Below are 144,179 nucleotides of genomic sequence, written 5' to 3' on the forward strand. Positions count from 1 at the left end.
AATTCTATCCCTTATCCTGAGGGTAGTGATGGATTCCCCGGGTTTGGGTTAGTAAGTCAAGGTAATGAACTGGGGGAAGGTTAGGCTTCATGGTTTTTTTTTTTTTTGGTACGCGGGCCTCTCACTGTTGTGGCCTCTCTCGTTGCAGAGCACAGGCTCCGGACGCGCAGGCTCAGCGGCCATGGCTCATGGGCCCAGCCGCTCCGTGGCATGTGGGATCTTCCCGGACCGGGGCACGAACCCGTGTCCCCTGCATCGGCAGGCGGACTCCCAACCACTGTGCCACCAGGGAAGCCCCAGGCTTCATGTTTTGTCATAGCTGGTCACTGACACCTCAAGCCTCAAAGACTAGCTCAGAGGAGGGCGCCGCCCTGGTAAGTGGCTCAGCATACTCCAGGCCTGACACCGAAATGCTGAGTCTGATCCTTCTTCGAGATCTCTTCACCTGTGTGAGTTATGGGTACACTTATTTATCCTCCTAATTGTCCAGTGAGTAGCTGTTAAGTGCAAATGCACACCAACATGAACACATTCAATTCCTGGAATAAATACTAGTTATCAGTGAAATAGTAATTACCATAAATATGTATATATGTGTGTATATATAATATATATATATATATATATCTTTTTAACTGTCATATGTTTTCAGGTGCCTCTCAACACAATGGTGTGAATATTTCACAAACTTTGGCACAAGTAATTATCTCCTCCTTCCCAGTGTTGCCCTTTGAGACCTTTGCACCTTATTTCTCCTAATGATCACTCCTTTGGATACAAAAGACCTGGTCAAAGATGTGAAATTAGTCCCTGATAGGATTATATTAAGTTCTTTGCTGTGGACACTCGTGCACGTCAATTTCCATTTTGAATAGGAGTGGGGAGGACTGATTTATTTATTTTTCAGTTGGAGGGGTATGTAAAGAAGTAATTTTCCTTCTAGAAATTACATGACCGTTTCTCTCCAGAGTGACTTCTTCTTTATAGACTCTTCCATAAGAAATTGCCTTTTGCGGATCTAGATTAAACTCAACTGGATGCTTAAGCCAAAAACTTTTCCCTTTAAATGTTGTTGGCATGCACGTTGGAATAAGCCGGAGCAAAAAATAAACCAAATAGTCTTTGCCCCATAATGGGCCAAGCTTTTAGTCAAAGACTGAAAGTAATAAAGGGATTTCCTGGCTTCTTCAAAATGGGTCCCACAATATCTAGCCTGGTGCTCAAATGCCTTCCAAATCCCCTTTGAGTGCTTTTTAATCTCTACTAACGTGCAGCAGCAAATCAAAGATTATACATCTTCTTCCATTTCCGTTTTTGCCTGGCACGTAGCACTAGGCATCCTAGGTCCTATTAGAGTCGGAGCTATTCGAGGGGGACAGGCATCTGAGCAGGCAGTGAGGAGGGTGGGAAAAAACACTTCACCTAATGCTTATCCTTTAGATGTGACGTCTGCAGTTAACAAGACATATATGGTTGTATCGAGCAAGGAGGAGAATGCTTTCCAATTCAGTTAAATGTCTGTTTCCACAACATATATAATTGAATTACATATCTGATTAAATCAGAAAATGGGAAAATCTTTGGATATAGCATCCTGTGCTGCCTACCTTAACATAAGCTGACTTGCTACCTCACTGCCAGCTTTAATACGGCAATTAGGGCTGGCAAAACTCTATTTGCTTATAGACCTAATTAGAGATCAAGAGAGTGGCTCACTTCTGATAATTGCATGGCTGTGGCCCATCTATCAGCCATTGTTAAATTGTTGTTATATTAATGTAAAGCTTATAATCACTGCTGTTCCAAATTGAATAAAATGTTCTTGCCAATTCTCCAATGCAATTAATTTACATAAAAGCCTCTGGAACCAAAATTAAAATGATATACATCTTTGCAAAGCCTTCAGTTAAAACAAAGCTAAGTAATAAGGAACTCATACATCTTGTTCCCTTGCATTTTTATGTTTACTGGAGTTAATGGCCAAACAATCATTAAAATGTGCCTAAAACTAATTAAAACTGTTGTGCTCATACCTCATTTACTCTGTACTCTAATTTATTATTCAAAGCATTAATATTTTAAGCTCCCTGTTCCAGAGTCCAAGGAGATGCCAGGCAGTGGAACAGGAGGTCAGCAGTTCCCCTTCATTCCAGGAATCTGCATATAAATCACATTAATGTCACCAAGGCAATTGATATTGGCTCAGAAGAACTGATGGTGAAGGTAGACTTGTCTGTTTTGTTCCTTCTGCTTAAATTAAGTAAGTAAAACACAGTCATGCATCATCCAAAGATCTGTACAAGGACTGCAAGCAAGAAATAGTACATGATAGATGCCACACTTACATCAACTCCAAAATAGAGAAAAACAAAATTTGTTACATGCTATGTGCACTTCCCCATTAAGAGTAGCAGAGGCAGATATACCAGAGTGGTATTAGGGGTCTTCAGAGTTTCATCATAAATATACAGTTGGTGTGATCGCTTAGAGGAGAGCCAGGTAAGAGAATTCGGTCCGTGTGTCTGACATTAGAAGTCATATTAATAATGCAATATGCTCTCTGATAATTTTACACTATTAGTTGAGTTATGTTGTTACTCAATTACTAACATCTACGATTTATTTAGAGACTCCTCTGAGGCAGAGTCCCTTAATAATTTATCTAAGTCGATCCACACAACAATACTATTATTTCTGCCATTTTAATGTTTGATGAGGACCCAAAGCTCAGAAATATTAAGTATCTGGCCCAAGGTCACAACAGTAGATGACAGAGCAAGAAATTAAGCATTTCTGTGTGTTTCTAAAGTCCATGATCTTTCAATTAGACCCTGATGATCATTCTAAATAATTTTGATTCTTCTGGAGCTAATAGGTAAGTATGTCTTCCTCACACACCTCTTAGATGATTCACCTTCACAGTCTTTGTTCTTTCTTATTATCTCTTTACCATCATAATGCAGATCTGAAGCTGGCACTTTGGATAAATCGAACAGGAGTAGAAATCTTCCACTACAAAAATAGCTGATAGGAGCCTCAGCCTGTTAAAAGCGGAATATTTAGTAAATTCCTCATTACCTTGAGTCAAATGGACTGAGTAATATTTCAGACTAACTTAAAGGAAAAGAAAATACTGGTTATTTTGGCAAGACGGAGGATAAAATGTATATTCTTCTTGAAACCCATTTGGGATTTTTGATCCTTTGACTTTTGGACCAAGGGACAGGGTAAATGTGAACAAAAAAAATCCCTCTTAGGGCCTATTTTTGTCATCTGTTAAAAAACAAAACAAAACCGGATGCTGTACAGGAAGTTCAAAACATCCTTGCAGCTCTATTATCTATGATTTATTTAGAAAGACCTAAATCTGGAGAATGACCATCACTTGGAGCTCTTAAAGTTGAAAAAGAAAAACCATAAATGTGCTCTGGAGTGTGGTTCAAAAGGCAGTTGGAAATGGAAAATTCCTGTACTAATGAGTGGCCATATATTCACTTTTTAAAACTATCTTTAAGAACAGAGTCATTTCGTCAAAGAAAAGGTGCCCCTGTGTGTGCGCGCGCACGCACATTCCCGTGGGTGCACACATGTATGAGTGTATAATCCCAAAGTATGGGACAGGTATAGCAGAAATAGGTGTGGGGCTAGAGCTGTGGATGTGGAAAGGATCTAGGAATTCCATACTCTGGACTTCCCCCTATATCTCTGCAACAAGAAACTCTGCAAAACCCCAGGTCTCAGAAGACCACAGCTTAAAAACCACTTCAATAGCAAATTATTCCAATGGGAGACAGGGGGTGGGCTGGGGGAAGTAGGCATCTAAGGAAATAGAAATACATGAAGCTCCCCGGGGAGCAATCAGTAAGTTTAGGTTATAAAAAAAAAATGAAAGAAATGAATAGAGTGATTAAAAAGAAATCGAGGAGAAATAGACAAGTGGTATAATACCGTAACAAGGGAGCCAAACAAAGTGCATCAGACTAAAGACAACAAAATTGACTTTATATACGGGGCTCAGAGTGAGACTCAAAAGGAAGAACTCACTGCTGCTGGGGGATGGACACTTTGGAGGAATGCGGTGGTTGTTCAGAAGGAGAGAGATTACTTTCAACTGTGGCAAATCTGTGATAATCAGAATAAAGCCAAGCACTCTTGGGTAGAAAAGGCATGAAAAGTAGCCATAGACAATGGAACCTTTTTGAAGAGCTATGAAGAGTTTATGAGATTTGCCTTTGCAAAGATTTAGGGAAAGGACAAAAGCTGTGTCAGACAGAGGAAAAGGCCGCCAAACCAAAGCATGGAAGAAAAAGAAGATAATGAGTGTCTGGGAATAGCATACCTATGTTTTTTGGAAGCAAAGACTGAAAAGTAGTGGAAGGTCCATTTATTCATTCAGTGGTTAATTACTGAACTATGTGTTCTACGTGTTGGGGCTGTTAGTAGAATAGGCAAAACCCTTTGACATCATTCTAGGAGGTGACATATTATGCAAGACACTACACAAGATAAAAATACAGATTATAGTCAAAATATATAAAAAGAAAAAAGAACTAAAAAATAGAAACATGAAACATTGGGGTGAGAGTTGAATGGGAATCACTGAATGAGAGTTGAATGAGTTGAATGAGTTGAATGAGAAAGTGAATTTTGAATCAAAACCTGAAATTGTCACATTGGATGTGTGAGTGAAAAGCAGCATCATTATCAGAGAAAAAAAAGAAACCCACCTTTGCCAAGGATCTAAAGAGGGAGCAATCCAGGAAGAGGAGGGTAAGGTGGTTGGACAGTGAGTGAAGGGGAACTTGGTATGAGATGAGGGGAACAAGGTAACCAGGGACCAATTCATGTAAGCTTATGGAAGATAGTAAGTGTATTGATTTTTACTCTGACAGTTAAGAAGCCATTGGAGGGTTTTAACCAGAAGAGGAGTTTGATTCAATCTGTATTTTCAAATGATAAATCTGTCTACTGTGTTGAGAGAAGATAGCAGGAGACAAGAACAGAAACAGGAAGATTAGTTAGGAGGCTAGACCAATAATCCAAAAGAGAGAAGATGGTGAATGGGCCAAGAAGATGGTGGGGGAGGAAGTGGTCAGATTCTGGATATATGTTGAAGGGGAGATGTGCAAAGGAAAGGTAGCAGATATGACTTCTAGGTTTTTAGCCTTAGCAACTAAAAGAAAGATGAACAAGTGATGTGGGAAGACTGAGAGAGGAATTACTTTTTGTTTCATGTTGTAAGGTTTTTTGACAGGAAAATACCAGGAAATTAATTTTAAATGTATTAATTTTTTTTCACTTTGAGTTAATTTAATCAATCATTTGCATCTCTTTTTAAATCTTTCCAGTGACTCACAATTGTCCATATCAAATACTGAAAAAATTAAAGACTCTTTTGTCTGTTTTGCTTCCACTTTTCCATGCAAGTATTTGTGTGTGTGGCATATGTGAGTACACTCACACACTCACTTATGTCCACACAAACACACACTCAGATGTGCCACAAACACTCCCATATACCTCCACACACGTGTTCACGTACACACTCCATGTGCTCATACACACACAGGTGTTCACACACTTACACACTCGCATATACCCACAAGGACATATTAATTTTTATATGAATATGAAACATCAAGTGGAGGTGTTAATTGGGCCGTTAGATATATTACACTGAAGTTTAGGGGAGAGGTCTAAACTTGAGATGTAAACACAATATGAATGGCAATGCAAAACCATGAAACTGTATAAAACCACCTAAGGATTCAGCATAGGTGGAGAAGAAAAGAGGGAAAAGGACTCAGCGCTGGAGCGCTCCAACAACTAGAAGCTGAAGACAAAGAAACACCAGTGAAAAAAAAGAGACCAGAAACGTGGAAGAAAAATCAGGATAGTGTAAAAGCCAAGAGAAGAAGGTGTCCCAAGAAGGAGAAAGTAGTCAACTACATCCATTGCTTTTGAGAAATCGAGTTAAATGAATATTGAAAAAAGACCATGGGGAAGATGGCGGAGTAGAAGGACATGCGCTTACTCGCTCTTGTGAGAGCACCGGAATCACAACTAACTGCTGAACAATCATCAACAAGAAGACACTGGAACTCACCAAAGAAAGATGCCCCACATCCAAAGACAAAGGAGAAGCTGCAATGAGACAGTAGGAGGGTCACAATCACAATAAAATCAAATCCCATAACGGCTGGGTGGGTAACTCACAAACTGAAGAGCACTTATATCACAGAAGTTCACCCACTGGAGTGAAGGTTCTGAGCCCCACGTCAGGCTTCCCAACCTGGGGGCCCGGGAATGGGAGGAGGAATTCCCAGAGAATCAGATTTTGAAGGCTAGAGGGATTTGATTGCAGGACTTTGCCGGGACTGGGGGAAACAGAGACTCCACTCTTGGAGGGCACACACAAAGTAGTGAGAGCATGGGACCCAGGGGAAGGAGCAGTAACCCCATAGGAGACTGAACCAGACCTACCTGCTAGTGTTGGAGGGTCTCCTGCAGAGGTGGGGGTGGCTGTGGCTCACTGTGGGGAAAAGGACACTGGCAGCAGAAGTTCTGGGAAGTACTCCTTGGTGTGAGCCCTCCCACAGTCCACCATTAGCCCCACCAAAGAGCCAGGTAGGCTCCAGTGCTGGGTCACCTCAGGCCAAACAACCAACAGGGAGGGAACCCAGCCCCACCCATCAGCAGACAAGAGGATTAAAGTTTTACTGAGCTCTGCCCACCAGAGCAACACCAAGCTCTACCCACCACCAGTCCCTCCCATCCTGAAGCTTGCACAAGCCTCTTAGATAGCCTCATCCATCAGAGGGCAGAGAGCAGAAGCAAAAACTATAATCCTGCAGCCTCTGGAAGGAAAACCACATTCACAGAAAGATAGGCAAGACGAAAAGGCAGAGGACTATGTACCAGATGAAGGAACAAGATAAAACCTAAGAAAAAAACCCAAATGAAGTGGAGATGGGGAACCTTCCAGAAAAAGAATTCAGAATAATGAGAGTGAAGATGATCCAGGACCTCAGAAAAAGCATTGGAAGCAAAGATCGAGAAGATGCAAGAAATGTTTAACAAAGACCTAGAAGAATTAAATTACAAACACCTAGAAGAATTAAAGAACAAATGAACAGAGATGAACAATACAATAACTGAAATGAAAATTACACTAGAAGGAATCAATAGCAGAATAACTGAGGCAGAAGAACGGATAAGTGACCTGGAAGACAGAATGGTGGAATTCACTGCCGCAGGACAGAATAAAGAAAAAAAAAGAATGAAAAGAAATGAAGACAGCCTAAGAGACCTCTGGGACAATATTAAACGCAACAACATTCTCCTTAAATGGGTCCCAGAAGGAGAAGAGAGAGAGAAAGGACCCGAGAAAATATTTGAAGAGATTATAGTTGAAAACTTCCCTAACATGGGAAAGGAAATAGCCACCCAAGTCCAGGAAGTGCAGAGAGTCCAAGCAGGATAAACCCAAGGAAAAACACACAAAGACACATAGTAATCAAATTGACAAAAATTAAAGACAAACTCTTGAAAGCAATAAGGGAAAAATGACAAATAATATACAAGGGAACTCCCATAAGGTTAACAGCTGATTTCTCAGCAGAAACGCTACAAGCCAGAAGGGAGTGGCACGGTATATTTAAAGTGATGAAAGGGAAGAACCTACAACCAAGATTACTCTACCTGGCAAGGAACTCATTCCGATTCGATGGAGAAATCAAAAGCTTTACAGACAAGCAAGAGCAAAGAGAATTCAGCACCACCAAACCAGCTCTACAACAAATGCTAACGGAACTTCTCTAAGTGGGAAACACAAGAGAAGAAAAGGACCTACAAAAACAAACCCATAAAAATTAAGAAACTGGTCATAGGAACATACATATCAATAATTACCTTAGGGCTTCCCTGGTGGCACAGTGGTTGAGAGTCTGCCTGCCGATGCAGGGGACACGGGTTCGTGCCCTGGTCCGGGAAGATCCCACATGCTGTGGAGCGGCTAGGCCTGTGAGCCATGGCCGCTGAGCCTGCGCGTCCGGAGCCTGTGCTCTGCAATGGGAGAGGCCACAACAGTGAGAGGCCCACGTACCGCAAAAAATAAATAAATAAATAAATAAATAAATAAATTACCTTAAACGTGAATGGATTAAATGCTCCAACCAAAAGACACAGGCTCGCTGAATGGATACAAAAACAAGACCCATATATATGCTGTCTCCAAGAGACCCACTTCAGACCTAGGGACACATACAGACCGAAAGTGAGGAGATGGAAAAAGATATTCCATGCAAATGGAAATCAACAGAAAGCTGGAGTAACAATACTCATATCAGATAAAATAGACTTTAAAATAAAGAATGTTACAAGAGACAAGGAAGGACACTATATAATGATCAAGGGATCAATCCAAAAAGAAGATATAACAATTATAAGTATATATACACCCAACATAGGAGCACATCAATACATAAGGTAACTGGTAACAGCTATAAAAGAGGAAATCGACAGTAATGCAGTAATAGTGGGGGACTTTAACACCTCACTTACACCAATGGACAGATCATCCAAAATGAAAATTAACAAGGAAACACAAGTTTTAAGTGACACAATAGACCAAATAGATTTAATTGATATTTATAGGACATTTCATCCAAAAACAGCAGATTACACTTTCTTCTCAAGTGCACACAGAACATTCTCCAGGATAGATCACATGTTGGGTCACAAATCAAGCCTTGATAAATTTAAGTCTTCTTTTTTTTTTTTTTTGCGGTACGCGGGCCTCTCACTGTTGTGGCCTCTCCTGTCACCCAGCACAGGCTCTGGACACGCAGGCTCAGCGGCCATGGCTCACGGGCCCAGCCACTACGCGGTATGTGGGATCTTCCCGGACTGGGACACGAACCCGTGTCCCCTGCATCGGCAGGCGGACTCTCAACCACTGTGCCACCAGGGAAGCCCAGCAAGATCTTTTTTGATCCACCTCCTAGAGTAATGGAAATAAAAACAAAAATAACAAACGGGACCTAATGAAACTTGAATGCTTTTGCACAGCAAAGGAAACCACAAACAAGATCAAAAGACAACCCTCAGAATGGGAGAAAATATTTGCAAATGAATCAACAGACAAAGGACTAATCTCCAAAATATATAAACAGCTCATGCAGCTCAATATTAAAAAAGCAAACAACCCAATCCAAAATGGGCAGAAGACCTAAATAGACATTTCTCCAAAGAGGACATACAGTTGGCCAAGAAGCACATGAAAACTGCTCAACATCACTAATTATTAGAGAAATGCAAATCAAAACTACAAGGAGGTATCACCTCACACCAGTTAGAATGGGCATCATCAGAAAATCTACAAACAACAAATGCTGGAGAGGGTGTGGAGAAAAGGGAACCCTCTTGCACTATTAGTGGGAATGTAAATTTATACAGCCACTATGGAGAACAATATGGAAGTTCTTTAAAAAATTAAAAATAGAACTACCATATGACCCAGAATCCCACTACTGGACATATACCCAGAGAAAACCATAATTCAAAAAGGCGCATGCACCCCAATGTTCATTGCAGCACTATTTACAATAGCCAGGTCATGGAAGCAACCTAAATGCCCATCGACAGACAGATGGATAAAGAAGAAGTGGTACATATATACAGTGGAATATTACTCAGCCATAAAAAGGAACGAAATTGGGTCATTTGTAGAGACGTGGGTGGATCTAGAGACTGCCATACAGAGTGAAGTAAGTCAGAAAGAGAAAAACAAATATCGTATATTAACGCATATCTGTGGAACCTAGAAAAATGGTATAGATATACCAGTTTGCAGGGCAGAAATAGAGACACAGATATAGAGAACAAACATATGGACACCAAGGGGGGAAAGTGGTGTGGGGGTGGTGATGGTGGTGGGATGAATTGGGAGATTGGGATTGACATGTAGACACTAATATGTATAAAATAGATAACTAATAAGAAACTGCTGTATAAAAAATAAATAAAATAAAATTCAAAAAAAAAAAAAAGACTATGGGCATCTAGCAACTCCAAATTTGGTGACATGGTTAGGGCAGAACCTGACTGGAGTGTGTTCAAGAGAAAAATAGAGACAGTGAGTGAAGACTCTTTTTAAGAGGGTCTAGAAGGAAAAGAAGTAATGGAGAAGTTGCTGTAAGAAGAAGTGGGATCCACTTATGATTTTCCTTTCTATGACATTTTTTAAGGTGAAAAAATATGTTTGTGTGGTGATGAGAATCCTCCAGTCAAAGTAACTGGAAGGAGAAGATAAAACCAGGTCGAGAGATTATTATGTATTAGGCTGATAAATTTGAGTCTTGTCTCATAAGCAACGAGGATGCACTGAAGTCAGTAGGCACATGCATGTTCAAAATTGATACAAAGTTGGTATTGTTAAAATGCAGGTCAGTGTTTATTGTGGCTTCAGTTAGGTTCAAAGTAGAAGACATGCAGAGATGGAAGGTGATTCAGATGATGTTACAAAACAGAATCTAGCATACATAACAACCAATAATATTATGGAGTGGAGGGAAAAAGAGTGAAAAGTTCAGGTAACGTGTAAACTTTCATTGATAGGTGATTAAGAGAATAATGGTACTATTCATTGAAACCGGGAAATTGGGGAAGGGTGGGGTATGGACCAGGTTAACTAGTTGAGATAAGCAAGTATTAGGATGTTCACAGGACATCTGTATGGAACATTGTAACAGGCAGTGGAAAATAATCACTGTGTTGAAGAGAATTAACTTAGGAAAACTCTTGGGCTGTTCTGAATGTTTAAAAATCATAAAAGTTAGTAAACCAAATTAAAATAAAAATATAGCCAATGCTTTTGGGCCCATTTTCCTTTAACGTGATTTTGGAGGCAATGAGCGATGAGCATGATCACACAGTTATGCAAGAATCCTTTAATACTTTCTTAAGAAGCTAAGCCATTATATAAGAAATAAAATAATACTTTCCTAACATCCTATATTATCATTTGAGAAGTACAAAGTAATATCACTAATTGGAAATGTAGGAGAAGTTATACCTTGACATTTTGATTCCAGAAGATACCGTTAGTTTTTTGGTGTCTGAGATATGAAGAAACCCTCATCAGAAATGAGAGTGACAAACAGTGCCCTTGAGAATTCTCAAATAACAGGTATAAATAACCACTGCCCAAGTCTATTACTCCAACTTGCCTTCACCTCAGTCCTAGTGTCTACACCTGCACCTGACCTGTGGTTCTTCTCTACCATTAATACCATTTTGCCCACACTTTGGTGTCAATTCTTAGTTTTCTGATACTTACCTTTCCAGATGTCCTAACCCTCACCCCAGCTTTACACTTAGCCCTTCAGTCCTGTTCTCAGCCCTGACCATCTCCTTCTGTCTACCCCAACTTCTTTTCATTGAGTCTTTCCCAGTCCAGTACTGAAAGCATGTTTCATTGCTTAATGGGATGGGCCACCTAGATAGGACATATTTAAACAACTTGAGAAAAGCTTGTAGTTCAGTTATCAGCTACCATGATAGCCTCAAGGTACAAGAACAGAGGAGTTATGCCCATTGCATCCCAAAGCATGGGCAGATAAGAAGGAAAAGAAAGGAGTAGAAGAAAAAGGTGGAGAGAAGAAAAGATAAAAGGAAGAGCACACACACAGAAGCAGAAAGAGAGGCTACATTTATCCTGGCTTGGATATTTATGCCATAGATCTCAGGTCAGATGTCATAATATTCCAAATGCCAATGCAAGGACTGCTGCCAATCCCTAATTAATTTTTTCAAATGTGTGTGACATGAGAAAGTAAGCTCAATTTAATATATTTTTCATAATTCAGGTTTGTTCAATTTATAACTGTCACTTATTCTGAGAATATATCCTTCCTATGTTTTGTATTAAAATGCTCCATTAAAAGTGATAAAACCAAATGACACTATTTATTTTTAATTCCTGGCAAAATTAAAAGTGGACAATTATGTGAATGAGTGTGCTTGTGTGTATAGTATGTGTAGTTTATATATCATTTACTCTAAAAAAATATCCCCCAATCTGGCAACTACTGTCTAACTTACTTCTGTATCAATATATCGCAACATGCAAGTTAGGCAGAGGTGTCTTTGAGTAAATAAAAGAACTCATCAACATAGCTTCCTTATATATATACACTTCAATGAGTTTAGTTAGCAGCTACTGTTATCTTTACTTAAGTGGCCGAATGAAGCAGAAATAAAGTAAGTTATATCTTGAAGACGTAAAGAATAAAGAATGTAAAGCATCGTAAGAGCCATCATCACCTCAGCTGCTCTAAGATCAGTAAGTTTGGGTACCAGCCTGGCTGGTAATCCTGAACCCCATGGAGGAATGGTTTCATATGAATTTAGGCAGTTCCCTATATTTTTCTTTTCTTATTTCCATGGATGTTCCTGTTTAGATTGGTAAACATTGGTAAACATCATCTTATTTGGACTGAACTTAAATGTTTCCTAGTGTTGAAACAGTTCTGGCTTGATTGTCTCTTGTGTATAATTCTCCCCATTTTTTTTTTTTTCTCTTGTCTCTACTTACCTTGCTAGGCTGGAGCTTCTAGGGAGCTGAATTGTGTTTGCCTACGTGTGAATGACCCCAGTTAACATATCAGAGGACCTCCTAATGTCCTCTCATTTTCTTCTGGTGTCTCTTAGTCATTTATTCTGCGTGACCTTTGGTATAACTTCCCTCCCCTGCTCTAGTCTTATCCAAGAAGATAGCAGTGTCAGCTCTCCAAGTGTCAGCCTACAGTTCAATAATGTGGATCAACTTCTATTCCAGCTCAATCTTCTTTGCCTGTATAAATACAAATGAAAAAGAATTGCGTCCACCTCTCCTTAACATACTCACTCCTGACCTTTCACATTTTCACAAGTCAACATTTGCAAAGCCAATAGTATGAAAGGAAAAAAAATAGGAGGGAAGAGAGAAAGTATAACCTAGCATTTTCACTTTGCGGGAGAAGTATATTTACTTACAGCAAGAGTTGACCTTTCTCAAGAAGGACATCTTCAGGCAGGTGGTGTTCCTGTTAATCACGAATTATCATTCTGCTCCTAGCTTCCGGACCTTCTCTTCTCACAAATATGAAGATAACGCAGTAACACAGGGGCACGCCAAATTCTCTTAGAATCACTGAATGCTAGTGCTGAAAAAGCATTTAGGGTCATCCTGTGCACAAAGTTATTCATTTCAAGAGCAAACATGACTTGAGAACTTTTATGTGCACGTGCGTTTGAGGGGATCTGCCAGGCAATGTGCTAGGTGATGGGAATATACAAATGAAAGAAACAGTTTCTGTCCTCTTGAGTAAATAAATACTATCCTGAGAGGTTAAGTGACTTAGCAGAGGTTATGTGTTTAGAGGCTGTACTATGAGATAGCCTGATTCCTAGTATTACACCCTCATCCTCTTTCTTCAAGTCATATTTATTTACCCTTCCAACTCCAAGGCGGTTAATAACATCTTCCCTCATGCTCCTACTAAATTATCATTGCATCGTCCTTCTTCATCTTTGTGCCCCCACCACTGGCCAGTAGAGTGCCTTGAACATGGTACATGCTTATATTTCTTGTTAAATTTGTGTAAGTTTCCCCTGGGGGTAGACACAACCATAGCCTGTGTTGATGGAATTGTGTGTGTGGCAACAGTGGAGATAGAGAAAATACGTAATTGTGGAGGATTGGGCTACTGCTCCCAGTGATTTCATGGTTCAGTGATTTGGAGGTTGAAAAAGGTTTAAACTGAGTCATGTACACACCAGTAAAGGACAGTCTTTTCAAACTTGTTTGATCCTTGTCTGCCTTGTGACTTTCAAACAACTGAGAACCTGAGAACTAATAATCTGCATCGCTTCTCAAACCATATAGGAAAGTAAATAATGCTTGAGAAGCATTGTTTTCTTGGCTTGCAGATTATAATACATTTTCCCATACCATTCATGTCACTGATAGACAAAAAGAATTGCTAGGCCCCTTATTATAAACGTATACAAGGTTTCATATACGTGTACTTATGGAACGTTAAAGTGTAGCAAAAACACCTGGCCAAGAGAATCAGAAATTATCTAGAACAGGAACATGGATAATTCTGAAAGATAAATATTTCATTTAACTTTTAAGTTTTGCATCAGAAAGTGTTTTGTGAAAGTATAATAAATGATTTTATTTTCTATAAATGAGATGATTACAGCTTAAAGAGTTTGTCAGGATATTCACCACAAATCAAACTAGTTTTCAGGGAGAACAGCTGGTGATGAAAATAGAAGAATAACTTACTTTAAAAAAACACAAAAAACAAAGTTTCAAAGTTTTTTATAGAAAATAAATCAGATTAGAAGTGAAACCCTCAGAAAGATATATTCAAAACTGAAACCAATTCTTTATGCTTATTGTGGTTGTTAAAATAAGTAGAAACTAGGTGTAATAGAATTTTGCCGTGTCTAGCCACCCGAGATTTATTTGTCCTTTTTTTAAATTGTATAGTATCCCACTCAATGTAGATCTCCATCCTTCCCTCATGAAGTCTATGCACTTCAAGACCGAGTAACTTTGATATTTTCACTTCCTGGTTCAGAGGTATTCATACAACCTAAGTTGGTTCAATGTGATGGAAACATAGGTCTTCTTTGGAAATAATCTCTCTTCCCTGCAGGATACAGTGAGAGAGCATGTTCCTATGTAGCCATTTTAAGAAAACCACAGGGAAAAGCTGAGGAGGGTGGTATCAGCTTCTGGGAGTAGAACTAATATTGGAGAAAGACAAACCAAGTCTTGGTAAGTCTGTGAAGAAACCACGTTAAGATTCTCATAAAATCAGACCTAACCCTTCAGTTTTTAGGTATAGATGAGTCCAAAACTATATCTTGATTGTTTAAATCAAACTGAGATTTATTTTTTGCTTCTTGACAAAGGTTTATTACTAATACTTAGGGTCACCACAGCCCCAAATCTGGCCCTTGGCATGTTTAAAACTCAGTTGTTTTTTAAAAGATTTTTATGGGAGTATAGTTGATTTACAATGTTGTGTTAGTTTCAGGTGTACAGCAAAGTGAATCAGTTACACATATATATGTATCCACTCTGTTTTAGATTCTTTTCCCATATAGGTCATGACAGAGTATTGAGTAGAGTTCCCTGTACTCTACAGTAGGTCCTTACTAGTTATTTTACATATAGTAGTGTGTATAGGTCAATCCCAATCTCCCAATTTATCCTTCCACCCCCCTTTCCCCCCCGGTAGCCATAAGTTTGTTTTTTACGTAATCGTAAGTTTGTGATTCTATTTCTGTAAAACTCAGTTTTATCCTTGTACCTAGAAATAATCAAATCCTTGGAGAATTTTAAAGTTATAATGAATAGTTTTCCGATCATAAATTATCAAAAGAAGTAGGTTTCTGCTCCTCCGGTGATTCCATTTTCTCACCGTCCGGTCCCTGCGCAGTCTGTGTGGACCCAGTGGCTCTGGTGCCAGAGCTGGGTGTGAAGTGAGCGTGGGCTGCGTCTCTCCCTGGGTGAGCTGGGAGCCACTGCCTTGGCGGAAGGTAGGGATGAAAATGGAGAGGCTGGAGCCAAGGCCACGTGCCAGCCAGGCCTTCTCCTAGGCTCAAAGGCAGTTACCACCCTATCTGGCGTGGAGTTGGGGCTGAGAGCAGAACGCCTGAGGGAGTTGGGTTTCTCCTTGGGCGCGATGGCGTTTCCACCTTTGGTTGGGGGGACTATGGCTGCACTTCTGGGTGCTGGTTTCACTTTTCCCCAGGTATGCACTCCTGTTAGAGGCTGGGTCGGCGCTGCCCTGCTAAGCTGGTCTCGCTCCCTCCCACGTGTGCGCGGGGATGTGGGTGCCGGCAATGACTGGTCAGATGCCAGGCCCGGGTCTAGCCGCCCTGTTCCCGCTACGTGTATGTGATCTCCTTGGCAACAGCAGCCTGGGCATTAGTGGGGAGCAGTGCCAGAGCAAGGGGGGCTGGAGCAAGAGCCTGGGGCACGCTGGGGTGGTCTGGCCCTCCTGCCAAAGCCCCAGGCAGTTTTCAATCTGCTGCCTCTGCACTCTGAATGGGAGGAAGCGCGTGGAATCTTGGTTTCTTACAGCTTCTCAAACCAGTTAAGGGGACTTTTCTTCCCAGCGCTGGACCTCAGGGCTGCGGTGCCTAATATGTGGCTCAAACCCCTCACTCCGCAGGGAGACTCCCCATCCTGTGATATCCCCTCCCCTTCTGGGTTCCCCGCTAGGCATGTGGGTCCTGACCTGATCGCTTTTCCCTTCCTACCAGATCTTACTTTACAGCCTTGGTGGTGGAAGAGCCATCCGGAGGCCTTCAGGTCACTGTCAGCAAGAGCTGTTCTATGTGTAGTTGTGGTTGGATGTGTCCTTGAGGAGAGGTTAGCTCAGCGTCCTCCTTCTCCGTCCTCTTGGTCCTGCCCCTTAATCTTGTTTTTCTTCATTAAACATTTTTCCCCCTTAAAGCATCTTTACAGGTTAATTTTAGAATGCATTCCTTTTCCAGAAACAATCTCACTCATCACATGACTTTTTAAAAATAATTTAAGGGGCTTCTCTGGTGGCGCAGTGGTTGGGAGTCCGCCTGCCGATGCAGAGGACACAGGTTCGTGCCCCGGTCCGGGAAGATCCCACATGCCGCGGAGCGGCTGGGCCCGTGAGGCATGGCCGCTGAGCCTGCACGTCCGGCGCCTGTGCTCCGCCAAGGGAGAGGCCGCAACAGTGAGAGGCCCGCGTACCGCAAAAAAAAAAAAAAATTAACTAATTTTCTGAACATATTTTTAACTAATGCTGGGGCTACTTCGCTGATAGCTCCATGTGCTGACCATGCTTATTCACTGAATTTTAAAAATGTTTTGTGAACTCAGTTTATAGGCAGTAGATGTCTTGTCTAGGAACTGGCATTTTTGTGGGCAGAACTGGAGTCAAGCCCTACCCCGCATATATTATTTCAACTGTTTATGTCTTAGTTTTTTCACTGGTAAATTATCAGTAATAAAAAACAGTTACCTTATAGTCGTCTCAGGAAGACGAAATGAAATAAGGCATTCAAAGTGCTTAGCACTAGTTTTCAATACATGGTAAACATTCAAATATTAAATTTTCACTATTAGTTTCACTGTCGTTCCTGATTATTATGCATCTGATACTTAATCAGAGATTCTTGATGAAAAAAGTATGCTGGTTCAATATGATTATTTATATTATTTATATTCTACGAAGCAAAGCATTTATTCTAATATAAATGAACTAAACATACAGCCATAGCAACAACCCACAGATAAAAACTGAATGTAACAATTGTACTCCTACAGATTCTATAACCAAAAATACTTCTTAAAACCAAACTTCTAAATTGGACTGATAATCATTCTTAGAGGCACTAGGAATATCGTTGGTTTCTGTTTCTGGTTATAAAAAGCAACCAAAAGCAATGATGAAAAACAATATTGAAAATGACTGATTTTCATGCATGTGTGATTTTTTTTTTTTTAAAGTCTTCCTTATAAAGAAAAGACAGCATTGGAACATAGTGGTTAAGAGGAGGGACTCTGACACCAAGTGCCTGGATTCAGATCCACGTCCTGCAGCTTCTCATGTATGTGATCTTAGACAATTTCTTCACTTCTCTGTATCCTAGTTCTTTCATCTATACAATGGAGAAAATATGAGCATCTATAACATCAGAATATTATGAAACTTAAATGAGTTATTCCTTCAAGAAATTCACAATAAGCCCAACACATATTGAATATCATTAGTTATTAACTTTCCCAACAATTCTTTTAAATACCCAAGGCAAATATAATTTTCATTTTATAGAAAAAGAAACTGACTTTAGAGTCACTTTTTTGACCAAAATTGTAGTACTTATTTTGTGATGGTGCAGGGGTTACAGTACAAACTTTCAAACTCCTAAACTGGTAATATTAATGCAGTAATGTATTGTCTTTCCCACTGATGCAAAAAAAAAAAATAGTACAGAGAACAGAACTAATGGGCAGATAACTTGTTCAGGATTCATCACCATGTATGATTGTTAAAATAAGGACTTTCATACCAGCTGATAAATACCCACTGCCCTGAGCTTCCCAGGTGCCCTTTCCCAACCCCACCCGCCATCAGTGCCTGCACTGATCTAGTCCTTTCCTCCAGAAGCCCTGAACCTTTCTCAGTTAGCAACTGAAAGATTAATGTCTACTACAGGAGCCTTTGGGTGCTGTTTGCTGCCTCCTCGGTTCTGATTATTTAGTGCAAGTGCAGTTCCTGTTTTAAATATTTTAAAAATCATCACTGGGTGCTAAAGACCTCACAGGAATGTTATGAGGACCAAAGGAAGTTATGTTTATGATGAGGATGATAAACTAGAAGATGCAGGGTATAAAGATGAGCTTATTTGATCTATTCTAGGCACATTCCTATGACACAAGTCTGAGCATCCTTGAAGGGTGACCTAGTGTTAACTCATCTCTCTATATTACAATACCCGTTAGGTTATTTTTAGAGATCATCAAAAGTTATCAATGAACTTGAAGTCAACCGAAAATAAAAAAATTCTTGTCAACATTATATCTATCTATCTAGTCAATTTCATTTCCTGCCAAAGTGTCCAGAAAAAGGCAACCTGGAATTAATAATTAAATCCATTAATTCCATGGATTTGGTTTTGAGGACAGTTACCTCTCCTCAGGAATCATAATGTGAAATTATCTGAGTTAAATTTCTAGACAATTTTCTTGGTAGATAGAAATAGTTTTCTTTGAAGAAACAGCATTCTATATATAGTAAAATGATATTTTTCTTTTTCCAAAGCTCCAAATTTTGTTCAGTTATTTATATTTCTAATTTCATTTTCCATTTTAACATGTTTAACCACATGACATCTTTGCCTCACTAGAGAATGGAGTGAAATATAGAAAAATATAGTATAGTAATATGGGAAAATGCACGTTTCTCGAAACTAAGAAAATAGGTCATTTAAAATGTAATTCGGTCTGCAGTATACTGGGGGCACTTGGATGTTAGCTGTAATGTGTGCACTGCAGTTCATCCCTACCCATTACAGTTTATTTAAATCTAACTACGTTGCCTTAAAAATAATTATTCTTCTGCTTTAGAAAGAAAACAACATAAACATTTTGGAAACTGTGTCTTTTGTCTTAATTTTAAAGGTATTAATGGGAGAAGCTGTGTTTCAAGAAAGTGAAACAGAGCAGGACACTGTGGTCCTTCCCCCCATGTGCTCCACCTGCCTTTTTGGAAAAACTTTAGCCAACGAATAAGTTTAATCAGAGGAGTGAGAAAATGCAGAAACAAAGGAAAACAGCCCAACAAGACTAAATAATAATAGTTTAGTCATTAAGCATAGTTAAGGACCTTTAGTTCCTTCTCAGGTGCTATAGATAATATTCTGAGCTGTATCCTGTGAGCTGTCTTATAGATACCGAAACCCCTGCCAGGTAAAGAAGTTAACTACATGATGACCAGTCTGACATAAGCTGGCACAGTTCCAAGAATTGGCCTCGAGGACGTGGGAAAAAACCGACCCTGGAACTGAAGACTAACTGTACTTTAAAACAATCAAGATGACACTGGTCAGATCACTGCATGGCTAATTTCAAGATGATTGTCAGAGCTGATTGTACTGTTTCGACATGTAGCCCCCTCCCTCTGTCTATATAAGCTCTTGCCCACTGGTTGGGGGGGATTCAGCCTTTGGACAGGAGACCACCCCCCATTGCCGGCATCAGAAATAAAGCAAACTTTCCACCAACTTACCTCTTTATTGGCTTTTGAGCTGCAAGCTTTTGAGCAGCAAGCAGCCAGACCCTCCACTAACAAAAGGACAAGAAAACAGAAAAGTGATTAAAAAGCTTGTGAGGAGTGGAGAAGAGAAGCTGAATTTGCATAAAGTGACCTACTTGAATGTTGCTTTTGACCACCTTCTCTATTACATTTCTTCATTTTGCATAATAAAATACATTTGTTATGCTGACATGGCACTAACACCACTAGCTCAATAGTAAATGTTATTGAGGTTTTGTGTTTTTTTTTTACACATAACTGATTTGGTTAAATTTATTGAATTAACTAGTTAGTTTAGTATTGTGTAGACAAAAGTTTCATGCATGGCACAGAAATGTAGACATGATTTTCAACTTGTGTTAGTGGTGTTTGATGTCAAGCAGCAGAGGGAAAATTTTTAAAACTTGCCATTATACACACACCCAATTATCAGCCCATCACGCAGAAGCTGTTTTCCTCAAGCCTAATAGGGCATGAGGAACCTATAACCAGGAACCAACAAACATCTATTTATACTATCCTGAGGTCTAGGCTGAAGCCCATGGAAGCTGTCTTTTGGGGAAAGGAAGAGTGGCCCAAACTATCAGGATGCTGCCAAAAGCCCAACACGTTGTCACTGAAGGCTGCCTTAAAATGACACAATTCAAAAACGTCAGAACAACCTCTTCAGAAGGAAAAGCGGTATGACTACGTAATGTGGTCAACAGGTAAACAGAGCACAATAAACTCTAATCATATCATTTCATCTCTTCCCTTCCTAGACTCATTTGAAATAGAAGCAAGAGAAAAAGCACTCCCGGCATTTGTAGATGACGCCCCAATATTCACAACTATCATGCTGCTAAGTGCATGCCAGGCATCTTTAGAGCCCAGCGTGTTTGCAAACTCACTTTCTTCCCAACTCTGACTTCACAGTAGGCTGTACCATTTTCACATACGATGCAAGATTCATTGGAACTATGATTTAGAGAAGTTTCAAAATAGGGCACGGTGTCGCCTGTCTCAGACAATTTCCCTTTAAAAGCAAATCCCATTCTTGGAGTAATTCATCCATGTTTCCTTTTCTTCTTGAGTAAATGAAAAAGTTGGAAATAAAGCACATTATCTCCCCATCTGCCTCGACCCTATCAATTTTGCCACCCGCTACAATCACTTTTCACACCACCCCTGCCTGAACCAGAGGGACAGCCATTAAAACACTACCACAGGGCTTCCCTGGTGGCGCAGTGGTTGAGAGTCCGCCTGCCGATGCAGGGGACACGGGTTCGTGCCCCGGTCCGGGAAGATCCCACATGCCGCGGAGCGGCTGGGCCCGTGAGCCATGGCCGCTGAGCCTGCGCGTCCGGAGCCTGTGCTCCGCAACGGGAGAGGCCACGGCAGTGAGAGGCCCGCGTACCGCAGAAAAACAAAAAACAAAAAAAACCCACTACCACACATTGGAAGCCAAGGCTGCTCCAGCCCACAGCTGAACTTAATAAAACCGTTAATGTCAGAGCCTGCCGGCTAGCATCCCAGGAATGCCACTTGCTCAAAATCCTTCCATTCCAGCCATGCATGTGGCATTTCATCCTTCTCCCCATGCAGAACCATGCCATCTGCTATGAGACACAGATATGCCACATGCCAGGTGACATTTTCCTTTAAATTTTTTTTTTTTAACTGGGAAATATACTCAACAGGCAGAGAGCAGGAAGAAATTTGTGCACTACCTAGGCCTGTTTTTCCAATCTCTTGATATTTTTTATATTCTGGCTCTGCTTTTGAACGGTTGGTGAGTAATTTATGGGCAGGCAGCCTTAAAAATAAGTCTTCAGATATGTAATAAAAAGCTCTGAGCACTGGCGCGCTAATAAACCGAGGGGTAACTGTGGAGTTGAATTACAAAAAAAGAAAAAGAGTCATTAAATCAATAATACTGAGGTCTGATAGAGCTGTGTGAAGTCAGTAACATCATAACCTTTTATACTGACTTCAGCGTGGGAACATGCTATTATCTGCAGCAAGTGATGGTAAAAGAATTGAGATCTGATACATTTGATCTAACAGGAAAAGAGATGGGAGGTTTTGGAGATGCGTCTTGCTTTTGTCTATTTTGGATAAGGATTCAGTTCTACATGCATAGAGGGCCATGCATTTAAAGTCACTCCTAGGCTGTCGTGGAGTCAAAGGAAAATATGGGAGAGTCTATTTATAAACACAAAAAAAAGAGAGAGAGCTTAATCCTTTCCTCCATGTTCAAGTCAAATTACGGCTATAAAATGTCCTTCCCTTCAGGGACCTCTGTAAAAATCTTAAGCTATGGATTTGGTGTTTTTGTATATAAAAGAGAAGTAAACTACAAGATTCATACATAGGTTCTCAGTAGCTTCTCTACGGAAAGCAACATGTTTGGTTAGGTACCAGAACCTGTCTTAAGCCAGATCAGCTACATTACGACCCACTATACTTGGTGCATACCTTAAGACTATCTTATTGATTCTTATTTGGTATAATTAGGAGTGCTGGCAGTGGGACGCCTAGACAACTTTAGATTGAAGTATGCAATGAGCATGGCACTCAAGCTTAAATACGATCAGAATTAATTTTCTCCATATACAATTACTTGGTCAATTGTTTAAACATACACAGATTATTTCACAGTTTACTACTCCTGGAATTGACTAATAAATAATAGGTTTATATTTAATATATTCTTAATTATGTCATCTGTCCTTTTATTAGCTATTAATTTCCTCCTTGACTTCATACATTCAAATATCCATTCACCTTACTTCACTAAAATTTGCCCTGAAGCTATCGATGACCTCCCCTGACTAAACTCCCTAATGCTGACTTTGGCAAACAGATGGATTCCTTGAAAACATCAATCTGATTGTGTTAATTCTAACGGACTCCTGCCTTCTCCTGTCCTCCGTCTCCCAGCCCTGACAAATTACTTAAACGCTGATGTCTCAGGATTTTTGCCTCTGGTCCAGCCCACCTGACACCAGGGTACCTTCTGCTCAATCCTCCAGCTTTCCTGTATCTTTCTTATATTTGTCATGGTCGCTCCACCTTTGCACACGTGACTCCTTTTCTGAATGCTCTTCCTTTACTCCTCCCAACAAGGTGCTCGCATGGTACCTCTTACTCGTCAGTTGTAGCATTTATTGCAACTTCAGATTTATGCTAATTCTTTGGTTATTGAGGAAACTTGTTCTTCTGGACTAGTTTGCACACTTCCTGAAGCCATGAGAAACACATATTTCACCAAACGTTGAATCTCTCGCATTAGCACTCCACTTGGTACATAGTAAACACATAACAAAAATGTGCTCCATGAATGAATGGAAAAGTTTCATTTCTGCTATGCTCCTTTCTGACTCTCATTCCACCCCTGTTCACTAAGTGCCAGGAAGTTAAGAGAATGCACTTGAGATGAGGATGAAGAAAATTAGCTTTTGATTCAATCATAAAATGCATATTGTACCTTTTCCAAAACAAGTTTAACAAGACAGTTGTCACTCTACTCAAAGAATGTATTTTCTAACATGATGAAAGGCAAAAGAACAAATAAAGAAAAAATAAGGTAAACAAAATTATGGATTGTGAAGAGTGCTAAAAAGGAAATACATAAGAGAATGAGATAAAGAAGACCAGGTTTGTTCTTGGGGTGGAAGCATCTCTGGGAAGAGCAAGGTGAGACACCCAGGAGGAAAAGAAATGAACTGTACAGAGAATGAAGGGGGAGAACATCACAGGTGGAAAGAATAGCATATATAAATACTCTAACGTAACAATTGACCTGGCATCTTCCAGAAATAGAAAGAAGTTTAGTAAACTAAGCATAGAGTGGCAAGCTTAGATCGAAGATGGTCAGGGCTCTGCAGACTATCAGAAGGAGTTCAGATTTTATCTTAAATACAATCATGGCTACTGTAGGGTTTTAAAAGGCAGTGCCGTCCTCTGGTTTACATATTACTTTGGCATGAAGAATGGATGTGAGTGGGCAAGAGCCATTAAAAACTGGCCAACTAGAAGGTCAAGGACTACTGAAATAACATGGTATGGAGAAGGCTATGGCAATGGAGATGGTGTAGTGTGGACAGATTTGAAGTAAAGTATAGTGAATGTAGAAATAAGAAGACTTCCGAATGGCTGTGGGTGTTGGGATGCACAAAACATGCAATTAAGGACCACTTGAGGTTTCCAGCTTCAACACCTGGCTAGACGGTGGTGACATTTGCTGAGATGGGAAGCTTGGGGGAGGAGAGAAAGCGGGCAACAGAGCCAAGCAAGGCAGATGAGAGTGGGAATTAAAGGGTCAGTCTTTTTTGAACAAGATATTTTGTCTTTCTGCTTATAAACATCTCTACAAAGCTGTCACTATGCATTTGTATCATCCAGTTAAAATGATAGATCTTTATGCTATACTGGTTACTGGAAAATGGGATCTTATCACCTTTCTCAATGTCAACTATATAAATAAGAGAGTCTAAACCAGATACGAACACTGGATTCAGTGAAATTAGTTCAATATACAAGGTCAGTGTCTGCCCCAAGTCTGCAAACATCCACAGGAAACATCATTGTAACACGTCCATTGGAGGGAAGAGCGGAAAGCTAGTAGGTAAAGAACCAGAGGTTCTAGTAGTTCCTCTACTAATTAAAAAAGAGGTCATTTAGCAATGGAGCAGAGAAGTGAGCTCCAGCTAATCAAAACCTGGAGCATCAGAAGAGAGTCCAAAATATGCTGTGAGATGAAGAGAGGCTGTGAGAGCATCTAGTCAGTATAATTCAATTAAAGGGAATGGGCTCCAACAGGGTAGCAGCACAGGAAGTCACTGGAGCAAACGTTTGAAAGACAAAAGCAATGGCAAACCTAGAAGTCTGGAACTCCTTGTTAAAAAACAGTCAGAAAAAATCCCCTTGAAAAGTGCAAAATAAAGACATCACCATTTCCACAGTTGTAGTTTTCAACACAATGGGGAGGACACAGGAGACGGCTGGTAAGTATTCTCCCTTCTTTTTGACTAATGCTTTCTCACTTTCTCCTCTCAAAATAGCGGCCTTCGAGTAATTAACTGAATCCCAGCCATGATATAATAAATTTTAGACACTAGTCACTCCTTTAAGACCTATTGCTTTTGATTTTGATAAGACACAGAGCACTTTTAAAAGTCAATGAAACTAGGGCATCTCTCCTTAGGAACAATGCATTTAGAATTACAAACATTTATTTACATATAATTTCAGGGGGCTCACAGCACTCCTCTCCCTCCCCCCAAACAGATCTTGCAGAAATAGGAGGATATCAGGTGAAGAGCTCCTCTTGTTTTAGCTTTAATGAAAACGATCTGGGGTTTCCCTGGTGGTGCAGTGGTTAAGAATTCACCTGCCAATGCAGGGGACACAGGTTCGAGCCCTGGTCCGGGAAGACCCCACATGCCGCGGAGCAACGAAGCCTGTGCGCCACAACTACTGAGCCTGTGCTCTAGGGCCCGCGAGCCACAACTACTGAGCCCATGTGCCACAACTACTGAAGCCCACGCGCCTAGAGCCCTTGCTCCGCAACAAGAGAAGCCACCGCAATGAGAAGCCCTCGCACCGCAATGAAGGCCCAATGCAGCCAAAAATAAATAAATTAATTAATAAAAAAAAAGATCCGATAACAAAATTGTGGGTTTGGAATCAGTCTGGTAACAATCTGTAGATTTCCTCTGTTGTGTTGGCAGCTGAGGCTGGCTCTCCTTTCCTCTTGTTCTGTGGCCATAAATGACAAATTGTTGTCTGAGGTTCCTTTCAGTCTCTGGGACTCCCAATATTTCAAGAGTTTTTTGATGTTGCTGCAAATGAAGTTTGGTCTCAAAAGGCATAGTGGTACCCTTCCAAGTTTAATAACTAGCATTTATCACACACTTCTGTGGTTGGACATACTCACACCAACCTATGATTTAAGTACTGCTATTTGCTCCATCTTATATTTGAAGAAACTTCAATAAAGGAACTTTCTCAATGATAACCATTCAATCCTCAGAACATGGAAGACTATAATTCCCAATATACTTGCATGGAGATTGGGCCATACTTCTCGTTGTGTCTAATGGAAAGTGAATGGAAATGTTTTTCCCTTGTCCCCAAAATGTTCTGTGTGATGTTTTAAGTTTTGCTACACATTCATCAGCCAGACGAATGCATACATTCAGCAGAGCACCTATGTGATGCCAGAAGTCATCAGATGGAAGGGACATGGACCCCCTAGTCACCACCTGGGGTAAAGACACCCAGGAAAGCCACTCAACCAGGAACATCTGAGCTGGATTTTTTGAGAGCTAGAAACAAATTCACTTTTATTGTGTTAAGCCAGTGAAATTGTAAGGGGGTTGGCTAAAGCAGTGTGTATTAACAGCCCTGATTAAGATAATTATATACAATCATTTGACAGAATGAGATCAAAACCCAGGTTTTCTTACTTCAAAACACTCAAGTTTAATGGCAACACTACGCAGTAACCTAAGTGCTTTATCTTTTGATAAAGATACAGTAATTGATTCGTTGCTTGAGAACCACAGATTTTTAAGGAGAGCTAAGAGGGGCCTGTCCCAGAAATTCTGTTAGTAGAATAAAATAGGGGAATATTTGCGCAGTGTGTCTTAGAAGAGAAAGGACAAAGAATGCTTTGAGAGTGTTTCCCCAGCCCCTGTCTTAAGCATATGATGCTCTGGCTGTAAAATCCTTCTCCTAGTTAGCTAGGAAACTGTGAAGAAAACAACTTGAAAGCTTGAAAAGAAATCACAATCATTTCCACAGAATGGGTCTCTGAACCTTTAGGATAAAAAGAGATTTCTGTGAGAATTAAGATAATTACTGAAGGAAGATTGACAGAAATTGTTACACCAGCATGAGTGAAATCTGGAGCTGTGTTAATGAGAACTGGGACACAGAAAGAAAATCTTGATGGTACGTAAGAGAAATAAGTGGCTATCACTTCAGATGGAATGCTATTAGGTCCTGGGCTCTTCCAGGAGTTTAAAAAGAAGTAAGAAAAAAAATAGAATTTTCTTGAATAAAAGGAAAGAGGAAAAAAATAGAGGATCTGGGATTGAACTCTATTCTGTATCCTGGGAAACAGAAAATGAACAGATGGCCATAAAAATGCAGAGATTTACAAATATGAGAAAAATAAAGAATTTTATGACTATAAAAGTGGATCAAGTTAGTTCCTCATACTGGGAGATATTAAAACAGAGTGATGCAAGAAGAACAGTTGGCAGTGGAAAGAATAGTAGGTAACCTCTTGGTTAATAGCTTAAATCTAGTTCCAGATGACTAAATGATGTCTGGTTTTCTCATTAGATCAGTGGAACATATTGTTAGAATCATTTCTTTGTATATTGGTAAAGAAGAGAATGGGGCAATGACATTATATCCTCTTCTTTGCTGAGAAGGTGATTTCTACTGGCAATGGGCTCTCTTCTTACCTTAGAGATCGGTCAACACATGGGAAGAAGAGGCCAAAAGGCCTCTAGGACTCTTTGCTGCCATTACCCTCTGCTCCAAGTTAGGCTTGGAGAGCGAAGCAGTGCTATCATGTATTACTTATTATCTCGTTCTTCAGAGGTGAATCTCTTGTGAAATTATAGACATCAAAAGACCATAGACAACTCACTTATAAAGATGTCACTTCTCTCCATTTTGACCTAATAGGTTCAATGCAGTCAGATCAAAATGTTTTTGTTGTTGTTTTTCTTGACAAGCTAATTTAAAAGTCTATATGGAACTGCATATAAATGCATTCTGAGTTGTCTTCAGAACGTGTAAAGAGCATCTACGAACCAATAAGAAAAAAAAACAGGCAATACGATAGAGCAAAAGACTAAAATGAGCATTCACAAAAGTGGATTCCAAATTACCATTACATGTTTGAAAAGCTGCCTGACTCTACCAATAATCACAGACATGCTAATTAAATAAATTAGATAATACTATACAAACTCTAATACCAAGTGTGGCTGAAGATATGGAGCACAGGTACGCTGTTGGTGGGAGTGGAATTTATATAATCACTTAGAAAAATATTTAGTATTATCTACTGAATTTGGACACATACATATGCTGTGACCAGAATGTCCACATGCCCTAGGTTACACAAGATAGACTCAATTTATACCTATTCCTCTGGTATAATGACTAGTAGTACCTAGTACTGGTTTGGATGATAAATTTTATTCTACCAATAATGTAGATATTTCAGTTAGGTATACACCCAACAGAAAAGTGTGTATATGTGGTGCAAAGGACATGAACAAGAATGTTAACAGCAGGACTATTCTTAATAGGCAAGTACTGGAAACAGCCCTGATGCCCATCACAGTAGACTAAATAAATAACATTTGGTAAATTAATTCAATAGAATGTTATATAGCAATATAAAACATAACAGTCTATTTTAAGATGATAGTTTAAGTTTGAAAGCATTCTAAAGCTCTGTATTTGTACTCTGCCTTACCCACATTTTGTTCTTGATGATACAATTTACATCTTTTTACTTCCTGTATCTATTAACAAATTATTATAGCTATAGTTATTTCACTACTATGTGTAGCTGTATATTTGGTGTGTCTATGGAAAAAGTGAATTCAGGAGCCAGCTACATCACCAGCTTGGACTGAATGATATAGCAATAAAATGAACAAATTACATCTACATATACAATATAGCTATACAGGACTTCCCTGGTGCGATGGTTAAGAATCCGCCTGCCAATGCAGGGGACACGGGTTCGAGCCCTGGTCCGGGAAGATCCCACATGCCATGGAGCAACTAAGCCTGTGCGCCACAACTGCTGAGCCTGCACTCTAGAGCCCGCGAGCCACAACTACTGAAGCCCATGCACCTAGAGCCTGTGCTGTATACCCCAATAAAAAGAAATAGCTAAAAGCTAACACAGTAAAATATCTGATTATTTGGTTGATGAATTATAGGGTGAGTTGAATTCACAGTCTCACTAGTCCTGTTATCTAAATATGGGAGAGGATTAATTGTCAAAGAATGCAATCCTAAAACATAGTTTGGGGATATTTGGTTAGACTCAGATGACTCTGGATTACTCAAATCCTATAAAGTTGCAATACCCAAGGACCATTCCTTGACAGAATAACTTGCCCACATCTATTCTCCTGACTTGTTGAGAGACCTTAAAATAAACGTGTGTGAGGCAAGAGCATATTGAGTGTCCCAAAGCCCCACCCCATCAACTCTCTTCGCTCCCATATACATATATATAACTCAAGTCAGGTCTCTAGTTGGAAAATACCTAGTAGGTTTTCATAATCGTAATGGGAAGATACAGTCAGTTAACATCAAGAAGAAACTCTTTTAGGTATATTTCACTTTATTTTTAATTAAAGTACAGTTGATTTACAACATTGTGTTAATTTGTCACTTTTTAAGTCACCTATTCCTTTGAGACATATCCCTGAGTGCTTACTCCGTAACGGCAGTGTTCTAAATACTCGGGATAGAGTAGTAAATCAGATGAACACAGTCCCTGCTCTCATAGTAGAGAAACTGAATGAAGTGAGGAAGTGAGCAGACCATAAGGATAGCTGGAGGAAGAGCATCCTGGCAGACGGAGGAGAATTTACAAAGGTTCCGAAATGGAAATTAACTTTGCTCTATTAGGAAGGCCAGTGTGTCTAAGGCAGAATGGACCTGGCTGAGAGTAATAGGAAACGGAATCAGAGAAGCAGGCAAGATTCCAGGTAATATAGGACTTTGTGGACCATCATGAAGACTTTGGATTTTGTGCAATCATTATATGACCACAGTGACTATTACTTATCTGAGAATGTGCTTTAGAATCTCATTATTAAAATAACAACATGCACTGTAGGAGGCTTTTGATATGTAAATAAGGAAAAGGAACCAGCCTGGTTACATATCCCAGAATGTCAGAGCCAGCCCCAGAATCTCCAGGAGTGAGTCCTGACCATTAGTATCTTTTATAAGCTCTGCAGGTAATTCTAATGCACAGCCATGGCTGAGGAACATTTCCATAGAGAAAATATGATAAAGTATCCGAAGAATATCTTTTCCAAAGGCTGGAGAGGAAGAAATAGCTCCTGATTTCCATTCTATCCTAGACACTAACAACCTGGTTCAGTTTATCTCTGAGTCTAAGTGTTTCAATCATCTTACAAATAGGCGCTACTGCAAGAGAGGCCTGTGCACATTGAAATAATAACTAATAAGCCCTCTCCTCTCGGCAATTAATTTCTGAGGTTTCTAAAATATTTATAAAGCATATATCATTTCTTGGTGTTATGTATAATATAATATTTGCCCTAAAGGAACTTATATTCCAAAACAGATAAATTTAAGAAGAGGTTCAAAAACTCCAGGGAAGTATTTTCATTATTTATTGGAATTGCAAAGTTTTATTTTTCTCCAAATAGCTTAAGGTGCATTACTTACTCTCTAACTTGGTGAGAGGATGGACACACCATCCTGAATAATGGATCTTAAGTGACATGTTTACATTTACATTTAGGATCTCCCTACTTTTCTTGTTTCTTTGATTTCCTTTTTCTTTTTTGGGTTGCCTAAAAATCTTTGCTCAACTATCATTTCGATTGAGTTGAAGAAGCAGAACTTTAACAATGACTTAACTTTCATAGCTGTGAAATCCTCAGGCATTAGAAATGAGATTCTGCAACTCTGGGATACAGACTTGAAGCTGACTTCAGGTTGGAATGGTACCACATGTCTGCATGGGACGCTCAGCATTTATACTAATGTTACCTAGAAGGCAATGCTGCTTCATGTGTTTCCCTTGAGTCTGGCACTGGGATAGCGAATATCTATTATCTAGTTTGTAATCTTTGAACACAGTTAAGCATCATCATTCTTCTGTTCCACTACAAGGGAGAAGTTAAAAAACATCTAGAGGGGCTTCCCTGGTGGCGCAGTGGTTGAGAGTCCACCTGCCGATGCAGGGGACACGGGTTCGTGCCCCGGTCCGGGAAGATCCCACGTGCCGCGGAGCGGCTGGGCCCGTGAGCCATGGCCGCTGAGCCTGCGCGTCCAGAGCCTGCGCGTCCGGAGCCTGTGCTCCGCAACGGGAGAGGCCACAACAATGAGAGGCCCGCGTACCACAAAAAAACAAACAAACAAAAAAACCAAACGAAAAAACAAACAAATAAAAACTGAGGGGTGGAGTTGCCGTAATTCTAAAAAAAAAAAAAAAAACCATAGATGAGAAGCAGCAGATACAGGGGTAAATACGGTAAATTAAACCTCAAGTAGATACCTGTGTGATATCTAGGTGGCACACTCCAGTAAGCAAAATAAAATGACTACCATTATTGAAGACCGATCAGACACCAAACATTACTCTACTGTAAACCTTACCCAGTGTATACCTCATAATTAATCATAATAAGAATTATTCTCTCAGAGGCAATTCTCTGAGTTTTTAAACGTTTAATTAAGACCAGTGCAACAATAATGTTGAGTGTCAGCGTCACAATAAGAATTCACATGTACCTGAATCGAAACCCCAAATTTCTACTCTTTTCCAGTGCTTCTGTGAAATTTAGGAGACAGATCAAGACTGGAAATAATTATTTGGGAGTAATCCAGCTATATGCTATAGTGAGAACCACAGTAAAAATATTTTATATAGGAGGGTCTGTATAGTGACACTAGTAATTGTTAGTTACTCCTAAGACCAAAATGTTTGTCCTCCTTACCTTTTCCTGATCCACCACATTTTAGTATTATTCCTTCTTTCCTAATCCATTCTCACAGCTGCTAGATTAATTTTTCTAAAATCCAGGCCAAATTATGCCACACATTGGCTTAAGTAAGCATCCATTTATTCAACAAATATTTGAACATTCAGTGTAGGCCTTCTAGATAAAAAGTCAAAATTCTTGCCCTCAAGGAAGTCACAGTCTCTTGGGGAAAACATTGAAGCAAGAGGGCAATTTAAAAATAGTGGAACTGTCAAAACAGAGCTAAGTCCGTTGTTCTACAGCAACACAAAGAAGAAGTAACTAAACTACACTGTCATTGCAAGGGTGGACATCCCCCCCAAAAAAGATGCTCTATGAACTCTGTTTAGAAAGTTAGGAAGAATAGAAGAAAACGGTATCAGGGAGCCTTTTTGACAGACAGAACTTTATTGCAAAGCAAAAAAGGTATGATGCCTTTAAGAAACTTCAGAAACTGACAGATTAGGTAGGGGTAAATGAAATGAACTGTGGAAGAAATCAGGTGACAGATCATAAAAGGTCTTGTGTGCTTAGCTCAGGAGTTTGGATTTTATCCTGAAAGAAATGAGAAACCATAGAAAGGTGTGTAACAGAGGGATCTGAACAGATTTACAAGTTGGAAAACTATTCTCACTCTGATGAGTAGATAAGCATGAGATGAGCCTAGGAACAAGGATATCAGTTAGGAGGCTCTAGAAATAGCCCAGATAGAAACTGATAACATTGATTATTGCTCTAAATGAATTCCTTAGCCTGACATTCAACACACGCGACATTCTGACTTTTACCTTCTTTCCAAACCTTCTGTTCACTATCCCCTTTCCAATAGACTATGCTTCCATCAAAAACCATCTGGTTGTTTTACAAGCATTACTCTCATCTTCTGTGTTTTGAACCCTAGACCCTGGTTCAGGCTATCTTTATGGTCTAGCATGCTGTACAGAATGTTGTAGATGATCAATCCAAATTGAGACGATTGATCTTTAAAAGGCAGATACTTTAAAAACATTAAGTTCAAACATTTTATAGCCAAAGTCACATCTTACCTTGAAGTCTTGCCCAAATGTTTTCGGAATTCTTTGCTTAAAAGCTAAAATAGTTTGAGAATTCAGTCTCTATGTTTAGCCTTTTAAAATTGATCTCTCTGAGCTCATGGTACCATTGTCACTATTGGACAAAAAAAGAAAAATTTCTTTGCACCCTACTAATTGATGGAAGTGTCAAAAATTATGCCAATTCTGGTTAAATGTCGTAAATAAATTCATGAAGTGTGACTGCCTTTCTGATTCCAGAACATCAAATTCCCACTAATTGAAATCAGACTACTCTCTCAGCTCTTGCTGCTACAGGATTATTATTTTCCAATTTCTTGCTAGATATCAAAATGACTTAGGAAACTCCAATAATTAATGCTGCTGTTTGGCCCCTTTGAAGGCTCTTGCAATCGAAGGGGGGTTAAAAGGAACTTCAAAACATCGGTTCAAATTCAAAGTGTCTTGAGGAAACGGTTTAGAAATATGTTTTATGCCAAAAGGTAATAAATAAATAAAAAAATAAATAAAAACTCTCCATGGCCAAACTTTATTTTTACATAGTTGCAGAAATTATAGTGTAGCTAATAAAATGAGAGTGTCATACACCTACTACAATATAGTACAAATCATGAATTATACAACAGGCAAAAATAAGAAACTGCAGTGGAGTTAAACCTATACGGAAATAAATAAAACATACAAGTAAAGTAGCCATCATGTTGCTTCTATTAGTAAAATGTGCACGCACAGGGGCTCTTCAGAAAATGAATGTAATATGTTAACAGCAATTATTATTTTAGAACTTCACTGCAACTGGGAAATAGTTGGTAATTAACAAGTAATTAGAACTGCAAGTTCTTTGGAAGGTAAAGCAATGGTTTGTAAAAATACTCATATACATTGAATGAAAGGATAAATCAGATCTAATAGACATTTTTTGGATTGGATATAGTAGAGTTTCTCTTTATCATAATTCTTGATAATTGAAGGAAGTCTGGTGTTTTCTTGTGGTTTTGTATGTCTGCGCATCTCTTTATATGATTGGGGTGGGGGTGAGGGTGTGTGATTTTGTGATTTACAATAATAAACATACGCTTGGTCTTAGTCTCAATTCTGGCACAAAGCCCCTAAAACTCCTGGAATTTCCTAAGTGGTAAGAGCTATAAAGGTGTCTTGTAATTCATTACAATCCCCTTTCAATCACACCTGAGTTTATGTTAATGAGGTGACTTTTCGAAAGCCCCTAAGTACGGGTGCTGAATGCCAGGGGAAACCAACCATGTGATTATAGGGTTGAAACTTTCAGTCCCACCACCCAGACCTCCTGAGTGGGGAGAGGAGCTGGAGATTGAGTTCAATCATCAATGGCCAATAATTTAATCAATCATGCCTATATGATCATGCCTTTATGAAGCCCCCATAAAACCCAAAAGGACAAGGTTTAGAGAGCTTCTGGGTTGGTGAACACACAGAGGTGTTGGAACATTGGTGCACCCAGAGAGGGCATGGAAACTCAGCACCATTTTCCCCATACCTTGCCCTATGCACCCCTTCCCTTTGGCTGTTCCAGAATTATATCCTTTTATAATAAATTGTTAATCTAGTAAGTAAACTATTTTCCTGAGTTCTGTGAGCATTCTAGCAAATTAATTATACCTAAGAAGGAGGTGGATTTATACAACCCACTGGCACTCATAAGCACAGGTGACAACCTGGACTTGGAATTGGCATCTGAAGTGTGTGTGTGTGTGTGTGTGTGTGTGTGTGTGTGTCTGCGTGTGTGTGTGGGGGGGCTCAGTTTTGTAGGGTCTGATACTATCTCCAGGTAGTGTCAGAATTGAGTTACACTGTAGGACACCCAGTTGATGTCACAGAATTGCTTGGTGTGTGGAAACCCGCACACACACACATTTGGTGATGAGAAGTGTCAAAAGTACTGAGTCCAAGCAATAAAGGAACAGGAGGATGTGAGGTTTCCTTTACCAGGTGTAAACTGGAAATGTTAAAATCCCTTTTTTTTTTTCCTGGAGAAATCAAGCAAAGTTCATTTGATCTTACTCATCCTTATTGAGTGTTCATTTGTGATGAAGATTGTTTTATGTGATGAATAATGTTGACTTATATTTATGTCTCACCTCTTGTCTTTAGGGTCATTAAAAACAATGCAAAGAGGGCTTTGGTGGCACAGTGGTTGAGCATCTGCCTGCCAATGCAGGGGACACAGGTTCGAGCCCTGGTCTGGGAGGATCCCACATGCCGCGGAGCAACTAGGCCCGTGAGCCACAACTACTGAGCCTGCGCATCTGGAGCCTGTGCTCCACAACAAGAGAGGCCGCGATAGTGAGAGGCCCGCGCACCACGATGAAGAGTGGGCCCCGCTTGCCACAACTAGAGAAAGCCCTCACACAGAAACGAAGACCCAACACAGCAAAAATAAATAAATTAATTAATCAAAACAAAACAAAGGTCTAGTCTTTGCCAAAGAATGACTGAAGTTTAAAAAAATAAAATAAAATAAAAAGTTACCTGCAATAATACTAGTTCCTAAAAAAATAAAATAAAATAATAAAAAAAAATTAAAAAAAAGCAATGCAAAGAATTTACTTATGAAACTACATGCCATGCTGCCTGATGTGATAAACTGTATGCCCTACATTTCTCCTTATGCTCCACCACTTCTCCATGTCCCAACCACCTTGCCCAACCAAAAAATCAACTTTGGAATTGAATATTTAAAAATAATTCAGTCAAGGGCTTCCCTGGTGGCGCAGTGGTTGAGAGTCTGCCTGCCGATGCAGGGGACATGTGTTCGTGCCCCGGTTCGGGAAGATCCCACATGCCGCGGAGCGTCTGGGCCCATGAGCCATGGCAGCTGGGCCTGCGCATCCGGAGCCTGTGCTCCGCAACGGGAGAGGCCACAACAGTGAGAGGCCCACGTACCAAAAAAAAAGAAAAAAAAAGAAATTCAGTCAAGACATTAAAAAAATGGAGGCATTCAACTAGAATCTGGAAAAGACAAGAATTTTTTAAAACTGGAGGCATTCAGCTGGAATCTGGAAAGGACAAGAATTATCAGTCCTCCTGCACTACATTTGCGAGTCTATCCCTGGTGGGCCGTATACTGCAGCCAAATCTTGTCTCCATGATTTCCCTAGTGGTCAGGGTATTGCAAGGGCTTCAGAAAGAATCAATGCACTACTTATGTGACTCACTTTTCACCTTTATTAATCTGTCCCACAAGTAAAGGCAGGGTTGGGCTAAAGGAACTTATTACATTTATTGGCCAGAATTATATTAGCCACTCAACTTTTAAAGAGGCCACAATATTTTGTGATCCGTGATGACCAGCGTAGCCCTCCTTAAGCTAAGAGGAGTCAGATTTCAGTTCTTAAAAAGTATTAACTGGTTATCTGAAAAAAAATAAAAAGGCAGAGAAGTCACTTTATCCTAAGAAGTTCCTGGAAACATGAAGTTTGCTCTTTCAGATCTCAGCATTTAGACTTAAGATCCTCTTGTCTAAGACACAACTGATAAGTGTCAATGAACATGCAGTAACTTCCACAGTTCCATCAGTTTAATTAGATGCACACCAGGAAGCAGTGTCAGAACCTTCCCATTGTTCGATAAATAGAATATTGCTTTATAATACATAGGCCGCATGCTTTTTCTCAGTATTTTGCAAACAATATAAAGAATTGCTTGCAAATTCCCTTAAAAGGATCTACTTAAAATGTCCAACTCAGCGACTAATTAGCAGATAGCTATCTGTAAATTAATTTATCACATAAATTCCAAAAAATGAGCTTTAAAAATATGACATTTTCAGCAGATCTGCTGGAATTAAGATCGTCCCTTAAACGTTAATATTACGTTTATGTCTTGATCTGCCTACTCTAGACTCTAACCTCACCCAGAAATTAATAGACAGAGTTAAGCTTTATTAAGCAAGATTTGATATTTGTTAAGAAAATATTTTATTGAAACAAAACACCTCAAATCATAAATGCATAATTCAGTAAATTTCCCCAAAGTAAGCACAAAGATGTATTTGGAACAAAGGTTCAAAAAGAGGACTCTATGACCTTTCCCCAATCATAAACCCCTTAAGATAACCAATATCCTGACTTCCAGCATCATGCATTAATTTCGCCTGTTTTTGAATGTTGTGTACATAGATCCATATTGTACATGCTCGTTTGTATATGAAGTTTTCTATGTTATGCTTGTAAGATTCATTTGTGTTGATGTATAAAGCAGTTCATTCTCATTGCTGAATTCTCATTCATCCCATTGCATGAATGGGCAATAATATTATTTGTCTATTCTGCTAATGAATATTTGGGTTTTTGCCAGTTTGAGGGAATCACCATGTTGTGATTATAACATGTTTTTCTGTTCATGTATGTATGCTCTTCTAAAGGTATAAACTTAGGAGTGGAATTGCTGGGTGATAGTGTTTGCATATGTTTAACATTAACAGACACTTACAGTTTTCCAAAATGATTGTACCAACTTACACTCTAGCTAGAGTGTTCTTTCTTCAGTGTGACATCTTTGTTATCTAACTGTAGTGTTTAGTTTCTTTGCACTTTCTGTAATTAGTGATATATGAGGATATATATCTACTGTTTCCCTTTGCTCTCCTTTCTTGCCTTCTTTTGGGTTAATCAGTTTTGTTAATTACTCAATTTTTCCTCTGTACCAGCTTGTTGATTATATATATTTTATCCATAGCTAGATTTATTGCTAGGTAATATAAATTAGGATTTTTATAAATTCCTGAACAATGCTAACATCTTAGAATATTTTTACTTCATTTATGTCTCCGTCTTTTTATTACTGTTATAATATATTTTATTTCTACATATGTTTCAAATCCCACAAAACATATTCTTATTGTCTTGTACCATTCTTAACACTATGACTCTATCTGGAATTATTTACAGTTTTCCTCATATTTACATTGCTCTTTATTTCTTGCATTTTCCTAGTTCCAACTCAGGTCATTTCCCACCTGCCTATATAAATCCCTTTAGTATTTTTCTTAGTGTGGTTTTCCAGCAATAAATTCTCAGATTTATTTATTTATTTACTAAATTATTTATCTATTTATTTATTGGCTGCATCGGGTCTTCGTTGCTGCGCACAGGCTTTCTCAAGTTGCGGTGAGCGGGGGCTACTCTTCGTTGTGGTGCCAGCGCTTCTTGTTGCAGCGGCCTCCCCTGCTGTGGAGCACGGGCTCCAGGCCCGCAGGCCTCAATAGTTGTGGCGTGCAGGCCCAGCAGTTGTGGCTCACGGGCTGCACAGCTCAGGCTCAGTAGCTGCAGTGCACGGGCCTAGCTGCTCCGCGGCATGTGGAATCTTCTCCGACCCGGGCTCGAACCCGTGTCCCCTGCATTGGCAGGAGGATTCCCAACCAGTGCGCCATCAGGGAAGCCCTCAGACTTATTTTTAAAGTACTTACTTTTCTTTTAATTACACAAGATATTTCCACTGGGCATAGATGTGTAGGTTAGTGTCTGTTTTATTTCAGTACTTTTAAGATATTACTCTATTGTCTTCGGCCTGCCATATTTTGCTGAGAAGTCAGTTTTCAGTCTTTCAATTACCCTTTGAAGACAGTGTGTATTTTTTTTTCTGATTGCTTTAAAATGTTCTCCTTTGTCATTGGTCTTAATCAGCTTTTCTCTGGTGTGTAATTCCACATATAATTCTCTTTGTATATATCTAGCTTGGGGGTACTAATGTACTTTCACATTCTCTTCTGAAGTTTTTCATCAGTTTCAGAAAAGTATGGGCTGTTATATCTTCAAATATAATTTCTGTCCTATTCTCTTTGCTCCTTTTGAAATTTCAGTTTCACATATAGTTGATGATTTAATCATGGCTAATATAGCGCCTTTGCTAAATATACGTGTATGTGTATATATATCTCCTTTCTATATCTTTTGTATTTTCTTTTTTTGGCAGGGGTGTGAGGCTTTCTGTGCTTCATCCTAGTTGCTGCCAAATAACTTACTCCGTTTAATAAAATTAATTCTTTCTTTCACTTTATCCAATTTGCTTTTAAATTCATAATTTCAGCTATTGTACTTATTAGCTCTGGGATAGCAGTTGTATTTTTTCTTATAGATTCTATTTCTCTGGTGAAAGGTATCATCTTGCCATTTATTTTTTAAAATATATTAATCACAGTTATTTTAATGTCAATATCTGATAACTTCAAAATCTGGGACATTTATAAATCTATTTCTATTTTTTTAATGAGCCCAGTAATTTTTGATTTAATGCCTGATATTTCGTAGAATATTTTACAGAAACTAGAGATGAAGGTATCTTCCTCCAGGTATGGTCTATTCTATCTACTACTTGGCAGTTATAGTGGACAGTACATTGCCTAACTTCCATCTGGGCCGGGCCAGCTGATTTGAAGCAGGTTTTCAGGTTTTAAAGTGTTTACTCCATTTTTATCCGGATCACTCACACTCCTAGGCTTCTGTGTTTTAGGGAGTTCCTAACTGAGACTCTGGTTATTTCCTAAGGCTTTGACTCCTTGCTTTTAAACAGTTTTCTTCTTAACTTTTTAATATGTCATACTGTGAAGCTTAAGGTTTGGGAACTTTTTCTGACAGTTTGGCAAAAAAAAAAAAAAAATGTTGCTTTTGAGTATTTTGCCCATGCCCCATTTTCCTGTTGCTTCACTGACATGTTGGGGGTGATCATCAAATACCAAGGATTTAACAATATTTTATATTCTTATAATTTCTAAATTTAAATCTTCAGTCTTAATCTCTCTATTCAACTCCCTATCCAAATACAAAAGGATCATTTCTACCTGAATGTTATGTAGGAAATGTGAGTTTATCATAGTCAAAATTAAACTCAAACTTTTCTCTAAATGGTGTTCTTCTCCTGTATTCCATAGTTGTTAATAATATTCATCAAATTATACAAAAGTAATATTCCACTTGACTATTTGCATCACCAAATATTCTCAGTTCGAAATTGAGTTATATATTCATCTTATTATGTTTCTTCTATTTCCACTCTACTTTCCTAGCTAGGATTCTCTCATTTAATTTTTAACACTGTTTCCAGAATCACCTGAGGCATAGACCTGTACACATCATCTTCCCATCCACAACTCTTCATTGAATTACAGTTCTTAAAAAGATAAGTTTTAAATTCCTAAGCATTAGTGTTTTACCAGTCCTTTCAGAATTTTACCCATCCTTCCCCTTTTTGTCTTATTCCCAGAATCTCATGTCCAACTTATTCATACCAAATCTCATTGATTCCCAACTCTACCACAACTTAATTTCTCCATTCCTTTCCTCTTGCTATTATAGCCAGCTATAAAGTTGTTTTCTTCCTTTGAAAAACTCCTTCAAGGTCCATAATAAATAGTCACCTTTCTGTGAGGCCTCCCTTTTCCTGTTGCCAGCAGAATTAACAATAATCTTCTCTATCTATACCATGAGTGTACCCCTATTTTTGAACTTAGAACCTTGTATTATAATTATGGGTTTATCCCTCACTGAACTATAAATTCCTCCTTAATAATAATCACTTATTATTAAAATTTCCATAACTTAGCATAGTAGATGACAACACATTCGATATTTAATATATGTTAGAATAAAGTTGAATAAAGTTAAGCTTAATATATTAAAGTAGGTTGTGCTGGTGTCTTATAGTTGAGCTGAGGTACCATCAAGCTGGTGAATCAGGATCTATTTCTAGTCAATACAACCATCCATTGTTTAGTTATACATTGTAAAAGAGCAAGTTTTCCTGTTTGAATCTTACTTTTAGCAGCTAGCTTTCCTCCAACTCTTACTTCAGTTTCACAGGTTGCACCATTTAACCTTATTTAGTTGTCTCGTAAATGCCTCGGTCATATAAACAAATTGAAGAAAAGTAAATTCATTGATGAGCAAAGAGCAGTCAACCCTCGGTATCTGCAGGTTCCACATCTGCGGGTCCAACCAACCGTGGGTTGTGGGTACAGAGTGCCTGCTGTAAGGGACTTGAGCATCCACAGATTTTGGTATCCAAGGGGGGGTCCTGGAGCCAATCTCCCGCAGATACCGAGGGACGATCTCTAGGACAGAAAGAATAAACTCAAAATGTGAAACCAGTAGAACTGTCAATGAGTTAATGTATTTTTAAGATTCGAGCATGAAAACCTATGAAACGCACATTTCAATAATCTTTATCTTCTTTATGAGCACAGAGCTTCAACCAAAAGGAAGATTAGGATAGAAGCAAAAAGATCTTCTTTACTGTCGTTAAAATGATCTATTTCCTCACCCATTTCCTTCTTTACTTTCCATTATTTCCTTGACACCTATCCTCTTTTTCCCTGAAAGATACATTTTAGCCATTTTTATGTTTATCCTCTGCATAACTTGATTTTGTTTCTCCTTAATGTGTGTGAGAATTGCACCCATCTTTCAAAATCTGGCTCGAATTCTTTTCTTAATCATTCTAACTTAAAGATATCGGTATAGACAATCTTATTCTCAAAGCAGAAATAGAGACACAGGCGTAGAGGACAAATGTATGGATACCAAGGGGGAAAGGGGTGGGGAGGGATGAATTGGGAGATGGGGATTGACATATATACACTATTGATACTATGTATAAAATAGATAACTAATGATAACCTACTGTATAACATAGGGAACTTTCCTCAAAGCTCTGCAGTGACCTAAATGGGAAGGAAATCCAAAAAAGAGGGGATATATGTATACGTATAGCTGACTCACTTTGCTGTACAGTAGAAATTAACACAACATTGTAAAGCAACTATACTCCAGTTAAAAATAAAATAAAATAAAATGTAAAAAAAAAAAAGGTATTACACTTGCACCTGAATTTTGGTCCCATTTACTATCTACAACACTCTTAATAATCACATATTGCCTTTACATCTGGCTCTCTTCTTCCCCAGGTGTACTTTGTGTGATGAAAAAAACAGTTAATATATAACGTTTCTTTTGTTCATCCTCACACATCTCACAGAATGCAAGTAACCCCAACAGACACTTAATAAACATTAGCAGTGTTTAAATGACTTTGCATCTATCAAAAAGAATCAGCAAGAGTTCAGAACTACAACGTAAGCAGCTGACCGTGCAAATTTCATCTGACGGGTCTATTAATAAGACCAATATTACCATATTTACCAATACTATTTTCTTTCTCCTAAGAGTTTGATTAATATTTTCTGTTAATTAAAATGTTTTTGTTATGTTTTCTGAACAGCTTTCATATTCTATGCTAATTTTTATATTGTTTATTTATGGTCACTTTTTAAAGATTGAGATATTGATTCAGTTTTGTTCTCATGCCAAAATATACATTCTTTGGGTAACTTTTACTAAAATCAACATGACTCCATGCATGTTGCTTTCACTCTGTTTACCTTTGCCTTTTTTTTTCTTTCTCTCCTAAGGCTCATTTAGCTCAGACACAATTTTTAATTTCCCAGGAGCTTGTGCTTGTTTTCATATCATGTTTTTCTCTTTTTTTTCATCTCTGTGCATGGAAAGAGAAATGACTTGACAAAAACAGTTCTGTTCAAAAGAGCGAAACAGTACTAAAATGTTGGAGGTAGGGGAAGGTGAAGCAGAACTCAACATCTGTCAAGGTAATTTGTTTCAAGAAACAGTAAGAATTTAGCTATAAGTTTTTAAACAGAATTTTCCAAGGACCTGGAAGATGGGATACAGGGGACCTTGGCCAGCCCTAACTTCATGACAATACTTTTGTCTACAGCAGTCATAGTTAACTCCAGTGCAGTCAAGAAAGCACATTCTCTCTGTTTAGTTTGGGATGGGGATAAACAAATTTGTGTAAAATACAATCTTTATTATCTAAAACACATATGAGTTACTCACTAGAGTTTTTCTAAGTAGAAAACACATTAATTTAGAGTGAACTAAAAATTGCTACGTAGTTGCAACAAGACTGTTCATTTGTGTAGCATCTGCCCCTTACTGTTTATTTCAAGGTTCTCAAAGAGGAAGCCATCAGTATTAACAGCTTTAAAGAAGAGAAAGAAGAAACAGAAAATATCTCTCATTTGATTCCATAACAATTGCCATAGAACAATTTTCCTCTGCCTTTAGTCTCATAACATACGGTGTATTCCTTTACAGCCCTCTCTCTCTCTCTCTCTCTCTCTCTCTCTCTCTTTTTTCTATATTCTATTGCATCCTGTCCTACCTTCCACTATGTATTCAGAAAAGAAAATATTTGGGAACTAGTTTTCTTTGAGGAGAAAGGAAGAAAGAATGTGATTGAGATTGGGAGAAAGGAGTAGCCAGGAAAAAGAGAGGGAGAGGAATAAAAGAGAAGGAAAATAAAAAAAGAGCGAGAGGAGAGGAATATCACAGGAAGGATGCTTCTCAGAAGTCAGGGAATAAAAGGGAAGGAAGCAGGATGAACAGCATCAGACCCCAGCAAAGCCTCTCTCCACGCACCTCTTAAGGACATTACAACAAAGGCACCCTGAGTTCTCCAACAATCATGGGTGTTGAAATCTGAATGTAGGTTGTTTCTACTGCTGATACAGTGCATTTGTCTTCCACACATCTACCTCCTGTAGCGTAGTATTGATTCCAAGGAACAAAGGTTACCACTATGGTTTCAAGAATAAGAAGTGAATATCTTTGGAAATAGGTCAAAGGAAACGCTAGCATAGTAAAAAGTCAAATAATAGCAAATTCAAAGAATTCATTATTAACAGAATTTCAGAGCTTGTACATAGCCAGAAAAAATGTCAAATTATTTCAAGAAGAACCTTTAATTGCAGCTTAAATTTCTAATCAGATATTGTAAAAATAACTTTAAAATGAATAGAATATATAATTTTTATATTCCTTTGTGATTTCATTTAATTATTTTCATGAGTTACTTTGTCAAAGTTTCCCCGTAGTTGAATCTGATACTAATATACAAATGGGATGCTATGACTTCAGTTTGATTCTAAGATCTTAGGAGATCCTATTAAAGATTCCCATGAAGAAATTAAGAAAACTTTCTATGACATTAACAAAGCAGGATATTCTTTTCTTCTTAGTAAATGATCAAGGACATTAAACAAAGAGTTAATGATCTAATTCCAGACTTGACAAGCACACAGGTGGTAGTGTTTCCTCCTCCTGAGAGCAAGGAAAATTTCTATTGAAAATATAAACTGCCTGACTCTGGAAATTGCATCCTTCTGCTTTTTCACAATGTTTATAGACGTGTCTCAACAATTCCCCCTGCCCCCCACATCTGTCTTTCCCTCTAGAGAAGACACCATATTCAAAGAAACAGCTTCATAAATCATGGCAGGCAGTCCAAGACAGGCATAAAGTGTAAAAATATGAAAACAAAAACTCTGAAACAAGAGAAGACTCAGCACATGAACCATTCCTTCCACATCCATAATACCTTCTCCAGAACTTGATCAGGTTCTCAGAGAAAGAAAAAACAACCAAAGTATAAATAAGTTCTGATATTTAAACTCTCCTGACAAATTTTTTTCCATGCTTGTTAAAGGGTCAAGTAATAGAATCTTTCTGAAACTTCATGAATAAAATAAAAGTACTCCAGGAAATTGAGGAAATGAAACATTTTAGGGTGACATGCTCGGGAATAAGTAACATTTTTGGGTGGATGAAGATAAGTGGGAACCTTTCCAGAAAATGGAATCCCTGGAATCCTCTGGAACACAGAGGTCCTGGCAACTGGCCCTAGAGCTCCAGAAAATGCAGCCAAGCATGATAGAAGAGGCAGTCTCCTAGCAATGTCTTGACAAATAGCTAAATAAAGCAATTATCTGAGAGAATTGGCAATAGGGTGGCCAACCCATACCGCTTGCTCAGTTCTGTCCTGGTTTTAGCACTGAAAGCTCAGCAAGAAATCCTGGTATTCAGAGATAGGTACAAACATTTGGCGGGAAAATACAAACAAAACAAAATAAAAAATGGGACATTTCAAAAAAAAAAAAAACCCATGGGTTGAAAGTAATACTGTTTTTAGTGTCACATGAATAAGGCAGAGGTTACTCGCCTTCTGTAATCACTGTCACTGATTTTCCCCCTGACTGGTGATGTTAGAAATCATGATTTGTCCATCACCATAATGTATCACCATTGTTGTGTCATTCCAAGTGCTGTGACTTAAGTGTGCAGCTTAAGTATGTTGTAACCATGAAAACTAACAGTCCATCTTTGACTTTGCCTGAGGACAAACTGCTCTGTTTTTTATCTAGATGGTGCTAGTTTAATTTTTAACATTGTCAATATTGGGACCACATTTTTCTAAGAGGTCAGATAATGACAATGAAAATGGTGACAATATCAATGCTAGCATGACCCAGACATCACCAGAAAAGAGGGATAAATAGCTGTGTTCATTTAGAGACAGGTGAAAGGACTGGGAAAGGAAATAATCAAAAACAGAACGTCCTGCCAATATGCCAAAAATAATTTTGGTTTGGGCATGGTGGAGAAAGGATATGAAAGCAAATATAGAACCTGAATCTCATAAGTTAGGCATGAGAAAGGTAAGGACTTCTAAATCAAGCATTTTTTTTAATCTCACCAAATAAAACCAATGCTCATTTGAAAATAACAGGTACTGGATGACCGTGGACATACCACAAGGATACACACACACATTATCCAATCATTCCCTTAATTTCTCAGTGCAACTAAGTTAAGTGACAGTTCCTGATTCAGATTTTGCAACTCATAAAATGTGGACAAACAACAGTCAAAATCTTGATACAGGTGTGTTAGCCCCTTAGGTATTTATATGAATCCATTTCCCTGAGAAAGAAAAGTTGAATTGATGATGCTACCCAATATGTTTAAAAATGGTGACATATTAAACATGGAGACCCTCCATATTAAAGATAGATGCCAAGGTCGTAACTGACAAACAGCTAGTTTACCAAAATGAGATTATTGATACAAAATAAATGCACATTTTTGGAAAGGTGAAAACAAATGTATACAAATTTGAAAACCCGTTGTTGCCAGTAAGTAAAATCTCAAATATTCTATGTTCAGACATTTTTGTGGAGAAGCTATTTGGCTTGATGTCATCGCTTTGGACTGACACCAGGATTCAATGTAAGTGGGTGTGAGAAAAGCAGCCTGCAACTGTTCATAGTGAGTTGTATGTTTGTACTAAGTTTTATCACCACATAAAGGAAAAGAAGGAAGTTCTAAAAGCTGCAGACACTTCAAAGAAGTATCGTTAGGAAAAGAAACAAGATAAAAAATACCCTATACTATGGCACAGAAAGAAATACGTATCTTTTTAAAATTAAATATAGGTAAGATCTGTGTACTTAGTCCTATTGTTCTACTTTTAAAGTATATTGTATTTATATATCTTAAGAAATAAACTAATTTTGCCTACAAATTTATACACCCACGTAAAAGATTTTTAAAAAGTTAAAAATAAGCCACTAAACCAGAGGATAAAAAGAAACATTATAAAATATTGTTATGTTCTCTCATACACATTATTCAATTAATCCTACAATAAATTACTACTAATTGTCACTGTTAACTAGTCCTATTTTTCTGCTTAAATAAAAGCATGTATATAACAGAAAAGTAAATAATAAAGTATAATATAAATTTCATGTAAATACATATTTTACATAAGTTTATGATTGAGTCATAAACATACATATATAAGTATTTATTATATATTCTATTACTTTGTATTTTTGGTATGGCCATGCCGCAGATTGGCTTTCTAAAAAGTTGGCCACCTTGTTGGTAGAGAAATAGAATCCCTGTTTGAAGGAAAAGAAGATACATCAGTGAGCTTTTGCAATGTTAACAAACAATCCCCAAATCTCAGTGGCTTAGAACAATGAGGGTTGACCTCATGCATGCTTTTTCCAATGCGCTTTGGCTGCATCTCTGCTGTCCATTCGTCTTCACTCTGGAAACAAGGCTGATGGAACAGCTCCTCTCTGGGACATGCTGCTTTGGTTATGGCAGAAGGACAATCAAGCTTTCTCAGATGTGGCTTGGACCTCCTTCTGCTGGCATCTTATTGGCCAAAGAAGTCATGTTGCACTAGCAAATCACATGACTAAGCTAGGTACCAATGGATTGGGAGTGTATAATCTTCCCACAGGGTGGAGCAGAGAGTACCTGAGAAAATTAACACGACTTCCTAAGTCTTCTCACTTGGTCACAAGTATTTGTTTCCCTCCCTCCTTCTCCCACAACACGCTAACCCCTTCCCAAGGTAAACAACCTCTAGCTCCAACTGGAGGTAGCTCTGCTCTTCGTCTTCTTTATTCTGAGACTGAGCCTGAAAGAGAAACCCATACAGGGGGCAAGCTGCTCTTGTGATAGAGGGAAAAGAGTAATGGTAGAGCAATGCTGTGGCTTTCAAACTTTCTGCTCACACATGGCATGTGTCATCCTGGTCACACTTTATTGACCGGTGCAAGTCCCATCACTGCCCCTCGTATCAGTGGGGAATGATACCATCTCCTTGGTTACCAAGTAGGGCCACAGATAACCTTCCCAGAAGGAGAAAGACAGACAACAAGGCAGAAAGAAAGGATTTGCCATAGAGTAGAAGACAGAATACAGTGTGATCCTATGAGCCTCCGGAGCAGCAACCCTTTTATCAGGTGCTTGAAGCTTTGGTTTCAGGTGGAGAAAGGATTGATCAAGACAGCCAGCTGCCTCATACAGCATGTGAGTTTAAAATAGAGTTTTCATCAAAGCATCCTAGACATTATAGCAATAGGCACACCTCAAATCAATATTGTTTGTATGGTGTCTACAATTCACAAGCTACTCTTCTTCATAAGGTTAAACAGATATTTGCAACTATTATCTCATTTATTTTTTTAAGGTTATTTAAAATAGTATATGAAGATAACTGATCAGTTTAAACATTCTTGATGAAAGCAACACAAAACTAAGAATAAAAGGATTCCTTTAAGCATTATAAACAATGTATATTTTAAGTCCTCAGTGAGTATAACAATAAAGAATGAGCATTAAAAGCATTCCCATGATGGCATAAACTACTCAGATTACTCAAGGATGCTTTGCTGCCTCCGTTACTAAATGTTTTCTGAAATTTCTCCTCCATACAGTAAGATCTGACACAAGATTTTAAATAAGTGTTTGAAACAAGATTTGAAATAAACACTGAAAGGACAAAGCTCATCTGATAGGCTATAAAAGATAAATAGTTAAAAATCAATAATTTCCTATATACCTTCAGTTAGAAGATGTAATTGGAAAAAGATATTCCATTTGCAAAAGCATCATAAACTATAAGGAGAGACTGAACATTAAATATATTGTCAAATGGAACTGAATTTGAATCCCAATTCTGCCACTTACTGTGTGTCTCATCAAATTGTTAAGTTTTCTAAGTCCCAGTTTCTCTCACTTGTAAAATGTAGATAAAATAGTACTCATCTCATAAGATTGTTGCAGGGGATAAGTAACAAATAAAATTTTGGAGAGTTTTCTGTCTGTACAGTGCAATTCTCTGGAGTTTGTATATGTTATCTCAAATAATCCTAACAATGGCTCTATGAAGTGGGTAATATCTTCAATGCTTTTTTTCAGATAAGTAATATGAGACCACAAAATGCCAAGTGGCTTGCACAGGGTCAGTCAGTACCAGTAAGCAAAGCAGTGGTGGGATTTTAACCTGGGCTGTTTGACGCCAGAATCCTAAACACTGCATACGATTCACTGATATTTATTGAGGGGTTACTGAGTTCTTGGGATATATCAATGAACGAAATAAAGATCTATGACCTCAAGGAGGTTACATTCTAGCCAGTGGAAAGAGATGGAAAACATACATAATACATAGAAGTATATAGTATGCTAGAAGTCACAAGGGCTATGGAAAAATTAAAAAGGTAAAATCAGAGTAAGGAGGAAGGCTTAGGAGGTGTGGAATACGCTTCATTGAGAAGGTGAGATATAAGCAAAGACTTGAAAGATACCAGGAACTAGAAAAGAAGGCATTGGAGGAAGAACATTCTAGGCAAAGTGGACCAGAGCAAAGGGGCTATGGAAGGGTGACACTTAAGGCAGTAACAAGGATGAAAGTGCAAGAGTGGACTGAGCAGGCAGGACAGTAGGAGATGGAAACACAAGTAAAGAGGATCCAGTTCTTTTTTTTAATTTTTAGAATTTTTATTGGAGTAGATTTACAACATTGTGTTAGAGCCAGTTCTCTATGAGCTTTTACTCTAACATGGAGCGCCATGGCAAGAATGACAAAGATCTAACATTTAAAAATTTCACTCCAATTGCAGTGTTGAGAATGGATTACAGGGGAGCAACAACAAAGCCACAGAAACCTGGTCAAAACTATTGCTGTGGGGCTTCCCTGGTGGCACAGTGGATGAGAGTCCGCCTGCCGATGGAGGGGACACGGGTTCGTGCCCCGGTCCGGGAAGATCCCACATGCCACGGAGCGGCTGGGCCCGCGAGCCATGGCCGCTGAGCCTGCGCGTCCGGAGCCTGTGCTCCGTAACAGGAGAGAGGCCACTACAGCTAGAGGCCCGCGTACCGCAAAAAAAAAAAAAAAAAAAAAAACTATTGCTGTGGTAGGAGAGGAAAGCAATGCATTGTACTACCAAGGTAGTAGAAGGAGCGGAGGTACTCTAAAGAGAACATATAGTCAGATTCTATCTATAGAAAATAGACGCAAGAGGGAGGAGACATGGGGATATATGTATATGTATAGCCGATTCACTTTGTTATAAAGCAGAAACTAACACACCATTGTAAAGCAATTAGACTCCAATAAAGATGTTAAGAAAAAAGAAGATAGATCCAACAATTGGATTGAATGTAAAGTATGAGAAAGATGGAGTAGTCACAGATGACAAGTTTTTTATCTAAATTGACCTGAGCATATAGAAGGATGAAGCTTCCATCAGCTGAAGTAGGGAAGGCTGCGACAGAACCATATTTGGTAGGAAGGACCAGGGTTTCACTTTGGGCACGTTGAACGTGAGATATCTCTTAGCCATCCGAGTGGGGATGTGGAATTGCCAGTTAGATATGTGAACGAAGAGTTTAGCAGAAAAGTCTGTGCCTGAGGTATTAAACCATGAGACTAGATGAGATCAAGGAGGATGTAACTATGAATAAAGAGATGAGGACCGAGGACAGGGCTGGAGTGCTCCAACGTTGGGAAAACTTGTATATTTGATTAATATAAGCAAATTAAATATTCCTAAGACCAATTTGGAAATATGTATCAAAATCCGTTGAAAGCTGTCAGGAATTCCGGAAGAGTCTACCTCAAACCAAAATTTTCTCTGCTATAAAAGGACTTGACTTGCCTCCATTAATCAATATTAAGGTGCAAATATCACTGGGAAGGGCAGTAAGTCAACTGTTATCAGTCAAAAATGCTTGGTCAGGGCTTCCCTGGTGGCGTAGTGGTTGAGAGTCCGCCTGCCGATGCAGGGGACGTGGGTTCGTGCCCCGGTCCGGGAAGATCCCACATGCCGCGGAGCGGCTGGGCCCGTGAGCTATGGCCACAGAGCCTGCGCGTCTGGAGCCTGTGCTCCGCGGCGGGAGAGGCCGCGAAAGTGAGAGGCCTGCGTACCGCAAAAAAAAAAAAAAAAAGCTTGGTCATATTAGAACCATTTTCCAGGACAGCTAGTTGGTAACAGCATCACAGATTAAACACATGATATAGAAGTTTTATAGAGGAAGCAGCCCTGAGACCAGTTTAAAGAGCAAATCCTGCCCAGAGTCAAGAGGATGCTTTGTAAGTAGGGAAGTGTAAAGAGAACAGGCACATCCAGATGTATGGGCTAGTTACCAAGGTACAGCAAAAACAATAACAGAGTGGGCAGAACACTTCTAAATGTAGATGGCGTCACAACGTTGGCTTTTGGTCATCCCACTTTGAAAAAAACAATAAAGAAAATGTACTACCAAGGAAGAGGGCATGACTGTTCAATCCAGGCATCCAGTTCAATCCAGGTCGGTCACCAAGGTGACGTGGAAAAGGCTTTGCATCTCTGCCCCCTCTGGATCTTGTGAGTCGGCTCTCAGTACCAACCATATAATAAAAACGTAGGTCATGCTGAGGTTCAATAAGACTCACTAGCAGATGCAATCACGGAAGGGACCCAGGGGAGAACTTCTCTAGGGTCTCCCGTTCTCACAGCTGTTAATATGGTGAATGAGTTTTTGGCATCCCTTACTTCTTTCTTCCCTTCACACTCCACAATACTTCCAGAAGAACTTCCTAATTGCCTCTGTACATTAAATCTTTCTAATAACAGCATTAACTCAGGCTCACTTTTATTTTGGGCCAAATTATCGTCATTGTACCATACGGAATTAATTAAAATGTAGCCAGGAAAGGCTGCTGTGAACGACAGAAGCAGAGTTTGATTCTAAAAACCGGTGGGAATCATCAGTGAGACGGGATGAGCAGCCAGCAGCCCAGCGCCAGAGCCCTGGCTGGTATTTCAAGAGTTATTTGTAAAGGAGGGCAGAGTGGGCTGGGGGCAAGGGACAGTGAAGACAGAGGAAACATGGGTAAGAAATTGAGATAACAGTTTTTAAAAAAAAGCTTGGGCTGTTCAAGTTGGGAGAATCATTTGGTGTAATTGCATATGTTCGGCATTTAATATCTCTAGAGAGATTTAGCTTGAGTTGCGACTTCTCACGTTTAATGAAGCGAAACTCTCTCCGGCCATTGCAAGACCTATCTAAGGATGAAAACCAGTAATTTACAGCTTTAGTGACCTTATTACAGTGTACTTTGTGCTTGCCTGCTCTGCACTCTTATCTGGGCCATTATCAAGGGCTCCGTGGAATATTGGCCATTAGCTACATGCAGACCAAGGGGCTTTGTCTTCAAGGGCTGTGAGCGATGGGTGAGATAGATATTGAATATTTTATTTTAACTCCTAAGAAAAATCAAAATAGCAACATGCTCTTTGAAACTCTAATATGCATGTGAATGGTGGTGATGAGGCAAAGTCTCCAATAACAAACAAGGCTTGGTGCAAAGCCTTCTAAAAGATGAGCTAATTACACTGACAGCCCAAATAACAATGAATATTCTCCACTAGCTGCTGAATAGCTCCTGATTTTGAGATGCCTAACCTACATCTGTGCTATGGAGATGGAAATAACAACGGGACAGAAAACACCGTCATGTTTGCCAGATGCCACTGGCTCACAGTGGGAGAATGAGGCATTCAGGTTCTCTCATTTGGGTGGGTCTTATTGTCAGGAATTAGCTCCATGGAAGAAGATGCACTTCAACACAGGTGCACGCATGCACCATTCATTCAACAGGTACGCGGAGCTCCTACCGTGTGCTGAGCAAATTTCTAGACCAGGAGTTGGCAAACTTTTTCTGTAAGGGGCCAGATAGTGAAATTTTGTGGACCATACATGCTTTCTGTCACATAGCCTTCTTCAGTTTTTTTTTTAAAACAATGCTTTAAAATGTAAAAACAATTCTTAGTTTGGGAGGTCAAGTAAAACCAGCTGCAAACTATAGTCTGCTGATCAATGTTCTGGGCACTTGACCAAAACTGCATGACCAAAATAAAATAACCACACGCACAAAAATCCTGTCCTCAAGGAGTGTGAAGGAAGGAACGCAACAGAAACACACCATTAATATCATAAAAAATATATTAAAAAGTGATTAATGCTAGAGCACAAAGAAGAAAGTAGATCTGGGGATGGTGGGGGGATAATATTAAAGAAAAAGAAATATTTGGAAGAAAAAGACTTTCTTTCATTTGAGATTTCGTGACTTGAGATCTTGATGACGAGAGTACCTCTTGGATCTGAATTTTCATGCTTCAGAAGAGGTGATCTGGTTCATGGAAATCCCAGGTATTTTAGAGCCAACAAACCTGAACTTAAGTAACAGCTCTGTCACTTGGGAGTGGTATGGCCGTGAGAAAGTGACTTCACATTGTTGGACTTTCCTTTCCACATCTGCAAGATGGGAACCCTCATGCATATCCTGCCATTCTACAAGTTTGCTGTGAGGGTCAACTGAGTTAATCAACATGGCAGTGCTTTGTAAGTGGTCAAGCAGTGGTCAAAAAAGTGGTCAAAAGACAGATTTCATGCCATCCTTATCAGAGCTGTAGCTACTAGAAAGGTGGGGTTTTGTTGTTGTTATTTTATTTTTAGCAATTCACCCTTTATTAACATTAGGCCCTGGGTCCCTTGGAGCTGGTGCTATTTTATTTTATTTTATTTTTGCTTATTAATTTCATGAAAATAGTCTGTTTGAAACAAATGATAAGAATATGGTTTTATGTTTCTACAGTAAAGACAAGGGTATAACGAAAGAGCAGCTTGTGAATCAACAGAAAAGGTGTTCTCTTATGTGAAGTGATTTGAGTAATTCCATCCAAAAGTCCCATTTAGCATAAAATATTATTTTACAAGGACTATTAAAGTGCCCACAATTTGAAGTATGAGTCACACTGTCTTAACTGAGCAGAGTCATGTGCTGTCATGAAGGTTCCCATAAATATGAAGAACTTGGCTTGTGATGGTTAAAGCTATGTATTACAATCTGTCGTTAGAAAACAATCAACTTCTTAACTAAAACAAAGCTGACCTCCTGGATGAAGATTTATCCAAAGCATGACACATTGGGTTGGAAAGCAGAAGTTCAGGGACATCTGATAGAGTGTTTGTACAGTTGGGTATAAGAATTACCAGGGCAGCAATCTAAGCAGTGTGGGCAAGACAGAAGTTCACTGGGTACTGTTGGCTTAATTGAGGCTGGAAAGTGGACAAAAAAAAAAAAAAAGGAAAGCATAGAGACCCCAAATTTTGGCTTTGACCTTTTTTACTTTTGTTTATATAAGGCCAATCTTGGGAACCTAGCAAAAAATAATGTATGAGTTGAAGAAAAACCTGCTGTAGGTTTCATGGAATTCTATTAACTCTTACTCATCCACATAACCCTTGAAACTGAAAAATAAACAGGTGTTACATCCTCTTCCTTCCATTTAGCAGGTAGTGCAGAGTTTCCCTGTGTAGAATCTGCTAGTTTTATCCTAAAATATTAACAAAGATAGATTCTAAAAGATAAAATACTTTAAAGTCATTTTCCTTGAAGGAGTCCCTATGATGGACTCCACAGTGCATTTGAAGGGGAAAAAAAGTACCACAAAATTCATAAATGGTGAGTATACCTTATAAATGCCATGGCCTCCATGATATGAGGGCATGTTAAAAGGAACGGTATCCTAAAAGGGCACTAAGAGAGCATACCTGAGACTGAGCCTGTAATTAAGCCATTAAACAAAGATCTTTCCTTTGCAGTGAATCAAAAGAAATCTCTCTCCTCTAAACACACACACACACACACAAAGAAAAAATACACTTACTTAAAAGCTATCCTTTTTAGAAGCAATGAAAGACAAGGTTTACTTTCAGAGACTTCCTCTGACAGCCTGTTACAAAACTATTCCCTTTACCTCTGCCTGAGGCCATTCCATTTCTAAAGATTTCTTCCTGTATAATTCAAGAACCACTGCCAAGCTCTACCAAATGTACTTAAAAAAAAATGCTTCTAACTCCATTTTAACTGGCATTTGCCTATGTTTCCTCTCTTGTCATCACTGATCAGCAGGATATTTATATGTAAACAGAAGATGTCTAGGTTCTAATCAGCCTGCCCCACTCCCTATGGTGACTCACTAAGATACACCAGCACCGTCATGAATCCTTTCTGCTCTGCTGTGTCCCAGGCTCTGCTGTGAAGCTGAGCTGTCTAGAGAGGGGGCTGGTGAAAGGCAGTCCTAGGTCTCATTTTTGAGTCAGTTGGCCAACAAGCTATGGCAGAGTCACAGGCTTTGCACACATTATTTTAAAATCACAATATCCGTATGAAAAAACTCCTCTTATCCACTTTTTAGTACTCATACAAGTCTTTGGCACATTGAAAGAACCCAATAAATATTTATAGAATAAATATTGCGTGGTTTTTTCCTCCTGATATGGAAACTCAAGTTCAGCAAGGTTAACCAACTTAATATCAGATGAAAACACAGATCTGAGCATTTATGTTTGACCCGGTCTTTATCATAGACTCCATTCTGTGAAAGATTTTACTTAACAAAGCAAAATGGATTTGCTAAATGCATTGATTTGCCAGTGGATTTGTCAAATACATACTTTAGGTATCAGAGATATAAAACTGCCAAAGGAATCTGAATAAAATAATCAGCTTTCCCAGTTGGAATTGATATACTTTCAGTCAAAACAAGAAATCTGAGATTGGCTTGTGCAGTCAATCACGGCATCAGAGTATCTAAAATAATAAAAGGAGCTCACAAACCCAACTCACTGTGAGGATCCAGAGAACTTGGATGGGGACTTACTAGCTAAATAAAATTCTTATACATCTGTCAGTTGTCATTGGGGATAAAGACCTCTAAGTGATTGCCCAGCTTCATGGTGAGGCGACAGCATTATTTGTGCGTATAAGGAAAAACCGTGTGAAAAGTCAGGATGAGTGAGAAGATCTAGATTTCTAATTTTTACTTGGCCGCTAACTAGAAAGTGAACTTTGACAGGTCACTTAGCAGCTGTGATTGCGTATCATGTTTTCTTGTGCAGGTAGGTATGGCTGTTCTGGGTACTATATAAAATCAAATCCATGAAATTATTTTTAAGCTATAAAATACTATATTGGCTTAGATGTTGTAAAATAGTGCGATTACTTAGTAAAGATCTGAGGAAAAAGGTTAAATATTGTTATAAACGTCATCTATCACGCTCGTCAGCTTTTCTGCTAGAAATATGAGTGCTCAAGGGGAGAAGATCAATGGCACAGAAATGTTCCTTGTTGCAGTTATGTCATCTGCATAACCATTTGATGAACCACAGGTAAATGGCGATGGGAAAAATGAGGAATATTTATTAATTCCTAATTTTAAAAAGAACAAAAATACTTGATTGCCATTCCATTTGATACCTTCTAGTAAACGTACTGTGGGATATTGATTATTCTTTCCATAGTGAGGCTTGCTGTCAGCGCTGGCAGCTGAAGGATGGAGAAGGGAAGAACTTCATTAATAAATGATCCCTGACTGATCACGGTGCGTTTGAGTTCAGGCAAGGAGGAAAAACTAGATATGCAACAAAACAAAACAAAACAAAAACCACTCTGCTTCCTCTTCCTCCTAAATTCAACTCATTTAAAATACCAAAACTCCATCCGGATGTCCAGATTGGGATTCACCCAATTTCTCCCTCTCCTTCAGCCCTTCCTTCAGCTGTACCAGACAATCTAGTTGATATTACCCCAAATTATGTCTTGAATCTAGACCCGCTTTTTGTCTACCAAGCCTTAGGTAAGGTCTTCATTATGTACGATAGCCTCCAGGTTGTTCCCCCTTTTATTCAACCTTCATGTAGAAAATATTCTTCATTGACTTGACATAGAATTCAATTTTCTAACACATAACTTTTATCAGGTCAATTCTCTGCTTATAGCTATATATGGATATATCTATATCTATATATCTTCAAAATGAGTTTTCTCTTATTTAAAATGCAGAAAGCCAAAATCAAACTTTAAAAAATCCAAATAAACTACAAAATCTCAGCTTTTCTAGACTGAATCAGAAAACTGCATCACAGGGCCACCAAGTAACCTGAAGTCTAAGAACAACAAAGCACCTGATGCAAAAACATCTAGTACTTTATTAGATGCTTGTTGATTACATCCTTTGAAAATGAGGGTTGTGCCCACTTTGCCAGTGAAGGCTCTACTCTACCTATTTGGTAACTCACAGCTAGCACTTCCGTTCTTTGGTTAAAGCAATATGTTCTTATGTTTAAAGGAGTGAATATTTAATGCATTCAAGAACAAAGCAAGTAAAGAAAGAGAAGGAAACGATTGGGAACAGTGAGGACTGTGGAGCACTGGCTAATTCATGCCCTTTCTAAAGGCTTTTGTTGTTAGGTGCTATGTGAGAATGCAAGCCAACTGTTGTCCATTTTTCAGATTTCTCCAGAGAAACTGAAATTCCCCATTTTGGGTTAAATCTCCCAATTTAAAATATTACAGTTGCTTACCTTTTTTTTTTTTTTAACTCTTATAGAAACAAAACCCTGATCTCTGTTCCAAAGTTTACTTATCTTATTTAAGATAAGGACTGAAACCAAGGATGACAATTTAAGGTATAGTTACACATTGCACAATGCATGTTTCCTCAAAAAAAGAGCATGTAGATCAAATATAATTAAATCAAGTTATAAGTGCATTGGAGATACTTGTGATTTAAAGGAAGCCCATGAAAAATCCTTTTGTTTTGTAAAGAATTATTCCCAGTTTTGTTTTGATAAATTATTATCGAAGGGATAGAACAAGACTGTAGAAAGAGTAAAGAGAAAAGGCAGTGGTGTCATACAAACAAGTATCATATACTAGGTTTACGACACACAAATTTTGTGGACAAAACCTTATATCATTTTTTTTTTTTTTTTTTGCGGTACGCAGGCCTCTCACTGTTGTGGCTTCTCCCGCCGCGGAGCACAGGCTCCGGACGCGCAGGCTCAGCGGCCATGGCTCACGGGCCCAGCCGCTCCGCGGCACGTGGGATCCTCCCAGATCGGGGCACAAACCTTGCATCGGCAGGTGGACTCTCAACCACTGCGCCACGAGGGAAGCCCCCTTATATCATTTTTGTGCAAATTAAATCAGATAATGTATTTAATACAGTTTTAGTGAAAATTAAATAATATATTTAAGCACTCAGAGAAATGCTTGATTAAAGATAGATATTACTCTTATAAATAGGGCAGTTCTCTGGTTTGTATAAGGAATAGTTCATATAAACATTAATAAATTCCAGTTTTAGGGAGATGTGAGCATAAGAGAAAAGATAAGTTAGGTATATCATTACTGTTTCTAAGTATCGAAGTATGTATGAAGCTGACAGTTTCCTTCAACTTAATTCTCTTCCCTAGGCTTGGTCTTGAGACCATGGGGAGATTGTCAGAGTTTAGTCAAACATGACTAATATCCTTGATCTAAAGGTTACTAAATACCATAGCAGGTCATCACTGTCTCAAGAGACCTTTAAAAACTGGATAGACAATTTTGTCTTGTAAGAATTAGGTGTTGACTGACCAGGACAAGACAAAGACAAGCCAGTTGCCCCCTGGCTTGTGATTTCTCCCTTCTGCTGATTTTGATTGACACCTATATAATCTTGGACAAAAACACCTGGCACTTCAGTGACCTCAGCTTTCTCAACAGCAAAGAGGGACTGATGGTGCCCTCTCACTTTTAACCTCATAGGAATTATGAAACAGAGATGAGACACGAAATGACGTCATGAGAGACCCTAGAGCACTCTGGAGACGGGTGCCTTGAAAACACACGATCATGCCATCCAAACTTAATGTTGGCATTGACTCACAGAATTCTGCCTACTGGTATTTAAAACTTAGCCTGTGGCACTAAAACAGCCATGTAGTCCACACACGTGTAAAAACTCCTCTCTTAAATTTTGAAGATATACAGCAATTGTTTTGGTTTTAATTTACATGTTTATATATCATCTTGACTACTTTACTGTGTTTATTAAGTAATGTGTGTACCTTCAGGGTCATAAAATATATTCACAGCTTTGTAAAATATCCTTATAAGACAGATGTGCTTATTCATCCAAATTTAACTAAAATCAGGTGATGAGAGGAAAAGAAATGGCTTAAATAAGAACTACACATCAAACTCCTGTTTCTCTATAGGATAAAAAAAAAATCATAAGAGAGTGTACTATAAGCTAGACAAGGTACAAAAACCATAAGTTTTTGAACCCCATTAGAAAGTTGAGATGCAATCAATCATCAGAGAAATGCAAATCAAAACCACAATGAGATATCATCTCACAACTGTTAGAATGGCTATTTTCAAAAAAAGAAATGTTGGTTAGGATGTGAAGAAAAGGGAACCCTTGGGCACTACTAGTGACAATGTAGATTGGTGCAGCCACTATGGAAAACAGTATGGAGGTTTCTCAAAAATTTTTTTAAAAATACTATGTGATCCACTTTTGGATATATACCAAAGAAAATGAAACAAGGATCTCAAAGAGATATTTAATTATATATATATTTATTACTACATTATTCACAATAGCCAAGACACAGAAACAACTTAAATGTCCATCAAACATAAAGCATAAAGAAAATGTGGTATATGTGTCTATAATGGAATATTAACAAATTGAAAACATAAAGAAAATGTGGTATATGTGTCTATAATGGAATATTATTCAGCCATGAGAAAGAATGAACTCTCACCGTTTGTGACAACATGGTTGGACCTTGAGGGCACTATGCTAAGTGAAGTAAGTCAAACAGAGAAAGACACATACTGTATGATCTCACTTACACATGGAATGTAACAAAGCCAAACTCATGGAAACAGAGTAGAATGGTGGTTGTCAGGGGCTGGGAGGTGGGGAAAATGGGAAGATGTTGGTCAAAGACACAACCTTCAGTTTTAAGATAATTAAGTCCTGGGGCTCTAATATAAAGCATGGTAACTGTAGTTAACAATACTGTATTATATACTTGTATTTTATACTTGAAAGTTGCTAAGAGAGTAGACCCTAAACATTCTCATCACCCGTGGGGGGGGGCACTATAACATGTGAGGTGATGTAAGGTTAACTAACCTTATTGTGGTAATCATTTCACAATGTATACATGTATCAAATCATCATGTTGTACACCTTAAACTTACACAATTAAATGTCAATTATATTGGGTTGGTCAAAAAGTTCATTTGGGTTTTTCCATAAGATGTTATGGAAAAAACCGCATGAACTTTTGGGGCAAACCAATATCTCAATAAAGCTGGCAAAATAAAAGTGATATAAAAATATGTCATAAATTAAAAATTCCCTCAATGTGCTTAAACACACTCAACACAGCAGAAGAAAGAATGAATGAACTTAAAGAAAGGACAGTAAAAATTAGATAAAGTAACAGATAAAAAGAAGAAAGAATAAGACAATCAGAAGAGAGCATCAGAAATCAGTGGGACAATATCAGATGGTCTAATACATCAAATATATCAAATATACCAAATGAGAAGATGGCGCACTAGCAATATTTGAAGAGATAATGGCTGAGAATTTTCCAAAATTGTCAGAAAGCATCAATCCACAAAGTAAGATAAGTAAATGAAGCAGGACAAATACAAAGAAAAAAACACTTGGTCACATCATAGTCAAACTGCAGAAAACGAAAGATAAAAGGAAATTTTAAAAAAGCCAGTAAGACAAATACAAATACATACAGTGAGCAAAGCTATGAATAATTGCTGACTCCTTTTCAGAAGTAACAGAGGACAGAAAAAAAAATAATAAATGACATCTGTAAAATACTGGAGAATTTTTCTAACCCCAAATTCTATATGTAATAAAAATAGCTTTCAGAAACAAAGCTAAATGAAAACATATTCAGAAAGTCAGTAGCTGACAGATTTGTCTCCAGTAGACCTGTACTACAGGAAATGCTAGCAGAAGATATCCAGACCCAAGGGAAGTAATAACAGATGGAAGTCTGAATCTTTGGGAAGTAAAGAAGAGATCTAGCATATATAGTAAAAATAGAACACATTTCATATTCTATTCATAGATAGATACAGACTACATATAGACATACATTGATAGATACATAGGTAGATATTTGATACATTGATAATGACATAGATGCATAGATAAATACTTGTATCTATGTTCTTAAATTTATTTAAAGAGCCATTAACCATTTAAAGCAAAAATAATAACAACATAGAATGTTGTTTGCAGATAAGTTGAAGTAACATATAGGGCAACGAAAGTATAAATGGCTAAGGAGTTGATACCATTGAAGGGGTGATTAGTATAAAAATTTTATTTCATCAAAAAAGATAAAAGGAAAGGTGTCACAGAGAAACAAAGAACAGGTGAGATAACTATAAAGTGCATATCACAATGGTAGACAAATTGAACTGTGTGAAAAACTAAATTAAATCTTAAGCTACCAGTCACTCCTATTAAAAGTCTGAGGTTGACAGACTGAATTTAAAAAAGCAAAAACCAATTATATGCTATTTACAGTAACCACACTTTAAATACAAAGACACAGCTTGAAGTTATAGGGAGGAAAAATATGTACAATGCAAGTTCTAAGCCTAACAAATAAGACAGAAAATACTACCAGGCAGAAAGAGGGGCTTTCTATAATGGTAATGGAGAATAGTCATCAAGATGACATAGAGATCGTACTTGTGGATGCATCAAACAATAGAGCTTTAAAATCAATACAGCAAAACTGACATAGCTAAAGATATAGGTGAATCCACAGTTGTACTTAGAGATTGTAACATTATTCTTTTGAATAATTGATAAAACAAGTAAACACACACAAAGAAAGTAAAAATATAGAGAATTTGAACAATACTGTCAACCAATTAGATCTATTTGATATTCATAGAAGATCGCACCCATTAACTTCAGAATAGCCATGTATTGCATGTGGAATATTAACCATGCTGTGCTAGACCATCCAGAGGTCTCAATATTTTTCAAAGAATCAGTTATTTGGAAAATTCCCAAATATATGAATATTGATCAAAAACAGTTTTGAATAATTCATAGATCAAAAAACCCCAACAAAAACTAAAAAATATTTTGAAATGGATGAAAATGAAAGCACAACATATTAAAGTTTGCAGATAGCAGCCAAGGCAGCTCCTAGAAGAAAAATTTTACCTTTAAGAGTATATATTATTAAAGAAGAAAAGTAGAAAATCATTGAAATGTAACTTTAAAAAACCTAGAAATAAAAAAAAATTACAGTAAAACCACAGTAGAAAACAAAAATAATATGAGTGGAAATAATTGAAATAGAAAATATACAAACAATAGAGAAAACAACCAAGTAAAATTTGGCCTAACAAGATTGATCAATGAAAAAGAAATAAAAGATCAGTACCAGGAATGAAAGAGAGTCTATCTCACAAAGTATAAATACGTGATGTGTGGGGATTTATAAACAACTTCTTGCCAATAAATTTGAAAACTTAAAATGCACAGATACCTTGGAAAATTTAACTAACCCAAACTAAAATAAAACAAAATAAAAATCTTAACACTATATCAAAGACATTAAATTTGTAACAAAAAAACCCTCTAGATGTCTTCACTTACTGAATTCTAGAAAACAGGCAAGTGAGAAATAATACTAATATACACAAACATAAAAGAGTGAATGAGGATGAAGCTCCTGACTTATTTAATAAACCAAGAATAACTCTAATACCATTAGAATGAAAGAAAACTGCAAATAAATATCCCTCATTAAATAATAGAAAACAAAGTCCAGTAATTATTGAAAAACTAACACATCAGGATCAATGAGATATATCATAGGAATGCTTACTTGTTTTAACATTTGAAAATCAACCCATGGAAATCATTGCACTAAAAGAATAAAGAAGACTGTGATCTTCGAAAGTAATGGAGAAAAAGCATTTGGCCAAATTCAATTACCAGTCACGAAAAAAACTCTCAGCTGACTAAAAATAGAAGAAAATTTGTTTAACCTTATAAGATGTACCTACAAGAAACTTACAGCTAATATCATAATTAATGGGAGACAATCACCACTTTTTCTTTAAGACTGAGAACAAGACAAAGATATCTATTCTGACTGCTTCCATTTAACCTTGTGGGGCAGGCCCTAGCCAGTGCAGTAAGACAAGAAATAAATGTCATTAAGATTGAGAAGAAGTGAAATTGTCTTTATTCTCAGATGCAATTGTTGCATACATGCAAATCATTATGGAATAATTACAAAAACATCTCCTGGCACTAATATGGAAACTTAACAAGTTAACAGGATACAAAGGCAATATTAAATAAAATTATATTTCTCATATTGGCAACACACAACTGAAATTGAAATCTTAAAAATAACACTGTTTGTAATATAATAAAAGAACATTAAACACCTTGAAATAAATATAATAAAAATGTTTAGGACCTCCATACTGAAAATGGTAAAACGCTGCTACAAGAAAATATAGGTCTTACATAAATAAAAAGATATAAATAAGAATAAAAGATAATAATAAAAGATTTCATATAATAGAAGACAGTATATTCAGAAGTTTCACTTTTCTCAAAATGATCTTTAGATTCAACGCAATTCCAATCAAAATTCCATATTAGAAATTTTTTGAAAAAGAACACAATTTCTAAAAAGAGGAATGGAGCTGTAAGCCACAACTACTGAGCCCATGTGCAACAACTACTGAAGCCCGCTCACCTAGAGCCTGTGCTCCACCACAAGAGAAGCCACCTTAATGAGAGGTCTGTGCACCACAACGAAGAGTAGCCCCCGCTCGCTGCAACTAAAAGAAAGCCTGCACGCAGCAACGAAGACCCAGTGCAGCCATAAATAAATAAATAAATTTATTAAAAAAAAACAGAGTTGTATCAGCATAAATTAGACAAATTAATCAAAGGCAAACACTGGAGTCCAGATAAGCTCACTAATATTATTGATTCCAACCAAAGTACCAAGTACGTTGGGTGAAGACAAGATAGTTTTTTTGACAAATAGTGATAGAACAATGGAATATTTGCATAGAAAAAATGACTTGGAACTTATTTCAACTGTTGAGGCATAATTAATTTTTGATGGATCATAGAGCTAAATATCAAAGCTAGAACCACAAACCTTCTAGAAGAAAACATGGGAGAATACCTTTGTGACCTTAGGCTGGGAAAATACCCTGTAGGTAAGTCACAAAATACGAACCACAAAAGAAAACAATGATCATTGGGGCGTCTCCAAAATTAAAAATTTCTTCTCATCAAAGACATTGTTGAGAAAATGAATAAGCAAGCCCGGGTCCTGCTCATGCGGGTCAACTAGCAGTCACATCCTCTCAATTACTTCCTCCAACAGTGAAAAAAACCAGGAAATCTCAACTTTCATTGCCAGTGGGTGTGCAGATTTATTCAATCACTTGGAAATCGTTCAGCAGTTTCTCATAAACAAATAGCTACCATATGATCCAGCAATTCAACTCCTAGGTAAATACAAAAGAAACCACATGTGTTTTGTATATAAATGTCTTGTATATAAACTTTATTCACAATAATTCCAAACTGTAAACAACCCCAATGTCCACCAATAAAGAAATGAATTGACAAATCGCTGTATAAACATAGAATAAAATATGAAGCAAAAAAAAATAATGGAACATTACTTATATACATAAAATGGATGAATCTGAAAATGTTCTGTTCAGCCATCAAACCCAAACACGAAAGAAGACATACTGTATGAATCTGTTTATATGATAATCAAGAACATGGAAAACAATTCGTGGTGACATCAGAAAGCGGTTGCCTCTTGGCTGGGAGCAGGGAAGGGAGAAGGATAAATAGGCGAATTAACTGAAAAGGGGCACAAAGGGTCTTTTGGGAATGATAGGGCTATTTATAGCTTGTTTGGTGTAGTCATTTCATGGGTGTATACTTTATGGTGTATACAGTTGTCAAAATCATCAAACTGAACATTTAATGTCTGTGCATTTTTCTTATGAATTTATATCTCAATAAATGTAATACAAATAAATAAACAAGAAGGAAAAAAATTAGTGGTCAAATGGAAGGAATTTAAGGGTAGCGATACCCTCAGATAATGTTATTCATACCACCCCATGGAAGAGTGAACTCTCACACGTAAACATTCATCTGCTCTGTGGGAGGCTTGCGGTGGGAGAACATATTGTATAGACAGTCTTGCAAGCGGCTGTGTTTATTTTCGGTTTAAGACAAGGAGACAATAACAGGCTGTGAATTTGAGATGAGGAAAATTATTGTGGAAAGAGCTGTTAGGTATGTGAGAAATGGCAAGAGGAATGGGCTTCAGAAAAGAGCAGTCTGAGTGTCTTCTCAAGTGGCTAAGAAGCTTATCAGGGGACAGGAGGCTGACGTTCTTTTGTCCGTGTATTGATTTGCACAATCCTCAGATACAAGCACCATCTTCTCAATAAGCTTAAACAACACTTGGGCCAAACTTAATCTACAAGGGAAAGAAAAACCTCCCTGGAACATACATCCACCCCCCCTTCATGTAGTTCTAAACTCCTGATGGCCAGCTGTTAACGTGAAGAAAAGTGACCTTTATAGTCATCATCATTTGCGTTCATGTCAGTAGAAGTAGTATAATTCCTGCAGTTACTAGCTGGACCAATTAGCAATTTGGGGAACAGTTGAGATTTAAGCCTTTTTTAAATCTAAAGAGATCAAACCATCAGTGAACTGTGGCCAGCTTGCTGTGATGATACCCTATGTCAAATATAAGAATTGATCAGTGATTTAGAAAGCTAACACTGGACCCTTTCTCTACATTTTATGGAAAGAGAGGAAATCATATATCTTAGCCAATAATTATTTATACAGTTTAAACATTTTTAAGTGCCCTTATATTTTTTCCAGTTTTATTGAGATATAATTGACACAACAGCGTTGTATAAGTTTAAGGTATAAAACATAATGATTTGACTTACATCATGAAATGATTATCATAATAATTGAACATCCATTATCTCACATAGATACAAAATAGAAGAAAAAGAAAAAAAATGTTTTCCTGTAATGAGAGCTCTTAGTATTTACTCTCTTATCAACTTTTATACGTAACATACAGCAGTGTAAATTATGTTAATTATATTTATGATGTTGTACATTACATCCCTAGTACTTACTTATTTTATAACTGGGAGTTTGTACCTTTGACTGCCTTCATCCAATTCCTACCCCCGCCCCCCGGCAACCCCACTTCTGGTAACCACATATCTGATCTCTTTTTCGAGGAGCTGGTTTATTTGTCTTTGAAGTATACTTGACCTACAACACTATGTTAGTTCCTGTTACACAACGTAGTGATTTGGTATTTCTGTGCATTTCAAAATGATCGTTGTGATAAGTCTAGTTACGATGTCACCATACAAAGCTATTACATATTTATTGACTATATTCTCCACACAGTGCATTTCACACCTGTGGCTCATTTATTCTATGAAAATGCCCCTATATTATTATCTCATTTTCTCTTTCTCCAAATCTCTGAGGACTAGAGAGTTTTAACTGGCTTGAGCTTTGGTCTTCTCACTTACGAATGGAGATAAACGGTTTGCCCAGCTCACATGGTAACCTATGAAGCCCTAAAGTGTACTACTTCCCAATACTATATCTCAATTGACGTCATTCCATTCTTGTCTCTGTTTTCTAATTTTTTACAGCAATCCAGCCGCAAGGGTGGGGTGAAATACAAACTCTGAGCACCAATGCTAGTGAAGACATTGCTTAGGAAGAACCTTCCGTAAGCTCACTAAAAACTGTATGTAGCCAGATATCTAAAGAAAGGGGGCAGCCTGCAGTTTCAGACGATCCATCCAAAAGAAAAACAAATACCATGTTTGCGGGGAACGTAGATGGCTGAACGGAGTATAATTCACTGAATGAGCCTTACGACTTGATTCTAGGAAGTTGTCCATGTCACACTGTAGGTGGTGTAGGTGGCAGCCATTTGTGACACCGTTAGGCTCAGTTTGATCCTAGCCTTGCTTTCTCTCATTCTCTTCTGGGTGAACATAATATCTTAACTCCTATTGTTCGTTGTTTATTTTGGATTTGCTTTCGATTTTCCTTACTTGAAAAATCCTTCAGGGTTTACGTCCGTGAAAAGTCATAAAGAATACAAGAGAATAGCTATTAGTGACGCAGCTGAGGCTTGCTAGAACATGGGGCAAGAAGTTGTGGGCAGGGAAAGTGCATGATAAGAAGTTGGGAGTGTAAGGTCGTTTTGATGGGATATGTCCTGGTGGGAAATCCAGTGGGGGTCTGTGGACAGCCCAGACAGAGGGGTGCGTATCTGCAGTGGTAGAAGCCTATGGAAAGGGGAGAGCCAGGCAGCATAGGAGGATAATTTCAGGCAAAGAACCAATGTTCAAATATGAATTTGACAAATATTTATTGAGAATATACCCTTTGCCACACATAGTGCTCAGTGCTAGGAAAGCAACTGTAAAGAAGAGCAAGAAGTATCAATGATCACATTTGACTCCATGATTTGCGAGATAAATGTACATGTTGAGAGTATGGAGAAAATGTAGCAACATGGAGACATGAGCTTTTATACTTTTTTTTTCCTTTTTAAAATTTTCTGTTCTGAGTTTTTCTGTTTGGTTTTGTCTTACTTTCAGAAACTCTGAATGACTCTATTTAAATTCTATTTTGAAAATCCGTTATCACCTGTTCCTAATTTCAGGAAACCATCAATCTGTTTCTTTAAGAATCATGAAAAAAATTAGTTTAATTATATGGTGTTTTCTTCAGCAATTTTCTTTAGCGGCATATGGGATTAGAACAATTTTTTCCTGCTGCTCCGTTGCATTCTTCATACTATTGTACCCGCCTCACGTCCGGAGGTCCCATCTCATTAGATGCTACAGCTCTGTGTGCAGAGAGTTGGCATTATTATGATCGGAACATTATTTATTCCTATTAAACAAAAGGTAGTTTTATGTAAGTGTTAAAACATTATTGCTTTTTGACTCCCTGGATCCATCAAATACCAGCTTGTGCTATACGGCCTGGCAGGGAGTAATCATACGTTAACATTCAGCCCTGATGTACACAGAAAATGAAACTAGTATTGGTTGTCTTTAAACATTAGAAACGTGCTCCCTTCCGATGGCTGTTTTTTTCCCCGGAACAACCAGCTAGAAGTAAGTAAACAGAAAGCTTTCCTAAATTCTGTGCTTGGAAAGAAAGTGGACAAAAAGCTCTCAGAAACCGAAGCCTCACTCTCCAGCCCTGAGACAGCAGGTCAGGAGACAGAAACTTGGGGGCTTTTCAAAGGCTTTGGAAAAAAATCTAAGAAAAAAAGACGCTGAATTAATATCAGTAGGACATGGCAGAGAGAAGTGGAAGAAGTCTGTCTCTAATCCCCAGATCAAGCAAACTGGTCAGCTTCCCCTTATGCAAAGGATATCTTTAAAAGGAGTGAGGTCATCTGTCCACCCTCATTTTTCCTTGGATTTTTTAATTTCTTAAATGCAATTCCAAAAACAAGCAACTAATTTCCATGGTTTTTTATTATTTACATATGTTTATGTCTTTGTCATGCACAACTAATACTGTTATGAATAACTATACAAAGCAGCCTCAGCGTGGTGTCATCAGGAGACTGGGGTCCTAGTCTTGCTGTGCCATTGAATGACTACCAGTGTGACGTTATGTGATACCCAATCAGCAACATCAGCTCAGCTGGGAATATGTTACAAACGCACATTCTCAGGACCGAGAACTACTGCATCAGAAATTCTAGGAGTGCGTCCAACATTTGTGTTTAGCAATTTATGCTCTAGATATTCTGCTAAGAGCTAAAATATGAGGAACACTTCTTTAAGCAATAGACGTTTCCTGTGACTCAGTTTCTCCTCTACAAAATGAGAGAATTCATCTAGATGATGTTTTCGATGTATCTTACTTACATATTGATTTTCTAACATGTTAAACTGGATAAAGAATATTTATTGGCCGGATGTTTAGGCAGCATAGCGCCTGCTACATAGCAGGTACTCATGAAATAAGATGGTTAGGAGGTGGCCTCTGCCCCGACTGGAAAACACTCACATCTTAATGGGGAAATACTGCAGGACTATTGCCATTTGTTTGTATGAACTGGAGCTACCAAGTAGAATTCTGCTTAGAAGCAAAAGTAAATAACTCTGCTCAGAGGAAAGTGTCGTGAAAGAAATGCATATTTCACAAGACTCTTAAGAGTGAGTTCATCAGAGAATGGGAGAAAGCCAAAGAATACAGCAAATACAAAGGAATTAGGTGCGGAAGAGCATTTTGTCGTGGAGTGCGAGAAAGTGTATGCAGTGAAACAGAAAAATCAATGATTTCCACTGAGAAACTCTGTTAAGGAGGGTCGTGTACATTTCCCAGACTTCTGTAGCCAGTATAAATTTGAACTGTGAATCTGTGTATATGGGAATATCACGTTTTTTTCTTATTAAAGCAAATCATATTTGACTCCAACCTTCCATTCTGCTAGACTGGCAAGAGATTCAGTAATCTCACTCCTATATGCATCTGCCTCTCCCCGCAACAAGGATGGGGAAGATATTGGGCCAAACTGAGTATTCTAGAAAGCCTCAAGTTCGTATTATTTCTTTGAAGTCTTATGATTCTGTGGTTTCTTTGCCCCCTGGAGCAGAAAGTCTTTGCATGGACTGTGTCAGTCTCCCTCAGATGCCAGGGAATTGCCAGAAAATAGGTTGTATATTTCTTCTGATCTAGGGGTGTGTAAACCTCTACCCCATGAAAATCTAAAGAAACCTCTCCTCTCTCCTGCTTGCTGCCTCTCAAGATACCCTTGTTCTGGAGCACCCTAGATCATTTCAAATACAGATGAGAGATTAACGGTGAGCAGCTCCTTGAGGGCTAGTTTCAGAAAAATGATGGAAGGAAAAAATACAGAGAGCAAAACACAAAGGAATGCAGTCCTATTTTGTAAACCAGAATCAGTGGGACTGAGTTCTTTTTGATATTTGGAGTGCATAATCGTATTCCACAAAACAAAACCAAGATGGGGCCACATAGCCCAAAGGACTATTATTTTCATAATTCAAAGAGGAATCTGGGAGGTAGACTGTTTCCCCGGTAAGTTCACCATTTTGTAATAAATGAAAATTTTGCACTGGTAAGAGCCCCACAAATTGAATTTATCTAACCAAACTCAAATCTCTTTCAAGGCACCATGAACTAAGGTCTCTGGGGAATGAGTAGCTAAGTTTTCTCCTGATATGGATAGAACCTAAACCCTACTTCTGGGGTGCGGGCTTATTTTCTGATAATTTCAAGAAAGTTTTGGCAAGATATGGAAGGATTACTTCTGGAGAAAAAGTTCTGCTGTGTGTGATGTTTATGCTGTTTTTTGAAAGGGAGATTTAAGACAGACGTGAATCACGTGCTTTGCTAAGCACTAAACACTCACATTCGGGCCATTTCATACTTCCTAGTCCTTCCTCCTTAGAGAATTTGAAAGGGATAAACTTTTTTTTTTTTGACCTCGCCACGCGGCTTGTGGGATCTTAATTCCCTGACCAGGGATTGAACCCGTGGCCCCTGCAGTGAAAGCTTGGAGTCCTAACCACTGGACCGCCAGGGAATTCCTGAAAGGGATAAACATTTTTATTAACCTTAATTTTACAACAACCAGTGAATTTACTCTCTTCTTAAAAAGTTTTTTTTTTTTTTTAAATTTGTATCTCCCCATCTTACAACCCCAAACCCCAGGAAATTAGTCCTGATGGAGACATGACAATTCAGGAAAAGGAGCGGTCCTTTTGCTTAGGAAATCATCTTATGCTTCCCTGAAGAATCACTGTAATTCAGATCTCTCTTTCTGATTTCTTATCACCATTTGAACAAACATATCCTGGTTGTTGTTCTTTTAAAAAAAATAAGTGGTGTTTTCTTCAGTTTTTAAAAAGTACAATATGTACTGGTTATAAAGCACTGAGAAAATTCAGAAAGGTAGGCACACACACATATACATACAAAACTCATTCATAGTTATAATTTTACCTCTCAGAATTAACCACTGTTAACATTTTGATGTTTGTTCTATCGGACTTTTTCCTACATATGCACTTATGCACACAAAGTCACCCATTATGCCATCATGTAATCACTTAGACTTAATCACTATTAAAATTAAAAATAGATTTTTGATACAGCTCCACATGCATATACACACACATTACAAAATTGAAGACACAAGATATTAAGTTGCTACTTACTTTTTTCCACTTACAACATATTACGAACATGTTCTAAAGCCCTTATGAGTTTCCTTAAGTGATGTAAACAGAATTTTACATCAATGTATTTAATTTCCTGTTGTCTTCAGTTCTTCACTATTATTCATATCATTGTGATTAACATTCTTAAAGATAAGTCAATGCACACATCTAATTTATTCCTTAGCATGAAATGCAGGAATTGGATTGTTGATTACAGCTACGCACATTTTAAATGTATTTGAGCAAAAATACATTCTGAATAAAATTTATTAATATATATTCCTAACAAAAATTAGAATATCATTTTCCCACTCTCACAAACACCAGGTATTTTCCTTCTTCTTTTATGCTTGAATAATTGATAGTTGAAAATGGATAAAATTGTAGTTTAAATTGCATTTTAGAGAATTAGTAGTGAGACAGCTTTTTGCCAAATTTTTCATTGTTGCTCTGTATTTCTTCTTTGATCAATTGCTTTTTCATGTCCCTTCAATTTGACCCAGTTTTCCTTTATTTTTCATGGTTAATTTTATTATGTAAACTAACAAAATATCAACAGCCATAAACATAGCTCTGTAAAATATGGTAGTTAATGGACCACCTAGGAACTTACTTTTACCTGTGAATGAGGGACTTGGGGCTCCCCTGGCTATTTGGTGGCATTTATGGGTGAAAAGTGAACATGTTTTAAAGTTTCTATTAGCAAAAATGTCATTTGGGGTTTTCTATTCTAATACGTTAAATGGAGTAAATTTCCTTATGTTTCTATTAGGGTGCAGCTGTCTAACCTCTTCTCCAGCAAATAAGCAAACATGACCTGAAACCTCTTGGAAAATACTACCAGAAATCTCAATTCCTTAGTTCTGTTAGTTTCAAGCAGTCCCCTTAACATTTTCAGATTGCCGCTCTAGTTCCTTTTCCTTTTGAGAATATGTGCTCATGGATATATTTTACCAAAAAGAGAGAGATGAGAAGAAGTGAAGATGATTTTTCTTTCCCCCGTACTGGGCTTCTCCTATTTATCATTCTTGAATTATGGTGAAATTGTGCCATGAGAAGTGATTCTTTGTTCCATTTTTTCTTGGATTTCTTTGTCACAAGACTACCGTATCAAATATTTAAGGTCCTGTATATTCCATGAATAATAGCACAGTGGATGAGATACAATGACCTTTTCAGTATTCTGTATTGTGACTAGCTATAGTCAATCCATTCATTCCGTTCTTTTATGGCATCCCTGAGCTTGAGAGCAAAGAGTGAATGGCCACCCAAATCAAAATATGATGTGCCAGAAGGTCAGAATAGTAAAGTATACTAGTATATTTCATAGAATATGTTAAGGCATTAAAATCCTAATACCTTGCCCCGATTCCAGAATCTATAATGGGAAAAGAAAATGGCAGTCTAGGAATTTGCCCTTGTGAGAACTGGAACAAATCCAAATGGGTAATGACTATTCCTCATCTTAATTACAGTAAAATTTTATTTCATATATTTGAAAGCCTATAGATGGTGTTACATTTTTAAAAGCATATGTTTTGGGGGGTTGTTGACACGTATAATCTCACCACTGAAGGTGACAGAACTTGTCTTCTCTGTAGCTCCTGCCATCTGGTACATTATTTTCTATAGTTTCCCACATCTTTCTAATTTCATCGCACTCTTTTAAAAAATGTGTTTATATGTGTATCTGAAGATAGATATACACAGATAAGATATGTAGCTAGAAAGATAGATGACACCATTGCCTTTCTTATTTTTCCTTTGCTGTTTATATTTGATAAAAAGGTTTCAACTTAATTTCACAAATGATACTCAGATACAATGCCCTAAGGTCAGAATACTAGTCCAAGGATATTGCTGCTTTTGTTTCTTTCTTCTAATCTTGTGAGAACTGAAAATTTTACCATGCTTTTATCTAGGGTTATTTCAACCAAAAATGTTGTCAAGTGTTGAGCCAATTATAAATAGTTTACAAAAAAATTATCTTTCCAGTAGATGTTATAAAATTAATTCAGAGCATAATTTCCTATCAGGTCTATGCTGAAATTTATATTGAATCAAGAGAGTGTGGTATCTATATTTGTGTGTGTTCTCCCTCGCAACACAATGAAAAAAAATTTATTTATTAATGAGAAGAAATATACTTGCTTTATTATTTTTTCTTTAGAGTCAAATGTTCACATATTAAATTCCATTTGTAATAGCAAGAGAGGGCTGGGGAAAGAGACTCAGAATTATAATTAATAAAGGAAAATATTATTAAGCTTTTCTTACCCAGGCTCAAGGTCAATATTTCAATATTCTGCTTTAAATAATCTGTAATTAAAGGATTATGCCTAGTTTCAACTTTTAATTTTTAAATTCCATCAACTTTGAAGCTACTTAAGGGAATACTAGTCTGAACCAATATTATGGCAAGGACTAGCTAAATCGTATTTTTTCTAACACATTAAATAGAGAACTTGTTCATTGATAGTAAATTTTAAAACCCAGAGTAGCTTTTACTATGTACATGCTTAAGAATAGAAGAAAACTAAACATCGTTAGGTTGTTAGGGAAGATCATGAACTTTTTTCTTGATGCCATTGAAGACCATTTTGATGAATAGCCAACATTTATTATCACTAATGACAATACCAAGTTATCCAGCTGGCTTGAGCTTTGCCAACTTCTCTTTGCAATCTCTCCTGGCTCCCATATGTATAGTTAATTAGTTCATTTTCTACTGTCATCCTTGTTGCCGACCACTTGCTCCCTTGCAAACTGTGCAAAGAAAAAGGTAGAGGAAAAAGTACTTTTCAGTTTTGTTACTTTCCCTCACACATATAGATTAATCTGCATGGAAACACCGTATGTTTCCACAGTTAGCCTTTTCTTAGAATGTGTATGCTAAATTACCTAACAGTGAAGTGACAGTGACCACAACAACAACAACAACAACAACCAAAAAAAAAAAAAAAAAGAAGAAGAGAAATATATATGAAATCCTAAAGGATAGGCCCAAACTCTACATTTCTGAAGGGGAATAAAGGAGTTTAAAATAGTTGGCCAACTCTTCAACAATGCCCCCAAAGCAGGGTCCTTTTTTGTTTATTGTGTCACTTTATATAATTTATTTTCTACTATGATAAAATAGGGTAATAAATGTTTGATTACCACAGTTTTAAAAAATCAATCATCCTTAAAGAAGATGTGGCACATATATACAATAGAATATTACTAAGCCATAAAAAGAAAAGAAATTGAGTTATTTATAGTGAGGTGGATGGACCTAGAGTCTGTCATACAGAGTGAAGTTAAGTCAGAAAGAGAAAAACAAATACCATTTGCTAACACATATATATGGAATCTAAAGAAAAGAAAAATGTGGTTCCAATGAACCTAGGGGCAGGACAGGAATAAAGACGCAGACATAGAGAATGGACTTGAGGACACAGGGAGGGGGAAGGGTAAGCTGGGATGAAGTGAGAGAGTGACATGGACATGTATACACTGCCAAATGTAAAATAGATAGCTAGTGGGAAGCAGCCACATAGCACAGGGAGATCAACTTGGTGCTTTGTGACCACCTACAGTGGTGGGATAGGGAGGATGGGAGGGAGATGCAAGAGGGAGGAGATATGGGGATATATGTATATGTATAGCTGATTCACTTTGTTATACAGCAGAAGCTAACACACCATTGTAAAGCAACTATACTCCAATAAAGATGTTAAAAAAATAATCAATCATCTTGCATGAAATCCTTAGAAAAATGCACTCCACTTTCCAATTCTTTAAACAAATTATTCTGTGAATAATAACTTTTTTTTTTTTTTAACTTAAAATGGTCCCTGTGAACCTGCAGTGGGGCAGTAATACCTTCTGGGAATATTTTTAAATGGTCTCAGACTTCTGGATTTTGAAGTTCTCATGCTTGAGATAATACAGACATACAGTCTTTCTACTGAAACTCATTTAAGGGGAAGTTTTCTTTCACCATATGGTTGATGTCCTCGCCACCTTCTTTACTTCTTTGGTCTTGGTTCTCTGCCAGTGGTTGAGTCTCTCACATGTGAAGATATGTGAAGAATTACTGTATAGACCAAACTTCCAGGTAGGCAAATAATTTAATATGTTCCTTAAGTATGTTTCTTAAGTATTTCCTTAAGTATGTTCCTTAAAGTATGTTCCTTAAGTATTTGTTCAACATTTGTTTAGACAGCAGCTGAAGGATGCCTTTGGGAAGGACAGAAAATGGAATGCTGATAACAGAACTCATCCTTTCTTCTGCTATCTTGACCTGTTCACTTTGCCCCACCCCCCAATTTTTGTACCTCATTCACCAATTTTTCTTTTACATTAAAAAAAAATAAATTTATTTATTTTATTTATTTATTTTTGGCCGCGTTGGGTCTTTATTGCTGCGTGCGGGCTTTCTCTAGTTGTGGCGAGAGGTGGCTACTCTTCATTGCAGTGCGCGGGCTTCTCATTGCAGTGGCTTCTGTTGTTGCGGAGCACCGGCTCTAGGTGCACAGGCTTCGGTAGTTGTGTCATGCAGGCTCTGGAGCACAGGTTCAGTAGTTGTGGCACACGGGCTTAGTTGCTCCACGGCACGTAGGATTGTCCCGGACCAGGGCTAGAACCCGTGTCCCCTGCATTGGCAGGTGGATTCTTAACCACTGCACCACCAGGGAAGCCCTCTTTTACTTTTTATTATAGAAAGGTAGGGAGAATTCAATGTGCCGATATCCATTATTTACATTTAACAGTTGGTACCGTTTTGCCATATTTGCATTACCCATTTTATTTGCTGATGTATTTAAAAGCAAGTTACAGACAGTAAGGCCGTTTCAATTTCCCGTATTTCAACATGAGCCTTCATCAAAATAAGGATACTTTCCTGTGCAAACACAAAATCTTTCTTACACCTAAGATGATTAAAAGTATTTTTAGGTCATCTAACAGCCTGCACTTAACCAGACTCAGGTTCCTTAGATGGCGGCTTGGATAAGGATCGTTTGGTTTTACTCAAAACCCATATTTTGGAGCATTGCTGTAACTCTGATATCAACTCAAACTTCTCAGCTTTGTCCTCCCAACCACATGGGGTGTTCCTTCTGAGAATGATGCTGGTGAATGAGACTGTCTCTATTATATGAGAGCCCCAATAATACTGCAGTGTAGCAGTGACTCTTCAGCAGTCTCCTTTTCTTTTTTTTTTTCTTTTCTTTTTTGACATTCTAGACTTTGGAGGTTTTAAAGATGCCCTAATTGTGTTTTAGGGTGAGAAGTTATCAGAACTCAGCATCACAGTTGGACTTCAGGAAAGGAAGAAAAGAAGCAAGGACAAAGCCAAAGTTGTGATGGAGCTCGTAAAACGGGAAGAAAGCTAAGTCATTTAATATCAGTGAAACTGACTTTTGCACATGAAATTCTAAGCTCTGTAATTCTGCTGCTTAAAAAAATAAAAATATGGATCTTAGATTTTTGGTCAAAATGAGTTTAGCCGCCTTTATGGTTTGAGCAGTTTTCTGTCCATTCGACCTCTTTGGCAGTAGTTACAGTGTTTTGACTGGAGTTAAAACCCTGTGCACCAAATGCTAACTGTAGGCATTAAAAGCAGCCATGAATCAAGGTTAAGACAGGACGTATCTTCAGGGCTCTGTGCCCTAAGATGTGCAGTGGGAATGAAAATTGCAGTTATTATACACAGTTATTCCCGAAGGGAACATGAATCTGGAAGAGCAGAAGCTGCCGCTAAGACTCGGGAGTAGAAGATAAAATGTTCTTTTTCGTCTACAGGACAAAAACTGATGTTCAGACTAAAGGTTTCCAAGAAGTATGCTAATCAGAATAGCTCTAGAATTATAAGCATTTGTGATGGTGACATTAAAGCCTATGTTTTACTGATGACAACTGGACAATATTTTTCCTTTGAGAATTAAATACTTCACAGTGGTGATTCTCAACCACAGGGTTGCCTTATTTACCAAAGGATCAGTGGAACTGTGGGAGGAAGGGATCATACATCTAGATGGCAGAATATTAAACATAATTTGCAGTCCGGCTTAACACTGCAGAAGCCAAAATAAATAAATGACCATTATGATGAAGATGCATGCCCTTATCAAGAACATCAAGATGAAGAGAATGTGTATTATTCTATAGAAATTCAAACAGGATCAGCATTGCCCTGACTGTGTTCAAAACACAGTCCTGCAGTTTACTGCTGGAGTAATATTGAACAAGTTACTACAACTTTTTAAAAATCTCAGCATCTTCATTAATAAAATGGGAATCTACCCCCCAAAAAAGTGGTTGTGAGGATTAACTAAGTAAATGTAAGAGAAGGTCTTTTATGACACAGGTTAGCTGCTATCCACATGGCTTCCTCTGGTGGGGGCATTGTCAATTTGATATGTTATCACTCTAACAAACATAGCTTAATGCCTCACTGTGGTAGCCAGCCTACAAGATGACCCCAATGATCTTTACCTCCTGGTGTTACATGGTCTTGTGTAGCCACTTCCACAAGGAATGAAGCCACTGTAGAACAACTAGGATATTGTGGAACAGATAACATATGACTTCCAAGGCCAGATCTTAAAAGGCTTGTAATGGCTCCTGCCTTACGTTCCCTTGGATCACTCTGGGGAAGGCCAGGTACCATATTGTGAGGACACTCAAGCAGCCCTATGGAGAGACCCAGGTGTCAAGGAACTGAGGCCTCTGGGCAACACCAGGTGAGCAAACCATCTTGGAGATGAATCTCTCAAACCCTAGTCAAACCTTCAGATGACTGCACCCTGGGCTAAATTCTTGACTGCAATCTCATGAAAGACTCTGAACCAGAATCATACAGCGAAGCCACTCCTGAGTTCCTGACCCAAAGAAATTACAAGATAATAAATGTTCACTGTTTTAAATCACTATGTTGGATTAATTTCTTTCTTTTTTTTTAACATCTTTATTGGAGTATAATTGCTTTACAATGGTGTGTTAGTTTCTGCTTTGTGGATTAATTTCTTAAGGAAGAATAAATAACTAATATATCTTCCACCTTAAGCTAGACTGGAAATGAGTAAGATCCACGTGATCTTGTTATAATGCAATCAAAATTGTATATCAAGATGTTTTCAGGTTCATCGAGTCCCAGTTTCATTAAAAGAGTTTTTTTTTTTTAAATTAATATGTGGCAAGACCATTTTAGGAACAAACTCTCAAAATTAAAGAGAGTTTAGGCAGTAGGAAGATTGAGAACTAGGAAAGTAGGTGAGTTGAAAGCAAGTAAAGCTGAAAGGTAATGCAGGAAAGAATCTGGAAAACAACTAAGCAGAAATTTTATTGACAAGATTTCTTCATATGAGAGCCTATAATATCATATGTAGGCTAACCAGCCAAAATCATCTATTTAAGACGATTCGGCGAGATAGTTTTTGACAAAGAATAATCCAGGGTTTGCATGTGGCTTGGTGACGTGACAAGTCCTCATTGACTGTGCTCCCTTTGGGACGTGTTCCATTGATCTAAAGCTCTACCTGGGCTCCATACGTAGCAGCGGGCTCAACCCACCACTGATACTGAATACATGCAGCTTGTGCATCCTCTGTAGAGTCCCTCCCGTATCCCATTACTCTGTCAAGGGAAAGACTGGATTGATATTCATGCTTTACCTGTGAGCTAAGAAGTCTGAAGGGTCGTATGAGTTTAAGTGCATCCGGCACCAGTTATGTTTTAAAGCAGCCTTAGGCTCACAGCAAAATTGGTTCCGGGACTTCTCTGAGGATACCAAAATCTGAGGATGTTCAAGTCTCTTATATAAAATGGCATAACATTTGCATATAACTTACACATACCCTCCCCTATACTTTAAATTATGTCTGGATGACTTATAATAACAAATACAATGTAAATGCTATGTCAATAATTACCAGTGTGGCAAATTCAAGTTCTGCTTTTTGGAAATTTCTGGAATTGTTTTTCAAATATTTTCTATCCTCAGTTGGTTGAGGCTATGGGTGTGGAACACACGGATACAGAGGGCCAACGGTAGACTTGAGGCCCATACATGTATCATAAAATTAGAAAATGTCCTTGGAAATTCTTTTTAGTGACTTTTAGATGCTTACTCAGATGCAAGTTCAGTGCTAGAGGGAAATAGCAAAAGATTCTTGATACTTCAAGGCAGTTTGCTAAATTTCACCAGGTCTCTTGCTGGTAAAGAATCATATAAGTATTATTTTGTAACTGGAGTCAACTGAAATTAGAGAATGGATAAGCAAAAACACTCAGTGACTCTTGGAACTTTGGAGATTCAAAGCAATTTGTCTGCTAACTTGCTGCTGATTTGTAAGGAGAACAGTATCTCAGTTTTAACCAAACACAAGCCAATAAATTTAATAGTGCCCAGGGTTTAAATATCTACCTGATATGATGCCAATATTAAAGTAGTATCTTTGCAGTTTTTTGTCTGTAAACAGTTATATAAGAAAATGTTGCCTTTAATTTAAATAATTAATTATGACCTTGAACCAGGTGTCACTATGACACCACAATACTATAATATGCCTTGCTCTTTGCCTCTTCTTTTTATCTTTTCCTCTCTCTCTCTTTCTCCGCTATTTAAATATGTTTATTATATTTAAATATGAGGTTTATTATATTTAAATATGATGTTAATAGATCAGCCTATCATTAGCAGCATTATGATTCTAGACTAAAGTTTGCATTAGCTCCCAAAGCACAGTAAAAGTAAGTAAGTAGATATTAGGTACGTAGACACATGGGTAAGTAGGTACCTAGGTAGGTAGGTAGACAAAAACAAACAAAACACATCCCTTCATCTCTACCCCACAATAACAATCCCTGTGGACAGCTAGACACTACTGTCTCCTTCACACCAATGAGAACCAAATGGAGGGAGGGAACATCTTGCAACCCCTTCCTTTGGACTGGCTTGTTTTACCCAGGACACCTCCAGTCTCACAATCTTGAGTAAATTACCATTATCATTACACAGCATCATCACTTCAGTGTCATCCAAATTTGTCAGAAGAAAAAAACAAATCTTGGTTATTTGTTAAAAACATAAATTCTTTTCCCTACACAGAATGTACTATTGATACATCAGATCTTCTCAGTGTAACTCTTTATAATCTGTATGTTTGACCAAAATTCCAGATAATTCTTATCATCAGGAAAGACTGGGAAATGTTGATTAATTGTTTCATTTTATTTAAAATGTATCTGATCATCTATCTGAACTAGGAGTTATGAGCTAGAAAACATCTCAATTATTAAAAATGAGAAAACTGACACTTAGAGACAGTAAATGACTTGGGGGAAGGTCACACAGCTAGAAAATGGCAGGGCTAGATCTTAATTAAGCCCCTGTATTGTGGCTCCATTTTTGTTACACTTCTCCACCAAATGTTTGTTTCCTACACAGCTGGCCACACGGCTGGTAATCAAGATAAAAGTTCTGGACACAGACAAAAAGTAAAAAATAACCTTCTCTTCTAACTCATTGAGTCTTCTACCTCCTAGCTTCCTTGCACACTTCTAGAGACCTCTGGCTCTCTGGGCATTCCTTTGCAATCTCACTATAGTTACTGCTTTCCTTTTGAAGGGTCCAAGCTCAATATTATCCCTTCTTGCTCAGCCTCCTCCTTCCCTTATAACCCATGTTTTAGCAATTATGGTTGGTGACTTGAGATGGACAACACACCAGTAATCCAAGACTGAGGTACAGGATGTAAAAATCCTTGAGTGTATAATGAAACCAGAGCTAGAAAACTGGACTCTCATGGTCTGAGACAAAACATCTCACCTCTTTCAGTCTCCCATGTGAATTACTTTAATCTGATGAGAGATTCTAGAGCTGGAAGGACTTAGACTGTCTGCTCAAGCCCCTTATTTTAGAAGAAAGGGAAGTAAAATGTTAAAAGGTAATTTGGTAATTCAGATGAAATTGTAAAAGTGAAATATATGAAGTAATATGTTTGTGGGTACACTGAATTTCTTTGTCCCTTGCCTAAGCTGAACTTACCCTTTCCTAGCCCATGCAGACCAGGAAGTAGCTCATTCTCTTTTTTGTACAAATAACATGCCAAACTTTGTACTGAGTGCTTTATATAAATTATATTTTACTGAACCTCAAAGCAGGCTTTCAAAATACATATGGCAATCTCCAATTGATTTATGGGGAAACTGACTTACAGGTTAAAAGCCTGTTACTTTTTGCAACAAACAAGAATAAGGTGGAGAGAAAATTCACATTCAGAATTTTTTTTAAAATTACAAAATATACCCCTTAGCCCTTTCTCAAGTAGCTGTCACTTCACAGCTCCACTTTATGTATAAATGCTTCAACAAAACACTGGAAAAAATATATGCTAGAAAACGGAATGTATTTGTTTACAAAGCTAAGAAGTAGAACTGATAGAAAAGGCAATAGATGAAGGGTAAGAGATTCATATATAAAGACTGTCCAATTGGCCAGTACAATGACCAGAATCCAGAGAGTGGAATGTTGACCTATCTTACGAATATACTTAAGTAGTAGCACAGCAGATGCACAAATGCAAGTTAAGGAGTGCCAGCATGACTGTTTGTCAGTCAAAAATACAGAGTGTTTATTATTTGCCAGGTGCATTTACAGGCCCTGGGAATACAGTGTCTAATATTTGCAGGAACTTATATTTCAATGGGGAGTGTAAGGGTAAAAAAATGTGATAAACACATAGAACGATACCCACAACAAAAAGCTAATTTCAGGAACTGATTAGGTCAATAAAAAATGTTAAATAGGGCTTCCCTGGTGGCGCAGGGGTTGGGGGTCCGCCTGCCAATGCGGGGGGCGCGGGTTCGTGCCCCAGTCCAGGAGGATCCGGCGTGCCGCGGAGCGGCTGGGCCCGTGAGCCATGGCCGCTGAGCCTGCGCGTCCGGAGCCTGTGCCCCGCAACGGGAGAGGCCACAACAGTGAGAGACCCGCGTACCGCAAAAAAAAAAAAAAAAACACATGTTAAATAGGGTCACTTGATTACATGCGACTGAGAGGGCCCCTAGAGTGATAAGGAAAGACATTTGATGAGGAGGTAATATTCCACTGAGTCCTGAATAAGAAGCAGGTAGCTCTGCAAAAGTATGGGAGAAAGAAGATGGTCCAAGAAGAAAAAACAGTAAGGGCAAATACTCGAGACGGAAAAGACCTTGGGATGTACAAGGGACAGAAAGTATGTCAGTGTGAAGATTGTATCACCAACAACTGAGAGAATGAATATAGACAAATCTGGAGACATATTCAGAGGCCAGATCATGTAGGGCCTTATTGGTCACAACAAGATTTTATTCTGGATGTAGGGAAAAGCCCATGCAAGGTTTTATTTTATTTATTTATTTTCTAACTTTTTATTTTATATTGGAGTATAGTTGATTAACAATGTTGTGATAGTTTCCGGTGTGCAGCAAAGTGATTCAGTTATACATATACATGTATCTATTCTTTTTCAAATTCTTTTCCTGTTAAGTTGTTACATAATGTTGAGCAGAGTTCCCTGTGCCATACAGTAGGTCCTTGTTGGTCCATTTTAAATATAGCAGTGTGTACATGTCAGTCCCAAACTCCCTAACTATCCTTTCCCCCCACCGTTCCTCTCTTGTGACCATAAGTTCATTCTCTAAGTTTGTGAGTCTATTTCTGTTCTGTAAATAAGTTCATTTGTATTATTTCTTTTTAGATTCTGCATATAAGTGATATCATATGATATTTCTCTTCCTCTGTCTGACTTACTTCACTCAGTATGACAATCTTTAGGTCCATCCATGTTGCTGCAAATGGCATTATTTCATTCTTTTTAATGGCTGAGTAGTATTCCATTGTATATAAGTACCACATCTTCTTTAACCATTCCTCTGTCGATGGACATTTAGGTTGCTTCCATGTCTTGGCTATTGTAAACAGTGCTGCAATGAACACTGGGGTGCATGTCTCCTTTCGGACCATGTTTTTCTCCAGATGTGTGCCCAGGAATGGGATTGCAGGCTTATATGGTAGCTCTATTTTTAGTTTTTCAAGGAACCTCCACACTGTTCTCCATAGTGGCTGTACCAATTTACATTCACACTAACAGTGCAGGAGGGTTCCCTTCTCTCCACACCCTCTCTAGCATTTATTGTTTGTGGATTTTTTGATGATGGCCATTTTGACTGGTGTGAGGTGATATCTCATTGTAGTTTTGATTTGCACTTCTCTAATAAATAACGATGCAAGGTTTTACATTGAATAAGAACATGCATGGAGTTACTTTTGAAAATATCACTGTGGCTGTTTTGTGGAGAGTGATCTATAGGGAGATGAAAGTGGAAGCAGGAAGGTATGTAAGAAGGCTCCTGCTAGATTTCCATAGGATGATGGTTCCTGGGACTACAATCTTGCAGTTAGAAATGAGAAGTGGTTAAATTTTAGTTATATTTTGACAGGAGATCTGGCAGGACTTAACTGGTAGATTGGATCTAGAATATGAAAAAAAGAGAAGAATCAAAAATTATTAACACCTGGATTTATAGCCTGAGCATCTGGGTTGCAATGGTAGAATCATTTCTTGAGGTGATGGGATAGTGTGGACAGGGGTGAGGGACTATAACTGATAGTCCTGCTTTGGCCAATTTGCGATGCCTATAGAACACCCTAGTAGTAATTATTTGACTATATTAGTTGGTTATATCAGACTTGGGCACTGGAGAGATCTTTGGATTAAGATATTTTAAAAGGGTAGCAGAATACAAATATATCTGAAACAATGGGATTAAATGCCCTCACATAGTGAAAGATTATAGATAAAGAGGATCAGAAAGCTGAGGGCTGAGCCCAGAGTCTAAGGGCAATTCTATCAGAGATTTCATAGATAACGTGGACCTGTGAAAGAAGACTGAAAAGTACACATAGTGAAGTAAGAGGAAACCCGGGAGATTATGGTGTCCTAGAAACAAAGGAAAACATGTTTCCTTATGGATGGAATAATGGATCATGTTAAATACTGTAGAGGGTGCTAGCAAGATGATGGGAAACTAACCATTAGCCATGGGAAGGTGGAGATTCATGGTGACCTTGTTAAGAACTGTTTAGATATAATGATGAGGTCCAAAGTCCAGTTGCAAAGGGTATGAGTGGGAAACAAAATGTGAGACGAGCACTTAGAAAACACAAATATGAGGAACTACTTTTATGATTTTTTCTTCCAGTAGATAGAGGCAGAGCAATGGTACCCTTACCTGGAAGCTTATACGAAGGTAAGGGACAGTATTTTTTTAAATGTTTTGAAAGAACCAATAAAGAGTGGAAATTTGATGCACCAGGGGAGAAAGAGTTAAATTGCAGAAATTAAATCCTTAAGATGGTAATAGTAGATGGAATGTGCGGCACAAATTAACTTGGCCTTAAGTAGGAACATCATTTTTATTATAATAAGGGAAACCATAATGTGGAAAACTATAATAAGGGGAACAATACAGTAGGGTGGTAGGATTTTTAGTCAAGATTAATTAATTTTCATCTATTGTGTGCAGATCATCAGCTAAGACAGTACGTGGGGAGTGGGTATTGAAGATTTGAGGATAAGAAATGAAACTGTCACTGTAGAAAGTAACTAAGTGGAACTTCCCTGGTGGCCTCCGTGGTTAAGAATCTGCTTGCCAATGCAGAGGACACGGGTTCGATCCTTGGAAAGCCACAACTACTGAGCCCTCGTGCCACAACTACTGAAGGCTGCGTGCCTAGAACCCGTGCTCTGCAACAAGAGAAGCCACCACAATGCGAAGCCCACACACCGCAAGGAAGAGTAACCCCCGCTTACAGCAACTAGAGAAAGCCTGCGCGCAACAACGAAGACCCAATGCAGCCAAAAATAAATAAATAAAATACATAAATTTATATATATATAAAAGGAACTAAGTAAATTTAATAGGAAAGTTTATCAGGATAACCTGTCAGGGTTGATATTTCTTTTGATATGTGAACATAAATTTAAAGTCCAATCAGTGACTTTTCTCTTGATTGTTGGGCTACTCATTCGTAGGTGCAAAATAAAAGGATAGTTGAGTTAATCAGGGTTAAGGATATTCCAGGTGAATAGAATTTCAGGTGAGAGAGGACGGGGAATTTCCAAGAGAACAGAGGGCTGGAATAAAAAAAAAAAATCTAGGTTTCTAAGGAAAGTGAGGACCTAGAGTGATTGATGTACAGTGAGAAGGTGTTAAGATAAATGGATTACAGATTTTCACGAGTTTGTCGAATTTTGGAATAAAAGTTTTAGTGCAAGTTGGAAGGAGAGAAGTTGGTAATCAGAGATTATTAAAATGTTTGAAACTAACATTTTGGGAGTAGTATAGGTGTAAGTAATGATCACATGACTGCTTGGCCAAGTGAGACTGAAGGGAATGTAAGAAACAAGTAGATGAAGGTTCTAAGAATACAGGAATTTGATGTATCATCTGTTTGCATAAGGAAATCTCAAAAAATCATAGCTACGGAGAGGGAGGCAACAGCTAGATGCCCTATGAATGGGGAGAGTCAATAAGATATCAGTAGGTGACAGTATCAGAAGTGAGAGCTAAAAAAATCTGATGAGTTGAAACTGAAAAAGCCTAGTGTTTTTTTTTTGTTTTTTGTTTTTTTTTTGCGGTATGCGGGCCTCTCACTGTTGTGGCCTCTCCCGTTGCGGAGCACAGGCTCCGGGCGCGCAGGCTCAGCGGCCATGGCTCACGGGCCTAGCCGCTCCGCGGCATGTGGGATCTTCCCGGACCGGGGCACGAACCCATGTCCCCTGCCTCGGCAGGCAGACTCTCAACCACTGCGCCACCAGGGAAGCCCAAGACTAGTGTTTTTAAGGAGGAAGGAGAAGAAATGGTTTTCAAGTAGCAATAGGTAATAGGAAGGACACTTGAGTTATGTGGAGTGTAGAAGAAAAAAGTCTACCTTCAAGGGGTTACAGAGATGCAGTATCTTCAGTACAGTCATGTTCCAATTAAGTGAGAGGATAAAAGGACCATTCAAAGAAAGGGTTGAGAATAGAATGGAGCATGCTTGTGCCTGTGGTCCCAAAGGATGCTGAAGGATTTGAGCAGGTGGGAACATTAGGTGTTAGGATCAGATCAGTGAAGGTAAACAACTGCAAAGGGATAACCATTTGTATTATGGTATACCATACTGAAACCTGGATTTCTGTGGACATCCAAGATGTAGGTACAGTGGATTAATTCTGGAAATCAGAAAAGAGATTGAAGACTTTGAAGCAGCTTCTTGGGGGAAGGTCAACTCAGCAAAACATGGAATACTACACATTGAGAATTTGGCTTTCCCCCTGAGTAAAGGGGCTGATTCACCAATGCACAGAGGTGATTGTATGATACAATTTCATTTGAGAAATATGTGAAAGATATGAAGCTTTTAACTAACTACTATATCAATAAAAGCGGAAAACATTACTTCACTAAAGATAAAAATGCACTCTTTGCATCAAAAAAAATTTACTGTTCAGAAAAATTCTAATACCCACTAGTAGTAGAATATGGCTACATGGCTAATTCTGGGTCCATCCTTAAAAGTATCATTGGTGAGTGAAAGTCTGTCCTCAGATCCCTAAGATCTGGTGGGAAGTAAGAAGTGGTCGTGAACATGACGAATGATAAAAAGATTGTCAGGGCATTGAACAAGCCATGTATCCAATAAAAAGAAATTACAACTTCAACAGGTGCAGGTATCCAGGCTCTTCTGGACATAATAGGACCCTTTAAGAGAGTAAAGGACAGATTGCTTGGGAAATCTGATCTTTCCTTCTAAAATTATCTTTCTAAAAAGATTATGGGTCTTGTGTTTCAGAATAATCTAGGAAGGTTATTAAAAGTGCATGTCCCCAAGTCTCATGTCAGACCCACTTAATAAAAATCACTGAGAATGGATCCAGAGATCTGTACATTTTAACGTGCTATATATTACAACCTCTCCCTCAATTTAATCACAGGAAGGCTCAATAAGATCATTAATGTGCTAGCAGGTGATGCTTGGCAGGTGGTAGGTTTGGTACATTATGCTCTGTTGGATCTTGGCTCGCCGATAGATCCAGTGCCTAAACAGTGCCTGGCACAGAGTGGGTACTCAACAATTATTCGGTGAATTAATGACTGAAGGAATGAATAGTTTTTCTAACCTAGATTTAAGCGTTCTGTCCTTTCAACTCCTAAGTGGGGTATTATTATTGATTAAACACCTCTGTTTCTCAGTCTCCACCCAGAGACTCCCCAGCCAAATCGATCCACCCTAGTAAGGAGTTTCCCTATGCCTGAGCTCCTACCCACTTAACCTTCCCTCAATCCACTTTTATCTCTGATTTCTGACCCTCTTATTTTAAGCTAACTGACTAAGAAAGGGTCAGCCCTTTGATTTGATTGTCCAAACTCGATGCTAATACATGCCTCTCCAAATCGCCAGTCTAGATTTTAGCCTTTCAGTCATAAATTGGTCAGGACAGTGTCACCTGGCCTGAGAAACCCTCAGGGCTTCAATCAAATCTACCATGGTTAAACATGGCCAAGTCATGTCCACTTCCAGCAAAAGTATAAACAAAATTTGTCAAGGCTTAATGTGGTCCTTCATTTCAAATAGTTGAAGAACCAGCCCATGAGGAAGAAAATAAGAGTTATTTTGAGTTTTTCTAAGGGCAGATTTAAGACTAGTGGGAATAAGTTATAGAAAGAAGATTTTGTTTCAAAATAAAGGAGAGCAATATAAAATTAATTGGCATTTAACTGTCTTAAAGTCACCAGCTCCCTTTTGCTAAGAGAATTCAAATAGAAGCAAAATAATAATTTATCTAGAACAGAATCATAAAGCTCGAAGGAATTTTAGAGATCAGTTTGATATACTATGCCATCCTCATTCTTCTGTAAATGTGGAATCGAAGGTCTAGAAAAATTGAGAACTGTCTAAATCTTCATAGCGTATTATAGTTAGTAGTAGGAACATAACCTAACCTTAAGGCTTTGTACACAACATCACTTCAAATTGTAGAAGGGGCACCTGCTTTGATTTATATGATTCCATATGTCTTATCTAAATTCTAAGACTAGCAGCCCCATATTTTGAACTCCTTTTTCTTTTTTTGTTTATATCCAGAATTTTGTAGTTAATTAATTTAACATGGCAATGAAGTGAAACAGGACTTCAATTTGCATATTAGCAAATTGAAAAAAAAAACCAAATCTGCCTGGAAATAGCTCACGATAACCTGTTATTTACTGACAAAGGAGTAGCTCTCTTTTTTGGCAGGTGAAACAAATTAAACGGCACCCACCTTCTTGTTGTCTAGAACAGAATACTCCCCTTGGGACTGAGAATATGATTTTGCCAACAACAGAGAAAGGAAATAACATTTACAGAATGAACGTCTGCTTGTAGGTGATTTGTATGTGTAATCACATTTAATTTCATTTAATCCGCACAATGTCTCTGTGAAATGAATATTGTAGCCATTTTACAGATGAGGAAATTGTGTCTCAAAATGGTTTACTGCCATGTTCAAAGCCCTACGGCTGATACATGGTAGAAGAAAATTTGAAATTGCATCTTAGTTAGGGAGACCAACTGGTCTAATCTGCTCAGGACTGGGGAGTTTCCCAAGACATGGGAATTATAGTGTTAAAGCTGGGAAAGTTCCAGGCAAACAAAAACAGTTACTCTCCCTAAATCCAGGGAAAGGAGAAGGAAGTTCTTTCCCAAGCTCATCAAATGTCAGTGACTAAACTGGGGGTGGGGAAAGGATGGGAACTGTGATGCAGCATGTTAAGACATACAGATTTCTGGATACATTCTCTGTGATTTTGATTGAATGGGTCTGGAATCCTAAATTATTCTGATACACGTGGTCCATAGGTTACATTTTTGGAAACATCATTTTAGAAGGAAAGATCAGACTTCCCAAGCAATCTGTCATTCATACTCTTGAAGGGTCCTACTAGGTACAGAGGAGCCTGAATATCTACATTTTTCTGGCATGATTGCTATCATTTTATTTGAAGGTCATCATCATCCTGAAGCCTCTGTTCCAGCTGTGTTTGAAAGTAAGTGGACAAATACAGTCTTCTCCTTAGGGAAAGATGGGAAGTCACTCTATAGTCTTTGCAGTCAAAGGCCAAGGTTGAAGGACACCAGATATTCACAAAAGCCATTCATGAGATACCAGAATGATCCCTTCAGGCCACTGGTTCTCAAACTCCATGTGTATACAAAGTACATTGGGGATCAAATACAACATGCACATTCTCGTGTTCTACATTCTAAGAGTCTGATTTAACTGGTTTGAGGTAAGACCCAGTGAGATGGTTCATTTTACGTGTCAACTTGAAGCTGTTTCTGGACGGGGTTAGTATTTGAATCAGTAGACTGAATAAAGTAGATTGTCCTCCCTGCTGTGGGTAGGCATCATCTAATCCACTGGGGACCTGAATAGAAGGAAAGGCAGCAGAAGGGAGCATTCTCTCTCTCTGCCTGAGGCATAAATTGAGAGATTGGTTTTCTGCCCTTAGACTGGGATTTACACCATCAGTTCTCCTGCCTCTCAGACCTTGGGACTCAGACTAGAATTTATATGGGATTTCCTGCATCTCCATCTAGCAGACAGTAAATCATGGGACTTCTCAGCCTCCAAAATAACATGAACCAATTCCTTATAATAAATCTCATTATGATATATATTTCATATAATAAATATATATTATAATGTATACAAATTGTATGTTTATAGAAATACATATACACACACATGTATTATTATTAGTTCTATTCCTCTGGAGAACCTTGATTAATACATTTAATATATCCCAGAATATTTATTTTACATGCCGCTTCCTCTCCCAACTAGTTGATTATGTTGCTTTCTTGATTTCCTGATCTAAACCATAAACTTCATTCTTTGCTTATTCTGTACCTAACATGATACTAGACACGGGCTGGGGGAGGGGAGTTTGAATAATACCAAATTTCATAAAAAATAGATTGCAAACAAGTTAAAGACATTTTTAACCTAGTTGGCAATAGATTCAATCATTTGCCTGTTTTGTTGTTGGTTTATCTTTTCTTTCTTTTTCTTTTTTTTGCAGGCAAAATCCATTTTGAAACTGTCCCCAAAGAAAAGCATCTGGATGGTGAAAAAAAGTTAGATTTGGTATTTTACTGATTTCTTCTTGTTGTCATTCATATTTCAATGCTAATTTTCTAAAGCCTTTTACACAAAACAGTTTTAAATTCCATACAAGGCAAATTGGACAAATTCCATTTCAGAACTGCAGTTGTGTTGACACACGGTAATCTTATTAGCAATAAAAGGATATTACCTATAATTGAATAGCTCTGCAATTAACAAATTTCAGAGCCAGAGAACACCATCATTCTTCAGTTTTACATTTGTTTTTACTCACAGCAGGAAATGTTTGAATTAGCAACAAAACTATTAGCATATTCTTGCTCTACTAAATGAAAAAATAACTTAATAAAAAACTACTTCACCCAGAATAAATATTAACTACAGTTCATGCAGATAAGCTTAACTGAGCAATTAGGACTGTGTTATACTCGTACTTTAATAAATACTGTGTGTGTTTATTTCAAGCAGCATAACCCCCGTGTCACTCCAAAATCTGATTGGGTAGAATTCTGTGTTGATAATAAAGGCCAGGCTTCCATTTATTTAAACAAATACATAATTTGGGAAAAATAATTAAAGTATTCATCTGGGGAAGTTATATTTGGTGTCTTCATGACAGCTGTATAATTGGGTCATTCTAATATTATAACACAGACACACACACATAAACACACACCTATTTCTTTTAAAATGGATTTAGTTATGTTCCAGGACTCAACATCACCCATGGAACAAATTACATTAAAATTACAATTAACTTCTGCTCAACTGTCAGCAGAAATCCATGTTGCTGTGTACATACTGCCTTTTCCTCACTTTTATTAAGCCCCTTGCAGTTATGAGGGAACATAAATTGGAAGGATGTCACTATGTCATCTACAGTATTAAAATGTACGAGGAACATTGACCCTGGCCTCTGGAGATTATGTGAAAAGCCATTTATATGCACAGCTGTACAAAGTGCCTGAGCTTAATGTTGAATTCCATGGAAAATCATCTTTGCTGCTGTGCATCTGAGGAAGGACAAGATTTAGATATTTAATGTGTCCCGTTACCAGACAAGCCCAGTCAGCAGTGCATTAGTGAACCAACCAGTACAGGGAGCTCCTTTGGGGAGTGACAGGTTTTGCCTTTAAATGCAAGGAGGGACCAGAGTTCATACTTCGTTGGAAACAGCAATGAGGGAAAGAGGCAGGAGGGTTAGTCACCTTGCTCTCACTGATGTTGTCTTCCAGAAAACTACCCCCCGATTGATTCCTCAGATTCCTTCCCTTCACCCATGCGTTCTTGAATGTTGGCTACAGCAATATCCCTTCATCCCCATCAACCTTTCTTCATAGACATGATCCAGTCTTGAATATCTATTTTGGACGTATTACTTGTATTACTGAAAAAACACTACTTCGTATTAAAAAACAAGAATAAAAACAAATGAACCTGGCCATAGATGGAAATCTCATGTCAGAATCCAGCTGTGGGAGCTATTCTATAGCTCAGATTCCACTTGACCATTTACTGACTGACTCTGTCAACTTACTATCTTCCATGTGCTTCATCTTTCTCACTTATCAAAATTAGGAAACTAGCCTTTTATTTAACAAGAGGAGATGATCATAACATCTTCACAGGGTTGTTTTGAGGTAGAAGGCTTAGTAAATGAAATATAGTAAGTATTTTTAAAAGTTAGCTATTTTCAAAAGACATTATAACTAAAGCTGGGATTTGTTTTTAAATTACCACACACCATCCTCTTTGTATTGAGCTGAAATCTGTGTCCTTGTCACCTTTACATCTTACCTTATTGAAGATTCTCCAAAACCAAAATGAGATACCAAGGAGTTAGTGAGTTTACTGTCATAGAAGGTGTTCAAGAAGAAGCTGGTATTAAAGTTGCAGAAAGTATCTAAACTTTGAAGGTACAGTTGCACCAGGTCAGCTCCCAGGTGGAAGGGAAAAAAGATATGAGGAAAATGGAGGTGGGATGGGGAGTGTGAAACTACAAGATGGATATCAGAATCACTAGGGAACATTTTCAAAATATACATGTTAAGGCCTCATCTTGGGGGACAGGGAGAGGGATGAAGGAGTTAGAAGACAAACTAGCCCTCTTCTCCAACCCTGTTTTGAAAATTATGAGACCAACGGTAATTTTGAATTACTCAGGCTGAGTGACATCTTGAGTCAGGACTGGAGATGTTTATCCAGATTGGTGAGTCTCAACCCTGGACACTTTAAAATCACCTGGGGAGCTTTTTAAAAAGTACTAATGATCAGGTCTCACCCCAGATCAGTTCAATCAAAATCTCTGGGAGATGGGCCAAGGCACTGAAGCTTTTAAAAAGCTCCCCAGGTAATTCTAATGTGCAGCAAAGTTGAGAACCAATGTTCTATAGAAACTTACTTAGTTAACCTTAAATGTTTAATCTGCAAACCTATGACTTGCAGCGTTTCAAAATTAAACAAATGAAAATCTCCAAAGTAATAATTATTATATGCATCAGGATACATCAACCTCCTCATCACCGTCCTCACAATAGTAATACATACCAGTTTTCATTTGAATAGTGAATAAGCTCATTCACATCTAAACAACCACAATAGCTGTGGTTTAGGAAGTGTAACGTACTTAAGCAAGCTTCCATAGTTGACTAGAGGCCAAGCTGGGACTCTAGACCAGTTCTTCAGGTTCTTGAATTAGTACTGTTCCCATTCTGTCACCATCAGCTAGCTTCCCAAGTCCTCCAGTGCCTAATTCTGCTTGCATTAACAGATCATGCTCCCCCACAAGAGTTTAGCTATCAGTTATGACTCTAAGCCATGACTCTAAGCCAATCTCTAGCTTCTAACAGATGCTTTCAGACCAAACACCTTTTATAATTGCTCTTGTTGACAAACAGTGGTCCCCAGGACTGGTTACTAGTTATGGTTCAGTGAATCAAGGCTTTGATTATCCTTACAGTAATTTCATACATAATAATTCTTAATGCAATGAAACAATCAACTTACTTACTTTTTTAAGGCAAGAGGCAACATTGTCTCTTACTTCAACCCACACAAATCAGATATTTTTTAAAATGTAGAGGATAATGAGAATTTTAATAGCCAAGTCATGGTGCTAAAATTGAGTTTGATATTTCTTAGTTACTTGCATCAGCAATTAAAGTGGTTACAACCCTTGAAAACATATCTAATGTCCACTTTCAAGAAGATGGAGTAGAATTACAACTAAAATTCTTGATTATATGTACAACAAATAGAGAAGATTCTGAAAGGTAGAGAAAAGAAAAAAGATTGACTAGGGGACTTGGGATCTGAAGAATAAGTAACACAGTGGTGAACTCCTGTGAACAAAATTCCTGTCAAAATCCCAGAAAGATATTTTGTAAATATAGAGAAGACTATTCTAAAATTCATATGAAAAGGCAAAGGAAATAGAATAGCTAAAACAATCTTGAAGAAGAATAAAGTTGGAGGAATCAGACTATCCAATTTCAAGGCTTATTATATAGCTACAGTAATTAAGACTGTGAGCTATTGGTCAAGACATAGACATATAGATAAATGAAACAAAATAGCGAACATAGAAATAGACCCACACAAACATACCCAACTGATTTTCAAAAAGGATACAAAGAAATTCAAAGGAGAGAAGATAACTTTTCAAAAACTGGTGTTGGAGCAATTGGACATCCATAAGCAAAAATATTAACCTCAATCTAAGTCTCATATCTTATGCTCAAGATTAATACACAACCAATCATGAACTCAAATGTAAGATGTTATACTATAAAACTTTTAGGGGAAAAAAACATAGGAGAAAATCTTTGGAATCTGTGACAGGCAGAGTCTTAGACTTGAAACCAATAGCATGATTCATAAAAGGAAAAATTGATAAGTTTGACTGCATACAAATTAAAAAATTAAAAACTTTTGCTCTGCAAAAGACCTTGTTAAAAGGATGAAAAGACAAAGTACATTCTGGAAGAAAATATTTGCAAGCTATATATCCAACAAAGACTAGCATCTATAATATGTAAAGAGTTGTCAAAACTCAACAGCAAAAAACAAACAATCCAATTAAACTATGATGAAAAGATAAACACTTCACTAAAGAAGATATACAGATTTCATGTCAAATAAACATGTGAAAAGATGCTCATTATCATTAGCCATGAGGGAAATGCAAATTAAAATGATAATGAGATATCCACTACACATATATCAAAATAGCTAAAATAAAAAATGGTAATAATTTGGAGAAACTGGATCACTCATACACTGTTAATGGGAATGTAATATGATAGACCCAGTTTGAAAAACAGTTTGGAGGTTTCTTAAAAAACTAAATATGCAGCTATAATATGATCCAGCAATTGCCCTCCTGGGTAGTTTTCCTGGATAAAAAATAATGTTCACACAAAAGCCTGTACATGAATGTTCATAGTAGCTGTAATCCCCCAAACCTAGATATCCTTTAAAGGGAGAATGGTTAAACAGACTGTCTCACACTCATGTCATAGAATACTACTCAGTAACAAAAAGGAACAAACTATTGATACACACAACCTGGATGAAACTCCAGAGAATTATGTAAGTGAACAACACAGTCCCAATGGTTTACATACTGTAGGACTCCATTATATGACATTCCCCAAAATACATGATTGTAGAAATAGTTGCCCTGGATTAAGAAGATGGTTGCAGGGGCGGTGAGGGTTCGAGGGTGTGGGAGTGTGTGTGGCTTTAAAAAGCAACAAGAGGGATACTTGTGGTGATGAAAATTTTCTGAATCTTGACTGTATCAATATCAACAGCCTGATTATGTTACTGTACCATTGTCTTGTAAGATGTTAACATTGGGGAAAATTCTTAAAGGGTACATGATGTCTCTCTGTATTATTTCTAGGAGCCACATATGAACGCACAATGATCTAAAAATAAATAGTTTCACTGAATAATATATCCCTTTCCTCAATTTGAGCTTCATACTGAATTAATCAACTTTGATGTTATAATTCATTTGTATAATGTTTTAGAACTGATAAAGATATGAAAACTTCTCTAGTGTTTACTGTATCTTTCCCACCATTTGGCAACCATAGATGAAAAGTCTTCATGTTCAGTGGGTCTTGGGGATTACAAGAAATATTTACTCAAACTAAAAAGAAAAAAACAAAGAAAAAACAAACAAACAAACCAAAAAACTACTCATGTCACAGCCCTTTTGTTTTTCCAAGTGGCAATTCTCACACTTCTCCTCCAAGTACTGAGTCTTATAGTCATTCTAACAGATTGCAAAAGGGACAAATATTTACACGGATATTTATTGAGTTCATATTATAATTAAGAAACTGAACTTGGTTCTGTGGCCTTGGAAAGAAGGATCACATAAGGATCCATTCAGAACCTACAGGGAATCAATGAAACTCTCTAGGCTTGGAATAAAGTTCAGAATTCTATTTTCATACTTTCTCTTTTTGTAAAAATATAGTGGTATTGGGCTTCCCTGGTGGCGCAGCGGTTGAGAGTCCGCCTGCCAATGCAGGGGACACGGGTTCGTGCCCCGGTCCGGGAGGATCCCACATGCACGGAGCGACTGGGCCCATGAGCCATGGCCGCTGAGCCTGCGCGTCCGGAGCCTGTGCTCCGCAACAGGAGAGGCCACAACAGTGAGAGGCCCGCGTACCGCCAAAAAAAAAAAAAAAAAAAAAAAAAAATATATATATATATATATATATATATATATATATATATATATATATAGTGGTATTGAGTTAATTTTTATGGAGCTCTTTCTGTATGTCTAGTACTACTTTAATTACTTTACAAGTATTAATAATTCAACCCCACAGCGACTCTAAAGATGAAAGTATTTTTATAAACATTTTACAGTTAATGAAAGTGAGACATAAAGTAGTTATTAATTTGCTTAAAATCATATAGCTAATAAGTTTAAAAGCTTAATTATCATCCACAGATGTTTGGCCCTGAAAATTACACTATTCAACATTAATAATATATAATATTTATCAAATCACAGCATAATATAAGCTTTTTGCCATATCTGTAGGAATCAAAAATAATCCTGAAAGATCATTATAAGCTGCTGTAATGATATTATTAGTCAGTCAATTGCATACATGTTAACCATCTTAAATCACAGTCACACTAGTGAGGGATATGAAAACCTTAGAACAAAATAAGTAAAATGAACTTTAGTTTTTTCACTGGTGATATGAGTTAACAGAAATGTATAATCCATGCTCCAAATGATTGTTGGCTTGGGAAATTGTTGGCCAAACTGGAACTCACTATGGATCTTTTCTGTTCCTAATCTGTTCCTGTTAAACCAATATTCGGTGATACAGTAAAATGACTACTGTTAGGACATCTGCCCCTGGACACCCTAGCTTGTCCCATAGAGCCAAAGGTATCAAAGCTGAAAGGTGATCCGTGGTTACACTGGAGAAGAGGAGTGTTCCTTTTTGTGATACTAGGTTAGAGGGTCTCAGAATAGTATATTTGTGCCCCAATGTAATACAAAGATTAAGAAAAGGTCATTTCACAAAAAAAGTACACACTTCATATGTGTATGATCCCATGTATATAAATTTCAAAAATAGGCAAAACCAATCTGTAGGATTAGAGGTTATGAGAGTAGTTTCCTTTGGACGGGGGTAGTAACTAGAGGAGAGCAAGTGAAGGGGGCATCTTCTGGGATGCTTGGTAACGTTCTATTTCTTAACCTGAGTGTTGGTTACAAGGGCGTGCCACGTGGTGAAAATTCATTGAATTGTTCATTATGATGTGTACATTTTTATGTATGTATATTACTCTTCAATAAAAAGTTTCCTTTGAGAAAACAAAACAAAACAAAATGAAAGAGAAGGTCATTTGATTCCTCTTTTAAACAGTCAATCCCTAATTCCATGATGTATCCAGGGGACAGGGCAAGCATTGGATGGCTTCTTCCTTCCCCCAGATGAACTTGTCCAAAAGACTTTTAGGGCTTCATACAAATGAGTTTCTGCCTTTTTTTTGCTCCTTTGGTGCACCTGACATACCAAGGCTGTGCTGATTACCAGACTCAAGTTGCACACTGTTATTGCCATGTTGCACACCTGTAAGATGAACATATACAATGCACCATGCAGAGGCTGTTTGCATATATGTTTTGCCATCTAGCTACAAAACTAAAAGTTCTAACATTTTGACTCACAGCCTTTTGAATTATTATGAATCTTTAAAAAAATCTGCAGAAAAAAACACAAGACAAACTTATTATATTCAATTCAACATGTATGGATATACATATATATGACATAGATTTCATTTTCTCTCAAACACATTTCATTTATTGTCTAAAATATTAACATGTTGAAAATACTTATTGTCAAAAAACTACAAAAAGGTCAAGAACCCAGTGATCCAAGCAAAATTCATAATGAGATTTTTACATAAAGAAATCTGTGACTCCAGGAAATAATGATTTGCAGAGATAGGATGCAGTGCATCTTATGCTGTGGGTGTTTTTCTTTCATGTATTGGGCTATGTACAGGCAGATACAAATTCATTGTTCTCCGTATCAGATTTAAGCTTCTTGCAGAATGCATTCTGATTAAAAGTGAAGCGTTGAACTGACAATCAATGAGCTGCCCAAATAATCATCACCAGTTTCTCCTATAACATAGACGTTCTGTTTAGTTGGTGCTGAAACTTACTGGCTTCGTAATAAAGATTCATTTCAACTTTTCAATGTCTTTCTGAGAAGGAGACCCACTCATCACCTTTATCTCTATAATGACATGTTGCTCAGAGCTACTAGACAGTCACGGAAGAATGGATCCTGGTTAAGACCGGTCCTGGATCAGCATGATTGTGCTGGGCAGTATCAAACCTTACTGAGAGGTTCAAAAATCAGATTGGCCACATAACATGCCTGGTTACTAGTCAAATATAAACAAAGCACCGCAACTCAATCTTAACCATAAAGCTATTAAAATAGTGCCATGTTTCGCTCTGTCCCTGGCTTTCTACAAAGGCTGGAACGGCTCATGCAAGCTTATGACCATCAAATTTTAAACCCTCACTGTCCAGAGCAAGATTAGACTATTTCAGTATGAGAGTCACTAGGCAGGTTCCCTTGACATTGAGAAAGAATGCCTTGTTCCAAAATTCCAGAGCAGTTATTTAATTAAAGGCAATTATAACAAAGAACCAGGGAACCCATAGAGAGGAACACTTCTCAGAGTTATATTGTCAGCACACACCTCCCTCCAATGGTGATTTAATCACATTCCGAAGCATTTCTTTTTAATTTATATACCTAGTGATACGATATATGAAACGAATAACTCAAGGCTGAGTACAATATTCCAAGACCCAATGTAATTTACACAGAAAGCTGGATATTTATTACTGATGCTAGAGGTTATTAAGTTATCTGAAAGGTATAGACTTTATTTCTGTTTTCAAGAAATAGAGATTTATATTGCTTATTTATTCCCAGCTGTTGAATATCTGAGTTGTGCTCAGAAAAGAGATTAAAAATATTTGATGATACCAGTGGCTGATATAACAGCAACTTGGGGAATTTCACCCAATTTTTATCCAAAATGCGTTTCTGAGTAAGCGTGTGTATGTACATGTCTGCGTTTATATGTCTGATTATGAGTGTCAGACCCAATAAAAGACACATGTTTTGACAGCTGATCGTGAAATAGTCCATTGTTTCATTTTCTTTTTGAAATGTGAAAAACTCCATTTTTCAAGATCTTTTCCTGACTTAGATTTTTTTCCATTGGAATAGTACAAATCCTCATAGGAGCCCCGACCACTAGACTAAGTCCCTAAACCCAGATTTCATCATAGCCTTGTTATAAACTATCTGTGTGTCTCAAGTGAGCCATTAACCTTTCGGTGTCTATATTTTCTCATTTGTAAAGAAGAGGAGTTGGATTTTCAGAGTCTCATTCTATGTTTATGAATTGAGATGTAATGGATTGGGAGTCATTCCTGGATAGCCTTCCTTTTCGACGTGGAGAAGATGAATCTGAATTGTTGGTGCCCACTCCACGTTCCAGGCTTCTTATTAACGCATACACATACTCATTCCACAGAATTTTGAACAAAAGACCTACTAAGGGTGCTTATTGATGTACATATGCAATCTCAGGAATCACAGGCTTGACAATGACTAAAACCAGAAGACAGTTTTGCAACATGTATTTATTGTCGAAATGGAAACAGCTCCAGGTTATATATCAATCCTTTCAACCTCTTGGGTAGTAACAATGTCAGCACAGGATTATGGAAAATGAAGATATATACTATAAGGATAGATCACTGTCTGTACATAGAGACATACATCCATATTTCTGTCCAAAACTTTACCAGAGCGGGCTTCAAGAGGTTTGGAAACACCTGAGAGTTTGAGCATGTGTTCAGAAATCTTGGCAGTGACTGAATCTTGCCTGTTAGTTTTTGTGCTGTGACTGTAGGCTATGTCCTCACTTAAAGCGCCCATAACCAGAAAAGTCAAGGAGTCCTGGAGGCATGGAAACACTTGAGGGCCAAGAACCAGAGGCCTTGAGCTCTAGTCCCAAATCTAATACTAACAAGCTCTGGGTTGAAAAGCAAGTCATTCTATATTCTTTGGCTACAGAATTAGGTGAAAATGCATTATGTGAATCTTCCAACTGAAATTAGATTATCTCCAATACTCTCTGATATATCCTCTTTTGTACAACCATTATCTCTTTTTTTATTCCTTTTTTAAAAAAAATTATTTTTATACAATTTTTAAAAATTACGTTCCATTTACAGCTATTACAAATATGGGCTCTATTCCCTGTGCTGGTACAGTGCATCCTTGAGTCTATCTTACACCCAAGAGTTTGTGCTTCCCACTACCCCCCACATGATGCCCCTCACAGCCATTACCTTTTATGTGTAGGGTGATGCAAAGATGAATTGGTTGAGTCCTGTAAAATTTTTCTATAAAGTGGATTCTAAACCAAAGTGTAGAGAGCAGCTGTTTCTTCTAGATCCTTCCCTTCTCCTTTCAGGGCCTTATTTTGCTTGATGTTTTTCCCTACTTCTCAGACCACTTCACCATTCTAGGCCTTCTCAGGCCAGTGGTAGACCATGCTTCAGAACTTCCCAAGCCCTTCTTCTAAAAAGGTTTACTTTCTACTTTCCGTAACCTAGGTTCAATGTTAAATGACCAAAGCCAGTTACATAAACTAATTCCTCCTGTATTTCAGGCAGGGCCCTCTGAAGTCGCTATCTTAAACAAAGGGAAAGAGTCAAATGATGGGACTTTCAGACAATATTAAGAACTAGCAAAGGTTATATGCTGGTGCTTTTTGATGTCCCATAAATCAGACCACATAAGCACCCAAGTTAACTGTAACCTTGTATTATGTATGGCATTTTACTGTTTAAAAGTATTTTCACGTACATTGCCTGTTAGCTAAACAAAAGAGTTATTTCCTAATATGGACTTATTGCTAGAAAAGACTGGGGCTTGGGAAGAGTATGACTTGTCCATATTCTTACCACTACTTAGAATGAAAATAGTTATATTCTGGTTGGTTCTCTTTTATCTTGGTCTCATGGATTGCCAACAAATATTGCTGCCTCTCTGGCAAGAAGATGCTGGGAACATCCAGGTTATGGTTAGAAGAGAATTTTTAAAAACCTCACTCCCTTCATTCTTATAAGGGTTGATTGAAGATAAAAGGTAAAGTTCAATCATCATATTCATGCATCCTGTAAAGCTAACATTTTGGAGGGCTGCTATAAATCACATGAAAATCTGAAATTTAAACAAAACTGGAGTGAATTGTGCCAAAAAGCAGAAAACTTCTAATTGTCTCTTCTTCCTCTCTGCCTTAACCAGAGATCTGTGATTCTTCCTCAAAAAGTGCAGTATCGTTGAATGTCCTTATACTTACGTATTGGTCTTTCCCTGTCCCTTGATAAGGTGTTTATGACATAGAATAAACTGTACTATTTCCAGCAGTCACTCACTTAAACTATTTTTAGTATTCCAGATTCCCCACTCTTTGTACTATAAAATCTGTATAAGCTCATATATTTGCTGGTGTGTGCTGGGCACTAGGAAGAAAGACAGGCATTTAGAGTAATATGTTGGAAAATGGTAACGCTGGAATATTTTGAAACATTGGCCAAATTGGTAGAATGACTAAATAAATGTCGAAATAAGTGACTTTCAGTTCAAGTCATTAGGAAATAATAGATATTGTACTTATCATTTCATCTTAAGAAAACGCAAAGCTGGACAAAATATATGAAGCAATTCATTTCGCACAGTACAGCAATGTAATCCCTGAGATAAGGGAAATATATAATGTGAGCTCCAAATTCATCAGACTTTCTGTCTGGAGCCAAATCCAAATCACAGCACAAGGAAATGGAATACAATACACAGCAGCAGGCAAACTCTGACCAGAACAAGCTGAGGTTGACAATCAGACTCTCAAAAATGTAATATTCTCAACGTACAGCCTCCAATAAGTAACTATTAGATATATATGAGGAAGCAAGAAAATGTGACTCTTAATTAGAGGGGAAAAACCCACCAGTTAATATAGACAATTACACAGAAATTATACACATGTTGAAATTTGCTCCTAACTATGTCTTTGGAGGCCGTGAAGGAGAGTAGTGAGAAGTTTGCACTCTAGAAAAAAACTAGGTTTCAAATCTCTTTTCTGACACTTACTTACAAATTCTGTGATCATGGACAAGTTACATAATATATTTGTGCCCTAATATTTTTATCTGTAAGATACAGACAATAACCTCTGTCTACGTTACACAGATGTTTCAAGATTCTAAAGAGTTTATACACAAGGAAATGTTTATAATCTACAAAATACACAAAAATATAAAGTTTTGATAGACCTGGGGCACAAATATTATAATGATGACAATAACACCCCGTGACTGGGTCATTTGCCATTTGACAGATCTCAGATTTTCAACCCTGCTTACTATTTAGAATGCATCTGAACTTTCCCCATTTAGGCAGCATATTTGCTGTGATGGGGCATTTCATGCTGTATATTCTATTCCTGTTGAAATAAATTTAAATGAAGTAGGAAACATGCAGCTATTGGGGGCGGATTTTCCCCCTAAATTTCTTATTTTACTTTCTTCCATATTGTTTCTCACTCACACCAAGACCTAACTTCCCTACCAGTGCTGCTGGCTTTAGTATATTGATTCTGACTCTCCTCTGGTGTCTTCTGAGATACTACTCAAACAGATCAGGAGAAATGCAAAAAATGTTTCCCAAAAGTGAAATCAGCAAGACAGTCACAGAAGCAAAAAGAAAGCTGGTGGGAGAAAAGAAGAGAAAACAAACATAGTTGAGGCAGGGAAACAACAAATTGTTCCCTTCAGTTCTGCCTTCATAAATTCTGTTCAAAGGATGGATAAATGCATAGACAGATAAATGTGTAGATAGAAGGTATTTAATTAATACACATTAAATTCCTATACAAATAAACTTGAAACTTACATTATGCAAAATGGTTGTTTGTATAGCTAATCTTCTGAGACTGGGAATTGGAGGAGTGAAGGATTATTTTTTGCAGCATGACTCATAACAAAAGAAATTATGGCTGGATAGTTAGTTCAGGGATTTGAAGAAAGTCTGTGTGGTTATTAATGCTGTGGTTGGTTTCTACAATACTATTGCTTATGATTATTTTTATTGTAATTATCTACTTCGCTTCCCAGGTATTTTGGAAAGGCTTCATAAATAAATGAATATATTTCCATTTTAGCCTTTGATACTGTCCCTAGAAACAGCAAAAGACTTGATTCACAAGGTCACCTAACAATCTCCTACCATTCTTTGTATCTTAAGATATACCAGAAGTTTAATGTCTTCTATTCCATCTCATCGAAGGTGTAAATATTTTGCTGGATCACAGAGATGAGGTCCCTATTATATTCTCTCATCAGATCACTGACACCATAAACTATAATGGCTTCTCCAGAACTATTAATGTATCTAGTATCAACCTATTTTGGGGAAGTCCTTAATCCTATAAATAGTTGTTAATAACTTACGTTTACACAGAGCATTTTCATTTCAGTTTTAAAGTGATATATATACAGAAAGTGTGAATCCATCCACTGCTGCAATGACAGTCATTTCTAAAATAGAATGCAACAACTGGACAGCTACTGCTTGTCAAAAGGCTAGAGATGAACATGGTATTTAATATGAGCTGAATTAAGCATCTGAAATCTGCTCTCACTTTTAAGTGAGGATTAAACCAGGTCACTGTGACCAATATTTCTACGTTTGCCTAAGGCAGAAGCTACTGAATTTGGTATTTCCCATTTTTCTGGTGACTTTCTTGGGCCTGGAGTGACACTTGAGAAATGCTGGGTCAGACAGCAAGAACTTTTACGCCAAGCATTTAGAAGCAATGTCATCAAAGAGTTAAAAGAGAGTGAAAGTTGAGAAACACAGCCAGGATCCTAAACTCTAGAAATGTACCAACTGTAAGGAGGACAGAGCAGGCAAGAGTCAATCCAGGAAAAGAAACAGTCCAGAAAGTTTTAATTTGCAGTAGGTCAAGGTGATGGGTTTAGGATGCCAGTCATGACCCAGAGAGCACAAGAGTGGAGGACGTTATTGGTTGCTTGTACCGTGGTTCTTGTATACAACAGTGCTCATTCTGTGACCTGCAGGCACAATGGAGGCATTCAGCTGAAAGGATAAATCAGATGGCTCAATGATTATTCTTCTCATTTTAGCATGGAATCTCCTCTGTTTGATGTGATGAAAATATATTGATTTCAATGTATCCTAGTAATTCATTCATATGAACTATGCATAGTTAGAATTTGCACTTTTAAAATTAATATGTGGTGGTTATTCTAATCTCCTCTATGAGTACGGAGACAACATCAGACCTCTGGTTAAAATCAAACATAAACATACCTTGAGTTTTCTAAACATATATTGCAACTAACCCAGAACAATGCTTTACTATAAAGAACATTAGACTTGAAAGCAGAAGACTGGATTTTGAGTCTCAGCTATGTGATTTGTCCATAGCTATGTGATTTGTCCATAGCTATGTGATTTGGACTATGATTTTAGTCTTGAACATTCTCACATGAAAAGAGAAGACAGCAATTCCTAACTCAGCTTATTAAACCAACAGTCAAAAATTAATGTGTGTAAATGATCTTTGGAAAAATAAAGACACCATATAAATATGAGAGATTACCAATGGCTTGACTAGGGACAAATTTCTTTACCTAACCTCAGATCACTAAAATATATGACCTTAAATACTAGAAATAACCTGGAATAAAATTGTAAATATACATAAATGAGTTGTTTCTGAATTATCATTAGAAAAAATATTTTCTTAAATATACTTTTTAGTGGTGGGATCCTTTAATATTTATACCTTCATTCTTAAAAGATGAAATTACTGGTATATCCTACATAAGATTTTAGAGCTGAAATACATATGAGACCTCTTGACCTTTAAAGGATGTATATGAATGCTGATGAGAATATTTCAAATATATAATGGTCTATTATAAAGCTAGTTGGTGTATCTTCATGTCTGATTCATTAAGCAGATGTTGATGGAAAAGGGGTCAAGCTCAAGGGATATTATTCTGGTTAACAATAAAAAAAGGTACTCAAGGATTTATTATTTAGAAAGTTCTAGGACAAAATTGTATAAACAATGGAAATTTCCAACATTGAGAACTCTTACAATATAGTGAGCTTCCATCCACCTCCTTAATTGCATTTCTTTTCATAATCCTTTTATGTTGAAGACTCTCCCTCCATCTAACCTAACTTAATGGGGTTATATCCTGAGAAGCAAGTGCAGCTGAAGCACTAACTTCATTAGTTGCCTGACTCTACCTGTCAAGAATTCTGGCTCCAGACCAATTCGAGATAAATTTATACTGGGAAATAAGACTACAAATAAGGTTACAAATAAACATATTTGGAGAAGAGACTGGTGTCTAAAACCCTTTTATATTAAAATGCGATAATACATGATTGTTTTGAGGGCTTAAGTGCTCATAATACTCTTAATCAACTGTATACCAAAACTAGATTGGAGATTGCTCTGGGAGAGAAGATCAATGAGCTTTCTTTTCCTTACCAAAAATACAGAGGTGAGCAGGGATAAAGAGCTCCTTAGCCACTCCTCAACACAATACCCCTCTATCAAACTTCATCTAGTTAATCAAATACATTATAATATCAGGCTTGGAAACTCCACAAGAGCGAGTTCTAATGCTTTCTGTATTTTTGTTACTAAGAACCTTGCTTATATGACAAATTTAAATCTTATCTTGATAGAAAATTGATTGTGAACTGAAACTCTATCTTTGTCTCTTAGCTGATAATTATTTTATCACTTATTTTTCCATAGTACATTATTTTGAATTCAAGAAGATATAAAATGTATTTTTTGAAATCAAGAGATGGCATATGGTTAGGGTGATCACTAATCTGTTGCTCGTACCAGTACACCTTTGAGAGTATAAGGACAACAGTTACAAACCAAGAGTATGTGACACCCAAGGGAAGTTAGTGTAGGTGTCCACGGTGCTGAAAAGTTCCCCTCCAAAGACTTAACTAGCACCTAAAAAAATTTCATTGCACAACCAGTATCTAAATCTATATTTACATTTATACATATCAACAAGGCAATTCAAAGACTAAAAAATATGATATAATGGCCCAATACCTTATATACAGTGTGAAGTCAAATTTTTACCTTGTAGTGCCCATAATAGACAATATGAAGTGTTGCAGAGTTTTTTATTTTTCTATTCTGATAGGCTCTTAATAAGTACATTTTAAAAATAAATTCTCAGATTCCTTTACTTGCGTAGAATTATTTTTCAGTAAATCATTTATTTGGGAAACATTGATGACTTACTCCTAAAAAGCCTAAATCCTTCTCTTCTGAAAGCATAATGCTGAATTTAAAAAATCGAACAGTCTCAGAGGGTTGTACAAGTAGAAATAATAATGTTTCTTTCACTTTTTTTTCTTTCACTTTTGTTGGTATCCCCTCCTTCTAAATAAAATGGGCAATAAAATGGGCAAGCTAAAAAAAAATAAAGCAAATTTGTTGGACAAGGTAATTATCTTCTCTGTATCTACCTTTCCTCTTCAGTAAGGATTATAAATATTAAGAATATCTGTAAAGATTATAAGGATATGTGAGTCATTTAAAAAATCTCCCTCATGAGGTAGTTGTGAAGATTGAGTACTCACATCTTTTAATTGAAGTATAGTTGATTTACAATGTTGTGTTTGTTTCTGTCTTGTCTTTTCTTTATTTTGGTAAAATATGCACAACATCTACCATTTTAACCATTTTTAAGTGGATAATTCAGTGACGTTGAGTACATTCACAGTGTTGGGTAACCATCACCGTTATCCATTTCCAGAACCCGTGTCTTTTCTGATGGTTAATAATCCTTGTGCATTGAAATGAGCAGAGCCCATGATTTTCAGGTTCCCTGTTTTCAAACCCAATCTCAGCCTCCTTAGATTTGGCACAAAGAAGATTATCAGCATCACAATCGTCATCCAAAGTCATCCCGTAAATGACAGAACTGGGTGTAGAATCCAGGTCTTGGGATTTTTAATTCCCTGATCTCTCTACAGCTCCTTCCTTAACTAAAGCTATTGTTGTGCCACTTGCAACAGATGCTTTAAATTCAGTTCTGAGAGAAGTAATTCAAAGGTCTGACCAATTGCTTTAGCACCCAAACCACTTTTTAAGTAAATATCCTTTCATGAGAAGAGTATTGACAAAGAAAGGAGAAATGAAACAGACTTCAATCACTGAGTCTTCTGGTTTTTATCTAAAGAGGTAAATACATTTAAATAGTGAATACTAGATGTAATTCCAGGAAGAAATATTAAGTAACTTTCCTATAAAGACATGTAGTTTTATTCTGTAGTATAACAGAATAGTTTATCATTGCTTCTTGGTCTCTTGCTGTGAGCATGGTACTGTTTAAACACAGATGTGGTACTTTACACCGATGCATGGGAACTGAGAAGAACTTTGCTATATTTAACATGAACAGTACAGGCACGTAGCCCAAATAATCCCTGTGTTTTATGACTCCACTTCTGTCTTTCTCTCTTCGGCTACCTTTTCTCATTTTCTTCCACCTCACTCTAGTACTTTATGATAGTCTGAATAAAGAAAGATTGATTCATTTTTTAATCAATTGTAAAAATAGAAAAAGTGTTCCAAACTACAGTATACTGCAAATATGAACATTTAATTTTATGTCACTTTAAAAGAGTCATCTTATTATTTTCTTAAATTTACAAATAGTGAAATTCACTCTTTTTTGGCATATAATACCATACATTTTAACACGTGTATATTTTTATAACCATGACCAAAGACAGTTTACAGAGCATTTCCAACATCCCAAAGAATTCCTCATACTCCCCATTGTATTCAGAGACTTCTGCAAATCTTAACCCTGGGAAACCACTGCTTTGCTTTCTCTTCCTATATTTTGACTTTTCCCCCAATGTAAGTGGACTTATTTTTGATAAAAAGAATACAATATTTTATTTTCCTAAAATTTTTATTTTGTTTCACTGAAACGTTGATACCATTTAACAAACTTCACCAAAGGATCTATAGTATATCTGGCTCAATAATGAATAGGTTATACTTTGGTCAGTACTAAGTCTAATTTCTTTGTTTACTCTGTTTACACTGAATCTTTAAAAAACATAATTATAGGTTGTAGTAATGGAACAAAGCTTTTGGTGTCTCAGACCTAGAATTTTGAATATTTGTTTTTAAATCAGCCTGGAATTTCAAAGTAATGTTTGTATAACATGTATTTTCACTTCTGAGAAGATGTGAGTGTTGTTTTTGATTTTTGGATCAGCAGGGATGAAAGAGGAGATGATGCACCCCTTGGCCTGTCCTGCCCCACAGCGTCTTCTTAGAATTGAGCCTTGGGGCAAACAGAATGACAGCACATCCAAAGTCACCTTCCTCATCCAGGGCTATGCTTTACAGTGGCCTGGTTCCATCCTACAGGGCTTTCAGCTGCTTATTTCTTCATATGTGATTATTGGCTGGCTTGTGATTATTAAACCACAAAATGAAAAAAATGGGACACTCTATATGTAGCAATCTTTTTGTGATACTCTGTCATGAATTCATGGGAGGAAATTTACGTATGGGCACTACCCAAACTTCACCAATAAACAAGCTCTTCACAGCTACATATTTCTAGAAATATCTTGCTTATCATATCTGAATTTAAAATTTCAATTAGAATTTAAAATAATGTCTAGTTGAAATGTTATGTCCTAATTCCCTTGGTCAAAATGGGTTTTTTTTATGAATCCTGTGCTGCATAGCTAATGGCCATCTTATGAATTTTCTTTAAAAGGATTTCATTAAAATCATTTATTAAATTGTTGCCTGGTAGTGTGTAAACACACTGAGGGCAGGGAGTGTCTTTCTCATTATTATGTCTTCAAATTATAAACATGGATAAATTATTGCATGAACGAATACCAAAATAAATTAGCTCCATGCTGTCACAGAGCACTGTAATTGATGGAGTTGCCAAAATTATAATATGGCGTGTCCCAGGTCAGTGATCCAAGAACACATAGCAACGCCTTCAGGACCAGGAAAGGAAGGAGACCAAGGTCTAATTTGTTCTAGAAAATCTCACTGCAATCCAAGTTGAGCAAAGCCTACAACACAGTCCTGAATTCCATAGGCAGAATGTCTGTGAATTTGGATCAACTGAGATTCTAAGATGTGTTGTTCTCTTAGATTCTTAAGGAACAAGAGAGCAAAGCAAAGCAGCAAGTCTTTCTCTTGGGGGAGAATCTGAAACGAACATTCTTATTCCTTGAAGGATGCTCTTCCCAACTCTATGGAAATATTAGAATGCGCCAAAATGTTTCAAAACCCTTTTTCAAATTAAAAAATTTTGTTAGTGGTCACTTTTAAAGACACTGTTTTCTGTGATAATGTAAATGAATGTTTTTTAAGGCTCCATTTCTCTCCCTTTATATTAAAAATGATTTGAAATAGAAACTTTATTATATAGCAGCTCGCTATTCCAATGCCAAATACTTGACTTAAAATCTGGGAAATTGTATGTTGGAGGAATATATGTCATCAATCTCCTGAATTCAAATAGTTTCCAGCATCACTGAAGAGCTGGCACTGTTCACTGCCCCTTTCTGCTATTTTTTTTCCTATTTCTCTGGCGAACATCTTTACCCATAATTTAAATAATGTTCGCGAATATTTAAGAAGGAAAGAATAAATAAATATATAAATTTGCAATATTATTTCAGAGAAGAGAGGCAGGTAAAACTGGCATGGAAGCATTCCATATTTATTTCATAACAAATTTGCAAGTCAAACGTAGTTGACTTTTTTTTTACCCCTGCCTATTCTGATGCTGAAAAACTCACTTAGGTTTCAGAACTCCACCTGTGTTCTAGTTTCCTTCACTGTCATTTGTAATGAAGAGTTTGCAATAATTTTTCAGGAGGACTACTTTGCTCACTGATTTGTGAAATAGAATGGAATCCAGATCTGTTTATGCCTAGCTACCTGGATCTTCAGAGGCTATAACAGACATATTAAAATCTGCTTATGACAGTAAAAAAACTGATATGCAGAGAGAAGCTACTTCTGAGTTAGAGGGAATCATTTTGACAACTTTCTTCTCTTTGACAATGGAAGGGGGAAATTTTTCTTAGAATTAATACACACTAATAAAAAAAAGTTCACGTTCATAGCCATGATTCTGAAATACGTCCATATTAGACACAAACTACCAAAAGAACTGATGACACTCTGTTTTGTTCTTGCCTCAGTGTGACTTTCAGAATGAAAGATAGGTTTTATTACAAAGAATGAAAAAGAGGTCCCATCTTTAAACATGATTAAAAAATAAGAGCTGAACTCATTACCATCACGGGGGCCGGTCGAGCCCTCATAACTTTATTTCCCAGCAATGTTTTTGTGGGTTGACTATATCCTAGGGTTTACTGCAGAGATCTAAGCAGGAAAGCCTTTGAATTCAGAATAAGCACTCTCTGTGGCATTCAGAGGTGAGGCTGCTCACAGAGGTTCAGTGACCCTGGAAACTAATTCCTCAGCAGCAAACCTTTCTAAAGGAAGACTGTGATTAAATTGATGGAATGGCAACTGGTGGTTTGATTAAAGTGGGAGGGCGGGGGAAGTGGGGAAGAACTCTACCTTTGGAAACAGAGAAAAATTCTCTAATGCTAATTGACCCAGCCTTTGCTTAAAAGCTGGGCACTTTGCACTTTATTCTCTATGTGAAGACACTGCAATTTGGTGACAGAGAGCCCATCACCTGTCTTTCCCATCCATATAGAAGGGTACAGAGAGCACAAAGCATGTAAAAGGTTTTCTCATATGGCTTTCTTGGAAATTATAAAATGAGACATCAATAGGGGGAAAAAAGGGGGGAATTCCCTGGTGATCCAGTGGTTAGGACTCCGTGCTTCCCCTGCTGGGGGCCCAGGTTCAATCCCTGGTCTGGGAACTAAGATCCTGCATGCTGTGTGACGCAGGCAAAAAGAAAAAAAAAAAATGTAACTACTTCCCCTCTCATCTATATCTACGTATATCTATATATTCTGCCAAAGTTATCTGTAATCCTGGTTCAGTGAATCTCAACAGTAGCTACACATTAGAACTATCTGAGGAGCGATTTAAAATTCCACAACCCGAGCGCCATACCCAGAGGTTCTGTTTTAATTGCTCTGGGGTGATCTGGGGTATCAGTGTGTGTGCATTTGCACACATACGTGCACACGCACACACGCACACTCCTGTATAGGATCTTCACGTTTTTAAAAAACACGCAGCCAAATTTGATATCCAGTGTGCTTCGTTCCAGCCCTACTACATTTTTATCCATCTTTACAGTAAAAATAAGAGACATCTTGTGTCTTGGTGAATAGTACCACCTGTGAGTTCACTGAAGCCTGTTGTGTCTTTTTCACCTAGGTATCTCCCATAATGTCTTAGCCGGAACCTTAAACAATCTTTTCAACAAATAGAAACGTATCATCGTTTTTCCCAGTAAGGCCAAGTAACTCTCTAATAATGGATTTTTATTAGACAAAAATGCCTAACCCAGTTTGGATTTTTTAATGGGAATTCTTTCCCAAATGGACCATATTATTCATATTTTTCCATACCAACTATTGATCTTGGTGTTCACTACTTGAATTTTTTTTTTAAGTGACTTTGCAGAACACAAAAGCTGCCAGCAGATCTGTTGCTGATAGGAATTGTCTGCAGGTAGAAACCCATCTCATCTTCACTCCATCAACTTCAAGGGAATTCCCTGACTTAACAAGGTGGTTTCCGATATTCAATGCAAACAGCAGGTAGACTACTGAAGCAGCACAGGTAATCCATGCGTGTTCTCAGTCTGTCTTGCGCTTACGGGGCACACTGCTTTCTCTCTTATCTCATCAGGGACAATGGGATTAAGCCTTCTTTCCATAAAAAGAACCCAAACTCCCTGAGCAAATACCATGCCCTATAAGCTTTATTATAAAATAATGACAGTCATTATCATAACAGTGACCTTTGGTTTTCATGGTAGAATAAAGACACGTGTGACCCCTTTTTCAAGTGAGAATCACTCACCCTCAAACAACAATCATAAGAGACATAGAAGTGAAAACTTTCTATTCAGTGAATATATTCAGTGAACTAGAGGATGGATATCTATAACAAGGAAACACAATAAATGAAAAGTTGTTAGTAAAGGAGAGTAAACGGGTCACTGGGGCAGATAACCATCAAACATACAAATCTGGAGATCGACAAGCAGGTTTTCCTCACAGAATCCCACAGAGGCTGAGAACATTGAAAGGGGCAGGCAAGGTCGGCCATTAGAAGATGTAGGTCTAGGGAATTCCCTGGTGGTCCAGTGGTTAGGACTCCGCGCTTCAGCTGCTGAGGACACGGGTTCAATCCCTAGTGAGGGAACTAAGATCCCGCAAGCTGTGCAGCATGGCCAAAAAAAAGGATTGGTTTAACTACAGGAGAGCAGTTGAAAGCCCAGTGTTTCAACACCACTTGGAGCAGACAGGCCACCACTCCTGCATTATCTTCATAGAAGACAAGGGAGAGTTTTTTTCTGGAAAAAAATTAGACTAGAGAGATGCCAGACTTGGAGTTACAGGCGGAAGATGGTACAGATGAGAGGCTGACCTGTAGACAGAACGACTAAGTGAAAGTCTGTGTATTGGATGGTGGGACCTTCAGCTTTCTTTCCCCAACAAGTTTCAGGAGAGCCACATCCTGGTTTAAACTCTCCCTCCTCCAACCCTGCCCCCAGCTAGGAGCTCAGATGATTCATCTGGAGAAACTAAATCACTAAGTTTTATCAGACTCAAGAAAGTTGAATCTAAGCCAATAGTTGGGAAAGTCTATTAGCAAGTCATTTTGTACTAATGAACCCCAACAAGGCTGAGAAATTGAGGCCTGAGTGTCTCAGAGAGTGAGGGTGTACCTCACTCTCTGAAGAAATAAGAAGGTTAATTGAAGGTGTATGTGAAGCGGTTGGATGGCCCCAATTCCCCCTCCACAGCTGTGGTTGGCAGAATGCTAAAATGGCCTCCCAGATCTTCATCCACTGGGATACAGGCCCTGTATAATCCCCTCCTCTAGAGTTTGGGAAGGATTTGTGGATATAATGGGATATCACTCCCTTGACTGTGTCACTATATATGGCAAGGGTGATGGGATAGTTACTCCCGTGATTACATTACAGTAGAAAATTGATAGATTGGGAAAATATACATGTAACACAGATAACACAGGACTAGTCTCTATAATAAAGAACACTTATACATTGAAAACGAAAAGACAACCAATCCAATAGAATAAAGGGCAAGAAATTATGAATAATTTACCAAGACGCAAACTTGAATGATCATTAAACATGTGGAAACTCATCTAATACCCCTGATGAGTGAGGAAACATAAGGTAAAACAACAGTGAATTATATTATACTCTGTGTCCATAAGCCTGGCCACAGTCTGGAGATGCAAGCTACTACCAGCATTAATACTGCAAAGGTACCTTGGTGGGGTACAGATGTGGGCAGAAGAGACAGGATAGGAGACATATGATTTGATTACACTCATGCATCTCTAGGAAATGTCTGTATGTCTAGTTTAAAGAATTTCGATAATGTTTTTAAACTACCACATCAGTTTGTACTCTAAGGAATCCCTTCAGGAGATAACATTTGCAAGGGTACACAAAGATGCTCGCTGTAGCATTGTTTATAATAACAAAAGGGAAATAAAACTTAAAATTCACCATGAAGGTAATGGATTCATAAATTATAGTGCATTCCCACTACAGAACACCACAGAATGAGGAAGAAGGTAGAGATATACTTATAAAGGAGAATGACTATTTGAAATGTCCAAATTATAAAACAATATGCATGACATGATTTCATTTTAGGTGTAAAAAAGTGTGTGTATGTATATATATATACACACACACACACACACACACACACACACACTTTTCATATATGTGTATATTTACCTAAATATACACATATATGAATGCCTATTTATATGTTTGAAAATGAATTATAAAAACTCTACTAGGATACATGCTAAACTCTTAACAGTAGTTACGTCTGGGGGGAGTAAAATTTAGGGCTATAGATACACACACACATACAATAAATATCGATGTGTGTGTCTGAGTTGAGTTTTTCAAAGGAGAATAGATTCATGCATTACATTACCTGCATATTAAAGTAATAATAATAATTGCACCAGAAATTACATATTGAATTCTTTAAAAGCACAAGACGTTATATCGGTGGTCCGCAGAATAAAGCCTTCACCCTTGCTCCCTGAAAGATATTCACATCCTAAAGACTGGAATCTGTGACTATGTTATGTTACATGGCAAAGGACAATTAGGTTGCTAATCATCTGGCTTTAAAATAGGGAGATTTTTATGGATTCTCTGGGTGAGCCCAACGTAATCAGAGGGTCCTTAAAACTGAAAGCAGGAGGCAGAAAAATTAATGTCAGATCCAGGCGATGTGAAAAAGACTCAACTGGTCATTTCTGGCTCTGAAGATGGTGGAAGGGGCCATGAGCCAGGGGATGTGGATATCCTCCGGAAGCTGGAAAAGGCAAGGAAGCAGATTCTCCAATAGTGGTTCTAGAAGAAATGTAACCCTCCTGACATCTTGATTTTAGCCAGCAGACCCAGTTCAGACCTCTGAATTACAGAACTACAAGATAATCAATTTGTGTTGATTTAAGCCACTAAGTTTGTGGTAATTTGTTACAGCAATAGGGAAGTTATGCAATGTGCATGACCTCATTTAAAATTAACAAGAACCTTAGAAAATAATATATACAACTATAGGCCCCAATTTGCACAGGAGGAAACCACAGCTCAGAAGACCTGTTTAAAGTATCACAGCTGGGGCTTCCCTGGTGGCTCAGTGGTTGAGAGTCCGCCTGCCAATGCAGGGGACACGGGTTCGTGCCCCGGTCCAGGAAGATCCCACATGCCACAGAGCGGCTGGGCCCGTGAGCTATGGCCACTGGGCCTGCGTGTCCGGAGTCTGTGCTCCATGATGAGAGAGGCCACAACAATGAGAGGCTCGCGTACCGGAAAAAAAAAAAAAAAAGAAAACAAATAAAGTAACACAGCTGGTAAGAGCTATGGATGGACATGAATTAGTTCCATAGGAATCTAGAGTTTGTACTTCTCTGCTTCTCTCTACTATTTTGTGTTCTCTGTTCTCTAATCTCTCTCTCTCTCTCTCTTTCTCTTCCTATCACCCATCACCCCCATTGCACCTGTCTGGAGGCATGCCCCCAAAAATACTTAGTATGCCAGTAAGAATACAGGTTTGGGGTCAGACACATCTTCATTTGAATCCAATTACTAGCTGTGTGGGTGAAAACAAATTATTCAATTTGAGCCTGTTTCCTTATCTATAAAAGAGGAGAAATAATTTCTACCTTGTAGGCTGAGAGAAAGCATTCAGTGAAATAATGTATGAAAAATGTCCAACAAAGAGCCTTGTACAGATTTTGTTTTTAATAAATATTATTTATAGTTGGTGAGGACTATTACTTTGTTATAATGACTCTGGGAAGCCTGATATTTTTCCTCTACATGAGGTTTTAGGGTTTGTTTATACCTTTTTCATATCTGTCAGCTCCTGATTCAGACATGGTGGTTCATGCCTCTGGCACAGAATCACAGCTACAAACTAGGGAACTATTAACTGAGTACAAGTGGAGAGGACGTGGCTTTTAGTGGTGTGGGCACCGGTGATCCATAATGAATCCAGTCAGTAGCAAAGATGGACTGTTAGTAATATATATTTATCCCTTGGGATCACATCACAGAGGAGCAAAAGAAAAAACAAAACCCAATGAAAACTTCTGTTTAAATTTGGTCACAAATTTCAAGGGGACATCTCTATCAGAATCCAGATTATGATGACCTTCTGTTTTCTTTTTGTTTTTTTCTTTTTTTTTCTATTTTTTGAAATTGAAGTATAGTTGATTTACAATGTTGTGCTAATCTCTACTGTACAGCAAAGTGACCCATTTATACACACATATACATTCTTTTTAAATATTCTTTTCCATTATGGTTTATCACAGTTTATTGAATATAGTTCCTTGTGCTATACAGTAAGACCTTGTTGTTTATCCATTCTAAATATAATAGACCTTCTGTTTTCTGATTATGGAGACCTAGACTGAATTTTCTCAGAATATCATTTATCTGTCACTGAATCATCATATTCTGTTGGTCTAGACACTCCATAAGGTTCTTCAAAAATTCTCTTGAGGGACTTACCTGGTGGCGCAGTGGTTAGGAATCCACCACCAATGCAAGGGACACTGGTTTGAGCTCTGGTCCGGGAAGATCCTACATGCCACGGAGCAACTGAGCCCGCGAGCCACAACTACTGAGCCTGCACTCTAGAGCCCGTGAGACACAACTACTGAGCTTGCGTGCTGCAACTACTGAAACCCACGCACCTAGAGCCCATGCTCCGCAACAGGAGAGGCCACCGCAATGAGAAACCCGCACACAGCAATGAAGAGTAGCCCCCGCTCGCTGCAGCTAGAGAAAGCCCGCGTGCAGCAACGAAGACTCAACAGATCCAAAAATAAATAAATTTAATAAATTTTTAAAAATTGTTAAAAAAAATTCTCTTGAAAAATCCCCTTCAGTTCTTTTTTACTAGGATTTTTTTTTCAAACTTTTCAGATTGTTTCTAACCTTTTTCTTTTTGAAGAGCTATTTTCAAAGAGAATTTTTGATGGTTCTCCACAAACCATCTACATTTCTTTTAGAGGGTCCTTCCAGTTCTGGCTTGTCCAGTATGACGTCTGATGCATAAGACGTACTTAATCTGGATTCATTGAATGAGGCAACTATCAAGTGAGGATGTGGACACACTTGTTGTTCATGGAAATAGATCCCTCCCCCAGTTGAAAGGGAAGTAAGTCAGAGTGAGTACACACTCCCAAGAGACCTCAACTAAGTGGTCCAAAAGTCTTCGTTGGTCTCAGCCATTTATGCCCCTTATGCCTTATGAGAGAAAACTGAGAGAGGAAAAAAAGAAACCTCCTTGGGAATTGTGTTCTGTTATAAAAAACTCAGAGGTACTGAAGTGTTTGCCTTGCTAATGGCTTTTTCTAAGTGCACTGACACCCAAGTGGGCTTGGGAGAACAGTTTTTACATGTGAGAAATACCATATGACTTAGGAACTGTGATTCTGGGTTTTTCCGTGAAAAATTTGTACTTGTAGCACCCTTCCCAATAGTCTTTGTCTTGCTTCTTGTTTCAGCTGCAGAGGCAATGAAAGCAGCAGGATAACTGAGCAGAATGGAGTATTTATAGCGATAACAACTCATTAAGGTCATCATTATTAACCATGACATAGGGCTTTCTTAATCACATCAATGATTGCTGTAACTCCTAATGATACTGCATCATTGTACTCTAATACCCTAGAGTGCTGCAAGGCTACTACATGTTACAAGGCTATGAAGACACAAATATACAGAGACATTGATAAAATGTTTCTAATCTGTTTATTGTTCTAGCTGCATTTACCCACATTTTAGAATCTGCTATACAAAATGTATAAATGAACACAGAATCATACCTTTGAAGAGGACTTCCAAAAAGTAATTTTATCCAGTCCACTGCCTTAAATAGTTAAATATTCAAACCATCAAAGACATATGGTTGTAATTCCCTTTTAAGAAGCCACCAGGCTTGAAGTCTCCACAGTACCTTAAACAGACTGTTTTGGTACTTGATCACCATTTGGTCATCGAGCTTTGCTATAAGTTGAGTAAGTTACAGCAAATTATACACACACACACACACACACACACACACACACACATATATGCCAATTATATATATACATATCTCCATTCCTTTGTGGGGTTGAAAAAATATTTCATACCTCCTTCATCTCACTGAAGCCACATAATAGAATTCACTTTTCAAGACTGAACACAGAACTTCCTCAACTGCCTTAACTCTTTCTCACAACTAATATAATCACTGATTTTAATCCCTTTGAACATTCTTTGGTCCCTAAATATAAACTTCATTATTTGTATTTAAGGGCAAAGGCAAAAAATCAGATACTGGGAGAGGACAAATAGAAATGAGGAATTCTGCCCTTATCTATAGTTTAGTTGTATTGATGCATAAACACTAAGCAGACATATACATTGACTGCTTACATTCAAAATCAGTTCATTTGCCAAATCTTGAACAGGAAGGTGAGCTCGTAGTTAACCTGAAGGTTATTAATCTTTAATTTTTTTATTTAACTGGAAGTTCATCGACAGAATAATGTTTCACAAAGAAACCTGAAAAAGCCTGAAGCATTTAGGTAACCTGAGGAGAAACAAACTCATGAACCACAGAAACAGGGGAAAAAAGAGAGTGAAAAGTGAACTGGTCAAACCTCATGGAGAACTGGCTTTGTCATTACTCTCCAGATGCGACAGTAGTCCTGACTTCCGGGAGCTCTACTTAAGTATCTTTTCATTCAAATACTGGCTTATAAGAATAATTTCTTATGCAAGAGGCTTCTCCTACATGTGACTCAGTCTCTGTATCTCTTCTTCTCTCTTATTCTAATTTTCTCTCCACTTCTCCAGTGTTTTTATGGCTGCTTTCAACACTTTCGACTGCTTTTCCGTGGCTCTTATAGTCAAAATTTTACCCAAAGAATTCCCAGTTGAATCAGTAGTCACCAACCAGTAAGAAGGAATACTAGTGGTCAATATTCTCATGCTGTGACACCTCACAGATCCAGCCTTTCAAAATCTCCCAGACTCCTCTTCCAAAACTGTGATTAGAGCAACAGAATCATGTGACAGACATGAAACCCTAGGTGTATGGAACTGACCATGACCACTCATCTCAAATTAGGCTGTGAGTGTGACAAGCACTTCATGCCATCAAGTGCCTGGTAAAGAAGAAAAATATTTCTTACTAACTTAAACAAAAATTCTCTATGAGTAGAGACCAAAAATTATTCCTTATGTAGTCCTGTGTGATATACCATGGAGAATGCAATGCATTAATATACTTGCAATGCATTAGTATGTTCTCTTGCATTTTGTATAGAGATTTACCAGAGATAGTCATTTTGTTTAATAACCTCAGGGATGACTTACCTGTAAAGAACACGGTGCTGAGTCCTGCATGAAGGTGCTGGTGAGAAAGCGTGATGTAAAAAAAATAATAATACGTCGTATCTGTCCTTACCCCCAAAGAAGCTCATTACACAGTAGGTTATATACAAAAATCATGTATAAATAATGCAAGGGAGTTAATAGCATTGGGAAAGAAAACAGTTACAGAATCTGTCTGGCAACTTCCAAAGCTTCCACTTACTAATGTTCCAATTCGAGCTGTTATGGGGAGGGGTGGCCATAAACGCCACTCTACAGTTGAAAGGTATTCTCAAGCTTCAAGGAGCAAAACCTTCCCAGTGCCGAGGTCTAAAGGGTGGAGGGATGAACTGACTGTAGAATGGATCAGATAAGAGAATTGGGACTGGTTTTGCATCACCTCCTGGATCTTTACCTGTTGGTAAAGTGTCTTCTTGGCTCTGAAAAAGTCTCTTTGGGTGGAGAAACTGTTGTTAAACCACATTAAACCATTCACACTTTCAAGGTGTGGAAATTTTCAGTGGTTTCCATTCATTTATATATTTACTCGTTCAACCAGCTTTTACTGCAGCTCTAATAGATGTTGGATTATATAAAAGGCAAATCTTATATAATCCTTGCCCAACAAGAGGTATAAAAAGATAATTGCAGCATGTTTTATTATGTTTTTGTTTATAGAAATATAATGAAATCTTTATTCAAAATGCTACAGGCACTCAGAGGAGGGGGCTGCATAACTGGGTAAGAATATCAGGCCAAGTAAGAAAGGGAGACCTTCGAAGGTGAACAAGAGTGCACCAGATGAGACTCAGAGGACAGTTTATTGTAGCAAGAGGGAACGGACTGCAAAAATGTACACTTGTGAAAAAATGATGGTTTTAAGATGTTTGAGCTTCCCTGTGAGATCTGAGGGTCAGGTTGGTAGGTGATATCACAGAAGACACAGCTGGACAAATTATGTGAATCAGCTATAATAAAGTTTCTAGGGTAGCTGTTTTTAAATATAGTTTAGCCATGAAAGTTTCTTCAAATGTTAGAGACCCCGTATGTAAAATGGAGTAACTCTTGAGCTGCTCTGTTTTAAGCAGAGGTGGGGGACCTGAGGCGTGCATGGTCCTACTCTGTCCCAGCCTCATTTCCACCCAGGTAACCCCTAAAGGGCTCTGCAGATCACAACTTGAAAAGTAATGTACTATCATACAGCTGTCTCTCTTCAAAATGAATTATTGAATAAACAGATGAATTGATCTTTATCCAGAGTTCTCTTTTCTAGGATTTATTTTCCTTTACCAGTGCTTTTGAGCATCAGTATTCAAAGCATCCATCTCTCTCTAATACGGGCACAGTGTGTCACTTAAATCCTATGGTGAGTCCCAGGCTTTCCTACTTGACGTTCTTTAAATCTATAATTGTGATAAAACATCATTCAAAAAAACTTTTAACTACATCTACATGTATGATACTTTCAAGAAAATCAGAAAAGCCTTACTCTCTGTGTGGACTTCTTTTCAGTGGAAAAGTTCCTATGACAATATGGCTTGGCAAGCCAATGGTACCTATAGGCAGATTAGAAAAAACCAGCCCTTCCCTTGACAAACCCAGACCTGAACTACTCGTGGCTTGGTGAGCTGAGCAATGAGATTCAGATCTCACCTGGCCCCTTGGCTGGGGTCTTGGTTTTAGTGAACTCCTCACATAATGACCCAGGAAAGCCCTAGTTACAAATTATTATTTTTAGCTCCAACTCTAATTTATCAAAAGATATTTTGTAAACAAGGATGAGTTCAAATTTATTCTAGGTCCTGTTTAAAGTCTCACTTTTTAGAGAATTCCAAGCACAGGCAATGTTTCAAAGCTATTTTTACACCATTGATGATTATAATAGGGGCTCTCTTGTGTATCAGTTTTTCCCTTGAAATATCCTCGATAGTATAATTTCAAATTCCAACAATGGCTTGATCCAGAGGCTAAGGAAGGAGGTACCATTTGTAGGCAGAGGGAGAGAAACACACTTCCTGGTGCCAACTCCAATAAGCTTTACAATCGTTGAGCCTTGGCTATTTGCCAGCATACCCGTAGGCAAGATGTCCCATTACTGGAAGTAAAAACATATGAGAAAATAGTCAGAAAATAGTTAGTCTATGCAGAACAAATGAATGTGAGACCTATGCTGGTGGAAAGCTTTAAAATTCTATTTTCCAGAGGTGTGTCAGCCTGAAGCACCCGAATAGGAAAGGCAGCTTAGAGTAGTTCCGACAGCTCACTAAGCACGACCAAGATCTGGGTTTGAAAATGCAGGTTATACCAAAGTTCACCATCTGAATTCAAACTGCTTGGGCCCAGGTTTGTAAAATAAAGATATTACTTCCCTCACACAACTGTTATAGGGAATAAATAAGATAACCTATATGACAGTGCCTACAGCTGAAGAAATAGAGATTCTTTCTAAATCATTGATTATTTAGAATAATTTAATCTAAATTTCATCTTTATTCACTTTGTAGCCTGGAGTACCTGATCTGGAACCATGTTGCTCCACACAATTTTCTGCAGTGATGGAAATATTCCATATTTGTGCTATCCAATATGGCAGGCACTAGCTCCATGGGCTACTGAGCATGAAAAACGCGGTCAGTATGACTGAGAAACTGAATTGAATTGCTTAATTTTTATTAATTGAAATTCAAATTCCAATAGACACATGTGGTTAGTAGCTACTCAATGGGACAGTGCAGCTCCAGGATAGAATTTGCCCCTTACAGGGTAACTTCATTATAACTTCGGGTTTTTTCAGCAATAAGTTTCTAAGAAAGACAATATTTATTTCTGCAACAGTTTTAGGGCCAGAGGTTTGAAAACTGGAATCAATGGGCAACTTGAACTCCTAAAATTAGATGATAATCATGTAAAGTTTGAGGTGTAATTTTCTTGGGAGAGGATTCCTACCATTTGATTTAGACAGAGGATGTCTCACAAAATAACAGTAAGTAAATTAATTAAAATAATAATATACCTAAGTTCCTTAAACCTTCTCTAAGTTTAAAATGCCCAAACTATGATTCAGGAGACAGAGGTGTCCAAGGTATTATATTAGCTCATATAACTATAATTAATTCTTTCTATTAACACTAAAATATAAGCAGAGCTTTCAGTGAAAACGTAAAATATGGAAATCATAAGAAGTGTTCCATTGGTCTATTTAGATCAATACTAGTAAACACATTTTAACATATTTAATTACATGTTAATTACATGTTTTATTTCATTGATTTCCTCTAAAATATTAAATAGTACAGAATAGTACAGAAATGTACAAAGTATAAAGTACAATTTTTCCCACCTCCTACCCTATTTCTACTCCCACCCCTAGGGATAACTATGTCAATAATTTATCACATTTTCCTCCAGACTTTCTTTTCATTATCCATACATATATTGTATGTACACGTGCATGTGTGTCTATATGTTTGTGTGCCTAAATATTGACTGCTATTGTATCAATACTATTCGTGATGGGTTGAATAAGGACCCCAAAGATGTCCACATTCTAATCACTGAATCGTATGAATATATTAACTTACATGGCAAAAAGATCTGTGCAGGTGTGATTAAGTTATGGATCTTGAGATTGAGAGATTACCCTGGATTACCTGGGTGAGCCCATATAATCACAAGGGTCCTTAGAAGAGGGAGGCAAGAGGATCAGAGTTCGAGGTAGGAAATGTTATGACAGAAGCAGGAGGTTGGAGTGACTCCAGGAAGGGGACACAAACCAAGGAGTGCAGGCAGCTTTCAGATACGGAGGAAGACAAGGAAATTGATTGAGTGTTCCCTGAAGAAGGCAAACCGTTCTGCTGACACCTTGATTCTAGACCTCTGACCTCCGGAACTGTAAGAAAATAAATGTGTGTGGTTTTTAGCCATGAAAATTTGTGGTAATTTGTTACAGCAGCAATAGGAAATGAGTACACTGTTTCATAACTTACATTTTTTTAACTTAGTATAACCTATGCATCCTTCCATGTAAGTACATTATTAGTACATGCAGCGCTACTCCTTTCTTTATGGTAGTTGCCTAGAATACCAGTTTGTCTCCCCTTTATACTGTTATGCATAAGGTTTCAATACACACCCTTGGTTATCTATCTTTGAGCATTTGACTAGATGGTTTTGTGGAATAGCTGATTTCAGAGAGAAACTGCTTGGTGAGAAGATAGAGATATACATGAGCAATGTGTTGTTATTCAGAACACTTGCCCCCCACCCCCCTGCAGACTGTCTCACTCACAGGAGATTATGATTCCCTGTTCCATAGACAACAGACTTGGTCATGTGACTTGCTACAGCCAATAAAGTGTCAGCAGAAGGGATTTGGGCGGGCACTTTAGAAACTAGCATGCGCTTGTTTTCTTTCCCGCTGCCACAAGATGCCCCATATAGAGACTGTTCCACCAGCCTGGGTGCCTGCTGACCCATGATGGCTATGTAGGAAGACCAAAAAAAAAAATAATAAGCCTTTGTGGTTGTAAATGACTGCGGTTGTGTTGTTCTTGAACACAAGAGCATAAATTAGCCTAAACTGCCTGATGAAGTATGTGCATTTAAAATGCTCAGAGTTGCTACCAAATTGCCTTCTAAAGAGCTGTTTCTGTCCACCGACACTGTGTCAAGTGTCTTTTTTCCACACTCTTGCTTACAGTGTATAGCAGTCGTTTCTAACTTTTGTCTTTCTCTTGGGAAAAGAAAATGGTATCTCACTGTTTTGACATGCATTTGTCTGATTTCATACAAGATTCCTTCATATGTTTATGATTCAATTGTACTTCTATGAAACATTTCCATGGTTAGTGTACATTTTTATCTAGAGTTGTCATTTTTATATAAATGTTCTTGAGTACTTATATACTGTGAATATTACTGCTTGCTTCATTTGTCCATATTTTTAATGATTCACTTGATTCTTTATGATGGCTTTCACCACACAGAAGTAGTAAATACATATATATTATATATATACATATAAACTAGTCTCCTTTGAATTAAAATATAACTCAAGCCAAGACTAAGTTGATCTCTTAGTCACTGTATGGGCTACTCAGAATTGCTCACTTAGAAGTCCGGATAACAATTGATGATTCAATATCTGATTTTTGAGCCAAAGCATGTACCAAGAATGTTTAGTACGGACATATGGTGGATCAGAAAAATGGGAAAGAAGAAGAAACCAAGGCCAAAAAAGACCAAAGGACAAAAATATTAAAGGATGAAGTAAGGACCAAAGTAAGTGCAAAATTTATAAATTTATATAATCATAATTAAGGTAATAATAATAATAATTTGTCAACATATAATGACAGTCAAGAAAATGTTTATAAATTACAGGTAACCAGTGTAATACTGCAGGTTTTTATCTCAATTTTTTAAAACAATTTCTTTTAGCTAAATTCCTAGAGGTAGGATTTTTGAATTAAGGTTGACCATAGTAACACTACCTAAGGTAGTGAAAGCTTGAAAGTAACTAAGACATTGACATTATTATACTTATAATTAGACAATTAGGTTAAGTAAAATCTGACATATCACTTGATTGAAATATAATGAAGCTGTTAAAAAATTAATCAGTATAGTGATGTGGAATCCCGAGGCAATCTGAATGTCTTTTTTTTTTTAAATAAAACCTTTTCTGTCTTGTCCATTTTTGTTCTCTTCTATGTTTTTATGGAACTTTGTGCCTCTATTCTAACATTTATCAAGATACAGCTTGTTTATTATTTTCCTCTCTAGACATCAAGGTCTCCAGAGCTAGATTTATGTCTTTTCTTTTTTTGACATACAATTCATGTTTTCTTACTTGAAATGTATTTATCCATTTCTTTAAGAGAAACAGAAAACAAAATTGCATGCAGACCACAAATATAATTATACAAATATGTTGGTACAGGTTAGAAGGGAACAAAAATGAAAATAATTCTTACAGCACAATCGTAGCCATATAGATGCTGTTTCAAATGGTTTTCTTATAAGAAAGTGTTTTTTAATGCAAAATGGTATAAAGAAGATTTACATGTCCATATTTCTTCCACACAGTGATAGCCATTGTTAATGTGGCCTATTGTTTTCAAACTTTTCTATGCCTTTTCTTTTAAACACTATTGAAATTATTACACCTATAAAAATTGTTTACTCTATTTTCCCCACATTTTCACTTTAAAGTTACTTTTTAACCATTTATTATTAAACTCACATAAATAGTCTCACCTAAGTGATCTGTAGCCCTCAAAGGAAGAGAGCACATCAAATCAAACTCTTGGAAGAGATGAGGGACTGAGAACAAGGATCGTGTTCATGGAAATAGTGATGGCCTCTTTCAAGCAGCTGAAATTGTTTTGTTTTGTTTTGTTTTCAAGCAAAATGGCCAGTCCTGAAGCCAGACACATACATGTAGGTAGAATGATAGGAAACAAATAAGTGGGTAGGAAATCAGAAGGTTTAGAAAGAATTCCTAAAAGACAACTCTTGGAAAAAGAGGAGGTAGAACAACCTGGAGGGTGTGTAGTTAGATTAAGAAATAAGGTGAAGATAAGAAACAAGATCATATTTACATCTGTAAATCACAAGTGCAAAACACACTATGGCAGAGGTGGGTGTCTCACTAAACTACAGAGTAAGATGATTTCTAATAAATGGAGAAAAGGACATCAATATGTACTTGTTTCAGCCTTCCCATGAGAAAAAATAAAGTCTCTGAGGAGGAGATATATTCTTGCACTAGAAAATTCCTTTGTTACCTAGTCCTTCCATATTTGGAAATAAAATCTCCCCACTCCTGACCCCGCCCACAAAGACCTCAATGCAATGCTCCTTCAGATGGTAACAAGGGAAGTTCCTATCTAGTTGAAGTCAGTTATTTCTTCTGATATGGCTGCTTCGAGGACATAAAGACCAGAATATTCTTTGGGGGGGGGGCAGAGCTACCTTAAGTGCTCTGAATATCCATAAAACAATGGTCCTTCCCTAGTGTCCTTCAAAAGATTTTCTGCAATGAGGGGATTAGTCTATACGTGTCCTGCCCAATATAGTAGCTACTAACCACATACGACTACTGAGCACTTTAAATGAGGCTAGTGTGATTCAGGAACTAAATTTTTAATTGTATTTAAGTTTAATCAGTTGAAAATTAAATTTAAATAGCCACACATGGCTAGCAGCTACCATACTGAACAGCCAGCTGTAAGCCATGCCTTTGTGCCTATCACTTAAGCTGTAGCTTTCTCTGATCTAGGTCAATGTAGATCCAGGTATACTGGTCCAATCAAATCAGATTACGTGATCATGGCCTTTATCTAGTCTTCCCCAATGCTGAGGCTTGCATGTGTGAACAGCATACTGATTATGCCTGATATAAAGGCATCATGATGCCAAAATCCAGGCACACATCACCTCTGTGCATAGAGCTTTTATGTTTGCAAATAGAAACTCTCAGAACTATAGTACCTTTCCCCAACTTCCCTTTCCTAGGTTGGGCATATATTCACTCATACGATAGATGTTGACAAATTATTTTTTCTCTGACTCCTATTAATAGTTCAATACAACTAATGAGGAAAAAATATATATGTATTCATATATATATATATATATATATATATATATGCATTTTATATCTAAAAGGGGAAATTGAAATCTTAAACCAAGTATGAGTTTTCAACTGCAAACACATAGTTTAGTAACCTGGGAACACATATTCTAAGTACCCCCATAAACCCAAGACTACTTTTCATCTCATCCCCGATCGAGACCTGTTAAGCAGTCTCTCACGATAAGCCACAGAATTTGCTTTCTGCTCGTCTTCCTTCCTTGGCTTCGCCATCAGAATAAATGGAATGAATGATTTAGGGTGATGAAATCAGTGAGATGAAACCGAAACGTACTACTGAGCTACTAAGTAGAAGGGATGGACTCCAGGAAAACCCTTGAATGGATGAGAAATTAAGAAGGTCGAATTAAGCTTGTTGAAAAATGTATCTGCAGAGTTATTTGTTCTTTGTTTCTTGATGACTGGCTCTAAGGGAAATTCAGCCCAGGGATGTTTTAATTCCTTTGGTTTCTTGCTGTCTGCTTTTCAACAGGACTAGCTCAGCTCTGAGTGCAGGAGGGGTTTTGTGGATGAAAGTGAGGTTTTAGAAGGGTACGTTTTTAAAAATGTGGTTTTCCTAGGACCTGAACCGATTAAGGAAGTAAATGAGAGACAAACTGCTGCAGGTCTCTGAATAGGAAACGATCTGTGAGTAAATTGAACAAGCCAGGAGACAGTAAATAGGCAATTAACATTCATTTTGGCAAATCTGCACCTGTTGGAGCTGAAAATACAAAGGGAAACATGAAGGAGGATGACAGAGCAAACCTGTCAAAAATCGTAGAATCGAAAGATTTTAAATCCTGAGCTTCGCGAAATCATGAGTGTAAATTATATGAAGCTGCAAATTTGGCCAGACATCAAGAAAGATACAATCCACAAAGAAATCGTGTCTTAGCCACCTTTTCTCCACCTAAGCGTGCCTGAAGAGTTTTGGTGGATTCGGTGTGGCTGTTGGTGGTGTTTTAGATGCTTGTTATCCTTGGGGATTCAGGAAGTCTTGATAAATCTTTGGGGGCAAGATTGTTCACAGAGGAAGTTATTTAAGGACTCCATCTCTTCTCCATCCGCTGTTTCTTTTCCATTTTGGAAGGCCTCTGCCATCATCCCACAAAGACCCACTGCCTGAAAGGAGCCTCTGTGGTCAGGCCATTCAAGATGGCTATTCTCTTGCTCTCTGTATATCCCCTGCTTGACCAGTCCCTACTTCACTCACATGACTATCCAATTCTCTTAATCAGTAACTACCCACATGTTTGCTCCCTGCACCTGCAGCTGGTTTCCCTGGTAACTGATGAGTCACTCTGACGTCAATGCCCCTATAAATGGCAGCCTCCTTCTCCTCTGAGTAGTGAAGATTGCTGCCACGTCCTGTCTGCTGTCTTCTGTACACGGTGGGGTGTCACTCCAGGACCTTTTGCTTCAGACATGTAAGATCCCCCTATCCAATAAACCATTGATATCTCTGTTGCTGTCTCCGGGTTCTTTCTTTGATCTTGAAGCTGGACAACTAGGAGGCTTGCAGGCCTATGGAGTGCAGCCCAACAGAGCCTTTTGGAAAAGTTAGGATCATGCTTTGGAATCCACTTCACTAACTCTGCTTTCCTGGGAACTGTGCCATGTCCTACATCTTTATGTCCTTCTTCTTAGGATTCCGTGTTTACCATCTAAGTTCTAAAGGTCTCCGATAAATCCACTCCCTGGGATTTCTGGCTGATCTGTCTAAGTCTTGGCTCCATTTTAACAGAGACTTCAAGAAATAATCCCCTAAGAAAAACATGAAATAAATATTTGGAAACTCTAGGCCCCATGGCTAGCCTTTGGAAAAGATATTCTTAGGCAGGTGTGCATTTGGCTTTTGTTAATTACATGGATTAGGGAAGCAACTTCCTTTGCATGAGGGAGTCCACCTGACAGAGGTGTTCTAACTCTAAAGAAACTAAGATAATAAGATGATTTATAAGGAATTTTCTCTAGATGAGACAATTGAACATCTAATTCTGAAATTGTTTATACATACCCATTCAAGAGGCAGAGGAATGAGCTGGAATTACCTTCTAAGACTATGATTTGATACCGTATATCCCAAGCTATATTCAGTAGAATATTGGTATCCTGGGGCATGCCAAGAGGTGTTCTCCATAATCAATAAACTTTTAGAAAGTTGTGTCTATATCTGCTATCCCTGAAAATTAATAGTGTATAACCCAGTGAAATTTACAAGAAGAAACACACCTCATCTCAACACCATTAACCTCACAAAGGATTCCATTGTCTCACAGCACAGAGTTTGGATAATTCTCATTTAATTTATAGTTTGGGGCACCATTTTATCCACTCTCTTGCTGGAGTATCATACTGATTGGCCCCCAAAAGAGCAAGTAATCAATGGAACAGGATAGAAAGCCCAGAGATAAACCCACACACATATGGTCACTTTATTTTTGATAAAGGAGGCAAGAATATACAGTGGAGAAAAGACAGCCTCTTCAATAAGTGGTGCTGGGAAAACTGGACAGCTACATGTAAAAGAATGAAATTAGAACACTCCCTATCACCATTTAAAGATTAAATTAAAGACCTAAATGTAAGGATTAAAGACCTAAATGTAAGGGCAGACACCATAAAATTCTTAGAGGAAAACACTCTAAGACATAAATGTCTTAGAAAACATAAGAAATGTCATAGAAAACACTCTATGACATAAATCCCAGAAAGAAACTTTTTGACCCACCTCCTAGAGAAATGGAAATTAAAAAAAAAATAAACAAATGGGACCTAATGAAACTTAAAATCTTTTGCACAGCAAAGGAAACCATAAACAAGACGAAAAGACAACCCTCAGAATGGGAGAAAGTATTTGCAAATGAAGCAACTGACAAAAGATTAATCTCCAAAATTTACAAGCAGCTCATACAGCTCAATATCAAAAAAACAAACAACCCAATCCAAAACTGGGCAGAAGACTTAAATAGACATTTCTCCAAAGAAGATATACAGATTGCCAACAAACACATGAAAGGATGCTCAACATCACTAATCATTAGAGAAATGCAAATCAAAACTACAATGAGGTATCACCTCACACCAGCCAGAATGGCCATCATCAAAAAATCTATAAACAGTAAATGCTGGAGAAGGTGTAAAGAAAAGAGAACCCACTTGCACTGTTGATGGGAATGTAAATTGATACAGCCACTATGGAGAACACTATGGATGTTCCTTAAAAAACTAAAAATAGAACTACCATATGACCCAGCAATCCCACTACTGGGCATATACCTTGAGAAAACCATAATTCAAAAAGAGTCATGTACCACAATATTCATTGCAGCTCTATTTACAATAACCAGGACATGGAAGCAACCTAAGTGTCCATTGACAGATGAATGGATAAAGAAGATGTGGCACATATATACAATGGAATATTACTCAGCCATAAAAAGAAATGAAATTGAGTTATTTGTAGTGAGGTGGATGGACATAGAGTCTGTCATACAGAGTGAAGTAAGTCAGAAAGAGAAAAACAAGTACTGTATGCTAACACATATATATGGAATCTAAAAAAAAAAAGGTTCTGAAAAACCTAGGGGCAGGACAGGAATAAAAATGCAGATGTAGAGAATGGACTTGAGGACATGGGGAGGCGGAAGGGGAAGCTGAGACAAAGTGAGAGAGTGGCATGGACTTATATACACTACCAAATGCAAAATAGATAGCTAGTGGGAAACAGCCACATAGCACAGGGAGATCAGCTCCGTGCTTTGTGACCATCTAGTGGGTGGGATAGGGAGGGTGGGAGGGAGATGCAAGAGGGAGGAGATATGGGGATGTATGTATATGTATAGCTGATTCACTTTGTTATACAGCAGAAACTAACAACACCACTGTAAAGCAATTATAGTCCAATAAAAATGTTAAAAAAAAAAGTCCAAGAAACAAAATGACTGTACAAGGCAATCCATTGATACTACGTGTCCTTGATATGATACAAGGAAACTGACACTTTACCTCTTTGGTCTTCCTCCCTATAACCTGGTCTAATCATAAGAAAAACAGGAGACAAATAGAGGGACATCTGCAGAATACCTACCTAGTACCCCTCAAAACTGGCAAGGTCGCCAAAAACAAGGAAAGCCTGAGAAACTGCCGCAGCCAAAAGGAGTCTAAGGAGACATGACAGTTATACGTTATGTAGTTTCTTGGATGAGATCCTGCAATGGAAAAAGGACGTTAGGTAAAAACTAAGGAAATATGAGTCAACTACGGGCCTTAGTTAATGATGATGTATCAATATTGGCTCATTAATCATAACGAACATACTATACTAATGTAAGATGTTAATAATAGGGGAAACTGGGTACAGGTCTGTGGGGACTCTCCATACCATCGTGTCAGTTTTTCTGTAAATCTAAAACTATTCTAAAAAAGGAAGTTCATTAAAAAATTTAAAAGGCAACGAAACAAAACAAAACACACTCAGCCCAAACCTTGGCTACTTTAAGTACTAGCTGCCTGCTCTTTTAACCCAATAAGCAACTTCATGCCCAGCCTGAGCATAGTGATTGCAGGGCCCAACAGCCAGGTTCCCTGGCAGCATTAGCCTCCTTCAGCATCTTTTCTTACCCAGCCACACCACCTCCATTAGAAGTAAAGCATAAAGACTGGTTCAAATGGCGGGGTAGAAGGATGTGCTCTCATTCCCTCTTGTGAGAGCACTGGAATCACGACTAACTGCTGAACAATCATCAACAGGAAGACTCTGGAACTCACCAAAAAAGATACCCCGCGTCCAAAGACAAAGGAGAAGCCACAAGGAGACAGTGGAAGGGGCGCAATCACAATCAAATCAAATCCCATAACTGCTGGGTGGGTGACTCACAAACTGGAGAACACTTACACCACAGAAGTCCACCCACTGGAGTGAAGGTTCTGAGCCCCACATCAGGCTTCCCAACCTGGGGGTCTGGCAACGGGAGGAGGAGTTCCTAGAGAATCAGACTATGAAGGCTAGCGGGATTTGATTGCAACACTTCGACAGGACTGGGGGAAACAGAGACTCCACTCTTGGAGGGCACTCACAAAGTAGTGTGCACATCGGGACACAGAGGAAGGAGCAGTGAACACAGGGGAGACTGAACCAGACCTACCTGCTAGTGTTGGAGGGTCTCCTGCAGACGCAGGGGGTGGCTGTGGCTCACCATGAGGACAGGGACATTGGCAGCAGAAGTTCTGGGTAGTACTCCTTGGCAACACCCAGCTCTACCCACCACCAGTCCCTCCCATCAGGAAACTTGCACAAGCCTCTTTGATAGCCATCAAAACGCTTCAATTGTTCCCACTGCATTTAGGATAAAATCCAAATTCTTTTGTCCCTTTCTGTCCCTCAGCCTCAACTCCTGCCCACACTCTGAATTTCAGTTATTCAAAACTGCCTACTGTTGCCCTGCATATGTTTTATTCCCTTTTGCTTTGCTGCGTGCTGAAAGAACGATCGTTCACATTTATACTACACTGCTTTGTGTCAGGTACATGTTAATATAATAACTTTTACAATAACCTTGTAAGATAGGTAATTCCATTTGCTCCCATTTTTCAGAGGAGGAAATTAAGCCCAGAGAAATCAATTAGCAAAGGCCATAGGGATGAGAATCCAGGCAAACTGGGGCCAGAGGCCTTCTTCTTACTACTGCATTTTAGGATCTTTCAAGTAGAAGGTCGGGCAGAGGCCATCAAAGGAAACACCCTCCTCCTTCTTCAGGATTCAGGTCAATAGTTCCTTCTTTCAAATGCCTCCGCTTCCTTCAGAATCCCTATCTGCCCTCCTCCCACTTCAGTCTGATTTGGTACCTCTGATGTCTGCTCTCCTATCACACTGTGTATCTGTCCATCCTGAACACTTCCCAGGTCCCACATTATTTAGTCTCTGCATGGAGTGTCATTTAAAAAGAAAAAACTGGGCTTCCCTGGTGGTGCAGTGGTCGAGAGTCCGCCTGCCGATACAGGGGACGTGGGTTCGTGCCCCGGTCCGGGAAGATCCCACATGCTGCGGAGCGGCTGGGCCCGTGAGCCATGGCCACTGAGCCTGTGCATCTGGAGCCTGTGCTCCGCAACAGGAGAGGCCACAACAGTGAGAGGCCCGCGTACCACAAAAAAAAAATAAAAATAAATAACAGCCCAGCAACCCAAAGTAATTAAAAACAAACTCCATTTTCTATTTGTGACTTGTGAAGAACATTGAAAGCAGATCCGATTAATGACCCACAATTCTCTAAAGCCTCTGTCCTGTACAACCTCAGTCTCTCTCATTCCCCAAAGCTACGGCAGGGTCACTTGTTCAATTCCCCAATTAAAAAGAAAGAAAAAAACCCAGTACCCAGACCACATGACTTATGCTCTCTCTTTGTCCACCACATTTTATCTTTACCCATATTTTATCTTGCTGGTTTTCTGGTATTTGTTTATGTTTCTACTGCTGACAGGAATTCTTCAAGGGATCAGTGGCATGTTAATAAATTCTGTCCCCATCACACCTCTCCTAAAGCACTTATCATATTATATATCTTCCCCCACTACCCAAGCATACTTTATTCCGATACTTTCCCTCCTGTGGGAAAACTTAAATGACCATTAACTCTCTTTGTAATTAATTTTAAAACTGCAGTGTTTCAATCGATACAAATCTAAGCCCAAACATCAAGCTGGTAATATGGATAATATGCACTTGTAATTACACATTCAGTTAACTATAAAACCTATTATTACACTAATAAAATGTATAAACCTCCTTAAACAACTAGGAACTTAGAGCAGCTGCAATACCGGTGCTTGCCATTTCACAGTTGTCCAGAGATTGTGTAAAAGGAGTTACACAAAGTGCTGGGGAGCTGTTTTTGCATAAAATCACAGTATTTTTTTAGATGAAGCACTAAATTTGCACGCAAGACCTTGGGATACAAGAACACAACGAGTAGGGATCTAGACACCAAACGAACATTTAGCACAAAAGCATTGTGGGAGGATGGAAGTCATTGCCTGACAGGACCCTGCTCATAAGCTCTTAATTAATAGGTGTTACTCCCCCTGAAATTATGTTCATATTGCAAAACTGGACATCCATGTTCCGTGTTGTATAAAAAGTGAAGTGTATTAAGGACAGTACTCCTTTGGGGGAGGAGATAAGTATCATGTATCACTGGATAAAGTACATGAGGCAAAGCCTGATGCAAAGTACTCATCAAGTGGTAGCTAGCATTACCATTTATGTGGAATGAATAAACCCACATATTTATCCAAGACAGAATGAAAGAGATCCCAGGGACAACAAAGGAGGAAATAGAAGCCAAGACCAGAGCCAGGGAAGAGCCTCAGTTAATACAGGAGGAAGATTCAAGTATAGACAGGAACCAGTTGAATATTTTTGTCCCCAGGTTGTGCTGATGGTGACAGGAGGGCAGCTGCTGAGCTGAAGCTCTGAGCAGAGTCTCTGTTCTTGCCCTTTCTAGCCTTTCCTGGTTCCATTTGAGAGCTAAATGGACCAAATGGGATGGTTGGAAGGTTAGTATTGTCCTGAATGTTAGGCCCTCTTGGGCACCTAGAGCCCCCTCTGTGCTCCCACGTCCCTCCCCCTGCACTCAGCATTGCTCTGCATCAAATATCTATCCCTTGTTCACTCTGTTCTGAATGTCTTCATTCTGGCTTCTTTCATTCCCCCCTACTACGATCTATTCCTGGATTCTGACTTTTCTTCCACCCTTTTTTCTTATCCATCCATATAAATGTCTTGTTTATTACAGATTACCAATTATGCACAACTTCTGTGTAGCCTTTTTTTTTATCATTTGCATGCAGAATGGTTGCATTTTATTTGAGGGATGGAATCCTGAAGGCCGCATTTAACTTGAAATATGCATTTGTGAAACTAATCCTGTCAAATGATGGCAGATCTCTCTGTTCACCAGCTAAAGTGGCACTGCCATGTAGCAGTCACAATGTCAACACAACTCATGCTGCCTGCCAACTTTGGAATTCTGTGATTCTGGAAAAAAAAAAATTCAATTTGGGGCATTTACATAATTTTGTATTACCTTCATAAAATCAGACTTTATTCATATTTTAATTGCACAACTTTGGATTTGCATTTGTCACAATTACATTTATATGATTATAGATTGCATGGTAGTAGGGCTATTCATTTCAGAGGTAAAGGGGTAAAAGGGAGTCTTAGAAAGCCTGAAGAAGGTGAGATCAACAGCTCACCTGTCCAGTTATCTGAGATGGGCAAGCTATTGTTCTATGCAGAGGAGACAAATTACATGATTCTGGGAGTGACTCAACAATCAAGTGAGAAACTAGTACCTACCAACCTGCAGGATGATATCCAGGAGACAGCTGTCTATGTAACTCCTGAGAGAAACATTCCTTATTTTTATGTAAATCAATAGAAATTACCTGCAATTTCAAAATTTCCATGAACTCAAATAAAAATAAAATACTTCTTTCAAACAAAACACGACTTAAGACTTAAACTCTTGAAATAAGTAAACCACTCCTATCCTGGCTTTTAAAAAAAGGAAGGAGAGAAACAAAACAGTGGTTTGTGATCTCATCAGAATAATCATTCAGTTTTTCCATGAGGAGCAAAGCACTGTTCTATTACTTTTTAAATTATTCCTTCAAAATAATCAAGAATCATCACAATTAAATTTATGAGACTTATAAGAGCAAAGGAGTCTTTTTTCCCTCTTCTTTTTTGCTATAGAAGGAACACTGTCGATTCTAAAGTCAGAGCTACACTAGCCATTATCTTCTCTTATCCCTCCAGTCATCATTAATTTTTTTTTAAAGATTTTTTGACGTGGACCATTTTTAAAGTCTTTATTGAATTTGTTACAATATTGCTTCTGTTTTATGTTTTGGTTTTTTGTCTGCGAGGCATATGAGATCATAGCTCCCCGACAAGTGATCGAACCCTTACCCCCTGCACTGGAAGGCAGTCTTAACCACTGGACTGCCAGGGAAGTCCCAATCATCATTCATTTTTATGCAAACTATTTTTAAAGAGGCTGTAGGTATTCAAAAATGAACAGGACATTCTCTTGGTCCTAAAATAATCACAAATAACTGTAGTACATAACTAAGTTCCTATATTTGAAGATAATACTTTGTACTTCTCATTCCATTCATTATAGAAAAGTATGAGGGAGAGAAGTGAATAGGAGAGATCCAAGAAGGAAACTTTAAAGGGAAATGTAGAAAGATGGACCAGAAATTTGCATTCTAGCATACAATTTATGAAACATAGTTTCATATGATTACCTCAGATTTATTTTCACTGTAACTCTGTGAGAGAAATAGGATGGTAACATTTTACATTTCAACTGTAAAATTGGGAGTGACTTTACCAAACTCATGGGACTAGAAAAGAACAGAAGTTAGATTGAAATCCAAAGCTGAACTCCAAAATCCATTCTCCTTCATTATACTGTACAGACCTTTTAGGACAACGACAACGTGGGACAAGGAAGCAGAAAGGAATTAGGCCATTTATGATGGAAGAAACAGAATTACCAAAGGCATGGTGATCTGTAACACACGGGCAATTTGGAGAGTTGAAGGAACTGAAGATGAACCACGAAAGATAGGTCAGGACCAAGTCAAAGGTGTGTATTTAATTTGATTTGGTGAGCAATGGCAGGTATTCCATCCACAAATATACAAAACCAATGTTTCTTGGGTAAACCTCCTACATTTTATGAGTTATTTTAGGCATTAAAGACATGGAGAAAATAATGATCCTGCTATCACCATACTAACAAAACAGTGGAGAGACAGATATAGAAATATTTACAATACACTGGGGAAATTTCTGCAATGAGCACGAGTATAAGGTGAAAAAAGAGCCTAGGAAAATAATCTACTAAATCTATCTTGAAATGTTGAAATTTTTGAATTTGGCACCCCAAAACAATTACAATAGTAACCTCAAATATTACTGATCACAGATCACCATAACAAATATAATAATAGTTAAAAAGTTTGAAATGTTGTGAGAATTACCAAAATGTGACCCAGAGACATGAAGTGAGCAAATGCTGTTGAAAAAATGGTGCTGATAGAGTTGCTCAGGATTGCCACAAACCTTCAATATGTACACAATACAAAATCTGCAAAGCATAGTAACAAAACACAATAAAACGAGGTCTATGCATTTGAATTCTGAATTAATATATTTCATTCCATGGTAAAGAAAGTGAGTGAGGACTTCCCTGGTGGTGCAGTGGTTAAGTATCCGCCTGCCAATGCAGGGGACACGGGTTCAATCCCTGGTCCGGGAAGATCCCACATGCTGCAGAGCAACTAAGCCTGTGCGCCACAACTACTGAGCCTGCACTCTGAAGCCCGCAAGACACAACTACTGAGCCCGTGAGCCACAACTACTGAGCCCGCGTGCAACAACTACGGAAGCCCGCACGCCTAGAGCCCGTGCTCTGCAACAAGAGAAGCCACTGCAATGAGAAGCCTGCACACCACAACGAAGAGTAGCCCTCACTCGCCGCAACTAGAGAACGCCCGAGTGCAGCAATGAAGACCCAACGCAGACAAAATTTTTTTTTTTTTTAAAAAGTAAGTGAGTGAAAAGTGCAGGTGAGAAAGGTATTTGGTTTTATTTCAAACATCTGTATATTGATAGGAATTTAATCAATAAGATTCATTCTGGAACTGGATATCAGGTTATAGTAGTAGTTTAAATTTAGGAAATTGTAAGTTTTACCATTTATACCTATCTATTCTTGATGAGGAATAAAGATCTGTTCTGTAAGCAAGAGAAATGTAATGATGGGTAAATATGCCACGAACCAAATTTTAAAACATGATACCTTATCACTTGTCTAGCATAAACGATATCCACTGGATTCAGTTAGAAACCTGCATTTAAATGCTGGATGAAAATATAAACTAAAACATAGACGTGAGTGGGAAACATACTGAAAGCCAGTGGTTTTATACACATACTCATTTAATCCTTAAAACTTATGTTTCATAATCTTTCTAAGATCTTACAAAGTGCTATTTTTCTAAACAACAAGAATAGCTATCTCTGTAGAACAATGCTATAAGAGAACAATATAATTTATGTTTCTCTCCTCAATCCCCATTCCTTTCACCTTCTTCCTAGTATATCACAGTCAACAAAAAATCTTAAGTAAATGCTTTTGGCCAAAGAGAAAAGTCTTTTATATACATATGAATTTTATATAAATATATATAAATCAATTTAAAAGGACAAAGAACCATGAAGAAAAAAATGGGAAAATATGAATAGGAAATTCACAAAAATAGAACTACAATTTAGGCAAGAAACACTCAAAAAACTCAATTTCACTAATAATTAAGGATATACGAAAAATGACAAGAGGCAGCATTTTTCCACTCTAATTTAACAAACGTATCTTTAATATTGGCAAGTATGTAGGAAAAAATGGCATTCTTTTAAACTGTGAAAGAACAATTACACAAGGTTTAATAAAATTTTACATGTTCAAGCCTAACTGACACAGCAATTTTACTTCTTGAAGTCTATCCTGATACTTTCACAAATAAATACACACACACACGCACACACACACATACACAGATACTGTACTGTAGCATTGCTTTGTAAAGTTAAAATCTGGAAATTAATCAAGTGTTCTTCAATAATGAAGTATTGAGTAAATCATTGTACAACTGCAAATGGAATGCAATGTAGCATTTAAATAGAATGAGGTATCCATATATATGTATATATATATATTATAATGACAGAGAAAATTTCCAAAACATATTATTAAGTCACAAAACAATGTCTATAGTAAAATATTATTAATTTTTAAAACTAAACTATATATGTATGTGTGTTTGTATATAATACATAAATATATCTAAATGTACGTGAAAAGTAAGGAGTGAGAGACACTGTATGCTTCTATGACTAATTATGTTAATGAAATTAATTCTGAGACAGTTGAGGTGACTGGAGGGAAGCTAAAAGTATAATTTATTGTTCTCTACGTATCAGAGTGCTGGAATTTTTAACAGGCAGATACCCATGTATTACATGTAATATCTGAGAAAATTGTATCTTAAAAAATAATTTGGGGGCTTCCCTGGTGGAGCAGTGGTTGAGAGTCCGCCTGCCATTGCAGGGGACATGGGTTCGTGCCCCGGTCCGGGAAGATCCCACATGCCGCGGAGCGGCTGCGCCCGTGAGCCATGGCTGCTGAGCCTGCGCGTCCGGAGCCTGTGCTCCACAACGGGAGAGGCCACAACAGTGAGAGGCAAAAAAAAAAAAAAAAAAATTGACAGCTACATGAAGAGAGAACTAACACCTGGAGATTTTTCAGATGCATAGCCAGCTCTGTTCTCGCTGACTAGAGTAAGCAAACCTTCTCTATTCTTATTGATCTGCTTAATTGGACCGGGAGGTGGCAGCAATAGGGAGGGAGGTTTGCTTTCTACGTGTATCACATAGTAGGAATTATTGTTTGTAGGCACCAACAAAGAGAATGGTACTGAATCCTAAGAGGTCCATGATGCTGGATCTGTATGATTTATTATTCAGTTAAAACCTCTAAAGAGGGAAATAAGACCTCATTGTCAACTCTGATTTTATATTCTCTCACTTTGCAATTCAATGAGTGAGTCAGGTGGGTATTGCCAAAAACTGGTTATGGATTTCACCCAAAGATGTATAATTGTGTTTGTATGCAGAGTTTCATCTTCATGTGCTTTGTATGATTTTATTTTTACCCCTTTTCTTTCATTTAATTTTTATTTAAGTATTTTCTTCACCCACTCAGACCAGAATGACAGGACGTAGCTGCTTAATATTTAAGCCATTTTTCATGCATCCCTCTAGAGTTCTGGGCCTCTCCCTCACTGCTCTAGAAACAGGTGAGCTGCTTGCAATTCCCATGCCCTCCTTAACACCAAAACTATGCTGAGCTACTCTGCCACTGCCAGTCTCATCTAGAAGGTACATTTTTACTCTCTACATCTGGAAACAAGGGAAATAAAGCTCAGAATATATGTGGCTTTAGCTGTAATTTAAACTTTGCTTTTATTTAACAGGCAGGATGATTCAGACCTCTGCTGGAATTACACTGCCTTTAGGGGTTACTGAGATTTAGTCAACTTCTGCATCAGCAGTGATGTTCTACATCTTTTGGAAGGAGTATTGGTGGTAGGACCTGGGGACTGGAAAGTGGGAATTTAGAAGGATACATTGGTAAAACCTACACATCTACATCTTCTCAAGAAATAGGCCCCCAGAAAATGTATTTAACCATGCAAATACTCATATCCTTTTACAAGTAATTCTATTATGTAAATCCTTTCCAAAGAAAAAAAGAAACAAAATGTGGGAAAGGAATTATGCATTATGTTGACCATCAGGCAGTATTTATAATAAAAAACTGAAAACCATTAAGCTCTCCGATAGTAGGATGATGATTTCATAAAATGTTTATATTCAGTCTTACAGTGCTTTACAGAGATTGAAATGAGTGGTAATGAAAAAGATTTAGCAACACAAAAAATACTTATTAGTGCGAAAGGAACATGCAAATTAATACATGCACTGTGGTTAAAGAACTGCAAACAAATGCATGGGAAATAGACCAAGAGGAAATGAAATAATAATGCTAAGAGGAAAAGAGGAAAGAAAACACCATAATCTTAGTTTTCAGATTTTTATTGTATGCTTATACTTTTTGATTAAAAACATTTATAAACTAATATGGCATATACTTTTTTTTAATGCTTAATTCCTTTTAAGCAAGCAGGAAGCTGGAGTAAGGACCATATATCTTTGTATCAAATCTAAAAATTCTCTATATCTCCATATCCCCATTCTCCCTAATCCTATCTCCAATACACATGAGTATACACACGCACTCCTCCTGAACAAGAAGATAGGAACTGCAGGTGTTTGTAAGTCTTTCTCGTTAGTGGGTGCATTTCTGACAGGGGGACATCAGGTTAAGAGCTCTCAATTTTCCTCTTTTTCTGAAAAAATGCCTCTTTTTTTCAGAAATAATCATCTTGCACTGCATTACTCTTCCTGGCAAAATCCAGCATGATAACCATGTGAAGTGATAGCAATATACGTTTACACTCCAAATAAACATCGAAACAGGACCAGCCCAGGCATTCTCTTATCAGCAGATCTTGAATAATCTATCAAAAAGCATGAGACTGATCGTAAGATTATAGAGACTAATCCATTCTTCTCAAGATTGCTCCCACGTTCCCCAAAGGCAATCATTTGTCCTTTTAAATCTTTAGTGAGAGAGATTCTATGCCATCACCACCACTACACACGCACATGCACGCACACTCCCCACTCAAAATTTTCTGAATAACTTGAATAGCTGAATGATTAAGAAAGGCTGCAGAGGCTCTCCTAAGCTCTTAATTAAAAATAAAAGCAGTAGCAAAAACTAAAAATGAAAATGTACTACAGTGATCAGTAGTGGACTGAATATATAACTGTTCTTGTCTTCTTCATCCTCACATGTGAGTGAGGAACTATTCTATAAACCTGATGTTAATGGTGGGAAAAGCTGAGATTTAGAGAAGATAATTATAACAAGGTCCCATAGCTGTGAAATATCATATGTGTGATTTACAGGAACCCACAGCTCAGACTCTGCCCTACCTCTCACTCCCATTAGGTTATACTTTTTATCAGAGCTGTAATGTATCGTTGGGCAGGTTGGACACTGCACAACTCTTAGGAGCATTACTTACTTTGTAGACTATGTGAATGATACTCCCAAGAGTTGGGCAGGGCACAGGCTGCACAACCTTTTGTGCTACGTACATCATCCCTCTGGATGTTTCTATCATCACTTATCAGCTCAGCCCATCACTTTCAAAGAGGTCAATTGACACAGAGTAAAATTCATTCTGGTTGGGGTCACAAGACTAGCAAAAATGAATTCTGAGCTCTCGGTCAGCAGAGATTTTCTTATGTTTCTTTAGTAGCATCTTCAGTAACAAACCCAGTACTAGACACAGAACAGGAACTTAATAAATGCACATTAACTGATTATATGATCTTCTAGGAAAACTACTGTAAATCATATAAAGGGATCTCTCGGAGGACATTAGGAAATATTTTGTAGCAGGTGCTAAACATATTTCAGACTACAAATTGGAATATAGTATAGTAGGTGGCTCTTCTGCAAATAAGCAAGGACAGCTACTTAGTACCTGTGCTGATGAAAATTTAAACTAAAGTTCATTTGCTCCAGGTCTATAGAGAAACAGAAATGAAATGATGTGCACGTACATGAAATGTTTTAAGAGTATGATTATCAAAATTCTTAGAATAAATCAAATACAGTCATAAGAATAAAAACAAAATTGGAAATTCAGCTTGCTGGTTTCATATCCTTGCTTTCGCTTTGCAGACCTCTGCCTAATTCAATGCATGTGTAAATGTGACTCCCCATATACAGGTGGCAAAACTAAGATTCAGAGAGAACTGATTTGCTCAAGATAAATGGTGAAGCAGGGGGGAACCCTATAATTCAGTCTTTTGTAAATCTTAAACAGATGTTTTGAACAGAAAAGAAAGGAGGGAGTGTGACACATCTGGGTGCTCCAGTTTTCTTAGCCCAATGTCCTAGGCTGAGCCAGTTTCAAGAGGAACAGAATATACTGAGTGGATAATCACTACAGCAGAGAAGTGAAAAAAAAATCCTTTGTTGCATGTTGCATCCCATACATACAAACACAAGCATACAATCACATTCAAATTCATGAAGGACCTACTGTATAGCACAGGGAACTCTACTCAATATTCTATAATAACCTATATGGGAAAAGAATCTGAAAAAGAATGGATATATATATATATATATATATATATATTTATAAAACTGATTCACTTTGCTGTACACCTGAAACTAACAGAACATTGTAAATCAACTAGACTCGAATAAAAAATTTAAAATAAATAAATTAAAAACATTGAAAAACAAAACAAAACAAAGTAAAACAAAAAGCAGAGTAAAGATTCATCAGCCAATAAAGACAGACTTCTAACGAGCTGATGACTTCATTTAAGAAAATCAGTGGATGTAAAGCTATGTTTTTACCCCCAGGACATGAGCTCACAGTCCAGACATTCCATGCCACACTAGACGCCCAGAAGAAGAGGAAGGGTAAACAGAGAAGACCTGGCGACAGCTCTATAGAATTTATTTCCCTGTGACAAGCTAAAGCTTTTAAAGATCTGTGCAGCAGGTGTGCCCTTCCCAGGAGCAGGTAAGTGCGAGAACTGCCTGCTTCTTCGGCTTCCGTAACTTTCCCACCGCTCAGAGCATTAAGGCTATTAACGGAAGAAATATTTCATTGAATTAGCATAAATCATTTCGTTGGAGATAGTATAAGTACCAGTAATTTTCAGATCAATTTACGTGGTATTCCACTTATTTTATGCATCTCCTCATCGCTCCTCTACTTGACTGCACTAATAACATGGGCTTTTACGATTAAAATTTTTCATCTTCTCAGAGCTCACCTTTCCAATGGATATATATTGAGACATCCTCAATATATATTGAGAGGTGGACATAAAACTTGGATGGAAACAGACCCAGTGTTTTCTTGCCTCCTTATTTTTACCTCCAGGATCTCCATATAATTAATATTTCTCCCATAAACCTCTGCCATGGCTCTGTGATATAGGCAGGAAATGGGATTAATACTAATACTAAAACTAATACTGTTGGATTCTAAATAAGGAAGCCTTTTTCAAGCTTTGCTTTTCGAAAATGGAAACCCAGGAGCTGACACAACAGTGGCAAATGTCTAAGCTGCTGCTTAGAGTTGAGATTTGGTTTATTAATTCATTTGTTCATTTAATAGACATTAAGAATATTTTACTGGCTTCTATGCTGACTCTTGTGGATGGGAAGATAAGAGACATAAGTGTTCTCCTTCATGAAGGATTCAGGTAAAGTAGGCATGGTCTATGGTCAAGATTAAGACAAGAATAGTTCAAGAATAGGCAAGTCTTGTGGCCACGGGGCAAAGAAAGCCATTATGTATGGAATCCCATTATTCTATTCCAATTGTCTTTCCTATATGATTCTTCAAAAAATATGTATGTAAAGTAGACATCTTGGGCTTCCCTGGTGGCTCGGTGGTTGACAGTCCGCCTGCCGATGCAGGGGACGCGGGATCATGCCCCGGTCTGGGAAGATCCCACATGCCGCGGAGCGGCTGGGCCCGTGAGCCATGGCCGCTGAGCCTGCACACCCGGAGCCTGTGCTCCGCAACGGGAGAGGCCACAACGGTGAGAGGCCCGCGTACTGCAAAATAAATAAATAAATAATAAAGTAGACATCTTGATATTATACATGGGAACAAAGTAAATTTTCTAACATTGCACATCTAATAAATGCCAGAAATGAGATCCAAATATGAAAGCATCTTACTCTAGAACCGTTGCCATTTCATGATTTTTCGCCAATTTAAGTAGCATATGATTCCTTTTCTCCACTCTTTGTTTCCTGATACACCATCATATCCTTTCTAGTTATTTGCTGAAGATTTTCCTGTTGAGTTGAGTCTGATTAGGGCTAGGGGGCGGGGTCGTAGTGAGGAGAGGAAGAGGAAAGAGGCATAGATCTCAAACTAACCCTGAGCGTCCAGGGTTTCTTTTTCATCAGTTCAGGATCATGTGTCTCACAATGGAAAAATACTTATCTCTACATTTCTTCTTTAGCACTGTACTTGTCCATCTCAGACTGGTGCTCTTGTGGGACTATATCAGCTCGCTGTGGCCACAAACCTCTCCGAACTTAGAGACTTAAAATGACAAGCAGTTACTTAGTTCAAACCTCTGTGAGCCAGTGATTTA

The sequence above is a fragment of the Orcinus orca genome, chromosome 21 (genome assembly GCF_937001465.1).
Source record: "Orcinus orca chromosome 21, mOrcOrc1.1, whole genome shotgun sequence".
NCBI lineage: Eukaryota > Metazoa > Chordata > Mammalia > Artiodactyla > Delphinidae > Orcinus > Orcinus orca.